This window comes from Salvelinus alpinus, chromosome 6 (assembly GCF_045679555.1).
Source record: "Salvelinus alpinus chromosome 6, SLU_Salpinus.1, whole genome shotgun sequence".
Lineage (NCBI taxonomy): Eukaryota > Metazoa > Chordata > Actinopteri > Salmoniformes > Salmonidae > Salvelinus > Salvelinus alpinus.
Window position 1 is genome coordinate 11,137,914 of NC_092091.1, and position 116,720 is coordinate 11,254,633.

General features: G+C 42.7%; 4 protein-coding genes and 1 long non-coding RNA gene across 9 annotated transcripts; 1 reads left to right on the plus strand and 4 right to left on the minus strand.

Annotated features, from left to right (window-relative positions):
• Positions 1 to 2,112: 2,112 nt before the first annotated feature.
• Positions 2,113 to 43,120, minus strand: LOC139578133 (lactadherin-like). Of its 3 annotated transcripts, none has more exons than XM_071405379.1 (10): positions 42,910 to 43,116; positions 23,991 to 24,113; positions 23,253 to 23,384; positions 15,302 to 15,415; positions 14,614 to 14,795; positions 11,629 to 11,784; positions 10,991 to 11,135; positions 9,352 to 9,554; positions 5,886 to 6,041; positions 2,113 to 5,552 (listed from the first exon to the last, which is right to left on the minus strand). In XM_071405379.1, the coding sequence occupies exons 1-10, from the start codon at positions 42,989 to 42,991 to the stop codon at positions 5,409 to 5,411; spliced, it is 1,437 nt and encodes a 478-aa protein (XP_071261480.1). In that variant the 5' UTR covers positions 42,992 to 43,116; the 3' UTR covers positions 2,113 to 5,408. The 3 variants fall into 3 exon arrangements, with proteins under 3 accessions (XP_071261480.1, XP_071261481.1, XP_071261483.1); XM_071405380.1 differs by having other exon boundaries at positions 9,352 to 9,536; positions 42,910 to 43,115; XM_071405382.1 differs by lacking the exons at positions 2,113 to 5,552; positions 5,886 to 6,041 and adding an exon at positions 6,764 to 6,985 and having other exon boundaries at positions 42,910 to 43,120.
• Positions 41,876 to 44,352, plus strand: LOC139578135 (uncharacterized). Its single transcript, XR_011675495.1, has 2 exons — positions 41,876 to 42,332; positions 43,809 to 44,352. It is a non-coding gene; the product is annotated as an uncharacterized lncRNA (long non-coding RNA).
• Positions 44,353 to 45,960: 1,608 nt separating this feature from the next.
• Positions 45,961 to 66,719, minus strand: LOC139578134 (retinaldehyde-binding protein 1-like). 2 transcript variants are annotated; one of them, XM_071405384.1, is made up of 8 exons: positions 66,604 to 66,719; positions 57,185 to 57,228; positions 56,327 to 56,455; positions 49,970 to 50,174; positions 49,233 to 49,411; positions 48,439 to 48,597; positions 47,835 to 47,945; positions 45,961 to 47,248 (listed from the first exon to the last, which is right to left on the minus strand). In XM_071405384.1, exons 2-8 carry the CDS (start codon positions 57,194 to 57,196, stop codon positions 47,120 to 47,122), a joined length of 924 nt encoding a protein of 307 aa, XP_071261485.1. In that variant the 5' UTR covers positions 57,197 to 57,228; positions 66,604 to 66,719; the 3' UTR covers positions 45,961 to 47,119. The 2 variants fall into 2 exon arrangements, with proteins under 2 accessions (XP_071261485.1, XP_071261484.1); XM_071405383.1 differs by lacking the exon at positions 66,604 to 66,719 and adding an exon at positions 59,528 to 59,835.
• Positions 66,720 to 80,092: 13,373 nt separating this feature from the next.
• LOC139578136 (protein disulfide-isomerase A3-like) lies at positions 80,093 to 88,352 on the minus strand. The gene is made up of 13 exons (XM_071405385.1): positions 88,022 to 88,352; positions 86,386 to 86,464; positions 86,089 to 86,206; positions 85,876 to 85,983; positions 85,615 to 85,744; positions 83,404 to 83,520; positions 82,999 to 83,124; positions 82,529 to 82,711; positions 81,929 to 82,037; positions 81,554 to 81,682; positions 81,389 to 81,468; positions 81,216 to 81,273; positions 80,093 to 80,577 (listed from the first exon to the last, which is right to left on the minus strand). The coding sequence occupies exons 1-13, from the start codon at positions 88,153 to 88,155 to the stop codon at positions 80,470 to 80,472; spliced, it is 1,479 nt and encodes a 492-aa protein (XP_071261486.1). The 5' UTR covers positions 88,156 to 88,352; the 3' UTR covers positions 80,093 to 80,469.
• A 14,894-nt stretch (positions 88,353 to 103,246) lies between these two features.
• Positions 103,247 to 115,181, minus strand: LOC139578137 (creatine kinase U-type, mitochondrial-like). 2 transcript variants are annotated; one of them, XM_071405386.1, is made up of 10 exons: positions 115,103 to 115,181; positions 112,517 to 112,736; positions 111,126 to 111,324; positions 109,862 to 109,957; positions 109,044 to 109,265; positions 108,825 to 108,910; positions 107,596 to 107,719; positions 107,334 to 107,468; positions 106,574 to 106,699; positions 103,247 to 104,605 (listed from the first exon to the last, which is right to left on the minus strand). In XM_071405386.1, the coding sequence occupies exons 2-10, from the start codon at positions 112,663 to 112,665 to the stop codon at positions 104,498 to 104,500; spliced, it is 1,245 nt and encodes a 414-aa protein (XP_071261487.1). In that variant the 5' UTR covers positions 112,666 to 112,736; positions 115,103 to 115,181; the 3' UTR covers positions 103,247 to 104,497. The 2 variants fall into 2 exon arrangements, with proteins under 2 accessions (XP_071261487.1, XP_071261488.1); XM_071405387.1 differs by having other exon boundaries at positions 115,086 to 115,103.
• Between the last annotated feature and the right edge of the window lie 1,539 nt (positions 115,182 to 116,720).

The following is a 116,720-nucleotide window of genomic DNA, read 5'->3' on the forward strand; positions in this document are numbered from 1 at the left end:
GTTACAGTAAAACCTCTTGGTGTATGGCTGGGGCACCAGTTACAGTAAAACCTCTTGGTGTATGGCTGGGGCACCAGTTACAGTAAAACCTCTTGGTGTATGGCTGGGGCACCAGTTACAGTAAAACCTCTTGGTGTATGGCTGGGGCACCAGTTACAGTAAAACCTCTTGGTGTAGGGCTGGGGCACCAGTTACAGTAAAACCTCTTGGTGTATGGCTGGGGCACCAGTTACAGTAAAACCTCTTGGTGTATGGCTGGGGCACCAGTTACAGTAAAACCTCTTGGTGTAGGGCTGGGGCACCAGTTACAGTAAAACCTCTTGGTGTATGGCTGGGGCACCAGTTACAGTAAAACCTCTTGGTGTATGGCTGGGGCACCAGTTACAGTAAAACCTCTTGGTGTATGGCTGGGGCACCAGTTACAGTAAAACCTCTTGGTGTAGGGCTGGGGCACCAGTTACAGTAAAACCTCTTGGTGTATGGCTGGGGCACCAGTTACAGTAAAACCTCTTGGTGTATGGCTGGGGCACCAGGTAGCACAGTAAAACCTCTTGGTGTATGGCTGGGGCACCAGGTAGTACAGTAAAACCTCTTGGTGTATGGCTGGTGCACCAGGTAGTAAAGTAAAACCTCTTGATGGAGGGGCTGTATTTACCAAATTAGGACCTGGCAAACTTCTGGGGCCGGGGGGATGGGAAGGTAAGAACCTCTCGACCCAGGGGTGTAGTCATTGATGTGAGACATTCTGAATGTTGCAAATAGAATGAATAGAGCGGACGTGGATTTCCCATCTGACAGACATTCAGATCTGTTCTAAACAATAGATTTCTATCTTAATATTCTAACAACATCCTCCTGAAGAGACCCCTGGGGGTGCTCTATTAGGGATCAGTCTCCATCGTTTTTAAAACTCCGTCCTCTCCTCCCCTTCATCTGTTTTGATTGGAGACTTGACAGGTGAAAACCGTACGGCGGAAGCTTAATCATTAGGCTGGCTATCACCTGGTCAGTTCTATCGGATTAGAGCAGCGGAGGTGGTAAGGAGAATATTAATTTTTAAAGGCAAATGGAAACTGAGCCCGAGTACACAAAGACACCAACCTGACAACCTTTACCCCAAATAGTGCAGGCAATGTTGACGGGCACACTTTTAGACAAGATCAAAACACCACACCCACAGTCTTCTTTTATCTGGTGGCTCCATCCATGTCATATCACTTTGTAGTCCGGGCTGTAAACACAGAGACGGCCATAGGCACAATTAAGGCGAGAAGGACGTGGAATCACAAGTTTAGAAGAGGTGTGGTGGAGGGCTGGAGGCCAAGAGATAAGTCATTAGACCTTCTCTCAACACAGCTGAAAACTGACTCCACAACCACAGTGTTTTATTTACCCTGTATTTACTCCAGTTAGTTGGGTGAATGGTAATTACATGTTAATTACCTAATAATTACTCATTTCTTTGGGGTTCGTTTAAACAAGCACCATTACATACTATTTGGTACCGTGTAGTTACCAATTGTTGTACCTTTTTTAAAGCAACCAAACAAAAATATCCCTTATAAAATAAGCCATTTATTTTTTCATTAAAGGTTAAACAGTACAATAAATGCTACAATTTGAGCATCTTGGAATAAGAGGTGTTTATGGAATTACTGCTGTGATATTGCCATGAAACTATCCTGGATGGGGATAGCGGTGTGAATCTCACTGTATTATAGTCAATGTGTGTCCATCCAGACAAAAGGATTCTACAGAGGACAACATTGGAGGGTTTTTGAAAGGTGCTGTGGGTAATGATTTAGATAACGCCTTCATATAGGAGGGAAAGCTTAGCCTTCAGGGCGTAAAAAATGTTAAACAGGCAGATTGACCCAAAGATTTCAGCCCTTTTAATCTTCTCCTTTTGAAATGAAAATGTCTGTAATGGATTCAGGTCTAATGGATTCAGGTTACTGTAGGGTTAAATCTACAATATGGGATTTGTGTTTCTGCCCGTGAGGATTGACCAAAAATGTCAGCAAATATCCCGATTGCACCTTTAACCCAATACAGGTGAAATGGAGAAAGTCTGACATTTTAACCAGTTTATTTACTGTACGATATACAAGCTTTCTGCATTTAAGTCCTTTATTATTTATGTCTTGAGAGTTACAAAAAGGCCAAACATAAGGGAATTCTCTTAACAGAAACATGACCAAAATGAAATCAGATCCAGTCAGAATACTGTAAAATGTAAAGTATGTGTAACTAATAATATCGCATAAAAACACATCAATTGTATATTTTTTCATGACAAATAAAACCAGGACATTGTGGAATGAAAGAACCGGAAATAACTAGTCCGATGAACAATCTCTCTCTCTTTTTTTTTTTTTAAGTGTACAGAATAAACAATATAAATCAAAACTTCTCTGTTGGAACTGAGAAATCATAGTCAATACAACGCATGCAGACATCAGATAACCGTTTTGAAACAGTCTGCAAAAGATCATACATATTTGGACAGTGTTCGACACTACCCTCCATCCATAGCCTTGAAAATGCGTCGTTGTCCGCGTGTATATCTATCAACATGTTCCCAGCTGTTCCTGTTCGATTCAGATTCATTCATATCAAAACTAATAACTTATTGCACAAGCCCAAAGAGGGATGTTTACAACGTTAGCTATGACCTAGGAGCAATATGGAGATCGCCGGTCATGTCATACGTTCAGTGCAACCGTATAAATCTTTTTTTTTTTTATGACATTTTTTTCCATTTTCTATCTTATCAGTGTGGCCACAGCCTTCGATTTCTACGCATAATTTTGGCCCTCGTGAGAAATGGATGGCATTTGATTAGTCTGCTGCTAAACATTCCATCTTCTAGGAACAATTTATAACAAGTATTTACACTAGGTAGGATAACCAGCTGAGAAATAAAAACTGATGGAAATGTGGTTTTTGGCTGCTATTGCCGGTCAGAAATCTACAGAGAAATCTAAATTGCTTCCTGATAACTTATGGAAGCCATATATACACCGTTCTCCTATGCAGTGAAACGACAGACGCCTAGTATCTTTATCTTTGCCTAACAAATCTTTGTTTCCCAACACTCAATCTACATGTAGGGTCAATATGTATACGGTATTTCTTCAATGTAGAAAACTTTGGGTTTCACAATTTTCCACACCTCAGCAAAGAATAATCAAACTGACTCTGAAAGTGCCTTAAAAAATATATAAAAAACAATATCATTAAAAAAATATATGAAAACATGGCTGAGTGATATTGAGTGGAGCTGTGTATCATGGAGTGTTATAACAACACCAGTAGCACATACAAAAGGAATAGATCTACCTTGTCCCAGATCAGTTCTGCTGTCTTGACAACTCTTATGGTTGTGTTTAGCAAGACAGCACAAACAGATCTGGGATCAGGCTAGAATGGATCTGCCTTGACCTGAGAAAGACATTCGGCAGCATCGTGAACTTGCTAACTCGATATTTTCTATATTTTTTTTAACTTTATAATATTTGTCAATTAGTAATAAATGCATCACATTGATTATGCACTGCGAGTTGTGATAGTAAAACTATTCTTATAGGACAGACATCTCAATCAAAGTACATCGAGTTATAATACACCACGTACTTTAGTTATAACACATGTTATAACACCACATACTGTAAGGTAGTATTTCTGCACTTTTAGATTCTCTTTGGCAAAAAATAACCAACTAAAATAGAATTCAACTACTTTGGGGTTTTGGAATGTCACAAGATTACAGAATAAGAGTCTCTATGCTTTCTAAATGTTAAAGTCTGCTACTATGCTGAACAAAAATATAAAAAGGCAACATGTAAAGTGTTGGTCCCATGTTTCATTAACTGAAATAACAGTTCCCAGACATTTTCCATATGCTTAAAAAGCTTATTTCTTTAAAATTGAGAACAAATGTCTTTACATCCCCGTTAGTGATAATCCATTCACCTGACAGGTGTGGCATAACAAGAAGCTGATTAAACAGCATGGTCATTACACAGGTGCACCTTGTGCTGGGGACAATAAAAGGCCACTCTAAAATATGCAGTTTTGTCACACAACACAATGCCACAGATGTCTAAAGTTCTGAGGGAGCGTGCAATTGGCAAGCTGAATGCAGGAATGTCCAACAGAATGTGTTGCCAGATAATTTAAATGTTAATTTATCTACCATAAACCGCCTCCAACATCGTTTTATAGAGTTAGCCAGTACATCCAACCGGCCTCACAACTGCAGACCATGTGTATGGCGTTGTGTGGGCGAGTGGTTTTCTGATGTCAATGTTGTGAACAGAGTGCTCCATGGTGGAGGTGGGGTTATGGTATGGGCAAGGCGTAAGCTACCGACAACGAACACAATTGCATTTTATCGATGGCCATTTGAATGCATAAAAAATACCGTGACGAGATCCTGAGGCCCATTGTGAGGCCCATTTTTTGTTTAAGGTATCTGTGACCAACAGATACCATATCTGTACTGCCAGTCATATGAAATCCATAGATTAGGGCAATTGATTGATTTCCTCATTAAAATCTTTGAAATTGTTGCATGTTGCATTTATATTTTTGTTCAGTATACTTACATGAAAATGTTAATTTAGTAAAGAATGCAAATAATAATGAATCATAATGCATTTAGGACTAGTTAACTAAGACTATACACATGGCAACAAAGCAAAATACATTTGGTATACATTGCTTTAAAAAAATAACAAAAGAACAAAATTCGTATCAAGTCTATGGTCACACGAGGAGTCTTCATTAAGCAAACACAAACAAAGTTCTTCAAAACATCTTCCAAAGCACTGCAGAGTCACAGCTTGGAAGCTAACACTACACACGAGTGTGTTCGATAATACTACTACTCACTTCAGGACGGTCAGGTGAAAACCCTCTATTGGGAAAAACCTCTCAGCTAAATGAGCTACTATTGTACATCATCAATGGGGTTTCAGGTTCAGCCTTCGGCCCGTATACAGTAGCAGTGCTGATCTAGGATCAGTTTTGCCTTTCGAGAAAAAAAAAAAAAAATCATAATAATGAATAAGATCAGCAGTCCTACTCTGAAACTGAACACAACACAGGCCCGATCTAGGAAGGACCGTTTCAGAGTCCATGCAGTTCCGGCTGACACAGCAGTAGTCGGTGTGCTCGAGGTACAAGTTGACCTTAAGCACAGATCTAGGATCAGATTACCCCTACCCAATTCTAGCAGTAACCATTAGGTGGTTTTGTACCTCCTCAGTCGGGGCAGGGTTGTAGTGGTGACGTGGTGTTTTACTGCCCTCTACAGATCTGAGCAAGGCAGTGCAGGTGTGGCTCAGGAGGTTTTTGGAAAGAAAGGAAGAGGAGGAGCTGGGAAAGAGGAGACTTGGGCGGGGCTACTCGTCACAGCCCAGCAGCTCCATTCGCAAGGTGATGCGCCCGTGCCACGCCCACGGCAGGATGCGGACGAATCGGGCGTAGAACGGAGGCTCGAACAGGTTCTTCTTGTGGACATTGTTGTCGCTGTTGCCAGGGAAGATCTGGAGGTTGGAGAGTCGAATCACACGCACAGAGACAGATGGGAGTTAGTTAGCTAGCTACTGAACATCCATCACAGAATCTATAGAACATCATGAAATCTATGACATATGTTGAAGTGTCTGTATCTCATGGCAACTGTTGTTTGAGGTTCTGTTTATTGTGTGAAAATAAAAAAGGAGTAAATTATAACTTGGGGGAAAAACACAAAAAATACCCTCTTAATTTAATAGCCAAGAAGTACTTTAATTGGTCCATTTTCCTACACAGCCACACATTGGGTAAATTCATGTTGGGCTTCACTTCTTTGGATGTCAAGATGCAAAAAAACAGACCTTGTCTGTGCTGGTGACATCGTCCTTGACTATGCTCCAGAATTGCCCATCGTCACTGTAGGACACCTTGAAGGCAGAGACAAACTGGACCGCCCCAAAGTCCTTGGCCCCCTGGGTGATGATACCTGAGATTTTCTTAGGGGACTCCAGGTCCACCTGTTACAGAAGGAGAACGTGTCAGAACAAGCAGGACTCCAGGTCCACCTGTTACAGAAGGAGAACAAGCAGGACTCCAGGTCCACCTGTTACAGAAGGAGAACAAGCAGGACTCCAGGTCCACCTGTTACAGAAGGAGAACAAACAGGACTCCAGGTCTACCTGTTACAGAAGGAGAACGTGTCAGAACAAGCAGGACCCCAGGTCCACCTGTTACAGAAGGAGAACAAACAGGACTCCAGGTCTACCTGTTACAGAAGGAGAACAAGCAGGACTCCAGGTCCACCTGTTACAGAAGGAGAACAAGCAGGACTCCAGGTCCACCTGTTACAGAAGGAGAACGTGTCAGAACAAGCAGGACCCCAGGTCCACCTGTTACAGAAGGAGAACAAGCAGGACTCCAGGTCTACCTGTTACAGAAGGAGAACAAACAGGACTCCAGGTCTACCTGTTACAGAAGGAGAACGTGTCAGAACAAGCAGGACCCCAGGTCCACCTGTTACAGAAGGAGAACAAACAGGACTCCAGGTCTACCTGTTACAGAAGGAGAACGTGTCAGAACAAGCAGGACCCCAGGTCCACCTGTTACAGAAGGAGAACAAACAGGACTCCAGGTCTACCTGTTACAGAAGGAGAACAAGCAGGACACCAGGTCCACCTGTTACAGAAGGAGAACAAGCAGGACTCCAGGTCTACCTGTTACAGAAGGAGAACAAGCAGGACTCCAGGTCCACCTGTTACAGAAGGAGAACAAGCAGGACTCCAGGTCCACCTGTTACAGAAGGAGAACGTGTCAGAACAAGCAGGACCCCAGGTCCACCTGTTACAGAAGGAGAACAAGCAGGACTCCAGGTCCACCTGTTACAGAGGGAGAACGTGTCAGAACAAGCAGGACCCCAGGTCCACCTGTTACAGAAGGAGAACAAGCAGGACTCCAGGTCCACCTGTTACAGAAACAGGGTTTCTCTAGTGGCAACGCTGCCGATGTTGAACTACACATCCCCGTAGCAAATGTCAATCATTTGTTGGTAAAGTAAACGGGGAAAGTTCTGGAAGATTCTCTCTCACCAACACAAATCACCCTCAACTATAGCCCCCCCCCCCCCCCCCCCAAAATAGAAACAGATGTTTTGTCTCACACACCAGATAGGTGAAGTGAAATGTGTTGTTTTACAGCATATATGTCAGAGTCAAGGCCCGCGGGCCACATCCGGCCCGCGAGAAGGTTTTTTACGGCCCCTGGGATGATCTTGATTTATTATTAGAACCGGCCCGCAGACCGCAGCAAGCCGGCAGCCCGCAGATCTTTTACACGCACCAATACTACATTTCCCACAATGCAACGGTGACGCACCGAGCAGTAGGCTGCTGTGTAAATGAGATGGAGCTGCCTTGGGAAAAACTCGTGGGTTTGACAACCGACGGAGCACCTGCGATGTGTGGACACAGGAGCGGACTGGTGGCGAAGATACGGGAAAAGATGCAAGAGGAAAACGCGACAGGTGAGCTGACAGCTTATCATTGTATCATACACCAGGAAGCGTTGTGCGGTAAAGCCTTGAAAATGGAGCATGTAATGAGCATCATCACGCGCACAGTTAACTTTATCAGAGCCAAAGGTTTGAATCACCGCCAGTTCAAGGCATTTCTGACGGAGTTAGAAACGGAGCATGGTGATTTGCCTTATCACACAGAGGTGCGATGGCTAAGCCAGGGAAAGGTGCTTCAAAGATGTTTCGAGCTTCGTGAGGAGATTTGTCTGTTCTTGGACAGCAAAGGGAAAGACACAACACAACTCCGAGACGAAATGTTTCTGTGTGAAATGGCTTTTCTGTGTGACATTACGAGTCATCTGAATGCAATGAACTTGCAGCTGCAGGGTCGGGATCATGTCATCTCTGATATGTACAGTACAGTGAAGGCATTTAAAACCAAACTGACTCTGTGGGAGACGCAGATGCGTAAAGAAAATTTGAGCCACTTTCCCAGCTGCCAGACCATGAAAGAGAAGCTCTCTACCAGTGCGTTCCCGAGCGCACAGTTGGCTGATAAAATAGGTATGCTTGCCGCTGACTTTCGACGCCGATTTGCTGACTTTGAAGCACAAAAAAGCAGGTTGGAACTGCTCGGTAACCCATTTGCTGTTGACGTGGAAAGCTCACCACCAAACCTCCAAATGGAGTTGATTGACCTCCAATGCAATGATGCACTGAGGGCAAAATATGCGGCAGTGGGTGCTGCGGAGTTCGCCCGTTTCCTCCCCGACACAATGCCCCAGCTGCGCATCCAGGCTGCTCAAACGTTGTCTATGTTTGGCAGCACATACCTGTGTGAACAACTGTTTTCTTTGATGAACCTGAACAAAACATCACACAGAAGTCGACTTACTGCTGAACACCTCCACTCAATTCTGAGGATTTCCTCAGCTCAGAGCCTTACCCCGAACATTGATGAACTTGTGGAAAAGATGGGACACCACCAAGTATCACCCTCAACCTCAAACAAGTGAACATTACTGTGCAATCACATATTTAGAGTTTTTACTCAGTTCAAGTTTAAAAGTTAAAGTTTAATATTTGTTTTCACTGCATGTTACTTCTCCTTAAACAAAGTGTTGTTTTTGATTAATAGATTTTTGCACTTTATTTTATTGTATTTCAATCCAATTATATTTTAAAAATATTTCAGTTGAGTGGATGATAGAAAATTGCTATTATTGTTTTTTTCTTTGAAGTAAATTTAGCCCACTTTTGCTAAAATAGAAAATATAGGCTACTGATGGTGCCTTGAATACCGGTTTCTTTCATTTAATGTTCATGTTATGGGGATTTTTATATAAAGGAAATTTGTCTTTTGTGTCTGTTGAAAATTAAAGATTACTGACAGAGCCATAAGAAAATATTGCTTTATTTATCTGATCATATTGGAATATATTTGTTAGGTTTTCAGTAGGTTCAATTAGGTTCACTAGACTATATGCGTCATTTAAAAAATTTTCAATGAACATTCGAACAGTCCGGCCCTCGGCTTGTAGCTAAATTTTTTATTTGGCCCTCCGTCCATTTGACTTTGACACCCCTGTTTTACAGGGTCACACACAGTAGTACGACACCTCTGGAGTAAATAAGGGTTAAGTGCCTTGCTCATGGGGCTCAACGACAGATGTTTCACATTGTTGGCTCGGGTATTCGAACCAGCAAACTTTTGATTACTGGCCCAATGCTATAACCTCTAGGATATCTGCTGCGCACTAAGTGACCCCACCACCCACACCACTTCCCAAAATCCCCTCTGAACCCCCTGCAGTTACCTGCAGCCACTCAGAGCGTTTGGTGGCGTCCGCCGTCCAGGCGTTGGTCTTGCCCTGCTTGTCCAGCCGAGCGTAGTGTGGTTGCCAGGTGAACGGCTCAATGCCCCAGGTGCGGTAGACGCTGGAGGCCGAGATCTGGCGGTCGGCGAGCAGGCGCGACTTCATGCCCAGGGGCTCGGAGCAACCTGCCGTGTTTGAATACACTGTGAAGTGAGACCACAAGCCGCGGGAGGGAAAGAGAGAGAGAGAGAGAAGTATGATAGACAAGAGATGGACAGGAAAGGCCCAAGCCAGCCAGCCGGTGAACAGCACACTGAAAGCACATGGATGACGACAGCCAGTAACGACCAGAGTTGTGGTGAGGTGGACGGAGTAGTGAAAACACATAGAGACACATATAGACATAAGGAATACAGAGTTCGCCCAACTTATTTTCACGTTGGCTCTCTGATGATAGAATGCAATTGTCTTGGGAGCTTTTTGGCGGTCATTTAAAATGCTACATTTTCAAACCAAGTTGGCCGAACTTTGTACAGCCCATGTTATGACTTTGATGAAGGGTTTCCTGAACTCGGTCCTGGGTTTTGTCCTAGAAATACACAGCTGATTCAAATAATCAAAGCTGAGGACGAGTTGGTTATTTGATTTAGCTGTGTAGTACTAGGGGGGGAAAAGGAAATGTGCAACCCTTGGAATCCCCAGGACAGAGTTTGGAGAGACAGAGAGAGACAGAGAGAGAGATGGACAACATATGGCAGCCAACTAGTGGAGCATGTAGGTTAGATGGACTGAGACGCAGTGAGTCGTACATCCACAACAGTATCAGTACCATGTAGATTAGATGGACTGAGACGCAGTGAGTCGTACACTTCACTTAGTCAGTGTGTGTTGCAGGATGTTGTTTGTAGCGTGCATGTGTGTGTGGTGGTGAGTGTAGTACGAGGTACACGTGGAAACATCATAACCAATAACAATCTGCACTTTGACGGAGTCAAAGATGGACATTTCTGACCACTTTTAAAACAGACACATTTTCCCCCAGTAAATTAAACCAAGCCAGATAACCCACGGCATCAGGATACAACCAAGCCAGATAACCCATGGCATCAGGATACAACCAAGCCAGATAACCCATGGCATCATGATAAATGCAGCAGAGGACATAAAGGCAGTCCAAAATATCTCGCTAGTTCTACTAGCGTGGATACAAGGTTGTGATGATCAATATGACTTGGTTACAATCCCCCCCCCAAAAACAGATTTATTTACACGATAGACGTCGTAGCCAATGTTTCCACCGCAAAAATGTCCATATGTTGTTGATTAATCCCTTTTTCAGATGATTTTAGTTTTTCCAACCAGACAGGACTGATGCAAAGTGGGCAGTATGAGTATCTTTACAGGTACTGAGTCAGACTGGATCAGACTTATTTCCCACAGTATAATTTCAGTCAGACGTCAACCAAAAACCGGCTGGTAAAACGCAAAACTCTCTGTACCATAGAACCATCCGACACACTGAAACCAAAACCCCATTCAGTTTGAGTTTGTTAACATTGTTATCGGTATGTCCGCATGCGTCAGAGTGTATTTGTGCGCGCGCGTCTGTGTGTAAGTAAGCATGCACGTCTGTGTTTACCATTGAGCTCACAGCCCACCAGTTCCAAGCGCAGGGTGCAGGCCTTGCGACAGACCACGGGGATGATGCGGAAGTACTGGCCGATGATTGGAGGGTCAAACAGGTTGGTCTTGGTGCTGTCGTTGTCCACGTTCCCCACGAACACCTGGAGGGATAGAAGAAATGAAGAATATTACATTTGGTCTCAAGTGACTTAGTCATGCATGCATACATTTTTCATACGGGTGGCCCCGGCGTGACTGTAAAAGGCAGAGCTCTCCAACCCAAACAAATCTATGCCTTTCATTCATATCCAGGGAAATGGCACCAAATTCCCTGAATAGAATGTATAACCTATTCCCCTCAAACTCAACCCTGGATGTCGAAGCCAGTTAGTCCCTGATTAGAGGGGAACAGTGAAAATAATGATTTAGACCTGGGACACCAGGTGGGTGAAATTAATCAGGTAGAACAGAAACCCAGCAGACTCCGGAACTCGTAGGGTCAGAGTTCAAGACCCCTGCCCTAGACCCTAAATAGAACTCTCAAAACATGCACTATATGTAGAAGATGGTGCAAATGCAGAAATCTGTCATAGTGTGTGTGTGTGTCTGTGTGTACACATCAGAGGATGTGAGTGTGTGTGTGTTTTCACTCACAGTGTCCTTTGTCTGTCTGTCCAGGCGGTACATAGTGTAGGTCCTCCCGTCCAGACTGGACGCCACTTTAAAGGCCTTGATGAACTCTGCTGACCCCATGCGGCTGGCGCCCTGCGTCACGATGCCCGTGAAACGCATCTTCCTCTGCATGTTAATCTGCACAAAGGACAAACACACACATGGTTTACTGTCAGATCTATCACTATATACTAGTCAACATGGTTTACTGTCAGATCACTATATACTAGTCAACATGGTTAACTGTCAGATACAGTTGAAGTCAGAAGTTTACATACACTTAGGTTGGAGTCATTAAAACTCGTTTTTCAACCACTCCATAAATTTCTTGTTAACAAACTATAGTTTTGGCAAGTCGGTTAGGACATCTACTTTGTGCATGACAAGTCATTTTTCCAACAATTGTTCACAGACAGATTATTTCACTGTATCACAATTCCAGTGGGTCAGAAGTTTACATACACTAAGTTGACTCTGCCTTTAAACGGCTTGGAAAATCCCTGAAAATTATGTCATGGCTTTAGAAGTTTCTGACAGGCTAATTGACATAATTTGAGTCAATTGGAGGTGTACCTGTGGATGTATTTCATGGCCTACCTTCAAACTCAGTGCCTCTTTGCTTGACATCATGAGAAAATCAAAAGAAATCAGCCAAGACCTCAGAAAAAAATGGTAGACCTTCACAAGTCTGGTTCATCCTTGGGAGCAAATTTCCAAATGCCTGAAGGTACCACGTTCATCTGTACAAACAATAGTACACAAGTATAAACACCATGGGACCACGCAGCCGTCATACCTCTCAGGAAGGAGACGCATTCTGTCTCCTAGAGATGAACGTACTTTGGTGCAAAAAGTACAAGTCAATCCCAGAACAGCAGCAAAGGACCTTGTGAAGATGCTGGAGGAAACAGGTACAAAAGTATCTATAACCACAGTAAAACGAGTGCTATATCGATATAACCTGAAAGGCCACTCAGCAAGGAAGAAGCCACTGCTCCAAAACCGCCATAAAAAGCCAGACTATGGTTTGCAACTGCACATGGGAACAAAGATGGTACTTTTTGGAGAAATGTCCTCTGGTCTGATGAAACAAAAATAGAACTGTTTGGCCATAATGACCATCGTTATGTTTGGAGGAAAAAGGGGGAGGCTTGCAAGCCGAAGAACAGCATCCCAACCGTGAAGCACGGGGGTGGCAGCATCATGTTGTGGGGGTGCTTTGCTGCAGGAAGGACTGGTACACTTCACAAAATAGATGGCAACATAAGGAAAATGTGGATATATTGAAGCAACATCTTAAGACATCAGTCAGGAAGTTAAAGCTTGGGTCTTCCAAATGGACAATGACCCCAGGCATACCTCCAAAGTTGTGGCAAAATTGCTTAAGGACAACAAAGTCAAGGTATTGGAGCGGCCATCACAAAGCCCTGGCCTCAATCCTATAGAAAATCTGTGGGCAGAACTGAAAAAGTGTGTTCGAGCAAGGAGGCCTACAAACCTGACTCAGTTACACCAGCTCTGTCAGGATAAATTGGCCAAAATTCACCTAACTTATTGTGGGAAGCTTGTGGTAGGCTACCCGAAACGTTTGACCCAAGTTAAACAATTTCAAGGCAATGCTACCAAATACTAATTGAGTGTATGTAAACTTCTGACCCACCGGGAATGTGAAATAAATAAAAGCTGAAATAAATCACTCTACTATTATTCTAAGATTTCACATTCTTAAAATAAAGTGGTGATCCTAACTGACCTAAGACAGGGAATATTTACTAGGATTAAATGTCAGGAATTATGAAAAACTGAGTTTAAATGTATTTGGCTAAGGTGTATGTAAACTTCTGACTTCAACTGTACTAGTCATTTACATTTTACATTTAAGTCATTTAGCAGACGCTCTTATCCAGAGCGACTTACAAATTAGTCAACATGGTTTACTGTCAGATGTGCTACGATATACTAGTCAACATTAACAAAGATAATGTTTCGAATGACTGATCCTAGAGAGTCATGAAACTTTCACTGCACACAGAGGGGAATGACAGCATTCAATCTGTATGTAAAAAAGGCAAAAAAATGTGACACGGTCCACGCCAACAACATTCATCAATGAGTCTCAGAGAATAAAACACTTTTTACATCGTCAGAATTAAAGTATGTCCCAGTCTTATCTGCACTGATATGGGGGAAAAAAATGAAAAAAAGACCGGTGAAAGTTATTCCCTTGTAGGCAGCCACAATATATTGCTTTGACCAATCCCCCATAATGATGTTGGACCTATCCCCCATAATGATGTTGGACCTATCCCCCATAATGATGTTGGACCTATCCCCCATAATGATGTTGGACCTATCCCCCATAATGATGTTGGACCTATCCCCCATAATGATGTTGGACCTATCCTCCATAATGATGTTGGACCTATCCTCCATAATGATGTTGGACCTATCCCCCATAATGATGTTGGACCTATCCCCCATAATGATGTTGGACCTATCCTCCATAAAGGGTCTCTTCCTTGCCCTGCTAGACTATATCAGTAGATAAGAGATACTTTACTATGGAGATACTCTGCTAGACTAGATCAGTAGATAAGGGAGAGATACTCTGCTAGACTAGATCAGTAGATAAGGGAGAGATACCCTGCTAGACTAGATCAGTAGATAAGGGAGAGATACCCTGCTAGACTAGATCAGGAGATAACCTGCTAGACTAGATCAGTAGATAAGCGAGATAACCTGCTAGACTAGATCAGTAGATAAGCGAGATAACCTGCTAGACTAGATCAGTAGATAAGCGAGATATCAGGGTCATGTTCATTAGGAACTGCACCAGATCATTGAGAAAAAGCTTTTCTCATTAGACAACACCAGGTAGTCTCTTGGCTTCAGTCAGTTTTCTTCTGTTTTTATGCTTAAACAACACGAGCCAGTGGTATTGGAGCCTGACTGTTGTACCGTACTGACCTCTATCCAGGGGTTCCTGTCATAGGAGGCTGAGGTCCAGGCGTTAACCAGGCCCTTGTTGTGGAGGCGTGCCAGCTCAGACCCCCAGCGCTGCAGGCCCAGGAATCCGTAGTGCACCGACGAGGCCGAGATCTGAGACTCAGCAATGCCTCCGCCCTCCATTCCCAACAGAGAGATACAACCTGAGGGATGGACAGACAGAGACAGACGTCAGAAAAACACAGACAAGACAGATGCACTCAGATGCAATAGGAAGAGAAACTAAAAAGGTAACATGTGGTTAAGATAGTCTGGTTTATTATTTCATACAGTATGGACACATACACGCCCCACAACATCTGGCAGACTGCTTCCAACCCATGCGTAGTCCACTGACTGAACTACAGTAGCTCCTAACGCTGTCCTACACGGCCATGATTCAGGCTCACAGACACAAATATTGACCATCTACCTAAAGCATCACAACTCATTTTCCTTAAGAACATCAATTTAACTTAATTTAAAAACAAACCTGGGCCAGCTTTGGACGATCCCCCAAATTACATTAATGTAACGTAGTCAATCACATTCAGGCTAATGCATTTTATTGCACTTAGAAATAACATGGCAGAATATGGCTAATAGAGAGCCAGTGTGTGTGTGTGTGTGTGTGTGTGTGTGTGTGTGTGAGATAGAGAATGGTACTCACGCAGTTGGCAGTGCTTGCCCACGTAGGGGGACGGACAGCGGCAGTTGAAGTCTCCATTCAGGTCCCTACAGGAGCCACCGTTTTGGCACGGCTGGTTGGCACAGTCATTCACATCTGGAGAGAGACATCATGATCACTGTCAGTCACTGACATTCCATATGTACAATCAACAGAACAGAATAAAGTATGAGTAAGATTATATGAACAGAATAAGTACTCCTATTCCAACATAGGCTTTTCCTGAATCTAAAATATATTTATTCTTTATTCAACTAGGCAAGTCAGTTGAGAACAAATTCTTATTTACAATGACGGCCTAACAAACCCTAACGATGCTGGGCCAATTGTGCGCCGCCCTATGGGACTCCCAATCATGGCCGGTTTTGATAAAGCCTGGAGTCGAACCAGGGTCTGTAGTGACGCCTCTTGCACTGAGATGCAGTCGTTAGATTTTTTTTGTTCTAAACCTGATACATTTATTATTAACAGCAAAGACCTATCTGAACAATGGCCGAATTGGCTCAGATGAGCAGTGTGGTCCAATTCTCTGCAACTCCCTGAAAAACCCCTAGATGGCGCGCTTTCAAACAGTATACAACCAGAAGTGAAGTGTATGTTTTAGAGAGGGCGCTTGGCAACCGGCTGCACCCTAGGACAGCGTGTATTCAGAAGAATAGAATGAGAATACACACTTTTTAATCTCTCGCCCAGCAAGATATGATTAAATTTCCTTTGAACACAGCTCTAGATTGACAGTGTGTGTGTGTCCCCGAAATGGTAGCATATTCCCCATAGGGCTCTGGTCAAAAGTAGTGCACTACATAGCACCCTATTCCCCATAGGGCTCTGGTCAAAAGTAGTGCACTACATAGCACCCTATTCTCCATCGGGCTCTGGTCAAAAGTAGTGCACTACATAGCACCCTATTCCCCATAGGGCTCTGGTCAAAAGTAGTGCACTACATAGCACCCTATTCCCCATAGGGCTCTGGTCAAAAGTAGTGCACTACATTAGGAGCCGTTTCAGACACAACACGTTTACCATATATGTGTAGAATATGACCCAAATCTCACTAGTAGCCATCAGGCAGGCAGGCAGTCACCCACGAGTGAGGCACACACACACACACACACACACAGTGGGTCACACACTGCCTCAATTTTGCCAGACCCCAGTAAGTGTAGCTGCTGCCTTGGCAGCAGCTAATGGGGATCCATAATAAATACACACACTGTTACTCATAACCAGTGGTGAAAAAAGTTGCCATACCTGAGTAAAAGTATTGATATTCTAATAGAAAATGACAAGTAAAAGTGAGTCACCCAGTAAAATACTACTTGAGTAAACGTCGAAAAGTATCTGGTTTAATATGTATTTAAGTACAGTGGTGGAAAAAGTACGCAATTGTCATGCTTGGTTTGCTTATAAACTAAAAAAAAAAAAAGAAACTTAACAAGTTCCACAGACATGTGACTAACAGAAATTGAATAATGTGTCCCTGAACAAATGGGGGGGTCAAAATCAAAGGTAACAGTCAGTATCTGGTGTGGCGATCAGCTGCATTAAGTACTACAGTGCATCTCCTCCTCATGGACTGCACCAGATCTGTTGGTTCTTGCTGTGAGATGTTACCCCACTCTTCTACCAAGGCACCTGCACGTATGCAATCTTATATTGACCCAGTTTATTCTCATTTTGTTGTTATGTAGTGTGATTGTTTTTACCAAAGTCAAATGTATTGTTTGATTTGAAAATGATAGAGGAGCACAGGCCTATTCCTTTAGTGTTATGGAGGTCTATTCCTTTAGTGTTATGGAGGTCTATTCCTTTAGGGTTATGGAGGTCTATTCCTTTAGGGTTATGGAGGTCTATTCCTTTAGGGTTATGGATGCCTATTCCTTTAGTGTTATGGATGCCTATTCCTTTAGTGTTATGGAGGTCTATTCCTTTAGTGTTATGCAGGTCTATTCCTTTAGGGTTATGGAGGTCTATTCCTTTAGGGTTATGGAGGTCTATTCCTTTAGGGTTATGGAGGAGCACAGGTCTATTCCTTTAGTGTTATGGAGGTCCCTGAGTCATGGCTTGCTTATGTGATCCTATGCCCGCTGATAACGAGTTAAACTGGCCGTGCCATCCATCTGTATTTAAACGGGGAAATCTGGGATTTGTACATCCAAATTCCTCGTGAGCTTAGATCAACTGAGTGTGCTCAATTCTCCAACACTATCCCACAGCTGTTTACCAAAACAAATGACAGGGGACAGTGCTTTATCCAATCCCAATAAATCCAGGTCCGAAAAGTTCCTGGCATGGGGGCACAGCTAGGGGCTGCCCCACTAGTAGTATGCACAGCCAAGTCTAGCCACACAACCGCTAAATTAAAGTATATGAATTTGTAATTTGCTTTGTGAAAGCCTTTTGGGAACTGACAAAAGACCTCAGAGGACCTAAAAGAAAGTCCTAGAATAGCCCTGGCTCCAGACTTTGCCAGACCGTGGTGTGAGGCCATGTGTTGTGTTTCATGACTGAGGGTTTTAAAAATGTCCTAAAATTAAACATTGAGATTTGACAGTATATTGTAGGTCACAGAGATCCTATAATTCAGGGTTACAGAAGTAATTATATGACCATAATATTGTAGGTGGTCTGACCATAGACAACACTGTGACAGAGCACTACAATAACATTATAGCAACTGAAAAGTAACTGTGTTGATGCTTAGTGCAACTGACCTGAACTGACCTCGTGTGAGCAAATTCCTTTCCATTACCAATTTAGGAAAATGGCCTCCCTTGCTGAAAGGCTACCAGAAATGACTGTAAACAGAACAGTGTGACTTGCAGAAACTACTAAACAAAGCATTTGAATCACAAAAATGCAAACACTCACACACCTCCCCAGGGGGTGCAGAGCATAATCTGTCCACTTTAGACTAGCCACATACTATGTGTGGTTGAGGCACCTCCTAAAACAACCAGAAATATGCCTGCCACAAACTCATATTCTCACACACAAATCCAAACCCCTAATTACCGACACACACAATAATCTGTTGACAAACATCTCAAAATAACCAACACAGAATAAATCAGAGGCGATCACCAGTTTAACGTCTAAGCTCCGAGACCACTTCAGTCTCAGCTGCAGTCGTCTGATCCGATTTAGGTGCTGATACTAAAGTGAGTTAACAGCATCAGACACGGCTTTCAGTATTGGTCACTGCCTCCCCATTGAAGCTTTCAGGCCAATTTCACACGGCCGGTAGAAGTGCTGGCGTCAGACCTGAGCGGAGGCTGTGACATTGTCAAGGCAGACTTCATTCACTTTTCTGCCTCCACTTCCCTCTTTACCCCGGCAACAGGGCAGCTGACGTCTCAGGAGTGCTGCGTTCGTGACCACTTTCCATTGGCTGGATGAGATTGAGTGAGTACGATTTGCGTGTACGGTGGGTTTGCCATGTTTGTGTATGCCAGTGTGTTTTAGAATGTGTGTGTGTGTATGAGGATGTCAACCTGTTTAACAGCAGGGAAGATTTTGCTACTACTGTACGCATCCGAGTTGGCTGCTTTCGAAGAGTCTTACCTTCACAGAGCCTCGGTCGCCTTGTTCCCACCACACACTCTGACCCCAGCCTGTAGGAGCTGCCGAGGATGCTCCTCACTCACTGCCCACACACACACACTCTCTTTCTAGCACACACACACAAAACACCCTCCCCAATACACACACTAATTACTGAGTAATACAAAATGTAAAATAATTAAATAAAAACAGGCATCAGGAGTTCTAAATGAGTTGTTTGGGGGCAGAGAAAGACAAGCCCAAGGAACCTCACATACATCTGCAGCCAAATAAATGATCTTTACAGTCCTCACAAAAACATTATTTAATTAGCGTAAAAAGCTAGCTAGCGCTTTAGCTTGTCTTTTCTGGGAGGTGGGTAATGTACTAAGGAGTCAGAGCTTGGTTAAGTACTCTTTTGTGGTGCACATGGATAAGCATTGCCGTGAACTTTTAAAATCATATTAAATTATTTATGGCATAAATAGGGGCATGAACATTGAGGAGCATGAAGAGAATGGTGTCCCTGACTGAAAAACGAAGAAGAAATCCAAACTGACAGATTGAACTGCATAATGCCCAGTAGGCAGTACCACAGAAGATTCACTTTGGTGTGAGGGAGGGGGAAAACTGATGTGTTGTTGACATGATCAGACTGTTTCTAGTTTCTGTGACACGCTGCTGTGGACGACTCAGCAGATAAAAGGGATAAATAGTGCTGACAACGGCAGTCCTCTCTGTGCGTGTCCCTCTGCCCCACGGGCAGCATCAGCTAGCAGAAGGACTGAACACATAGGAGCAAAGCGCCTGGGTCCAAACCGAGAACAAGAGGGAAAAGTACATTCCCTGCCTGAAGGGGACTATTTCATGGGTTGCACGTTTTGTCACAATGCCCATGGAGCATTCTACTCAATGCTTTGTCAAATGTGCGCTGATGAAGATTCCATAAAAAGTGCATTACAGTGGCTTGGAAATAAAAGGACATTTCTAAAATTGAGATAAATAATAAGCAGGAAAACCTTTGGGCATTATTTTGATGTCACCAGGTTGACTATATATATGCAGTATAACGTTAGCTAGCTAAATAAGATTTGAGGGGAGACCATACTAACGTTAGCCAACTATGCTGGCTAATGACAACATTGCAGTCTGTCTAAAGCAAATTTGACGACATGATTTTGATGGCAAACATTTGGGCACAAATATAGATGGCTGCGGCGCCTGTAGAACATTCATAAGGTTCCGTGTAGCTCAGTTGATAGAGCATGGCACTTGCAGCGCCAGGGTTGTGGGTTCGATTCCCAGAGGGGACCAGTACAAAAAAAGTATTACAATTCAAATGTATTTCCTCACTACTGTAAGTCGCTCTGGATAAGAGCGTCTGCTAAATGAAGTAAATGTAAATAACAATGGCAATGACGCGTGGATAGCAGAAACTACTGTAAACAGAGCAAGTGTGGATAGCAGAAACTACTGTAAACAGAGCAAGTGTGGCTATCAGAAACTACTGTAAACAGAGCAAGTGTGGCTACCAGAATCTACTGTAAACAGAATGCTAGCAGAAATTACTGTAAACAGAGCATTTGAGTCACAGAAATGGGAGCACAGAGCTTAACCTGTCCACTTCAGACTAGCCATATCCTGTGTGGTTGAGGCACCTCCTAAAAACAACCAGAAATCTGCCTGTCACACATATTCTCTCTCACACAAACCCCTAATTACCGACAAACCACGGATAGCTCAACACATTGCATCATTGTGTTTGTCATAATCAACCACTTTTTAATCTGTAGACCTAATAAATGTTCACCATGCCTAATTTAAAACTAAACTTAGCTTGATTTGTTTTTTAAGCCATACATTTGGGATAGTGCATGTATACGATTCCTTCCAAACTAAAAGGAGCTTTTGGCATATTTTTGGTTGCTCCATTTTCCTGTTACATAGCAGCACACAGTCACCACCTGTCTCTTACGTGCAGTGCTTTAGGCTGCTCGGGGGCCCAGCGTATGCTGCCAGTTGGGAGTTGAACCATATCCGGAGAGACGCTCCCGTAAGGACAACAGCTGCTTGGGTTGAAAAACCCACTTACTGCCGCCTCAGCCTCCTGTGCCTCTGTATCAACGCCATGTCAGAATAACAGTTTTTTCTGTTTCAAATCCATGTCAGAACTGGTTTTCATCAAATCAAACTGTGTCACATGCGCCGAATACAACAAGTGTAGACTTTACCGTGAAATGCTTACTTACAAGCCCAACAGTGCAGTTCAAGAAGAGTTAAGAAAATATTTACCAAGTAGACTAAAATAAAAAGTTATAATAAAAAGTAACACAATAAGAATAACGAGGCGATATACAGGGGGCACCGGTACCGTGTCAGTGTGCGGGTGTACAGGTTAGTTGAGGTCATTTGTACTTGTAGGTGGGGGTGAAGTGACTATGCAGATAGATAAGCAGCGAGTAGCAGCAGTGTACAAAGGGGGGGGGGCGTAAATTGTCCGGTGGCGATTTTATTAAATCGTTCAGCAGTCTTATGGCTTGGGGGTAGAAGCTGTCGAGGAGCATTTTGGTCCAAGACTTGGCACTCCGGTACCGCTTGCCGTGCGGTAGCTGGGAAAAAACAGTCTATAACTTGGGTGACTGGAGTCTCTGACACCACCTATTATATAGGTCCTGGATGGCAGGAAGCTTGGCCCCAGTGATGTACTGGGCCGTTGGCACTACCCTCTGTAGCGCCTTAAGGTCTGTTGCTGAGCAGTTGCCACACCAGGCGGTGATGCAACCGGTCAGGATGCTCGACGGTGCAGCTGTAAGAACCTTTTGAGGACCAGGGGACCCATGCCAAAGCTTTTCAGTCTCCTGAGGGGGAAAAGGTTTTGTCGTGCCCTCTTCACGGCTGTCTTGGTGTGTTTGGACCATGTTAGATCATTGGTGATGTGGACACCAAGGAACTTGAAACTCTCGACCCGCTCCACTACAGCCCCGTCGATGTTAATGTGGGCCTGTTCGGTCCGCCTTTTCCTGTACGTGTTGTTGCAACGTGTTGTTGCCTACTCTTACCACCTGGGGGAGGCCCGTCAGGATGTCCAGGATCCAGTTGCAGAGGGAGGTGTTCAGTCCCAGAGTCCTTAGCTTAGTGATGAGCTTTGAGGGTACTATGGTGTTGAACGCTGAGCTGTAGTCAATGAACAGCATCCTCACATAGGTGTTCCTTTTGTCCAGGTGGGAGAGGGTAGTGTGGAGTGCGATTGAGTCATCTGTGGATCTGTTGGGGCGGTATGCGAATTGGAGTGGGTCTCGGGTGTCCGGGAGGATGGTGTTGATGTGAGCCATGACCAGCCTTTCAAAGCACTTCATGGCTCCCGACATGAGTGCTACGGGGCGGTAATAATTTAGGCAGGTTACCTTCGCTTCCTTGGGCACAGGGACTATGGTGGTCTGCTTGAAACATGTAGGTATTACAGATTCAGTCAGGGAGAGGTTGAAAATGTCAGTGAAGACACTTGCCAGTTGGTCCGCGCATGCTTTGAGTACACGTCCTGGTAATCCATCTGGCCCAGTGGACATAGAAAGAATGGCAACCCATAGGGCCTCTCTATATTCAGCTATTAATAGGCTACATTTGGTAATTAAGATATGTATTAAAAGCTGTGTAATATAAGTTAGCAATGTAAGTCATGACTCTATTCTTTAGAATTACATTGTATTAATTGCATACATTTGTTTCTTGCTAAGATTTCTCAAAATAGGACGCTGCCCCTTTAAGACAAATGTTCCAAAAGACAGACCGTCATGGCTACAGTAGGCTAGGGAAGACAAATGCTAGGTGTCTTTTTGCAGCCATCTTTTAGCAGACTATCAACAGTAGCCAGGATATTCCTAGTATTTTCACTATTCAACCTAGTAGCCTACATCAACTCATGTAGGCTACTGCTGCAGAAGTTATGACTTGCAGGAGCGTGGTGGTGTTTGAACGGCCAATCATATTGCTCAAATACAAATAGCATGACTTTTCCGCGTGTATTCTTCAATGGTTTTCAATGGTAGACCGCGACAGAGCAGGTAAATGGTGAACTGAAACGCACTGAAAAGTGACTGGCCCGGTCGACCGATGAGATCCACTAGTTCTTGCGAGTGCACCAAGTTTGAGTGTGTTGACGTGTCAGTTTTAATACACTTTTTAAATCAAAGTTTAATATTTCAAATTGGATTGTATATCAATATGGATAACCCACCATTCTGCCTAGAAAAAATAACATTGCATCCTCATGCAAAGTTAATAAATTCAACCATTGGCAGCCATATGCTTCCATACTCAACAACTTGGCCAATAGATTCTATTTGAATGTAAACGTTGAGCGGCTCTTACTGCCCTGGCAGCGGACTCTTACTGTTCTGGCAGTGGACTCCATCAAAGCCATCCTGGCACTTGCAGATGTACTCGCTGAAGACGTCCCCTCTGCGTTTCTGGCCAGTCACGTCGCAGAAGGCATCGTTCTTGCAGGGGTTTGGGTTGCAGGGCCCTGGGAAGCAAATATAACTTATTATTAACTCTCATTGTACTACCGTTGTACCAGGTATGTGGGACCGCGATCACATTCTCTTTCTACAGCAACGACTTGGGTCAGAGAGAGGCAAGGGAGGAGGATAGGGAAGAACAGCATTAGGGCGATACCTTGTAGTACAGAGACAGCCTCTCAGAATCTTCCTCTAACACTGCCCATGTGCCATCTGTCGGAGTAACACCTTAATGAACCCTCAACACATCCATAGTGCTTTAGAAAGACTTGCTATAGGCATTCATTACAGCTTGGGACTCCTTATAACTGGCCTACAAATAACTTTACAATTTAATAACTATACATGATACTAATTAAAATACCTAGCTATAAATGGGGCGGCAGGCAGCCTAGTGCTTAGAGCATTGGGCCAGTAAAGTTTGCTGGATCAAATCCCCGAGCTGACAAGGTAAAAATCTATCGTTCTGCCCCTGAACCAGGCAGTTAACCCACTGTTCCCCGGTAGGCCATCATTGTAAATATGAATTTGTGGTTAACCGACTTGCCTAGTTAAATAAATAAAAATTAAAAGTATGCTTTTGTGCAGATATATTGCTCTGTTGTCCTTACCAGTCTCGGTGTCATTGCATGTGTCCCCAGTATAGCCATCGGGGCAGATACAGATGAAGGAGGATCTGGGGCCAGTCACACAGCTCCCCCCATTACTGCAGACATTTATCTCACAGTAGTCACCTGGGAGAGAGGAACAGTGACCAATATTTAACCAGGAAGCCTAAGTCAGAAGACCCTCTTTCTAAAAAGGTAGAAAGGAAATTGGTTATTCAACAATGTATTCAATCGTTTACTCCGTAGTGGCACACAGATCAGCATTGACACACTGTTTTTAATCGTGAAAATGTTTTGTAATTCCTACAAAGATGCCTGGCATTTCCTGGTGACTCAGTAATAGAGTTAACAACACACTTTGACACCTACCACACTGTCTACTCCTATTAGGCCAGTGGACTTGATTTGGACAGGCCAAGAGATGACACAGCACTGACTGTCATGAGTGGCTTGTCTGATTGCGCTAGCCTGCTGACACAGCGTTTCAAGACACACAGATACTGGAGGTTTCCAGTCACTAGTGCGTCTGGCTCCAGCCTGGTCTGTTAGTCCACAGTGTTTCAAGCTTTTGGCATGAGGCTCACAGGGGGAATTCAGACTGTGCCTCCCAATAAATCTCTACTTTCTCCTGAAGTGTGCACTTGTACACTCCTCCCCCCCCCACAGAAACCATTGGATTGGTGTAGACATGGTGGAAACTCCCTGTAGCCTATATTTCTCCAAGAGGAAAAACAATGCCACTAGGGGAAAAGGAAGCAATGCGGGGGAATTTGTACTTAAATGCTGATGTTAGATTAGACTGGAGAAAGCGCAAAGTCAAAATTTAGAACGAACTGACAAGTGGAAGAGTTATTTGTGTAGGAAGTGGGGAATAATAGCTGTGGACTGTCAACTGATCGCCGTGGACTATGTGAACCGATTGCTTTGAATTAGGGGGTCTGCGGTGATGGCACGTTGGTGAGACTCAAAGCTTTCCGTCTCAGTGTTTCCCTTCCTTCTCCGCCTCTGGCACCCAAACACACCACAACCTCTGGGCAAAGTTTATCCAGGGTGAACATGGCTCTAGCCTGTGCCAGGGGAGCGTGCGTCTTCATATCCTGTTTTGGGAACAGACTATATATTTAAAAAAAAGGTGGTTTCAGTAGTTCCCTCGAGCCAATCACAGATTAGAAGTGTTTGATTTCGATCGGATAAAGAAAACCTGCCACCTAATTGCCTTCCCCCAAACCAACCAATTTAGATCGGAATTCTTCAAGGAAGGAAGGATGCCTTTTCAAAGTACTCAAAGGCCATCCAATGATTTATATACACACACACACACTAGATGATTAACACGGGGTGATGTTTTGAAGCCACCGTGCCTCCATCTTGGCACTCCCCCACCATTGTAAAAAATAAGCTATAATAACACACATTTATTAATGTCTACATTTGTTTTGCCACGTTTATTCTGTTAGACATTGATGAATACTTTATATATTTTGTGTGCTAAACATAATTTTTTTTTTTTTTTTTATATACAGTGGGGAGAACAAGTATTTGATACACTGCCGATTTTGCAGGTTTTCCTACTTACAAAGCATGTAGAGGTCTGTAATTTTTATCATAGGTACACTTCAACTGTGAGAGACGGAATTTAAAACAAAAATCCAGAAAATCACATTGTATGATTTTTAAGTAATTAATTCGCATTTTATTGCATGACATAAGTATTTGATCACCTACCAACCAGTAAGAATTCCGGCTCTCACAGACCTGTTAGTTTTTCTTTAAGAAGCCCTCCTGTTCTCCACTCATTATCTGTATTAACTGCACCTGTTTGAACTCGTTACCTGTATAAAAGACACCTGTCCACCCACTCAATCAAACAGACTCCAACCTCTCCACAATGGCCAAGACCAGAGAGCTGTGTAAGGACATCAGGGATAAAATTGTAGACCTGCACAAGGCTGGGATGGGCTACAGGACAATAGGTAAGCAGCTTGGTGAGAAGGCAACAACTGTTGGCGCAATTATTAGAAAATGGAAGAAGTTCAAGATGACGGTCAATCACCCTCGGTCTGGGGCTCCATGCAAGATCTCACCTCGTGGGGCATCAATGATCATGAGGAAGGTGAGGGATCAGCCCAGAACTACACGGCAGGACCTGGTTAATGACCTGAAGAGAGCTGGGACCACAGTCTCAAAGAAAACCATTAGTAACACACTACGCCGTCATGGATTAAAATCCTGCAGCGCACGCAAGGTCCCCCTGTTCAAGCCAGCGCATGTCCAGGCCCGTCTGAAGTTTGCCAATGACCATCTGGATGATCCAGAGGAGGAATTGGAGAAGGTCATGTGGTCTGATGAGACAAAAATAGAGCTTTTTGGTCTAAACTCCACTCGCCGTGTTTGGAGGAAGAAGAAGGATTAGTACAACCCCAAGAACACCATCCTAACCGTGAAGCTTGGAGGTGGAAACATCATTCTTTGGGGATGCTTTTCTGCAAAGGGGACAGGATGACTGCACCGTATTGAGGGGAGGATGGATGGGGCCATGCATCGCGAGATCTTGGCCAACAACCTCCTTCCCTCAGTAAGAGCATTGAAGATAGGTCGTGGCTGGGTCTTCCAGCATGACAACGACCCGAAACACACAGCCAGGGCAACTAAGGAGTGGCTCCGTAAGAAGCATCTCAAGGTCCTGGAGTGGCCTAGCCAGTCTCCAGACCTGAACCCAATAGAAAATCTTTGGAGGGAGCTGAAAGTCCGTATTGCCCAGCGACAGCCCCGAAACCTGAAGGATCTGGAGAAGGTCTGTATGGAGGATTGGGCCAAAATCCCTGCTGCAGTGTGTGCAAACCTGGTCAAGAACTACAGGAAACGTATGATCTCTGTAATTGCAAACAAAGGTTTCTGTACCAAATATTAAGTTCTGCTTTTCTGATGTATCAAATACTTATGTCATGCAATAAAATGCAAATTAATTACTTAAAAATCATACAATGTGATTTTCTGGATTTTTGTTTTAGATTCCGTCTCTCACAGTTGAAGTGTACCTGTGATAAAAATTACAGACCTCTACATGCTTTGTAAGTAGGAAAACCTGCAAAATCGGCAGTGTATCAAATACTTGTTCTCCCCACTGTATATACACACATACAATTCGTTAAAATATATGTTTTAGAAAGTACTAATGTTACTGTCCCCACTACAAGCAAAAACTTTTAAAACACATGTAATTTGGTCCTTGAAACATTTCAAATCGAAAAACTGCAGAATTCCATTAATTCCTTCTTCTGCGGAGTGACAATATGGCTGACCATTGGCTTCAAAGGCTCTCATTGGCCAATACGTAGCATCAGCAATCCAGGATTTATATACAGTGCCTTCGGAAAGTATTCAGACCCCTTGACTTTTTCCACATTAATTCCACGGATTAAATAGTTTCCCCCCTCAATCTACACACAATACCCCATAACGATAAAGCAAAAAAGGTTTCGAATTTGCCAATTTATTAAAAATTTAAAACAGAAATATCACATTTACATAAGTATTCAGCCCCTTTACTCAATACTTTGGATGCTGTTATCACTGCCAAAGGTGCTTCAACAGTCTTCTTGGGTATGACACTACAAGCTTGGCACACCTGTATTTGGGGAGTTTCTCCCCTTCTTCTCTGCAGATCCTCTCAAGCTGTCAGGTTGGATGGGGAGTGTGGCAGCACAGCTATTTTCAGGTCTCTCCAGATATGTTTGATCGGGTTCAAGTCCGGGCTCTGGCTGAGCCACTCAAGGACATTCAGAGTGTTCCCGAAGCCACTCGTGCGTTGGCTTGATTGTGTGCTTAGGGTCGTTGTCCTATTGGAAGGTGAATTTTCACCACGGTTTGAGGTCCTGAACGCTCTGGAGCAGGTTTTCATCAAGGATCTCTGTACTTTACTCTGTTCATCTTTGCCTAGATCCTGACTAGTCTCCCAGTCCCAGTCGCCGGTTGTCCTTCTGGAAGGTTCTCCCATCTCCACAGAGGAACTCCGGGGCTCTGTCAGAGTGACCATCAGGTTCTTGGTCACCTCCCTGACCAAGGCCCTTCTCCCCCGATTGCTCAGTTTGGCCGCTCTAGGAAGAGTCTTGGTGGTTCCAAACATCTTCCATTTCCGGATGATGGAGGCCACTGTGTTTTTGGGGATCTTCAAAGCTGCAGAAATGTTTTGGTACCCTTCCCCAGATCTGTGCCTTGACACATTCCTGTCTCGGAGCTCTACGGACAATTCCTTCGACCTCATGGGTTGGTTTTTGCTCTGACATGCACTGTCAACTGTGGGACCTTATATAGACAGGTGTGTGCATTTCCAAATCATGTCCAATCAATTGAATTTACCACAGGTGGACTCCAATCAAGTTGTAGAAACATTTCAAGGATGATCAATGGAAACAGGATGCACCTGAGCTCAATTTCGAGTCTCATAGCAAAAGGTCTGAATCCTTATTAAAAAAATGCGTTATTTACATATTTAATAAATTAGCAAATATTTCTAAAAACCTGTTTCCACTTTGTCATTATGGGGTATTGTGTGTACATTGCTGAGAATTGTTTATATATTTTTTATAATCAATTTTAGAATAAGGCTGTAACGTAACAAAATTTGTAAAAAGTCGAGGGGTCTGAAAACTTTCCGAAGGCACTGTACATCGTTCAAGACCTTTTGGTCATCCTTGTCAGATCTTTTTTCAGAGGGAATTTATACAGGACATCCATCTTCTTTTTCACAACGTAGCCTTTCGCTATTTGGCAAGGACATGCTAATAGAAATAGATACAGAATAGATGTGCTCCGGTGCATGATCCATTTCACCAACATCCTGTTATGCGATGTAACCCAAAACCGAGTCATCAACATGTCTTTCCCAGGGGTGTCAAGTGTTCTTAGTGGTGTCATGGCCTTGTTGAGAACGGAGTCTCAGTCTCTGGGTGCAAAGCTTTGGCAGCACCCACACGTCCGTATCTCAATATCTATTTGTTTATCTTTAGGAAGGAATGAAACCTCCCTCTTTCTATTAGTGAAAATCTATAGTTACATATCAGGATATTAGTTTGAATAAAACATAAAAATCGGCAATATTATTTTTGCGCTGAATGGCTGTACCTGTACCAAAATGGTTTCCTTCATAGCTTGTTAGTCATCTTTTTAAATAGGGAGCCAATTCGTTTTCAGCACTTTTATTTCCATGACTGATCAAAACTTGTTTTATCGTGGCTCTCTCGTCCCTCTGCAGCAGACAGGTGGTGAGCAATATGTTTGGAAAAGCAAATCGCAATACACATAAAAATCGGCACCTAAGTATTGTGATATTACTGTATCGTGAGGTCCCTGGCAATTCCCAGCCCTATTTCCTACTACGCAGCAGACGGCTCCGTCCGAAAAATCTTTAGTGCCAAGCAAAATGTAGCCCATGTTGAAAGAATGACTGTCAGAACAATGGCCTAACTCATTAGTGTACACCGAACCAAAATGTTTTGCAAATTTTTTTTTTTTTGAGTTTCCGAGTTCTCTTCCATTTCGTGCCCTACTGAACACAGCCCTGGTCTTCGAAACTGAAATGTGGATCATGTACTACTTACTGGGTTTCTGTGAGTAAATTCAATTAGAGACTCATTTGTCAAGGTGGTTGCAGCTTAAAAACGGTGGTCTAACCACCACGACTAGAAACGGCCTAAATAAGCACACTGGGACTTTAATACGCACTGGGACATAAAATAGCTACTTAACTCATTCTCTTCTCCAATTAAAAACAGCACATTCAGTATTGCTGTTCAGCAGAAACTACCTAACAAACATCAAGTGATCATAGGGAAGTGGTTTATTACTTTCTATGTTGTCAACACATTTCAGTGATAACCTGTGGCTTTCCTTATAGCCAAAGTTTCACTTTCATTTATTGAGAAATCGTTTAGCTTCTACAAATAGTTCCTGCCATTAAAAAAAATTATAATAAAACCTGATGACATTTGTTGATAAAACAAAACGAAGTGGTGCACTCATTTATGTCTATTCAAAAAGTAATCAAGATGTGTTTGTAATTAACCTTTATTTAGGCATGGGGAGTCCAGCCACAGCAATTCATCATCTTTCTATCCTCAGTATTGAATAGGAATGGAGAAGGAGTTTAGACAGGGTGGAGTTTATAAGGGATTTTCTGACTCATTGGCAGTTGGTCATGGAATTGGAATTTCCGTATACTTCCTGAATTGACAAGAAATTAAATTGAGTCGGGGAGGCATGGGGAGTCCAGCCACAGCAATTCTTCATCTTTCGATCCTCAGTATTAAATGGGAATGGAGACCGAGCATAGCGTGGAGGTTAGAAATAGTTTGCTGACTCATTGGCAGCAGTGGGGGTATCGACATGTTTGATCAGCCGATCTGGTTGATTAGTCTCCCTCTCTCAACAGCTGAAATTTGAGTCAAGTGTTAAGTCTGAGGAGACTGTAGGCTAGAGACACTCACCGATTAATATTCCATCTCTGTGAGAGAATATAAAAAGAGGTCAATGATTAAGAGTTAATAGCAGTTGAATAAACATGCCCTGATAAGTGTCAACAGTGGCAGTTTTAAGTGTTGACCTCTGCTCACATTAACACCAACAGGGTCCCACCACACCCCACAACTGCCACTAAATGTAAGTATTGTATACTTGATATACTCTGAGTTCCATGACAGACTGACCAGGTGAATCCAGGTGAAAGTTATGATCCCTTATTGATGTCACCTGTTTAATCCACTTCAATGAGTGTAGATGAAGGGGAGGAGACAGGTTAAAGAAGGATTTTTAAGCATTGAGATAACTGAGACATGGATTGTGTATGTGTGCCATTCAGAGGGTGAATGGGCAAGACAAAACATTGAAGTGCCTTTGAATGGGGTATGGTAGTAAGTTCCAAGCTTTGTTTCAAGAACTGCAATGCTGCTGGGTTTTTCACACAAGAGTTTCCCCGTGTGTATCAAGAAATGGTCCACCAACCAAAGGACATCCAGCCAACTTGACAACTGTGGGAGTCAACATGGGCCAGCATCCCTGTGGAACACTTGACACCTTGTAGAGTCCATGCTCCGATGATTTGAAGCTGTTCTGAGAGCAAAAGGCAGGGCGCAACACAATATTGCGAAGGTGTTCCTAATGTTTAGTATACTGGTGTATGAGAAGGCATGTCCCCTCATTATAAGCCAACCAGAGTCATTCAACTCAGTGTGGCAGGCAGGGTTGGCAGGACTTACATGGCAGTTTGTTACTGTTATTATAAAACTCTAGTGAGTAACAGCCCAGACCTTTCAGGTATTTTTATGCCATTGTAATCCTTGGGCGGGCCGCCGAAGCGTATTCAAACAGTGTAAACAAATTTTTACAACATATTATTTATTTTTGTTACATTTGGGATGGAGTGTAAACTTAAAAATATTTAGAACCAGAAAAGATAATGGACCGATATATACTCAAGCAATAAGGCCCGTGGGGGTGTGGTATATGGCCAACATAACACAGCTAAGGTCTGTTCTTAAGCACGACGCAACACGGAGTGCCTGGATACAACCCTTAGCCGTGGTATATTGGCCATATACAAAAAAACAGAGGTGCCTTATTGCTATTATAAACTGTTTACCAACGTAATTAGAGCAGCAAAAATTTATATTTTGTCATACCCATGATATACGGCCTAATATACCACGGCTCTCAGCCAATCAGCTTTCAGGGCTCGAACCACCCAGTTTATAATTATAAATAATATAATCTTTGAAAACTAACAATCACCAAAATAAAATATAGACAGTCAGGGAGAATTGAAATATCCAAAAACAATGAATATAGCAGTATTCATTTTGTTCTTATGTTTGAGCAAAATGACATGTCAAAATGCATAAATTAGCAGGAAACGACCTTTAAAATCTGCAAAGTTCTCTCAGCTGCATGGCAGAATATGTAGGATCGCATTAAAATTGGCTTAAAAATGCAAAACAGTTCTCTACCACCAAGATTGGGGCCTCAAACTCTCTAAAATGTTGCCGTGCCAACGAGCTGACCGCGGTCATTACCACCCTGCCACCATCTAAGCCCCTTTTTGATCCAAAAAGAAAACCTGCCTTTCCCCATGTCCCAGAACCCTGCTGGTCCAAATACCACAGAAAGGCTTCAGCCACATGACTCACCATCTAAATCAGGAGATCCACAGACAGAGAGATTGGATTTGAGTTAGGACATGAGTTGACCGCGTAAGTATTCGCCTCCTCCGGTATAGTCGGAGGAAATAAATTTCCCTGTATAGAGACCATCTGAGGTTTTTGGTTTAAGAGTTCAAGGAAATGAGGAGTCACTCCAGATTGATCTGCTGCTGAGAATCTCAGGCTGCTTGGACCAACAGGCACACACCGACAAGGGTGACCAACAGGCACACACCGACAAGGGTGACCAACAGGCACACACCGACAAGGGTGACCAACAAGGGTGACCAACAGGCACCGACAAGGGTGAATGTTGAGTAAGGGTGCACACCCAATTACGCATCTAGAAGTAGGCCTAGGTTACCTGGCCTATGCACAAATGTAGGTCTATAAAATGTGCCCATTTAGGGATGTCTGATAGTATTTCTGATTGTGGAGCTTCTCAAAATCATTTTTCTTCACCTCAAACAGCAAGTAACAAAGTCTGTTGTTAGAATGACAATATTTCCTCAATGTATTGGACAAATATTTGTAATGCGTCATAAATACCTGATTACTTTTTCACATTTACATTTGAGTAATTTAACAGAAGCTCTTATCCAGAGTGACTTACAGGAGCAATTAGGGTTAAGTGCTTTGCTCAAGGACACAGAGATTTTTTTCACCTTGTCAGCTCGGGGATTCGAACCAGTGACCTTTTAGTAGCTGGCCTAAAGCTCTTAACCGCTAAGCTACCTGCCGCCCCTACTTCTTATCGCTTGCACAAATAGCCTACAGCTGTGTCTGTCCCGAGTTCACTGAAGCAAGAAACTGTGTGCCCAGAATATTTTATAGAATGTTGCAAGTTTGCTAGCGGGAGCTTCTACTGGACACAGTTGATAGTTTACAGACAGGCCATGCATAGCCAATGTGATTTGTAGGATATTTATTTGTCAGGGTCTGAGACCTGTAGAGCGCCAGCCAAAGTCCAATGACTAACTGCCATAGGCGCCAAATGGGAACCGGGGGGGGGGAATTAAATCACCCTTCAGGGTCGATATTCATTAAGCACCAAAGAAGAAGAAAGCACACTGAAACGAAGGGAATATACCTGAACTTAATCTCAGAGGTATGCTAACTCACATAGGCTACAGTAGTGTCTATGAATTTCATGCTATACACTAGTATATTATTATTTTAACTAGGAAAGTCAGTTAAGTACAAATTCTTATTTACAATGATGGCTTACCGGGGAACAGTGAGTTAACTGCCTTGTTCAGTGACAGAACAACAGATTTTTACCCTGTCAGCTCGGGGAATCAATCAACAACCTTTCGGTCTCTGAATGACTACCATTTTTCTGTGTTACACTTCAGGTGGTGTATAACGAGCAGAAACTAAAACATCTCAACTGTGGAAGGTTTTAATCAAGTGAGTCTTTGGTGGCCACAAAATAACGCTGCGAAGTTTGAATTGGAGTTTGGCTACATGTATCAGATCATGGGATGGCGTTTAAAATATTTAACACAGCAGATTGGAATGTGGGACGAGCGACAATGATTGAAGCCCGAATTAGAATGTTCCATACTGCGATGAAAGATTCATTAGCCGGTCGTTATTCAAAATTAATACGAGACCAAATCGGTTGACATTAAAAGTAAAGTCGTCAGAACAAAATGAGACAGGTCCCCAAAGGCTGGACCCTACTGGCACTGCAGATGGCAAGGGCTATAGCAGGCAGCAGCCTTTTGAATGGTTCATAGGACAAACACACACTAGAAATCGAGCAATTGGCCCTGCAGTCCAGCTATATTTAGCCTCGTCTCTCTCAGCTGACTGGAGTGGTCTTGTTGTGAGAAGAACTACGTCTCAGCATGACACACAACATGGCTTTGCACTTCCCTCCCCACAAGTCTGAACACAGGGGACCAGTGACCCTGATTCCTACCATAGAACCAACCCAAACTACACTGGCTCTGATATTTTCCTTTGCAGCAACTATTGTAGATGCATAACCAGGCCAGCCCAGCTCAGCTCCTGTCAAATCAGGCACTGAATCTTACACTGAGCCTTCCCAGTCAAAGCTACCTATAACAAACTCCCTACCTTCATTCCCAGACCCTTCAGTTCTTCCCTGGTCTTATAGACATTTTATATACAGTGGGGAGAACAAGTATTTGATACACTGCCGATTTTGCAGGTTTTCCTACTTACAAAGCATGTAGAGGTCTGTAATTTTTATCATAGGTACACTTCAACTGTGAGAGACGGAATCTAAAACAAAAATACAGAAAATCACATTGTATGATTTTTAAGTAATTAATTTGCATTTTATTGCATGACATAAGTATTTGATACATCAGAAAAGCAGAACTTAATATTTGGTACAGAAACCTTAGTTTGCAATTACAGAGATCATACGTTTCCTGTAGTTCTTGACCAGGTTTGCACACACTGCAGCAGGGATTTTGGCCCACTCCTCCATACAGACCTTCTCCAGATCCTTCAGGTTTCGGGGCTGTCGCTGGGCAATACGGACTTTCAGCTCCCTCCAAAGATTTTCTATTGGGTTCAGGTCTGGAGACTGGCTAGGCCACTCCAGGACCTTGAGATGCTTCTTACGGAGCCACTCCTTAGTTGCCCTGGCTGTGTGTTTCGGGTCGTTGTCATGCTGGAAGACCCAGCCACGACCCATCTTCAATGCTCTTACTGAGGGAAGGAGGTTGTTGGCCAAGATCTCGCGATCCATGGCCCCATCCATCCTCCCCTCAATACGGTGCAGTCGTCCTGTCCTTTGCAGAAAAGCATCCCCAAAGAATGATGTTTCCACCTCCATGCTTCACGGTTGGGATGGTGTTCTTGGGGTTGTACTCATCCTTCTTCTTCCTCCAAACACGGCGAGTGGAGTTTAGACCAAAAAGCTCTATTTTTGTCTCATCAGACCACATGACCTTCTCCCATTCCTCCTCTGGATCATCCAGATGGTCATTGGCAAACTTCAGACGGGCCTGGACATGCGCTGGCTTGAGCAAGGGGACCTTGCGTGCGCTGCAGGATTTTAATCCATGACGGCGTAGTGTGGTACTAATGGTTTTCTTTGAGACTGTGGTCCCAGCTCTCTTCAGGTCATTGACCAGGTCCTGCCGTGTAGTTCTGGGCTGATCCCTCACCTTCCCCATGATCATTGATGCCCCACGAGGTGAGATCTTGCATGGAGCCCCAGACCGAGGGTGATTGACCGTCATCTTCAACTTCTTCCATTTTCTAATAATTGCGCCAACAGTTGTTGCCTTCTCACCAAGCTGCTTGCCTATTGTCCTGTAGCCCATCCCAGCCTTGTGCAGGTCTACAATTTTATCCCTGATGTCCTTACACAGCTCTCTGGTCTTGGCCATTGTGGAGAGGTTGGAGTCTGTTTGATTGAGTGTGTGGACAGGTGTCTTTTATACAGGTAACGATTTCAAACAGGTGCAGTTAATACAGGTAATGAGTGGAGAACAGGAGGGCTTCTTAAAGAAAAACGAACAGGTCTGTGAGAGCCGGAATTCTTACTGGTTGGTAGGTGATCAAATACTTATGTCATGCAATAAAATGCAAATTAATTACTTAAAAATCATACAATGTGATTTTCTGGATTTTTGTTTTAGATTCCGTCTCTCACAGTTGAAGTGTACCTATGATAAAAAGTACAGACCTCTACATGCTTTGTAAGTAGGAAAACCTGCAAAATCGGCAGTGTATCAAATACTTGTTCTCCCCACTGTATGACACTGCCAAGGCAGGGTGAAGACCAAAAGTGGCCTTTCCTTGCCTCCCTGGTGCAGCAGGGCTGCTGGTGGTTCAGTAACATGGAACGGGTTCAGCAAGGAAAGTGTGGGGACATGTACAGTGCCTTCAGAAAGAATTCACACCCCTTGACTTTTTCCACATATTGTTATAGGCCGACTTTTTTTTTTTTTACTGGCCTACACACAATACCCCATAATGTCGAGGTGGAATTATGTTTTTAGAAATGTTTACAGTTTAATTAAAAAATGTAAAGCTGAAATAAGTCAATAAGTATTCAACCCCTTTGTTATGGCAAGCATAAATAAGTTCAGGAGTAAAAATTCTCTTAACAAGTCACATAATAAGTTGCATGGACTCACTCTGTGTGCAATAATAGTGTCTACCTCATCTCTGTACCCCACACATACAAGTGTCTGTAAGGTCTCTCAGTCAAGCAGTGAATTTCAAAACACAGATTCAACTACAAAGACCAGGGAGGTTTTCCAATGCCTCGCAAAGAAGGGCACCTATCGGTGGATGGGTAAAGATAAACGACACTGAAGAAGCCTTTGATCATGGTGAAGTTATTAATTACGCTTTGGATTGTGTATGAATACCCTCAGTCACTACAACAATGCAGGCGTCCTTCCTAATTCAGTTGCCGGAGAGGAAGGAAACCGCTCAGGGATTTCACCATGAAGCCAATGGTGACTTTAAAACAGTTTGTTTAATGGCTGTGATAGGAGAACTGAGGATGGATCAACAACATTGTAGTTACTCCATAATACTAACCTAAATGACAGAGTGAAAAGAAGGAAGCCTGTACAGAACGCAAATATTCCAAAACATGTGTCCTGTTTGCCATAAGCCACTAAAGTAATACTGGGAAAAATGTGACAAAGCAATTCACATTTTGTCCTGAATACAAAGTATTGAATTTGCCCCAATCATATAACTGAGTACCACTATCCATGTTTTCAAGCATAATGGTGGTTTTATGGGTATGCTTGTAGTCGTTAAGGACTGGGGAGTTTTTCAGGATAAAAAAAGGGGGAAAAAGCTAAGCACTGGCAAAATCCAGGAGCAAAAGCTGGTTCAGTAAGCTTTCCACCAGACAAGATGAATTCACCTTTCAGCAGGACAATAACCTGAAACACAAGGCCAAATCTACAAGTTGATTACTAAGAATACATTGAATGTTCCAGATTGGCTGAGTTAGTTTTGACTTAAATCTACTTGAAAATCTATGGCAAGACCTGAAAATGGTTGTCTAGCAATGATCAACAACCAGAGCTTGAAGAACTTAGAAAACAATAAAATGGGAAAATGTTGCACAATCCAGGTGTGGAAAGCTCTTGAGGACTTACCCAGAAACACTCACTGCTGCACTTATGTAAATTACATTTCTGTATTTCATTTTCAATAAACGTGCAAAAATTGAATTGATTTTGAATTCAAGCTGTAACACAATAAAATATGTGGAATTGGCCAAGGGGTATGATGAATACTTTCTGCATGGCTTGAAGTGGTCATTAGTGGCAGGAAGTTCCCAGATTCTTGGCTGAACTCTGAATTCTGCCGGCAACATCCAGAGAAGTGACTCAATGTTTGGGTTGCTGCAGCCGCCACACCTATTTACCGTGGCTAGTCTAATGCCATTGAGAAGAAAATTGAGTTTGACTGTATTTTAGGGCAGGGACTTTCTCCTTTAAAGATGCAATCCGTAGCGGTGAAACTGCCACGTCCGTTTGCGATATTACAAATACATTACTTCACACAACTAACAGTTTTTCCCCCATCATTGCATGCACAATAATACAGCAGAGTACTATGATTTTTTTTAGATTTTTTTATTTTTTACAACGATGCTGGATGCTCATTTCCTCAAAACATAAACAATAAATGCGCCTGGGGGGTGGGCCAGTTTTGCAGTCTATACAAACGTGTGTAGCATTAAACCAGAGTTTAAATTAAAATCTGAGAAAATCTAACCCAATGTGTGACCCGTTTCAAGAAGCTTGGTGAACGTCGCACATCACTACTTCACAGGAGACATTTGAATGTTTTTTAATCAAAATGCGTTTTTGGCAGAAATGCGTTCTGGAACATGTGAACTTTAATGTGGCTTAATTACAAACATGTATGCCATCTGTAAATACAAATAAAATCATTAAAATTACAAGCCTAACTGGTTTAGCCACAGAAAACGACTGGAACCTTCCCGCTAGCCATGATTAGCTGAGATAATGGATGGGCTGGACATGCTGAGAGATGAGTTTGGATTGGTCTGCCATGTAGCAGGCTTCTGTCTATAACATGAGATGCTCAGTATGTGTAGATAATCCTTGCTACCGCTGCTTTTTTGAAAGATAACGTTAGCCATGGAGATATGCAAAAGTATTGCTACTGCTCTCAACATTGCTGCACATAATTTAGCAGGTGCTATCGACAAAGATCAGTGGGAAAATAGTTGTGATGGGACTACTTTTCTGCACAAGGTCATTGTGAACCGGTGTGACTTGACACAACAACGGGCCAAACAAGCTGCAGTAACCTACAAAACAAATGGAAAAGACACGCTACCATGAAGCGTTCATCCATGTATGGGTAAGAGTCTAATTACATTTTCAGATATTGTACATTTCTAATTTGGTCAGAAAGTTGTTTTCATGCAAGTTAAAGCATACTGTTAGCTTGCTGGCTCACTAGCTAACGTTTTGTGTATGATCCGTGTAGTAATATTATTTGTATCCATTTGCATTGCTAGTTATAGCCTAATGTAAGCTAGCTAACATTGAACCTAGTTGGTTAGCTTTAGCTACCTGCAGATTCATACTACAGCATTTCATGCACAGTGACTAGCTATGTCAATCCATTTGTACTGTAGCTATGGGTTGGGATTATGATTCATTGTTTAGCTAGATGTCTAAACAAAAGGCTCCACTTCACAAGAGAATGATTACATAATTCATCAAGTTAGCCAGGTTTGTCTGGGGGTGATTATGGCCATCAATTGTATTTCATGAACATGTGTACATGTCTAGACAATAGTGACCCATCCACTTAGCTAGATGTGGCTGGGGGGGGGGTTACAGCATTTATTTCACATGACACATCAATTTAGACAAGTGTCTGGGTAAGCATCATCTAATAATAAAATATATATACAATATTCTTATCTGTACACTTTCAAAGTCAGATTAGGATATAGGCCAAGGACTAAATAAAGTGTATTTTTTACCTGTAATTTTTCCTTATTGTAGGCTATTAGTTTCAGCACTTTGTCTTGAAATCTTTGGTTGTTTACTACACTACCTTACTCACTCTGTTAAGCACATGGCCTCACATGTGAATCCTTAGAGATGGGTGGGGCTAAGGCTTAAGAGGGTGTGAACAATGCTGAATAGGTGTAAACAGATAGCTCTCCAGTAGGTGTACTAAAACATTCAAGGGCCCTTTTCTCAAAAGTGGGTTTACAAGTTTATCAACTTTCAAAGCAGGATTACTTTCCCATTGTTCTTCAACTGCTACCATTTTATACCTCTGAGTCTATACTTTTATGCATTGTAAAAAAATCTAATTTAAAAAAACACTTAAAATGTTGCTACCTAAGAACGATTTGAGGTGGTGGGTCACATATGGTCATTTCCATGTAAAAGGACCCATGAGCACCAACCATGTAAAGTACATAGAAGCATGTCAAATTAGTGTCAAATGAAAGCTAGGCCTCTATATTTTTCAGAAATTAAAGCATGTATATACACATTTTAACCATTTCCCCATCTTAAATATTAGGAATAAGGAAATGTTTTGATTTCTGGTCAAACAGATTGGAAATGGCTCTTTAGCAGAAAGAAGGTCTTAAGGTATTCAAAATACAGCAAAACACAAAGTAAAGACCCCTGTCAACTAATATCAACACATATTCTGCCTTCTGTAAGTTAAGAAACATTGCCTTGTGCCTTGAAATTCTGCTACCAAAAAACACACATATCTACGATATTTTCTAATTTCTCTCCCTCGTCAGGAGGAATCTGATAATAAAAGTTCACCGAAGTAACATGTAAACGGTAGACCTATCAATTGGTTAGTGCTTTTACTGATATCAATTTTGTTTATGAATTATTATGTGATTAAAACTGTAAATTCTGTTAGGAAATTGGTAATGTAATTTCTGCAATTAGATTGGCTACAAGGGGAAATCATAGTAGTCAACAAGCCACAGTTGAGTTCACAAGTTTGGACAGCACAGTAGAGTTGAATACGCTATAATGTACTCTACTGTACTTTGTTGTCCAAACTTGTGAAAGACGTACATCTATGATTGGTTCAGATTTGATCTGGACCAACCAAATTTGGTCTTGCTTGGGGGCAGAGGTCATTAAAAGAATAGTCAGTGTTAGGCTTGGGCGGTATCCAGATTTTAATAGTGTCATACCGTCCTTCTCTCATCCTGGGATTTACGGTATTACCAACATAGCACACAAGGGGGCGCTAAAACGCAAGACAAGTCCATTTGGCCTCTTACCAGAATGCTAACAAAATTAGCACAAAGTAACAATGAAAATCACAGACGCTGTTAGCTAAATGCTAACGAGCGAAAACTAACAAACTAATTGCAAAGACAGGCAAATCCAGCTCATAAAGTTATACAAGCGTTGCTAGTAGCTACCGAATGTCATTTTCGATGAGTGTGGACATTTACGAGCGAAAGTGAACAAGGGAAATTGTGCAAAGTTCAGTAGCTGTGTTTTTCCTAAAGAAAGAGCAGCACATGGAGCAGATGGGAGAACAACGGACGAGGGGGAAAAAACGCTAGTAGGACACACAGGGAAAAAACGCTAGTAGGACGCACAGGGAAAAAACGCTAGTAGGACGCACAGGGGAAAAACGCTAGTAAGACGCACAGGGAAAAAACGCTAGTAGGACGCACAGGGAAAAAACGCTAGTAGGACGCACAGGGAAAAAACGCTAGTAGGACGCACAGGGGGAAAAAACGCTAGTAGTACGCACAGGGGAAAAAACGCTAGTAGGACACACAGGGAAAAAACGCTAGTAGGACGCACAGGGGAAAAAACGCTAGTAGGACACACAGGGGAAAAAAACGCTAGTAGGACGCACAGGGGGAAAAAACGCTAGTAGGACGCACAGGGGGAAAAAACGCTAGTAGGACGCACAGGGGGAAAAAACGCTAGTAGGACGCACAGGGGGAAAAAACGCTAGTAGGACGCACAGGGGAAAATGGCAACTGTACAGAACTCAACCAGAGCTCTTTGACTTCTGGCATTAAAGCCATTATAAGATATCTGATGGCAAACATTTAGTAGTAAATTGTATACGTGTGTAACTTCATCACCTCCCATGGACCACACAAGAGAGACCAGCTGATATATATATATAGAACGCTATGGACTCATCAGCTCCCGCTTTCTTCCCTTGTGCTATTTACAAACAAACACGTGACTGGCTCAACTGTTCTGGAGGACTACGGTAAGCATTATAATGTAAAATAATGTGTCAGGTGACATGAAGAACTCAATCTGCTTTATCTCCTAACGTATTGCACAAGTTAACTGCAGGTATTAACTTTAAAAAGCAGCTACAAATATTCACATTTATTGAAAAACTTAAAGTAAATAGTTGACGACATTGGAAAAAAAACATCCCTTGGCTTTTACCAAATAGCCCAGGATACGGTATACCACCCAAGCCTAGCCAGTGTGTAGAATAATACCCAAATATGCAAAAGAGGATATTGTTATATTTATACCTGTTAGACCTATTTAGAATACATCACCATGAAGAGAATGACATTCATATCCATAATTATGCATTCCTGTGTAGTACAGATCAGGGACCCATGATGAAATTCAGTTATCGGGTGTAAATCCACTTCACTTACTGTAGTTCAAAAACCAAAAGAGATTTTTTTCAGGGTGTTATTGTCATAGCTGACACCCCATTCTTTCTGCAGACATCTTGAATCTTAATTAAGAGCAGATAATTAACAGAGTTTTTGGGAAACGTGGACAAATTCAAGAAAACTGGGAGATTTTACTTCAATTCCATCTGCAGTTCTTCCAGTAAATGTGTTTTTGTAAAATGTTAAAATGTGTCCTTGTGCCTACAGTTGTATGGTGAGATAAACGTTGAAATCGGAGAGTCCGCGCTTAGGCATATCAAACTGAAAAGTAGGCTACTGCTGGTCACAAAATGTCCACTTTTCTGACGACAGTTGAGGATGAAGGCAACAGTCTTGTATGTCCTTTCTATTCGTCCACATTTCCTGGGCGCAAACAAAGCAGTGCCAACGACATGCGGATGAGAGTTGGACAAACATAATGGACACTACTGTGAGCAGCACTTTGAACAGAATGCCCTTAGGTGTGAGTTCTTTCATAAGGAGGTTTGTATACTTAACTACTTATGCCTTAAGATGTTTTGAATAGCTATTCAGAATAGGTTTCCTGGTTTGTGAGGCACTGTAACCAAGAAAGTCTTACGTTATCTTTAAATCTACATAGAATAGTAGTTGGTTGATAGTAGTTTAAGCACAATTGCTACCGCGTGAGTGATACAAATTAGATTAGCCACGTCAGACTTAACCAACCACTACTGTAGATAAAAAAGTGTGTTCAAAACTGTCCATTGCATATTGTTAGAGCAAATAAAGCATTTTTTTACAAATTCAAAGCAAAACATGCTCGATTCCATGCGGCAATGTGTTCCAATGACTCACTCAAATAACTCTCCAATTCCCAACACAGGAATGCGCGGTTGTTACATTGGGAAAGGAACTGAATTGGTATGGCCACTTATGCCAGGCTTGGAATGTCTACCTCTTACCCACACACTGTCGAAATATATAAATTGCACCACTTTCCGAAGAAAAACACTCATGACACCACCGACTGATGTCAACCGACACACGGCGTGCTAAACGCATTATAAAGGTTTACTATAAACAAAACAAAAATACTTACCATTCACTGTGTAAATGGCACCAACCAGAAAACAAAGAGCAAATAGTTGTATGCAGAAGGCGAAACAAGTTTGGGTCTTCATTGTGGCCTCTTTCACTCTTTCTTTTAACTCTTGCGGACGTTTGGACGACTCCTCAGCTCTGACAAAAACACAGCTGCTCGGTGTAGTGTTGCCAGTGTTGAGATTGGGCGAGTTCGTTTTGCATGGCCCAGTGCTCCGGGTAGGTGGTAATTTATTTAAGGGCCCTGGACCGCTCACCCGGGGCACCGGGCCATGGAAAACGAACTCGCCCAATAAGCGCTAGCAGGCGTCAGAGGTAGCACGTGCATCTCTGCTTCCATCCAATTACATTATGTTGTATGATTGTAAGCTCTCCTCTGGGGTGTGATTTAAAAAAACGGTTGAATGTAAATATAGCGCTGTGAAAAGGCGTGGGCAGCAACTGTCAGAGTGAGAATGTTAAATTGATTGTAATGTATTGTTGATGCATAATTACGTATACTATCGAACAGTTTCGTGGCACAGCGGTCTAAGGCACTGCATGTCAGTGCTAGAGGTTTCACTACAGACCCTGGTTCGATCCCGGGCTGTATTACAACCGGCCGTGATCTCCCATATGGCGGTGCACAATTGGCCCAGCGTTGTCCGGGATAGAGGAGGGTTTGGCCGGGTAGACTGTCATTGTAAAATAATACTTTGTTCTTAACTGACTAAATAAATAAAGGTTAAATAAAAACAAAAAATTATATTGTTTATGCAAAGCTTTTTGAATGTGTTTTGTACCTGATAAGCCATGTAGCTTAACATTGCCACCGGATAAACTGGATAACTAACTACTGTACTCTCTCTCGTTGTCTCTCTCTCGTTGTCTCTCTCTCGTTGTCTCTCTCTCTTCTAGTAGGGAGCTCTCCAGAAGGGATCTTCTAGTAAGGAGCTCTCCAGAAGGGATATTCTAGTAGGGAGCTCTTCAGAAGGGATATTCTAGTAGGGAGCTCTTCAGAAGGGATCTTCCAGAAGGGATCTTCCAGTAGGGAGCTCTTCAGAAGGGATCTTCCAGTAGGGAGCTCTCCAGAAGGGATCTTCCAGTAGGGAGCTCTTCAGAAGGGATCTTCCAGTAGGGAGCTCTTCAGAAGGGATCTTCTAGTAGGGAGCTCTCCAGAAGGGATCTTCTAGTAGGGAGCTCTCCAGAAGGGATCTTCTAGTAGGGAGCTCTTCAGTAAAGCTATTTGATGACCCCTTCTAAGAACTTCAAACACATATTTCCTGATCTCTCCAATAGTAGGCCTATGATATCAAAGCTCCATATGCTCCTCATTAGCTTACAATACGCAGCAGGTGAGGGAGAGGGTCAGTATGTTAACTGCATGAGTCATCTGTAATGACTACTATTTCTAACTGAGAAGTGAAGAGGTTTTGAAATGATAAACCCTTATCATATCTGTCACCATAGCCTACTGTGTTTATCATTATACTGAAGTTCTCTACTGTCATTGTATTCAACTCTATTCTATTTATTTTTACTTTATTTTTAATATATTATCTTTTATAATTTTACCCCTAACCCTCTCTTAATTGGAGTAAACTAATGGACAACAATATTTGGACTTCTACTTCCAGTTTATACATACTATATACATTTTACAGACACAGTATATTTTACAGTAGTTATCTTTTACATTTATTGTATTTTAATCCTGGGGCGGTGTGTAAGAATTGCCCTGGCAGATTTTGGGTCCCAGTTTATCCCTGGGGTTAATTGGTTCACTAAACGAATATCTATGATAATACCTGATTCCTTGGTCCAGTCTTATCTTGGTGGGTTTAAATGAATGAGAAGTGAAGCTTTATTGTAATGTTTGAGTTAATCATCTTGTGTCTGGATGTAAATGGCAATAGTTCATGTAAATAGTATTATATCATAGTATTTCCTATCTATTTAAAGTATTTTTCCAGGCCCCTGATGTGCAGAGAACAAATTATAATTTGTTTAGCAATATTTTCACAAACTTGTATTTATTATACAAATATTTATCAATTAAGATACATATTTTCTCAATAATAATAATAATAATAATAATGACTATATGCCATGGCAGAGCCAGGGTGAAATTTCCCTTTAAGGTTCAAATATTTATCATGGTTACAGTATTTCTGACTCTTTATTTGCTGCAGCAGATGTTGGTTGCCCATGTTCTCATAAGCAATGAATGAATTCTCACATTGAGTGAATATCCTACTTTAGTAAATGTTGCCTCCCAGTGGTCAAATTGTATCGATTGGAAAGTAATCTCATTCCTAGACGCTTCAGCCCAAATGCGCTATTCAATGAAAGGCACATTGTAAACAAAAGCACTGCACTTTACTTTTAAAGATATTTTGCACTTGAGCAGACATCCGCAGCGTTTAACGTGAATGTGATCTCCGCACGTGTCAGGGAATTGCATTTAAAAAGGCGCACTGTCAACCAGTGCGGTGAGTTTTGTCGACAATGCGCCTTTGATTGAATTCCTGGTCTCTGTCTTCTTTTTATATTGTCACTACAGACCCTGGTTCGATTCCAGGCTGTATCGCAACCGGCAGTGATTGGGAGTCCCATTGGGCGGCGCACAATTGGCCCAGCGTCGTCCGGGTTAGGGTTTGGCCGGGGTAGGCCGTCATTGTAAATAAGAATTTGTTCTTAACTGACACGCCTAGTTAAATAAAGGTTAAATAAAAAATATTTTGCTTGTCTGTATTCTATTCTATGGTAGAAAATGGACCACAAGTACCTGTGTGTTTATTGGGTTGGTGAGGGAAGAGTTGCGGGCCTGAGAGCTTTGATGAGAGAACTAAGGTCATAACATAACTAGCCCCGCCCCCTCATCTTTCCCTATGGAATTATTCCTTTGTTTGTCTTTTTCCTTTGTTTTGTTTACAACCCTTATAGATGTACAATGATGTCGTTAGAGTGTAGAATCCCAACTTGGCATGATGTATTAAGTCATCACGTGTGTTTTTTGGTTAGGGTTAAATTAGGTTGAGCACAACACAATACAGTTATGGGGGGGGGGGGGGGGGGGGATTTTATTGTGTATTCCTTGCTAACCTGTGTTTGTGTGCAAATATCCTGCAAACCAAGGTGAACAGAAATGGTCATCCTTCATCGTTCGTTCCATACAGTTTATTGTCCACATTGTGGTGACATGCTCATGCCTCTGCATTGATCCACAGAGGATAAAAGTGCTGATATTCATCTCTAAGCTCGGTCAAAAACAAACAGAGACAGGCACTTGTTTGATTCATGGCCTTGTATCACCCTGAGGAGAAAAGGGAGGTGGATAGAGAACTGTCAGGTTGAACGAGTGCTAGCTGTATGTGTCAAAGATCAGCCTGGTCTCATAGATTAGATGTAACATAGTAAATGTAAATCCGAGACGCTCAAATTTGTATGATATATGTTAATATATATATATGTTAAGTTTGGTATGGTTACATAAGACAGAAGGTTACTATAAGGCGATTGGTCAGAGTGGATGGGTGGCGTATGACGTGAACGTCTAGTAACCCACGGGTTGTATGTTCCAATCTCATCACGGACAACTTTAGCATTTTAGCTAATTAGCATGTTTGCAGCTACACTTTTTAGCTACTTTGCAACTACTCAGCATATTAGCTAACCCTTCCCCTAACCTTAACCCTTTAACCTAACTCCTAACCTTAACCCCTAGCCTAGCTAACGTTAGCCACCTGGCTAACTTTAGTGTTCGCCACCTAGCTAACGATAGCCACAACAAATTGGAATTCGTAACATATTATACAAATTGTAATTCGTAACATATCACACGAAATGTATGATGGACATCCACAAATTAATACATACCATACGAATTGGAGTGTCCCATTTTTACATTTACTATATGTTACCTCTACCCCTGAGTCCAGGTTGCAGACATGGGTTACACAGAGAAAAGCTCCATGGTTAGGGCTGTTAAGTGTCTCAGGTAAGGCCTGAGCCAAGGCTATATAGTCCTCTCTGTGCTGTTGGGAGGGCTTTGTTGGGTGTTTAATACTTAATAACTCTTGGAAAACAACAACAGTACAATACCACAACCATCTTTTACATTATTTTCTAATAAAGCCACACTCCTATGTTTTTCATAGTTTCTGTCTGTGTTTTGTGTGGAGGTCCCAGTCTGGTTGGAGGAGTGGCGGATGATGAGGAGGGGGTGTTCAGTCGAACAGCTTGGCTGCTATGGCTTTGCCGTCGTACTTGGAGTTCTTGCCGTTGAACTCGGAAGGCAGGATGTCGGCGTCAAACTCCTTGTAGTAGTTGTCCAGCTCGTCTCCGTGGACAAACACCTGATTGGCAGACAGAATGTTGGACCTATGAACTAAAATGTTCTCACCAAATGTTATTTGTATTCATATATTTACCGTTACCTGTATATTACCGTTTGATTAAGAACCCATTCACCTTGTTATTTAGTTACATAAGGCAGGTAACCTAGTGGTTAGAGTGTAGAGGCGGCAGGTAACCTAGTGGTTAGAGTGTAGAGGTGGCAGGTAGACTAGTGGTTAGAGTGTAGAGGCGGCAGGTAACCTAGTGGTTAGAGGTTAGGTTACCTGCCGCCTCTACACTCTAACCACTAGGTTACCTGCCAACCTCTACACTCTAACCACTAGGCTACCTGCCAACCTCTACACTCTAACCACTAGGCTACCTGCCACCTCTACACTCTAACCACTAGGCTACCTGCCAACTTCTACACTCTAACCACTAGGCTACCTGCCAACTTCTACACTCTAACCACTAGGCTACCTGCCACCTCTACACTCTAACCACTAGGCTACCTGCCAACCTCTACACTCTAACCACTAGGTTACCTGCCGCCTCTACACTCTAATTCATTCTTTCATGTTCTCTCTCAGGGCCTGTTTCACTCACTCTCTCCAGCAGCTTGCCCTTCATGAGTGGCTTGACCACGTTGTAGGTGGTGGTGAAGTACCAGGGCTGGTGGATGAAATGGACCGCTTTGAACCGGGCCGGGAAGGAGTCCTGAAACACACAAGTGGAACAGAGGGTCAGAAGAGTTACAGATCTCACCACCACTATGGCCATAAGCATCCTCATCGCGAGTAACGGATCTCACCACCACTATGGCCATAAGCATCCTCATCGCGCGAGTAACGGAAAGGGAAAGTTGAACTGTTGAACTTTGCCAAAAAGAGTTCAGCGCATTTAGGTCGAACAGATTGTCTGATATTTCTAAAAACAGCAACGACCACTTTTACCAGAGAGTAAATGAATGTCTGAAGGGAAAATGGTAAACATGTAAATTAATGTGCTGCGTGAGTAGAATCAGATCCCACCTCTACCACCAATGGCGCAGGTAAAGTTTTCAGGCCCATAAAAATAGAATTCAGGCCATCATTGGAAAGAAAATCCATTGGTTTAAAAATGATTAAATGGATTAAAAATCCATTATTTTGTATCCTAATAAGGTAATGTTCCGTTCAGTATTCCCTCGGCTTGTGTTTGTGAAAGCGACCTGCAACATGTCCACCATCTTCTTGAGCTCAGTGGGTTTGATGCCGGAGGCCTGCTGCATGGTGAAGCCCTTGAAGTTCTCAATGATGCAGAAACCGTTGATCTGAGTCTCCTCGTTCTCTAGCAACTTCTCCAGGATTACACAGTAGGCACGGAGGATCTGGTGAACACACACACATAGTCACACACACACACACACATAGTCACACACATATAGTCACACACGTATAGTCACACACACATAGTTACACAGTTGTCAACATTTCAGAATCATTTTAAAAAACGACACCACTCTCTTGATTATGATTTTCAATAATCGAAGCTTTGTTTTAATTGTCTTTCACAGCAACATGACTTAATAGACCACACACTGGGTCATAGGTTTCAGGCCAGAAAGACAATTAAAACAAAGCTTCTATTATTGAAAATCATAATCAAGAGAGTGGTGTCGTTTTTTTTATTTTACATTTTTATGTGATCTCTTTTTGGTTCCAAGCACCCTTTTTACTTGTCTACACAAATGCATTTAGAGTTTAAAAAAAAAATGTATATTTTGAGCATGTTCCCCCTCCTTTACTGAACGTGAGCGAGGCCTTTTGATAACCACAGATATTTCAATTTAAATTCAAGTTATTATTTATCAAGGGCTTGTCCACCTGATTACAATTATCAATAACTCCCATTGCTGCTGTATGTCTATGAAAACATTGCTCCTGCCATGTTTTAGTGCCTTGTGGGGACCACCAATGTATTTCAAATGGGTGCATTGTGGGGACCCAGGCCCCCGCTAGACACCTCGTCGAAGGTGATCTCTTCGTAGTCCCAGTTCTCGATGTTGAAGAGCAGCACGATGCGGCCGTACTTGTCTCTGCTGGACAGGATGCCTGGGTAGCCGGCCTCGATGGTGCTGCGGACAGCCTCGGGGGTCAGGTTCTCAAACAGCTCAGGGTAGTCTCTCCTGAAGCGCACGTAACCTGAACACGGACACAGGGTCATCAACATCAGATAGACTCCGTGCCATGTCAGGAGGAGTTAAGCAGACAGGAAGATCAACACATATATGTTGCTTGGTTGGGTTTAATCAAACTGTATATTTCCTTCCAATGGCAATGTTTAAAATGATCATGTGCATAGCTGACTTAGCCTGGTCCCAAATATTTGTGTGCTCTCTTGGCAACTCCAACAGTACTTGGCTATACAGCAACATATTGGGGTGGCAGGTAGCCTAGTGGTTAGAGCATTGGGCCAGTAACCTAAAGGTTGCTAGATCGAATCCCCGAGCTGACAAGGTAAAAATCTGTCGTTCTACCCCTGAACAAGGCAGTTAACCCACTGTTCCTAGGCTGTCATTGTAAATAAGAATTTGTTCTTAATTGACTTGCCTAGTTAAATAAAGGTAAACAAATATATATATTTCGGACCAGGCTATAGCGGCCTGTCATTGAAAGATAAAGCAATTTTAACACAGCTTTAATGAAATAGACAGAAAACTTCACCACTGACATACAGTACAGTAGTTTGTAGGGACCCACCCTTCATGAGGTCAAAGGCTCGGGGCACGTCGTATTTCCTGGCGCGGATGAAGCGGACCAGCATGCCGTCAGGCTTCTCTCTGAAGGTTTCCAGCACCCCCTTGGCCAGGTCGTCCCCAGCATCCGCCGTCTCCTTGATTATTCCCCTCAGCTCCTTGACCGCCAACGCCCGCTTCTCGTCTGTCTCATTCAACTCATCCTTGGCCTGTAGGGAACCAACAACCAAGTCAACCTCAGAACCGGATGAGGTCTACAACCTCGGAACCGGATAAGGTCTACAACCTCGGAACCGGATAAGGTCTACAACCTCGGAACCGGATGAGGTCTACAACCTCAGAACACACACACCTTCACAGTCGTGAAGAGGGCACGGCAGTGCCTCTTCCCCCTCAGAAGACTGAAAAGATTTGGCATGGGCCCTCGGATCCTCAAAAAGTTCTACAGCTGCACCATTGAGAGCAGCGTGACTGGCTGCATCACCACTTGGTATGGCAAATACATCTCCATTGACCGCAATGCGCTACAGAGGGTGGTGCGGACAGCCCAGTACATCATTGGGGCCGAGGTCCCTGCCATCCAATACCTCTATATCAGGTGTTGTCAGAGGAACGCCCGAAAAATTGCCCGACTCCAGCCAACCAAACAATAAGACTACTAAATAGCCAGACTGCTAACTAGTCAATCAATGGTACTATTTGCACTGAGCCTACGCACACTCACTAGACTATAGACAGTGCATTCAAAGTATTCAGACCCCTTGACATTTTGTTACGTTACAGCCTTATTCTAAAATGGGTTAAATAAAACTATTTCCTCAGCAATCTACACACAATACCACATAATGACAAAGCGAAAACAGGTTTAGACATTTTTGCAAATGTATTAAATATAAAAAAACAGAAATACCTTATTTACATAAGTATTCAGACCCTTTGCTATGAGACTCGAAATTGAGCTCAGGTGTATCCTGTTTCCATTAGTCATCCTTGAGATGTTTCTACAACTTGATTGGAGTCCACCTGTAAAAAATGTAATTGATTGGACATGATTTGGAAAGGCGCATACCTGTCTATATAAGGTCCCACAGTTGACAGTGCATGTCAGAGCAAAAACCAAGCCATGAGGTCGAAGGAATTATACGTAGAGCTCCGAGACAGGATTGTGTCGAGGAACAGATCTGGGGAAGGGTACAGAAAACTTTCTGCAGCATTGAAGGTCCCCAACAACACAGTGGCCTCATCATTCTTAAGTGGAAGAAGTTTGAAACCAAGAATCTTCCTAGAGCTGGCCACCTGGCCAAACTGAGCAATCGGGGGAGAAGGGCCTTGGTCAGGGAGATGATCAAGAACCCGATGGTCACTCTGACAGAGCCCCAGAGGTCCTCTGTGAAGATAGGAGAACCTTCCAGAAGGACAACCATCTCTGCAGCACTCCACTAATCAGGCCTTTATGGTAGAGTGGCCAGACAGAAGCCACTCCTCAGTAAAAAACACATGACAGCCCGCTTGGAGTTTGCCAAAAGGTACCTAAAGGACTCTCAGACCATGTGAAACAAGATTCTCTGGTCTGATGAAACCAAGATTGAACTGTTTGTGTCACGTCTGGAGGAAACCTGGCAACATCCCTACAGTGAAGCATGGTGGTGGCAGCATCATGCTCTGGGGATGTTTTTCAGCGACAGGGACTGGCAGACTAGTAAGGATCGAGGGAAAGATGAACGGAGCAAAATGCAGAGAGATACTTGATGAAAACCTGCTCCAGAGCGCTCAGGACCTCAGACTGGGGCGAAGGTTCACCTTCCAACAGGACAACGAACCGAAGCACACAGCCAAGACAACGCAGGAGTGTGTGTAGATTGATGAGGGGGGAAAAAACAATTTAATCAATTTTAGAATAAGGCTGTAACGTTAAAAAAAATTGGAAAACGTCAAGGGGTCTGAATACTTTCCAAATGCACTGTATACAAACCATGTACACACTCACACACACTGCATTGACACTCCCACACAAAACCCACACACATTCACATACACACGCACACACATAACACACACCGACACAACACAAACACACATACACATTACACACACTCACACACACACTTTTACGCTCATCATTTGCTGCTGCTACTCTGTTCTTTATTTTACTCTTATTATTATCTATCCTGATGCCTAGTCACTTTACCCTGCCTTCATGTACATATCTACCTTATTATTATCTATCCTGATGTCTGGTCACTTTACCCTGCCTCCATGTACATATCTACCTCAAATACCTTATTATTATCTATCCTGATGCCTAGTCACTTTACCCTGCCTTCATGTACATATCTACCTCAAATACCTTATTATTATCTATCCTGATGCCTAGTCACTTTACCCTGCCTTCATGTACATATCTACCTCAAATACCTTATTATTATCTATCCTGATGCCTAGTCACTTTACCCTGACTTCATGTACATATCTACCTCAAATAACTTATTATTATCTATCCTGATGCCTAGTCACTTTACCCTGCTTTCATGTACATATCTACCTCAAATAACTTATTATTATCTATCCTGATGCCTAGTCACTTTACCCTGCTTTCATGTACATATCTACCTCATTATTATCTATCCTGATGCCTAGTCACTTTACCCTGCCTTCATGTACATATCTACCTTATTATTATCTATCCTGATGCCTAGTCACTTTACCCTGCCTTCATGTACATATCTACCTTATTATTATCTATCCTGATGCCTAGTCACTTTACCCTGCCTTCATGTACATATATACCTCAAATACCTTATTATTATCTATCCTGATGCCTAGTCACTTTACCCTGCCTTCATGTACATATCTACCTTATTATTATCTATCCTGATGCCTAGTCACTTTACCCTGCCTTCATGTACATATCTACCTTATTATTATCTATCCTGATGCCTAGTCACTTTACCCTGCCTTCATGTACATATATACCTCAAATACCTTATTATTATCTATCCTGATGCCTAGTCACTTTACCCTGCCTTCATGTACATATCTACCTTATTATTATCTATCCTGATGCCTAGTCACTTTACCCTGCCTTCATGTACATATCTACCTTATTATTATATATCCTGATGCCTAGTCACTTTACCCTGCCTTCATGTACATATATACCTCAAATACCTTATTATTATCTATCCTGATGCCTAGTCACTTTACCCTGCCTTCATGTACATATCTACCTTATTATTATCTATCCTGATGCCTAGTCACTTTACCCTGCCTTCATGTACATATCTACCTTATTATTATCTATCCTGATGCCTAGTCACTTTACCCTGCCTTCATGTACATATCTACCTCAAATACCTTATTATTATCTATCCTGATGCCTAGTCACGTTACCCTGCCTTCAGGTACATATCTACCTCAAATACCTTATTATTATCTATCCTGATGCCTAGTCACTTTACCCTGCCTTCATGTACATATCTACCTCAAGTACCTTATTATTATCTATCCTGATGTCTAATCACTTTACCCTGCCTTCATGTACATATCTACCTCAAATACCTTATTATTATCTATCCTGATGCCTAGTCACTTTACCCTGCCTTCATGTACATATCTACCTTATTATTATCTATCCTGATGCCTAGTCACTTTACCCTGCCTTCATGTACATATCTACCTCAAATACCTTATTATTATCTATCCTGATGCCTAGTCACTTTACCCTGCTTTCATGTACATATCTACCTCAAATAACTTATTATTATCTATCCTGATGCCTAGTCACTTTACCCTGCTTTCATGTACATATCTACCTCATTATTATCTATCCTGATGCCTAGTCACTTTACCCTGCCTTCATGTACATATCTACCTTATTATTATCTATCCTGATGCCTAGTCACTTTACCCTGCCTTCATGTACATATCTACCTTATTATTATCTATCCTGATGCCTAGTCACTTTACCCTGCCTTCATGTACATATATACCTCAAATACCTTATTATTATCTATCCTGATGCCTAGTCACTTTACCCTGCCTTCATGTACATATCTACCTTATTATTATCTATCCTGATGCCTAGTCACTTTACCCTGCCTTCATGTACATATCTACCTTATTATTATCTATCCTGATGCCTAGTCACTTTACCCTGCCTTCATGTACATATCTACCTTATTATTATCTATCCTGATGCCTAGTCACTTTACCCTGCCTTCATGTACATATATACCTCAAATACCTTATTATTATCTATCCTGATGCCTAGTCACTTTACCCTGCCTTCATGTACATATCTACCTTATTATTATCTATCCTGATGCCTAGTCACTTTACCCTGCCTTCATGTACATATCTACCTTATTATTATATATCCTGATGCCTAGTCACTTTACCCTGCCTTCATGTACATATATACCTCAAATACCTTATTATTATCTATCCTGATGCCTAGTCACTTTACCCTGCCTTCATGTACATATCTACCTTATTATTATCTATCCTGATGCCTAGTCACTTTACCCTGCCTTCATGTACATATCTACCTTATTATTATCTATCCTGATGCCTAGTCACTTTACCCTGCCTTCATGTACATATCTACCTCAAATACCTTATTATTATCTATCCTGATGCCTAGTCACGTTACCCTGCCTTCAGGTACATATCTACCTCAAATACCTTATTATTATCTATCCTGATGCCTAGTCACTTTACCCTGCCTTCATGTACATATCTACCTCAAGTACCTTATTATTATCTATCCTGATGTCTAATCACTTTACCCTGCCTTCATGTACATATCTACCTCAAATACCTTATTATTATCTATCCTGATGCCTAGTCACGTTACCCTGCCTTCAGGTACATATCTACCTCAAATACCTTATTATTATCTATCCTGATGCCTAGTCACTTTACCCTGCCTTCATGTACATATCTACCTCAAGTACCTTATTATTATCTATCCTGATGTCTAATCACTTTACCCTGCCTTCATGTACATATCTACCTCAAATACCTTATTATTATCTATCCTGATGCCTAGTCACTTTACCCTGCCTTCATGTACATATCTACCTTATTATTATCTATCCTGATGCCTAGTCACTTTACCCTGCCTTCATGTACATATCTACCTCAAATACCTTATTATTATCTATCCTGATGCCTAGTCACTTTACCCTGCTTTCATGTACATATCTACCTCAAATAACTTATTATTATCTATCCTGATGCCTAGTCACTTTACCCTGCTTTCATGTACATATCTACCTCATTATTATCTATCCTGATGCCTAGTCACTTTACCCTGCCTTCATGTACATATCTACCTTATTATTATCTATCCTGATGCCTAGTCACTTTACCCTGCCTTCATGTACATATCTACCTTATTATTATCTATCCTGATGCCTAGTCACTTTACCCTGCCTTCATGTACATATATACCTCAAATACCTTATTATTATCTATCCTGATGCCTAGTCACTTTACCCTGCCTTCATGTACATATCTACCTTATTATTATCTATCCTGATGCCTAGTCACTTTACCCTGCCTTCATGTACATATCTACCTTATTATTATCTATCCTGATGCCTAGTCACTTTACCCTGCCTTCATGTACATATCTACCTCAAATACCTTATTATTATCTATCCTGATGCCTAGTCACTTTACCCTGCCTTCATGTACATATCTACCTTATTATTATCTATCCTGATGCCTAGTCACTTTACCCTGCCTTCATGTACATATCTACCTCAAATACCTTATTATTATCTATCCTGATGCCTAGTCACGTTACCCTGCCTTCAGGTACATATCTACCTCAAATACCTTATTATTATCTATCCTGATGCCTAGTCACTTTACCCTGCCTTCATGTACATATCTACCTCAAGTACCTTATTATTATCTATCCTGATGTCTAATCACTTTACCCTGCCTTCATGTACATATCTACCTCAAATACCTTATTATTATCTATCCTGATGCCTAGTCACTTTACCCTGCCTTCATGTACATATCTACCTTATTATTATCTATCCTGATGCCTAGTCACTTTACCCTGCCTTCATGTACATATCTACCTTATTATTATCTATCCTGATGCCTAGTCACTTTACCCTGCCTTCATGTACATATCTACCTCAAGTACCTGGTACTGCTACTCCCTGTATATATATATTTACATTCTTTTGTATTTAATTGTATTCTTCTTGTGTCATTATTTCACGGTAATGTCTACACCAGTTGTATGTGATTTGATTTGTGGTTGCACTTGAGTTTGTAGTTGGGCTTAAGATGTGAAGTGAATCTACAGTGTGAGGCTTGTGAGAGAGTGACCACAGACCTTCTGCACTGTGTGGTCAGGCAGCTTGGCGCAGGGTCCGAACACGGGACCGTGGTCCTTGACCGTGAGGCGCTCCAGCTTGGCCCTGAGAGCCTGCTCCTCCTCCGACACCATACGGAACGTTCCACTCTGAGTAGAGAGGGGGGGGAGGCAACCATGACTTGCCAACAAAAACACCATTAGCTCACAAGACTACCTTACAAAAAGTAGGTTTAAACCTAGTTTAATCCAGGGCGTAAGGCCAAAAACTCAATCCAAAAGGAGGCCTGTATCTATGGGCTTCAGTGTTAGCGTTGGCTAATCTCCCTCACATGAGCGCAGCAAGGCCTGGTAAACCTGTGACTGAGATCTGCGATTAGGGGTTAATGCTAGCGATTGACGGCATCCAGTGCTAATGTGCCTGAGAAATGTGGAACTGCCATTGTCCATGGCGTATGTCGTTATGTGGTGTTGGAGTCCTAGAAACACAATCTATAGAACAGATATCCCCATTCAAGTCAACGTTCCCTGACGGCCGGGCTGTCTGGCGGCCATATTGAGTGTCATTCTGTTTCTGCTGTTTGACTAACCATGATGTGAAACGCAAAGGAAGAATATAATGACAGAGTAAGAGTATCTATTGTGGATTACATCCTCGTAAGGACCTTGATGGTAGATTGTTTCTGCTCTGCAATGGATGAAAAATAACCACCTGAACAGAACTTGTCAGAACTGACTCTTAAGTTCAACATGTCTCTACATTCATCAGACTTGATACTTTTGACATTGATCTGCAATTACAAACACCACTGAATGTGTTTGAATTATTGCAGTGGGGCATGTAAGCCTGTTGCACACCAAGAGAGGAGATGTACTTACCACGACAGCCATTTCTTCAGTTGTTTAGAGCCGCTACGTACTCACTGGAAAAAAAGATGGATTTGATTATTCACGGTTGGAGAACATTGGATTCCAGGAAAACTTGAAAAAATAAAACAATGAATTTATTGTGCTCCAGGCTTACGCTCCATCTCAACCCCCTCAGCATTTGTTACACTTCAGCTCCTACACATTGTTTTTTCATCTCATTCTCCTTCTATTTTTAGGTTACCTACATTTCAGGATAATTTCCCGGAAGTACATGTTTTGATCCAGCTGCCAACAAAACATATCTACGTTTTCTAATTCTATATGTCCCAAATGGCACCCTATTCCCTATATAGTGCACTACTTTTGACCAGAGACTTATGGGACTTGGTCAAAAATAGCTCACTACGTAGTGAATTGGGTGCAATTTGAGACGCAGACCTGTTTGAAACAGTGATGACATTCATACAGTCCATTATCTTTTTTACTACATTGTTTACAATTCTGTGTATTCTTTATATAGCTAGCAGGCTGTATCTAATACAACACCAGACTCTTTATATAGCAGGCTGTATCTAATACAACACCAGACTCTTATATAGCAGGCTGTATCTAATATAACACTAGACTCTTTATATAGCAGGCTGTATCTAATACAACACCAGACTCTTATATAGCAGGCTGTATCTAATACAACACCAGACTCTTATATAGCAGGCTGTATCTAATACAACACCAGACTCTTATATAGCAGGCTGTATCTAATATAACACTAGACTCTTTATATAGCAGGCTGTATCTAATACAACACCAGACTCTTATATAGCAGGCTGTATCTAATACAACACCACTCTTTATATAGCTAGCAGGCTGTATCTAATACATCACCATACTCTTATATAGCAGGCTGTATCTAATACAACACCAGACTCTGTATATAGCAGGCTGTATCTAATACAACACCAGACTCTTTATATAGCAGGCTGTATCAAATACAACACCAGACTCTTATATAGCAGGCTGTATCTAATACAACACCAGACTCTTATATAGCAGGCTGTATCTAATACAACACCAGACTCGTATATAGCTAGCAGGCTGTATCTAATACAACACCAGACTCTTATATAGCAGGCTGTATCTCATACAACACCAGACTCGATCATGATATCACTGACTCTGTAGCACAGTTGTTGTATGAACAGTGTCAGTCAAAGTGTGCAATTGATCTAGTGCATTCAGATAGACAAAGCTAGCATTAAAATCATCCAGAGCTTCACATGCAGCCAAAGCTTCCCTGGATTTGTGACCGATCTTCACATGCAGCCAAAGCTTCCCTGGATTTGTGACTGAGCTTCACATGCAGCCAAAGCTTCCCTGGATTTGTGACTGAGCTTCACATGCAGCCAAAGCTTCCCTGGATTTGTGACTGAGCTTCACATGCAGCCAAAGCTTCCCTGGATTTGTGACTGAGCTTCAACATGCTGCCAAAGCTTCCCTGGATTTGTGACCGAGCTTCACATGCTGCCAAAGCTTCCCTGGATTTGTGACTGAGCTTCACATGCAGCCAAAGCTTCCCTGGATTTGTGACTGAGCTTCACATGCAGCCAAAGCTTCCCTGGATTTGTGACTGAGCTTCACATGCAGCCAAAGCTTCCCTGGATTTGTGACTGAGCTTCACATGCAGCTAAAGCTTCCCTGGATTTGTGACTGAGCTTCAACATGCTGCCAAAGCTTCCCTGGATTTGTGACCGAGCTTCACATGCTGCCAAAGCTTCCCTGGATTTGTGACTGAGCTTCACATGCAGCCAAAGCTTCCCTGGATTTGTGACTGAGCTTCACATGCAGCCAAAGCTTCCCTGGATTTGTGACTGAGCCAACTAGAGGGCTCCGCTACCAAAGCTCTGAAAGCACTGGAGTCAAATGCATCATTAGTCAGAGCTACAGCCAGTGGATTCCCAAGTCCTCAATCAGGCACAACAAGGAAGCTAAAACATTCCCACCTGTCCACGTTGAGATATGCACTATCAACCACAAAGTATTCAAAGCTCTACTGTTTATCAGATTTAACCGTCAGCTTTCAACAATCGATCCTGCAGACAAAGCACTGTTCTGCCTTTGTAAAATATGAGAGCAAGATTTAATGCAATACCAATCAATTTTCACTTCTTCCTCTGAGCAAAGAAACTTCCCCCATCTGGGCTCCACTGGGTGGCAACACTCCACTGGGTCCATCAGAACTGCCAAACCCCCAGCAGGGTTTGGAATGCACCACCCCCTAGGTGTCAGGGAGACGGGTCACAGTGGGTACCCCACATCGGAGGCTCCCCGATCGGGGAAGAGGTTGAGCCTTACCTGGGGATGGAAGAGGCTGGGCGCTGCCGAAAGTCACAGGAGTCCGTGTGTGGAGCAGGACGGCGGGGCCCTGGGATTGTTAACTTGGGGATTAGTGTCGTCACACTGGATTACGCCCATCAGATTTCTCTGATAATCAGCATAAAGTGGAAGGAGGGACAAGAAATGAGGGCAATGACGATGGGCCAATAGAAGAGGTGAAGGAGGGGTTAGAGCAATGACGATGGGCCAATAGAAAGGTAGGGGTTAGGGTGGACTATAGTTACATAAGAGTGAAGGTAGGGGTTAGGGTGGACTATAGTGACATGTGGGTGAAGGTAGGGGTTAGGGTGGACTATAGTGACATGTGGGTGAAGGTAGGGGTTAGGGTGGACTATAGTGGCATGTGGGTGAAGGTAGGGGTTAAGGTGGACTATAGTAACATGTGGGTGAAGGTAGGCGTTAGGGTGGACTATAGTGACATGTGGGTGAAGGTAGGGGTTAGGGTGGACTATAGTAACATGTGGGTGAAGGTAGGGGTTAGGGTGGACTATAGTAACATATGGGTGAAGGTAGGGGTTAGGGTGGACTATAGTGACATGTGGGTGAAGATAGGGGTTAGGGTGGACTATAGTGACATGTGGGTGAAGGTAGGGGTTAGGGTGGACTATAGTAACATGTGGGTGAAGGTAGGGGGTGAGGTGAGATGAGACGTTGTAATTGAAAGGATACACTTTTACGTAAGCGGTGGTTTGAGGAGAGTTGAAAAAGGCGGGAGGCATTTAGAAGGTGAGGGGTAGTTGATTGCACTCCAATGCTTCATGGAACAAGTGAAAATGAGCTATTGTAAATAGTCTCTCTGTGGTCTGCAACATGAACAGAGCTCTGGAGAGAGGGAGGTTCAGACCCACGCTTCACATGTAGCACCATGTGTGTGACTGTGGGATCTGTCTATATAGGATCAGATCCCATCGCTGCCACCAATTGCACAGCCAGGTAAAGTGTTCAGGATATCAATAGAACTGGATTATCATATAAAGGAGGGATCTTCACCAAGATTCAGCCGCGGGCTTGTTTTTTTTTTGTGCGGATAGCCGGGGGGCTCCAAACTCCACTATGGCCAAGACCAAAGAGCTGTCAAAGGACACCAGAAACAAAATTGTAGACCTGCACCAGGCTGGGAAGACTGAATCTGCAATAGGTAAGCAGCTTGGTTTGAAGAAATCAACTGTGGGAGCAATTATTAGGAAATGGAAGACATACAAGACCACTGATAATCTCTCTCGATCTGGGGCTCCACGCAAGATCTCACCCCGTGGGGTCAAAATGATCACAAGAACAGTGAGCAAAAATCCCAGAACCACACGGGGGGACCTAGTGAATGACCTGCAGAGAGCTGGGACCAAAGTAACAAAGCCTACCATCAGTAACACACTACGCCGCCAGGGACTCAAATCCTGCAGTGCCAGACGTGTCCCCCTGTTTAAGCCAGTACATACTTATTTTCCACCATAATTTGCAAATAAATTCATTAAAAATCCTACAATGTGATTTTCTGGATTTTCTTTTTCTAATTTTGTCTGTCATAGTTGAAGTGTACCTATGAGGCCTCTCTCATCTTTTTAAGTGGGAGAACCTGCACAATTGGTGGCTGACTAAATACTTTTTTGCTCCACTGTATCAGTTATTCTGACTATTCTCTCATCATTGATTTAATTGAATTATTTCAGAAATGTGAGTGTTTTCTGTATAGTTGTCTGATGTTGGTGTGTTAAATTATTCTGTTTTAATGTTACTCCTGAATCACCATGATAAATATAATTGTTTTCTAAAGCTAATATTCGCTTTGAAGTCCATATAGTGTATAGTGTAATATAATGTAGCTATTGACACAGACATGGTGGTGTAGCAGGCAGATTGGAATGCAGTGACCCAAGAGGTTGTGAGTTCAAATCCCAGATAAGGACATGTTGTAATAATAATTACTCTATAAAATATACACACAGTGTAGTCATAAATGTCAAAGTGGGTAAAATATGTAAATTAGGAAACGGTATGTTAGAAGAACTGTGTGTATGACAGAGGGGGCATCACCTGTGAAATCTCATGTGGAAATGTGAATCCACATGTGTACGGTTATGCGATCACATGTGGAAATCGACATGTGAAAAATCAACATGTGAAGTGTTCCAAAAAACACATGATTTCACATGTGAAATCATGTGGTTTTTCCATAGGGAATATACAATTCTTATGTTCTATAGGATCAAAATGTTCCACACATGCTCTATGGTGACACAATGCAAAGCCGGTAGAATAGGGCTGCGTTTATATAATGTAGAGTTTGTTACATAGTCCCCTATTTTAACCATGATAAGAACGAGGGTTAGAAAAAGTGAACGGGTGATTGAACTAAGAAGTGAAATGAATTGAGTGATTCAGCAATCCAGAGAGTTAAATACAAATCTAGGTATTAGTTGTGGTCTTTGGTTCTTAGCATGGGAAACATTGAAGAACAATGCAATTAGTGAGTGAGTCAGTGGGTGGGGAAATTAATGACTTAGGAAGTAAAAGAGAGAGCTACAGGTCGAAGCATGTGTGTTACAGTATAAAGCAGATGAAGGATATTTGGTAGTGAGCCCCTTCACCCCCAAAATGTCACTGATGCAATGGTGGAGCAGGAGTAATCTCTTAAACCAGGTCTGATCCGCTCAATGGGGGAGTCTGTGTGACGAAATCAACCCGAATGGCATCACAATGCCAGGCTCCGTATTCCCATACTCAGGACTTGTGTGTGTGTGTGTGTGTGTGTGTGTGTGTGTGTGTGTGTGTGTGTGTGTGTGTGTGTGTGTGTGTGTGTGTGTGTGTGTGTGTGTGTGTGTGTGTGTTTGCGTGCGCAAACCGGCAGCACCACAGATAGTGGCACCATATATAATCAAAGGTCTCAAAGTATTTTATACAGTAAAATGAGTAAATGATCGAAGAAAGACATCCAGCATCACGACTGGACATATTCTGAGAATATAATACACCTACATAATACACCTACTGTATATAATACACCTATTTAATACACCTACTGTATATAATGCACCCATTTAATACACCTACTGTATATAATACACCTATTTAATACACCTACTGTATATAATGCACCTATATAATACACCTACTGTATATAATGCACCTATATAATACACCTACTGTATATAATGCACCTATATAATACACCTACTGTATATAATACACCTATATAATACACCTACTGTATATAATACACCTACTGTATATAATGCACCTATATAATACACCTACTGTATATAATACACCTATTTAATACACCTACTGTATATAATGCACCTATATAATACACCTACTGTATATAATGCACCTATATAATACACCTACTGTATATAATGCACCTATATAATACACCTACTGTATATAATAAACCTATATAATACACCTACTGCATATAATGCACCTATATAATACACCTACTGTATATAATACACCTATATAATACACCTACTGTATATAATGCACCTATATAATACACCTACTGTATATAATGCACCTATATAATACACCTACTGTATATAATACACCTATATATAATACACCTACTGTATATAATGCACCTATATAATACACCTACTGTATATAATGCACCTATATAATACACCTACTGTATATAATACACCTATATAATGCAACGCCTGCGTGAATCAGGCCTTCATGGTCGAATTGCTGTGAGAAAAAAAAACACAACTAAAGGACACCAATAAGAAGAATAGACTCGTTTGGGCCAAGAAACACGAGCAATGGACATTAGACTTTTGGAAATCTGTCCTTTGGTCCGATGAGCCCAAATTTGAGATTCTGGGTTCCAACAGCCATGTCTTTGTGAGACGCAGAGTAGGTGAACGGATGATCTCTGCATGTGTGGTTCCCACTATGAAGCATGGAGGTGTGATGGTGCTTTGCTGGTGACACTATCAGTGATTTATTTAAAATTCAAGGCACTTAACCAGCATGGCTACCACAGCATTCGGCAGCGATACACCATCCCATCTGGTTTGTGATTAGTTTTTCCAACAGGACAATGAACCAAAACACACCTCCAGGCTGTGTAAGGGCAATTTGACCAAGGAGAGTGATGGAGTGTTGCATCAGATGACCTCGCCTCCACAATCACCCGACCTCAACCCAATTGAGATGGTTTGGGATGAGTTGGACCGCAGAGTGAAGGAAAAGCAGCCAACAAGTGCTCAGCATATATGGGAATTTCAAGACTGTTAGAAAAGCATTCCCCATTAAGCTGGTTGAGAGAATGCCAAGTGTGCCAAGCTGTCAAGGCAAAGGGTGGCTACTTGAAGACTCTCAAATATATTTTGATTTTATTAACACTTTCCATGTGTGTTATTTCATAGTTTTGATGTCTTCACTATCATTCTACAGTGTAGACAATTCAGATAAACCCTTGAGTAGGTGTCCAAACTTTTGACAGGTACCGTCGATCTGACAAATCATGCTACAGCCAGAATGGGCACTGCAGCACCTGCCCAAGACCAGTCTGCTCATCCGTTTAACATCAGTGGACATTTGATTTCCCATAGTGACTGCATTTGCAGTCGTGCCTTTCACCTGAACAACTTATAGGGTCTCTAGAGGAAAGCTGATTATATGGAAGAGGACATACATTTGACATGTCACCAAGGGTTTTGAAACCATTTATTTTTTTAAGGCTTGCCACAGTTGCTTATATTTGAGGGTAAAAAAAAACAAGTAGGAGTCAGGAAGTCAGTATTAAAGACTGGAAAAAAAACTATTTCCATGATAGGAAACAAAAGGCTTTCGAGACTGGGGACAAAGTATGTGTTCTGATGTGGAACATTTAGAATTCTAAATTCAGAAGACGTGCTAGTCGGTCAAGACTCCAAAAAAGAAAATGAAAGAGAAATAAAAAACACATTTGCAGGGTAAGTCCAGTTCAGACAGTGCGCAATACATTTAGTAGATTTGAATATATTGATATTCAATTAGGGCACAGCAGGACCTTCCTGGAGTCGCAGCAGAAAACATGAAGTTGGCAGTATTGTTCACTATTTGGTGATTGAAGTCAAACAACTTTAATAAGTTTAATATACAGCATTAACTCTAAAAGTACAAGACGTAACATTCTGTTTAACAACCTCTTCAAGAAAGTCATTTAGGACCACAGGAGGTTGGTGGCACCTTAATTGGGGAGGACGGGCTCGTGGTAACGGCTGGAGCGGCATGGTATCATAAATACGTCAAACACATGGTTTCCATGTTTTTGATGCCATTCCGTTGGCACCAGTCCAGCCATTACTGAGCCGTCCTCCCCTCAACAGCCTCCATTGTTTTGGACTGAGTGCACGTCCAGACAGAACCATGATTTCACCTTGCATAAAACCCAAGTCCAGAACATTGCATGTGCATTTAAAGTTAAAAGCATTGTTTAACAGCAGCAATTTTACTAAAATTCAACTCCAACATTTCTTTCCACAAAATGAACACAACCGTGTACGCAACATGATTATTCAAATCACAACTTCAAACTCCATGCAAATATTTTCACAACACAATATGCTGTTTGATACTTCCAAACCACGTTAAAAGTAAAGTTACAACATTTCATATCTGATTAGCACTAGTATCTGCAAGTTAAGTTAACCTCGACACACACAGGCTGAATTCCCAATTAACATCAAGCCTACTTCTTAATTCCTCCCACTTTCCCAGTTCAAATCATTGATAGAGATGAACAATTCCTCAAAGCCAATTTCCTAATATGTATTTACCATAGACAACCTCGTAAAAGGATAAGATGCATAGCTTACATTTTACCAACATATTTCAGTTTCAAGTGCAAAAACCATCAATAACATCCATTGTAGCAAAAGGTGTGCAACCACCTGCATGTCCGTCGCCCACATTCAAACTGAGAGGAGTTGTTGTGCCTTTGTGGGCATAAAAGTCGACGTGTGCGCGTCCATTTTAATTCTCACGGCAAAATTCATTCAGCTGCAAGTGTGACTGGGGCTATGTAGGTAGAGCATTGTTAGGCCACTCATTTTGAAAATCAATGAAACCGTACCCATTCTTAACATTGAACCACTTGACTCTACCCCAGACCTTTGTTGCAATGACCCACTGATTCTGTATGGTTTGGTACAGCATGGTGCTTGTAATGCCAGGATTGTGGGTTTGATTCCCAGGGCCACTCATACACAGAAATGTACGCACTTGACTAAGTCGCTTTGGATAAAAGCGTCTGCTAAAGGGTACGTACACACACCTCGTCCCCAGCGGCTGCGGGGCTGAATGCTGCAGGCTACACCAAATGGATGAAGAGACCACCCCTCCCAGCTTGGATGATTGAGTTAATAACTATAGTCAGAAAAACACTTACTGACTAAACCATACTGCCAGGCTTGGCAACTTTAATCATTTGACTTATTACCCCTGGCCTAGTACTATCCCCACCGACTGTCCTACAGCCTCCTCACCGACTGTCCTACAGCCTCCTCACCGACTGTCCTACAGCCTCCTCACCGACTGTCCTACAGCCTCCTCACCGACTGTCCTACAGCCTCCTCACCGACTGTCCTACAGCCTCCTCACCGACTGTCCTACAGCCTCCTCACCGACTGTCCTACAGCCTCCTCACCGACTGTCCTACAGCCTCCTCACCGACTGTCCTCAGTCAAGTCCTCTGGCCAGTATTGGTCCTGCATGTAGTGGTTTGAGGTAGCGGGGTCTGGGAGAGTGCCTATGTCCCAGTCCCTCATTCTCTCTCGCATGTCCTGTTCCCACTCCCTCTCCACTAGTTTATACAGGTCCAAAGAAGCCAGAGCATCCTCCACTGAACTGTGGCCCTTTCTTCCAACCTGTTAGGGAAGAGAAAGATCATTGGTCATCATAGAGTCAAATGACAAAGTTTGACACCCGCTGACCAACCCAAACACTGTCACGGCTGTTATGATCTATCCATCTATTCAGATCTCTAACCTCAAGATGCTTTTAAAAAGTGGTCACCAAAAAACACCTAGACGGCAGGGAACACTCACCTGTATTTTCCTGTTTAGGAGGCCGTTTGTCAGGATCTTGAGTGAGACAAAGCGCTTTGTGGGGAAGCCAGCTAGTTGTCTGAGCAGACGCGTGCCACTGGTGTCCCTGATCATGTGACCTGGGTGTGTCAAGTCTAAGGCCTGGAAGTCGTTATACAGAGCGTGGCCGATCATTACTTTCCCCTCCAGTATTCTTAGTATCTGGACAAGGAAAGCAGACTGTTTAGTATTGGTGTCCATTACCATTGGGGCGGCACATAGCCTGGTGGTTAGAGTGTAGAGGTGGCAGGTAGCCTGGTGGTTAGAGTGTAGGAGGCAGGTAGCCTAGTGGTTAGAGCGTTGGACTAGTAACCGAAAGGTTGCTAGATCGAATCACCGAGCTGACAAGGTAGAAATCTGTAATTCTGCCCCTGAACAAGGCAGTTAACCCACTGTTCCTAGGCCGTCATTGTAAATAATAATTTGTTCTTAACTGACTTGCCTTGTTAAATAAAGGTTCAATTAAAAAAATTATTACCAACGAGAGTATGCACACAAAATAACCAAATCATAAAATGGCTGCCTTTGCACACATCCTTTCCTTTGAGACCAACAGTTGAAACCTCTGTCCAGTTGGGCTTTCTAGCATACAGACTGCTCTTTTTCCCACAAAGTAAAGGACTCAAAAGAAGAGTTAATGCCAAAGCCAGGTGGTTATGGTCTCATTGCTCACCTCGGTCCTAGCCTCTGGGAAGGGCAGAGCGTTCTGTAAATGGTGCCTCTGGATGCCACTCCAACGGGTCCTGTAGTCGGTCACAGGCTGGCACGGACGGATGTACTTATCGTAACAGGACGTTGCCATGGTAATCCACCAAACTACAGCGTGCCAGTTCACTAGTGCGCCCACCTAGCCCAGTGCCAACCATCTCACAGTCTATAGCCACCAACATTGGTCGGGCACGTGTTGTGGCAGGAAGAACGGTGTCCACTAGCTGGTGGGCTGGCATCAGACAAGAACCCACTGTCCACCTCCCATCGTTCACTCAAAGCAGCCGCAACCAGCGTTTTGCCTACTGAAGTCTGCCGCTTGGCTACCCCGTTGTCCCCAGAAGCAGCTATCAGCGAACCCTGTACAATAGGGGTTACTCCACATTTAACCAAATTAGTCCATGAGTCTGTGGGTTTTAGGGCGCTACCAACTTCTAGACAGGTGTGCCTCTCAGGTAATTTGTCCAGCATTTCAATGTTTTCCTCTGTCCCTTTCCCCGGATTGCTGATTTTATTATTCTTTTGATGCTTCTTCCATGTTCTTGTGTTCTCTACAGTATGGAGGAGCATGGCTTTCCGGGATAAATATCTATACTTGTAGATCAGTCCCCAATAATTGCGATGGGTTTTACTTCCAATTGAAGTCCCTGCTTCAAACATTGTTCTTGCCATGTAGTATCATATCTGCAACAAAGAAAATGTTGCCAACTCATGAATAAAATAAAATTTAAAAACGCTAAAGAATAGATACGCAAGTAGAGAATCTGCAACTTTTACCTCACATCGTTACTTAAAAGGAAAACACAACAAAAAAAACAGGAGTATTTGTTTCATTAGTCCACTGATGATACAGTCCCAAAATGTTTGCACCTCACTGTGACGCTTACTGTATTTTGAAAGTTCTACATCTTGAAAACTTGGCCGCCGATATGCAAAACATTTTGGGACTATCAGTGAACTAATGAAACAAATATTAAAATATAGTTTGAGTGGTATTTTCCTTTAAGAGTAGACATGCCAAAGATACGTTTGTGTCTTACCATGACCCGAACACTAGCAACATTGTATCTGTCATCATTGGCTAAACTGACGCGCGTACTCTGACAACGTGTTACCAACGTGGCAAAACCACATGAACAATCAAAATGCCGTCAAATCACAACCATACGATACATGCTTAGCTAGCTTGATAAAGACATTGACTAACCAACACGCTTTGCAAACAAATAATATCCTAAAACATTGGTAGCATACCATACCTCTACTGACATGTGCCCCCGTCCTGAACACTCTACAAATGTTAATAACTTGGCACTGATTGGCTTGTACGCTGGTAAATCCCGCCTTTGTGGTTCGCACTCAACTCTGATTGGGTTATATAATATACATTTCATGTATTTCTACCAATCAAAGAAGAATATTAACTCCTGACCCGCTGTCAGTCATTTTACGGAAGAACATCCACGTCAACAAAATGTATTGAAAAACCGCAACAATGTTGCCCTCTACTGGAGAGGAAGAACAGTTACTTTCTTTTTCAAAAATCCTCCACCATTCAAATCTGATTCAAACCGATTGAAACACTGAGTACGGTTATATGCACACAATAACGCGAATATTGTGTATAGTCATTTTAATATAATAGTTTGGTTAAAACGTTTACATGCGTTACAATTACCTTAAATACATGTTAAATACAAATAAATAAAAACTATTTCCTTAATAATCCTGTTTAAATGGACACATCTGAAATCAGGCTACCTGATGGCACTCTGATAAATGCAGAACATCGCAAATCAACTTTCTACCACAGCTACAGTACCATCCCAGGCAGTATCATCCCAGGCTGTACCATCTCAGGCTGTACTAAGGCAGTACCACCCAGGCTGTCCCATGTCAGGCTGTACCATTCCAGGCAGTATCATCTCACGCTGTACCATCCCAGGTAGTACCACAAAAAGTGACGTTGGCTGATGAAGAGTATCTCATAGAACAAAATATATAATATATCCTAAGCCTGTGTTTACCACCGACCTTATTTTCTGCGTTTATCCAAAAACGCCATTCGTTTCCATGTAGGCTTTGTCCTACGAACCACGGGGGGATAGTGCCTATAAAAGACGCCATTTCTATTTATCTCTATAGTAGTAGGCTCTATGTCCAGGGCATCAAATTAACACCAGCCAAATGCGGGTAAATGTAAGTATTGGCGGGTAATAATGTCTAATTTACCAGCCACGTTGGCAGGTGGTCAACTTGCAGGGCTCTACAGTGCGAGCATCACATTTGCGAATAAAAATGGTCAACAGCCAGAAATGAGCCCATGTGCGAGTTGTGATTTATTGTAGAAAAATGCTGCAGTAGCTGTTTTCAAAGTATTTCTGCTGTGTTGCTTCATTGCTGCTAAGTGCACAAATAAATACGAATCCTATATCCCACCTCAGGCAGCAAACACCTCTCATTGTTCTATCTGTGGCAAAACTGCCTGGCAGGAGATCTATGTGCTCTTAGTGAAGTGCTGATAAATTCATTTTTTGGGGGCGCAGTGCACAGACATAAAAGTTGGTCTTATTTACTCTAAAGTGTACAATGTGAGACTTTGTCCGCGTGTTTCTTGGCTCTTTACATTGTTTTGTCGACAAGCTCGATTGTTTTTCAACGTTAGTTTGAGTCTGAGGCTTCAACTGACAGCGAAGAGATGCCCTAGCAGTCAGATCCCAAATCTCTCAGACACACCTGACACGACTCAAGTGGCCCCGTTACCACGGTAACCTCCCGCCCTTAAAGGGGCAGCTGAACATTTTGTCTCATCTAATATTTTGGTTAAATGCACTGGTCATTTCTTGTTTTAGAAACATTACAAAGAATGGGCATCTGTTTTTTGGGGAATGTAATCTGAGTGGCCTGCAACAGTGGCTGGTGAAACAAAAAGTACATTTTTGCCCCTGTCCTGTGTTTGTATGAACCAGTGATGATTGGCTCACCCCCTACTGACCAGGTCAGTTAAGAACAAATTCTTATTTACAATGACGGCCTACCCTGGCCAAACCAAAACCACTCTGGGCCAATTGTGCGTCGCCCTATGGGACTCCCAATCACAGCCGGTTGTGATACAGCCTGGAATCAAACCAGGGTCTGTAGTGACATCTCTAGTACTGAGATGCAGTGCCTTACACTGCTGTGCCACTGTCTGGAGGGTAAGATATAGTATATAGGTCTCTCCATGGGTGGGAGAGGGATATTTAAGCTTGTCAACATTCATTAATTTACTGACTTGTTGAATGATTGATCAATTCATCCCTCCTCAGCCTTCCTCTACTCTGACGACCCAGTGAGGGTGGAGCTCATTCTGAGAACTGTTAAGGGACTGGTTAGGAAGAACACTTCTACAGCCAGTGAGGTGAGAGGTCACACATGGTTTAAAATGGTAAATAATTTGTCACCATAGCAAGTTGTCCACCGATATTCATGTAATTTCTCACCTCTTTGGGTTGTATAAAAGTTTATTTCCCATCAGACACACACACACATGTTTTCTTTGTTATTATGAAGGTAATTTGTGTAGAATGTGCTTTTCCCCACACCTCTGTACATTGCTTGTGCATATTCAGTGGCCTGATTGCATCCAGACTAAATTCCGAACGCAATGCCCGTCCTGGCAGATAATAACCTATTGTGAACACAATGTGACTTTCGTGTATCCAGACCTAATGCAGCTTGGAGTGATCGGATGACAGAAGTTGCATTTAAGTGCCCGGGTATAACCGAGGCCATAGATGCCACATATCCATTACTTTGAGTGTTTTATATACTATAACTAAATGTTTCTTTCTGGGTTGCAGGGGCAGTCAAGAAATGCAATGGCAAAGCCACAGAACATGACATATTGTACGCAGAGCTGTGGGAGACCACCTCAAGCGTGCCCCTGGTAAAGCCGGGAGTGATGGTTACCACGCAACCACGCCTTCAGCAGGCTTGAACAGTGGGATCTGTTTTTCTGTTTTCAGAATTTATTTTATTGAACCTTTATTTAACTAGGCAAGTCGGTTAAGAAAAAGTATTATTTACAATGACGGCCTACCAGAGGGCAAAAAGCCTCCTGCAGGGACGGGGACTGGGTTAAAAAAAAAGATATATATATATGACAAAACACACATCACGAAGAGAGAGACAACACTACATAAAAGACAACATAGCAAGGCAGCAACACATGACAACACAGCATGGTAGCAACACAACATGGTAGCAGCACAAAACATGGTACAAACATTATTGGGCACAGACAACAGCACAAAAGGCAAGAAGGTAGAGACAACAATACATCACGCAAAGCAGCCACAACTGTCAGTAAAAGTGTCCATGATTGAGTCTTTGAATGAAGAGATTGAGATAAAACTGTCCAGTTTGAGTGTTTGTTGCAGCTCGTTCCAGTCGCTAGATGCAGCGAACTGAAAGGACGAGCGACCCAGGAATGTGTGTGCTTTCAGGACCTTTAACAGATTGTGACTGGCAGAACGGGTGTTGTTTGTGGAGGATGAGGGCTGCAGTAGATACCTCAGATAGGGGGGAGTGAGGCCTAAGAGGGTTTTATAAATAAGCATCAACTAGTGAGTCTTGCGACGGGTTTATAGAGATGACCAGTTTACGGAGGAGTATAGAGTGCAGTGATGTGTCCTATAAGGAGCATTGGTGGCAAATCTCATGGCTGAATGTTTTTTTATGTATTTTACCAGGTAGGCTAGTTGAGAATAAGTTCTCATTTACAACTGCGACCTGGCCAAGATAAAGCGACACAGTTACACATGGAATAAACAAACATTCAGTCAATAACACAATAGAAGAAAGTGTATTTACAGCGTGTGCAAATGAGGTAGGATAAGGGAGGTAAGGCAATAAATAGGCCATGGTGGCGAAATAATTACAATTTAGCAATTAAACACTGGAGTGATAGATGTGCAAGTAGAGATACTGAGATGCAAAGGAGCAAAAAAATAAATACAGTATGCGGATGAGGTAGTTGGATGGGCTATTTACATATGGACTATGTACAGGTGCAGTGATCTGTGAGCTGCTCTGACAGCTGGTGCTTAAAGTTAGTGAGGGATATATGGGTCTCCAGCTTCAGTGAATTTTGCAATTCGTTCCAGTCATTGGCAGCAGAGAACTGGAAGGAAAGGGGGCCAAAAGAGGAATTGGCTTTGGGGGTGACCAGTTATACATACCTGCTGGAGCGCTTGCTACGGGTGGGTGCTGCTATGGTGACCAGTGAGCTGAGATAAGGCGGGGCTATACCTAGCATAGACTTATAGATGACCTGGAGCCAGTGGGTTTAGCGACGAATATGAAGCGAGGGCCAGTCAACGAGAGCATACAGGTCGCAGTGGTGGGTAGTATATGGGGACTTTGGTGTTAAAAAGGATGGCACTGTGATAGACTACATCCAATTTGCTGAGTAGAGTGTTGGAGGCTATTTTGTAAATTACGTCGCCAAAGTCGAGGATCAGCAGGATAGTCAGTTTTACGAGGGAATGTTTGGCAGCATGAGTGAAGGATGCTTTGTTGCGAAATAGGAAGCCGATTCTACATTTAATGTTGGATTGGAGATGCTTAATGTGAGTCTGGAAGGAGAGTGTACAGTCTAACCAGACACCTACGTATTTGTAGAAGTCCACATATTCTAAGTCAGACCCATCCAGAGTAGTGATGCTGGACAGGCGGGCAGGTGCTGGTAGCGATCAGTTGAAGAGCATGAATTTAGTTTTACTTGCATTTAAGAGCAATTGGAGGCCACAGAAGGAGAGTTGTATGGCATGGAAGCTCGTCTGGAGGTTAGTTAACACAGTGTCCAAAGAGGGGCCAGAAGTATACAGAATGGTGTCGTCTGCGTAGGAGGTGGATCAAAGAATCACCAGCAGCAAGAGCGACATCATTGATGTCACGGTGGCGGTGGGGTTATGGTATGGGCAAGGATAAGTTGTGGACAACGAACACAATTGCATTTTATTGATGGCAATTTTGTCCCGTGTGGCTCAGTTGGTAGAGCATGGCGCTTGCAACGCCAGGGTTGTGGGTTCATTCCCCACGGGGGGACCAGGATGAATATGGATGAATATGTATGAACCTTCCAATTTGTAAGTCGCTCTGGATAAGAGCGTCTGCTAAATGACTTAAATGTAAATGTAAATGTATACAGAGAAAAGAGTCGGCCCAAGAATTGAACCCTGTGGCACCCTCAGAGACTGCCAGAGGTCCGGACAACAGACCCTCCGATTTGACACACTGAACTCTGAGTTGTAGTTAGTGAACCAGGCGAGGCAGTCATTTGAGAAACCAAGGCTGTCAAGTCTGCCGATAAGAATGTGGTGATAGACCTGGCTAAGGCTTTCGACTGTCAATGAATACAGCTGCACAGTATTGTCTCTTTATCGATGGAGGTTATGTAGGACCTTGAGCGTGGCTTCGGTGCCCCCGTGACCAGCTCGGAAACCAGATTGCATAGCGAAGAATGTACGGTGGGATTCGAAGTGGTCAGTAATCTGTTTGTTGACTTGGCTTTCGAAGACCTTAGAAGGCAGGGTAGGATAGATATAGGTCTGTAGCAGTTTGGGTCTAGAGTGTCTCCCCTTTGAAGATGGGGATGACCGTGGCCGCTTTCCAATCTTTGGGGATCTCAGACGATACAAAAGAGAAGTTGAACAGGCTAGTAATAGGGGTTGCATCAATTTCGGCAGATAATTTTAGAAAGAGCAAGTCCAGATTGTCTAGTCCTGCTGATTTGTAGGGGTCCAGATTTTTCCGCTCTTTCAGCACATCAGCTGTATGGATTTGGGTGAAGGAGAAGCTGGGGAGGCTTGGGAAAGTTGCTGTGGTGGGTGCAGGGCTGTTGACCAGGGTAGGGGTGGCCAGGTGGAAAGCATGGCAAGCCATAGAAAAATGCTTATTGAAAATCTCAATTATCGTGGATTTATCAGTGGTGACAGTGTTTCCTGTCCTCAGTGCAGTGGGCAGCTGGGAGGAGGTGCTCTTATTCTCCATGGACTTTACAGTGTCACAGAACTTTTTGGAATTCGTTCTGCAGGATGCAAATTTGCTAGCCTTTGCTTTCCTAACTGCCTGTGTATATTGGTCCCCAACTTCCCTGAAAAGTTGCATATCTCGGGGGCTATTCAATTCTAATGCCGTACGCCACAGGATGTTTTTGTGCTGGGCAGTCAGGTCTGGAGTGAACCAAGGGCTATATCTGTTCCTGGTTCTACATTTTTTGAACGGGGCATGCTATTTAAGATTGTGAAGAAAGCACTTTTAAAGAATAACCAGGCATCTTCTACTGACGGAATGAGGTCAATATCCTTCCAGGATACCTGGGCCAGGTCGATTAGAAAGGCCTGCTCGCTGAAGTGTTTTAGGGAGCGTTTGACAGTGATGAGGGATGGTCGTTTGACCGCAGACCCATTACGCACACAAGCAATGAGGTAGTGAACGCTGAGATCCTGGTTGAAGACAGCAGAGGTGTATTTGGAGGGCAGGTTGGTTAGGATGATATCTGTAACGATGCCTGTGTTTACGGATTTGGGGTTGTACCTGGTAGGTTCATTGATAATTTGTGTGAGATTGAGGGTATCAAGCTTAGATTGTAGGATGGCTGGGGTGTTAAACGTGTCCCAGTTTAGGTCACCTAACAGCACGAGCTCTGAAGATAGATGGGGGCAATCAATTCACATAGTGTCCAGGGCACAGCTGGGGGCAGAAGGTGGTCTACAGCAAGCGGCAATGGTGAGAGACTTGTTTCTGGAAAGGTGGATTTTTAAAGTAGAAGCTCAAATTGTTTGGGCACAGACCTGGATAATAAGACAGAACTCTGCAGGCTATGGTAAAGAACATTAGCCACTCGAGAGCACATTTGCCTGCCGGTCTATAAATGGCATCTCTGTAATCTAGCATGGGTAGGATGTTCATCTGAATCAGGGTTAGTTTGGCAGCTGGGGTGAAAGAGGAGCGATTATGATGGAGGAAACCAAGTCTAGATTTAACTTTAGCCTGCAGCTTTGATATGTGCTGAGAGAAAGACAGTGTACCGTCTAGCCATACACCCAAGTACTTGTATGAGGTGACTACCTCAAGCTTTAAACCCTCAGAGGTAGTAATCACACCTGTGGGGAGAGGGGCATTCTTCTTACCAAACCGCATGACCTTTGTTTTGGAGGTGTTCAGAACAAGGTTAAGGGCAGAGAAAGCTTGTTGGACACTAAGAAAGCTTTGTTGTAGAGCATTTAACACAAAATCCAGAGGGGCCAGCTGAGTATAAGACTGTATCATCCGCATATGAATGGATGAGAGAGCTTTCTACTGCCTGAGCCATGTTGTTGATGTAAATTGTGAAGAGCGTAGGGCCTAGGATTGAGCCTTGGGGTACTCCCTTAGTGACAGGCAGTGGCTGAGACAGACGATTTTCTGACTTTATACACTGTACTCTTTGAGAGAGGTAGGTAGCAAAACAGGCCAAAGACCCCTCAGAGACACCAATACTCCTTAGCCGGCCCACAAGAATGGAATGGTCTACCGTATCAAAAGCTTTGGCCAAGTCAATAAAAATAGCAGCACAACATTGCTTAGAATCAAGGGCAATGGTGACATCATTGAGTACCTTTAAGGTTGCAGTGACACATCCATAACCTGAGCGGAAACCAGATTGCATACCAGAGAGAATACTATAGACATCAAGACATTTTCCAACACTTTTGATAAACAGGGCAAAATAGAAATAGGCCTATAACAGCTAGGATCAGCTTGATTGCCCCCTTTAAATAAAGGACAAACCGTGGCTGCCTTCCAAGCAATGGGAACCTCCCCTGAAAGGAGACAGGTTAAAAAGGTCAGAGATAGGCTTGGCAATGATAGGGGCAGCAACCTTAAAGAAGAATGGGTCTAAACCATCTGACCCAGATATTTTTGGGGGGGTCAAATTCCAGGAGCTCCTTTAGCACCTCGGACTCAGTTACTGCCTGCAGGGAGAAACTTTGTTGCGGGGCAGTGGAAAAAGAGGTAGAAGCATCGGGGATAGTCGCATTAGAAAGGGTGGGAGATGAGGAAATGTTGGATGGCAAGGAGGCATGGCTGAGTCAAATAGGAATCCTGACTTAATGAAGTGGTGATTAAAGAGCTCAGCCATGTGCTTCTTGTCAGTAACAACCACATCATCAACTTTAAGGGACATGGGCAGCTGTGAGGAGGAGGGTTTATTCTCCAGGTCTTTAACTGTTTTCCAGAACTTCTTGGTGTTAGATCCACAGAGAGAGAACTGCTCCTTAAAGTAACTAACTTTGGCCTTCTGGATAGCTTGAATGAACTTATTTCTAAATTGCCTGAACGAGAGCCAGTCAGCCTGAGTATGCGTGTGCCAAGCCTTTCGCCAAATGCAATTCTTGAGGTGGAGTAACTCTGCAAGATCACGGTCGAACCAGGAGCTGAACCTGTTTTTAAGAAAGTCCAAGCGTCTTCGACAGAGGGGATCAAGCTGATTCTATACCATGTTACAGAGGCCTGTTTTTTAGCAAGCGTCTATGACAAATCAGGACAGGTCGTTTCACTGAGCAGCCATTACGAACACAGACTGTAAAACAGTGATCGCTAAGGTCATTACAGAAAACACCAGACTGATACCTATCAGGATTATTTGTGAGGATAACGTTGAGGAGAGTAGCCTTTTCTGGGTGTTTGGAGTCATACCTTGTGGAATTGGCAATAATCTGAGAAAGATTTAGGGAGTCCCGTTGCTTTAGGACTTGGTCAGGTGGTTTAAGCATGTCCCAGTTTAGGTCACCTAGCAGGACACATTCAGACTTAGTGTAAGGGGCCAGGAGAGAGCTTAGGGCAGATAGGGTATAGGCTAGTGCTGATGGAGGACGATAGCTCTTTGTTGACTGCTGCTGGGTGCTATTTGAGAGTTTAATACTTAACCAGTAAATCACATTGTTTGGGGACAGACTTGGTGGAGACAACGGAGCACTGAAGGTGATCCTTGGTAAAGATTGCCACTCGCCCACCTTTGGAAGATCCGTTTCGCCAAAAAAAGGTTATAACCAGAAAGGTTAACATCAGTATTCAAAACACTCTTCCTTAACCACGTCTCAGTAATCACCAACACATCTGGATTGGAGCTGTGAACCCACACTTTCAGTTGATCCATTTTAGGTAATAAGATTCTAGTGTTAACGTGCAAAAAACCCAGGCTTTTACGAGAGCAGAAATCAGTGAAGCAGATATCAGAGCACAAGTCAGAATTGGTGCTAGCAACTGTAGATGGGCCAGGGTGTACATGCACATTTCCAGATATCATCAACATTAAGGCACGGCATATCTGCAGTGCTGATCTATGACATCTGAATGTGCATCAGATGGCAACAAGATCATATTGTTCCGTAATTTCATCAGGTAACATGAATACAAAGCCGGCGAGAGGTGGTTAGAATAGGATGGGAGGCCAAAAGTCTGTGTAACCAATAGAGAGTCAGAGTCCCTAGTGTGGGAAGAAACATAGTCTGTCCCACGATTGGGTAAAGAAAGTTCGTAGTCAACAAAGCATGCAGGAGTCATGATGCAAATAGCGAAATGCACAAGAAAAATATTTAATATATAACAAGGGTGTAGCCATTGTAAATTCAGACTCACTCGCCCCAACAGTGGGAGGGGTGTGGGGGGGGGGCTGTAACAGACAGGGGGAGACAACCAGGGCAGACGGTGAACAGATCTCCAGGTGGAATCCAAGCAGCAGTGCAGCAGGCAACGGAAGTAGGTGTCACACCCACTTGAGAGAAGCTTTTATTTTTGGAGGCATATTTCTTGTAGAAAATGCCGGCCTCTGGGTTTGGAAGCTTGGTATTTGTTGAGCGCAAAGGCTTCGACACCTCTCGCTTCACAAGTCAGTGCTAATTGAAGTTGTATCTCTTTGTCCTAGCAGGCTTGGTAGCTTTCAGTCCTTATAAAAGTAAAATATATCATTGTAATGTATTTTTCTTCTTGGCTTTTGAAAGTAAAAAATAGCTTCAGACTAAGCATTACTCACTCGGTTCCAGGTTGGATGGTGTTTTCAGGTTTCTGTTTGTTTCCCAGAACATTTGCTGTATAGTTTGGGAATAATAATCCTTGGGTGTAAGACCGTCCAGGTAATACCGTCCAAAATCAGGTTGTAGGTTTGGAGTTTTGATTTGGAGTGAAGGTTATGTTGTTTAGTTAAATCCTTTGACGTATTGTTGATTTCTCCATTTTAAATTTAACAAAAATGCACTGGATTGGTTGAAAATTGATACAAAATTTACTGAGTTTACAAAATATTAAGAACACCTTCCTAATATTGATTGCACCTGGCACCTACTACCCCATTCATAGACACTGAAATATTTTGTCTTGGCCATTCACCCTCTGAATGGCACACATACACAATCCATATTTCAATTGTCTCAAGGCTTAAAAATCCTTCTTCAACCTGTCTCCACCCCTTCATCTACACTGATTGAAGTGGATTTAACAAGTGACATCAATAAGGGATCATAGCTTTCACCTGGTCAGTCTGTCATGGAAACAGGTGTTCTTAATGTTTTGTCTACTCAGTGTATATCATGCACAATTTTGACAAGGTGGAAGATATATTGAATGTATACTGTTTTTCACATATTTGTTCATTGGTTTTCCAATATGTTGATGCCATTAAGAATAAAAATATAAACTTGTTTTACTCCATTGTTTGTAAACAATATAACTGTACAAATAAATTGTTGGTCGCATAAATAATGATTAAATGTCATAAGACATGTAAATATGAAATAGAAAAACCGAATGGACACCCCTTTGTTAATAAGTATTGGCATTAATTCACTTAACGAGGCATGGAATAATAAATGTCTTTTGAATGTTTGAAATATCAGGTGATTTGAGTCATGCTGCTTCAGTAGAGAAATAAATACAAATAGCTCTTGAATGTTGTAAAAAGAAATGGTGTGTAACCGATGTGAAATGGCTAGCTAGTTAGTGGTGGTGCGCGCTAATAGCGTTTCAATCGGTGACGTCACTCGCTCTGAGACCTTGAAGTAGTTGTTCCCCTTGCTCTACAAGGGCTGTGGCTTTTGTGGAGCGATGGGTAACGATGGGTGTGTGTGTCAGTTGATGTGTGCAGAGGGTCCCTGGTTCGAGCCCAGGTAGGGGCGAGGAGAGGGACGGAAGCTATACTGTAACATGTGTAAATACTTGAGTGATGGTGGCCTCTTACAATCAAGGCCAGTTTCCTGGAAACAAGCCTATACCAGGACCAAAACATCCTTTCAGTAGCTCTGTTGAGCATGCATTTCAGTCCAGGAGTAAGCTTACGCTGCGTCCAGGAAACAGGCCCGTTAAACATTTATAGAATGGGTCCAGTGTTATTTAATTTATCCTTTAACTAGGCAAGTCAGTTAAATTCTTATTTACAATGACAGCCTACCCCGGCCAAACCCTAACCTGGACAACGCTGGGACAATTGTGTGCCCCCCTATGCGACTCCCAATCACGGCCGGTTGATACAGCCTGGAATCGAACCAGGGTCTTTAGTGACGCCTCTAGCATAGATGCAGTGCCTTAGACCGCTGCACCAATCAGGAAGAATATGGTTTAGAAATACCAGATATTTTTCTTTAGATCACAAGCCCCCCCCAAAGAAAATCCTCAAGGAATTCAGAAACGAGCCACATTTCATAAATTCAAACAAAACATATTGGTTTTGTGGGCCTTTTTATTTCACAATCCTTTCAAATGTACAAAAACAAAGACATCGTACAAAATAAAAGGAATTCACCATAACTCCCCTCTTCCAGAAATAATAAACTAATAGATGACCGGAAATTGGTATTGTACCAAAGTGCATCAGAGGTACAGACAGACCAGGGGAAATAATCTCAATTTCATTGAGACAAAAAAAAAAAAAAATATTCAGGCAGGCCCTGGACACCACCGCCACTTTCCACAGTGTTCGCAGAGCGGCAGGACCCTCATCTCAACTGGGCTCTGAGCATTCTGTAGTTCACTAAAGATTGGAATATAATTTAGTTGTCAGTGTTTTCCCTCCTCGGAATGTTGGCGCCAGTTGAGCTTCTATAGCTCAAGCTTCTTCTTCTTGGTCGTCTCCTCTTCCTGAACCACCAGGGGGTTGGTGGCCTCCTTCTTCAGGTAGGAGATTAAGTCACTGACCTCACGACCTCCCTGAAAGAAAAAAAACATCGACAAGCCAGGTTAGCTGTAGCATCAATGTGACACAGTAAGTCCTACATGTGAGTGAGAGTATCCTTGGAATCTTCTATGAGCCAGAAATTATAACGCATGAATTTATATCAAAGATTTTTTTTTTACAACTAAACCAAGCTAGACCAAAGCAGTTGTTTCAAATGGGAACAAATGAGTCGTAGTGGGCAGAACAAGCACGAGCTAGCGAGATCCTATTTGCATATTCTAGTCTATTAGCCTCAATTAGCCTTTTCACTCCTAAACAATTCATATTTTTCGGTTTGTTTTTTATTTTGGCAAAGAGTGAAGTCTACAAAAAAATAATTATATATATATATATATTCAAAAAATTGTCCACTCTGTTCATAGCAGATACTAGTTTTGGGAACAGAAAAACAGTATTGAGATCAAACGTTGTTTCACCGATGAGAAAATTAGCAGAGTGTCAACCAAAATCCATCTCGTTCCATCTTCTCCCATTGGCAACCAACGGGCTTCCTCTCATCACCATATTTGGTAGTGAGTGGAAACGCCAAGCGGATGCTTCACATTTATACATCCGGTGAAATATCTGGCTCATTGTTCTATCTGGGGTTGTGTGTATACTCGGGACAAACCTCGTATTTCTTCGGGCTCATTTTCTGTCCAGCTGGAGCGAAGAAGATGGTGGGGAATCTGAAACGGGGAAATTAAAAGCATGATTATTAGGGTGCAACAGACATGACATGTAAACCGCCTGCATGTCAAACACTCGCTAAATAGTTAGGACTGTTGGAGATGAATCACTCACCCTCTGACTTCGTATTGGGATGGCACGTCATTGGCTGTGGCATCCATCTTTGCGATGACAATGTTGGGATCACTGGACAGCTGCGAGGTAGAAGTGGGGGGGGTTAGTCTCACATGCCAATGTAGAATGGCCATAATCACATCATTTCAAATCAGTAGCCCTTACCTTCTCTCCCAGCTCTTTCCACTTGGGCTCCAGGCTCTTGCAGTGGCCACACCAGGGGGCATAGAACTCAATCAGCACGTCCTTGTCCTCCTCGTTCACAACGGCGTCAAAGTTCTCAGCCACCACAGTCTGGAGGACAACAAAGGATGGAAAGGGTTGGCCTTGGTGAGAATGGTTTACACAGACAAACCTTGACAAGCCATGCCTCTTCATGGAGTAAAACAGGGACATCTGTCAGACAGCGCAACAGACATAGATCCTCCCTCAAACACACCGCTCCAATTGGAAACCATCGAGTCGCTGCTTCGATTACACATTTTGTCCGATTTGAGAGCGCCCAACCGCTTGCAATGTCAGTCTCAAGCGCCGACTCACCTTGACTGGGCCGTCGTTGTTCTCAGGGATGGGCTCAGACTTGAGGTAACGCTTCAGCTTGCCGTCAAAGTAGTCCTGCAGGAAACGCTCCAGGGCCTTGCCGTCACGTCTGTGTAAAAACCCAAGACATTGTACTGAATCAGTAGAGAAATAAAACCCAGACACAGGAAGTTTCTACCTGTAGGAGGGCACCATAACCTGTTAGAGCTGCTATATTCAGTGGAAAGTGTACATTTAACTTGCTGGTAGTAAGACATTACATGTGTATCAATCTTTGTCTGCTTCTAAACTGTGGTCCTGGCTGATATCCTTTGTTGCAGAGAGTTTAAAATGTCAAACTTGGCGACAAAGCCCCAAGAGCTTTTTAACATTTTTCAAGGGATGCTTGAAAAATGTTACTTGAGTTCTATGGCAGATTAGACCGAGTGAGTGAGAGGACACTCAAACAGTAAGTGAATTCCCTAGTTAAATAACAGGTAGCACTTGTATGATCAATAAACTCTTAACCAGTAAATTCTCAACCAATGTCCATCACCCTATCCTAAGGGATACCATGTCCGAAGTGCCATTTGGAGTTGCGTGGTGATAAGTGACACTTACGAGAACTCCTCGGTCATGACGTATTTGTCTCCCTTGGCGGTGCGGATACCGACCACAGGAAGCTCCCCGGAGCTGGCGTCCAGGCCCATCTCAGCGATGTCTTGGCTAAAGCTGTTCTTGCTGGCCACGGCAAAGTTCAGCTTGTTCCCCTGGTCCAGGAAACCCTTGGCCACCTTCATTACCCTATAGACAGTGAGAGAGAGGGAGTTGGGTTCATGCATATAACAACACGTTGGAACATTTATCATGCATCCTAAATAGGCCACTGAAATGCAAATCTGTTGCAAATCTCCATTGAACATGCTTTACCATCTGTGTCTAGGAAACCAGCCTTCAGAGTACACAAAATGAGGTACAAGTTGAGTCTTGGGGACTGACAGCTGGAGAGATTACACTTTAACAAAACATAGCACACGAGACAAAAAAAGGGTTCCCTCCTGGGAATAAGTGTTATTTATTAGGGACCCTACCGGTTCCTCCAGTAGTTGGAGCCCTTGGGGTTCTTCTCATAGTCCACATCATAGTAGGCCACCAGCAGATCCTTGCCCTTCATTTGGTCCTTGTTGTCGTCAGTCATGTGGGGGCACATTCCAAAGCTGACGGGGAAAGAGAAAAATGCAGTGTAAGAGGTACAACTTGTTTCATAAATGTCAGCATGCAAAACGCAGTAGACTAGAGGTACAACTTGTCAAGAAAAAAAAAAACATTCCCTCATTCTAGACAGTGGGATTGAACAAAAAATTTTTTTAAAGGCTGCTCTTGACAGAGAAACTGGTCCATGCGTCTCCCAAGAATTCATTCAATAATAATCCCTTCAAAACTGCCTAAATGGTTCATCACTGCCAAAAGGGAGAACATATTGAGGTAAAACTCACATGTTGTCCTGGATGAACTGCTTGATCTTGGCGTTGGTGAACGTCTCCTCGCTGAACTTGACACTGCTCTCTTCAAATTTGTTGTTGAGGCGTGATGGACGGAACAGAATGATTCCCCTGCAATAAAAAAAGAACACAAGATGATACTGGCGTCAGATAACACATCAAACAAGAAAACGCAAACATAATGAGCATTATTAATAAGGGACAAACTGGTGAGGGTCCAAAAAGGTGACACTAAATTTTTGCACTGAAACATGCAAATAAATCCCTGCTGGGGGGGGGAAATGCAGGTTAACTAATTAAACAACAAAGACTATAATCTACATGATCAGTCTGTGTGTAAAATAAAAAAAGTGGTTCATGTGAACCTAACTCACAGCAACAAAAAAAAAAAAAAAAAATGTTATTTGTTGCCTAGACTTTACTGCAAATGACACGCAAGTCTTGAGAAAAAAAAACAATAGACTAATATTGCAATTAGCCACGACAGCCTTTATAATAGAATGCTTGTGACCACACACACATCTAAATATTGCACTTGTAAAATGTTTTTAAATCTTAAAGTAGAAATAGAATTGCTCTATTATAGTGGCCACTATAGTAGACATCTATCAAGTGCACAAGGCTACATGTGTGCAAAAATATAAAGTTCAGAGTAAAAAATGAACCACCCCCTCACTCACACAAAAGTTCAACACAACAAAAGCAATATCTGTGTGCTACACTGCACGTTATTACATTGTACACGGTCTGCCTGTGGACATCTGTTCTACAATGTGCCAGCAGAGCATGATACCCTTTGTTGTCATACTTGATCTCTTTCAGGCAGAGAGTACACCTGGCCTACCTCTTTTTATCCCCTGTATTGAGAAAGAGAGAGAGAGGGAAAGTGTGTGGTGTTCCTTTCACCTCTATAGTGGCTTCCAGTTTAAGCCAGGCCCAGCTTCAGCTACACTTGATCCCTGAATCGACTTGTTTAACAAGCAACACCTCATTTACACTTAATTCTCTCATTCTGAAAATTAACCACATACTGTAGAGGGAAAACATTAGATCACAGATAGTAGTTAGCTAGTTAACATTTCACACAGATTGCCAGGGTCCAGTAAGTGTAACGGATGTGAAATGGCTAGCTAATTAGCGGTGGTGCGCGCTAATAGCGTTTCAATCGGTTACGTCACTCGCTTTGAGACCTTGAAGTAGTGGTTCCCATTGCTCTGCAAGGGCCGCGGCTTTTGTGGAGCGATGGGTAACGATGCTTCGTGGGTGACTGTTGTTGATGTGTGCAGAGGGTCCCTGGTTCACGCCCGGGTTGGGGCGAGGGGACGGACGTAAAGGTAAACTGTTACATAAGCAACTAACGCGCTATAACTTGAGGAATGGCAAGGAGTCGTATCCCAGTTAATACTATAGCGAATTGGTTAGGTTACTAACGTTAGCTCATCTGATGTTGTAAAGTTAGCTAGCTAGCTGTCTGACTTTATTAGCCAGCTAATTTTCAAACAATAGACTCAATTATTTGATCAGCTAAGTTAGCTAATGTTGCTCAACATTTCTCTGGCTAGCTTACAGAGAATTCGATCCAGCTAACAAGATACAAGATAACAATGCTAATACTTGTTCCACCACACTTTCTCCCTCATCTCAAACTTTCCAAATGCCAGGTGTTTTTCAGTTACAGCTCATGAAGTAAGCTCCATCACCCCCGTCTCCGTGGTCAGGCTTCTCACCTACCTCTTAGGTATCGTTCAGGGGACGCACTGCTGTAAATTAACTGGCAAACTGCCTTTGCACCCTACTGCCGTCTTTCCAGAGCGCGCGCTGATTCTGTAACGAGCAAATAGGTTGTCTCTTCAGTTGCATGCTGCATTCTGTTATGTGAACGATTGGCTGAGCCTTGGATACAGCCAGTATTGCTTCAAATGCGCATCACTCGTTCGCTTACAGCCAGTAGTGATCCAAAGCCCCCCCCTAAACTTCTCATCGGATTTACACGATTCACGTACGTCACCTATTTTGGATTTAAAACAGCGGATTTCACCAAAAGGTGACTAGTTTGTGTCCCTGATTAAAGTGACAGTTCACTTAAAATACAAGTTAACATGATTTTCCACTTACCTTACGCCTACAGTGGAGAAAACATGTTTGTATTTTGAGTGAACCATCCCTTTACAGGGATGAACAAGCCAATAATCAGAGAACACTCACTCTCCCTCTACGCCATGTTTCTGGAGAAGCTCCTCTGAGTTGGTGTGTGCAAAGCGGAAGGACTCTCGGAGGGCACTGGCCGACTTCAGGAACTCTGCTTTGGCTGGGCTTCCACCGTCGGCAAAGAAACCTGGACAAAACAGACACAGGAAACACAGCATACAGTCAAATATCAGACGACAAAGGCAAAAAGTAGACATTTTACTCAAGTCATTTGGTTTTGTTTATTCATGCAGAACTCAACTTTAAGGCAAAACCTACCCACAACACTTGCGTCACGGTCTCCGACATACTTTGTGAAATCTGCCTCGGTCTTGAGCTCCACGGAAGCTGGGCCGGCCTGCTTTTTAAGATGGCTGACAATTCCATCTGACAGAGAAACCATTGAAATACAAGGTCAAAAACATGCAATATGTGGATGCCAGGCAGTGACTCCATCAGGACAAGACGACATTGAATGTTAAGGCTAAATACCTGCATTTCTGGGTCCATCGTAGGCACCAGCGTCCTCTCCGTCTCTGAAGATCTTCAGTGTTGGGTAACCGCTGACTCCGTATTTCTGGCATACATTGTTGTGGACCGTGCAGTCGACCTAAAGCAAGATGTCAGGTGGCCATTACTTAGTGTGACCTAGAGTACAAACTGTGCAACTAGCTCAGTTTATAGAAACCTTATGGACATGGCTATCTTTACAGGAGTGTGGGGTATTACACACACAACCTTTTAAGACCAAAAGGTCAAAATGTAAGGTGCATTAAGTGACTGAAGTACCTTGGCCAATCCGAAGATGCCTTTCAGACGTGTGGCTGCCACCTCATACTCCGGAGCTAGTTTTTTACAATGGCCACACCTACAGGACAAACAAGTGAAGTAAACTGATAATCTGTAAAACAATAAAATCTTGGCCCTTATGTTGCCTTCCCAGGCAGTGATCCGTTCAGGCCTTAGCTTGAAATCTAGAGGAGTGGGAGTTAAAAGCAGGTGGAATTTGATACCACCGTGACAGATCAAATTGACGTGTAAATGGACGTTGAAATAAATGCAGCCGCAATGGTTTGAGAATAAAGGAAATCCACATAGTGCTTGGAAAATACAAACCTGAATGAAGTCATCAAATCTGATCAACCATCTTGAAAAGGATAGATTGCTCTGATTATCTGAGGAGGCCCTGCTCAACTTTGACAGCATTGTTGAACTATGTAAAGGTTTTGGGGACCAATCGGGAGTAGCCACCCAAGCTTCACTGGCCAATCATAAGGTTACAACTAAACTAATATTGTCACTGAGGTATAGAACCTAGCAGGGTCATAGCCAGAAGAGATCCATCATTTGTCAAATTAACGACAGATTTGACAGGTTAGAAAAATGTATGCAGCAGGTTAGGATAATTAGGTTAAGGTTAGGACTAGCTTTAAATAAAATGCAAAAAAATATATTTTGATAAACGCTGGATCCTTCTAGCATTGACCACGTAACAGGCGTAAAAAAAAGAAACGCCTGAACAGAAGCCACATTCAGTTAAGTTGTATCCTTGAAATCCGGATGCATCAGAATTTTGCCAACTCTGCTAAGGGTGGATCGTCACTCGTTATTACAGCCACAGTCATAAATAATTATGGCTAAACCCCGCCCATTTCTATAATTTATCTTTTTAAAATCTGAGTATAAACCTAACCCTACATGTTTTGTTTTCATCCATTTTAAGATGGCCAATTTTTACTTTGTGTCTGCGTTAACTCGTGACAACCCAAAAGAGAGGGTTACAACAGTGGCAGGCCAAGCCCCCGACGTCCTTATTGTTAACTTCATTGTAAGGTCATTTCCAATAGTAATAGCTAGTAATTTAGCCTTAAAGCTAAGTCTGAGAGGTAGACAAGATAACTTAGTAAACTAATGATCAAACAAACTACGAATTAGGCCATTTATTATTAAACATGAAACATTCTGGATAGCCAGGCTCAACTAGTTAGCCAACAAACCAGCAATGTCCATCAGACACCTAACTTAACTAGTTAGCGAACACATTTAATAACGCGTAGCAAAGTGCATTTAACAAATGGGAGCAGAAACGAGTCACGAAGCTAGGCTGTGGCAAATTAGATAAGTTAGCCATGCACTTCCTATGAGCTAACCATTATCAGCTAGGTAACAGTACCTAGCTAGCTAGATGCACAGTTGGGGAAACAATTTTCTAACGTTAATACACGTTTATATACACATTCTAAAAGGAGCATTAACCTTTTGGACAAGCCAATGTTATTCATCTTGCGTGAGTAACAGTATAAACAAAGTAACGATAGTCAACGAGCTAACGGCGTCTGTTCACTGGAGATAAAATTGTAACCATTTAGCTTCAGAATGTAGCTAAGCTAGCCAATAGCTAGCTATGCGTTTCTGTAGAACTTACCATGGCGCAAAGAATTCCACGAGAATCATCCCGTGGTCTCCAATTTTACTGTCAAAATCGTCATCCGTGAATTCAATCACATCACTCGCCAGGGCAGCCCCGGCGAGAACAACAAAGAAAAACAATTTCAACATTGTAAAACGCGCCAACGTCTTCAAGCCTGCAAAAAGAGGAGCAATTTGAAATGTAAAGCTTGTTTTTAATGGGAAAACCTCCTAATGTACAAGGCTTTCTCGCTAGGCCCAATGTTGGAGGCACTGTTCGAAAGAGAACGGGCTTTAGTGGTGAGGATATGTATTACCGGGGCTTCTCAAAGGAACCCAAGTGTGGCATCTTACCATTGGAGTTTGAACAGCGTCATACTGTCTTAATCAGCCAATAAGAGTCCGGCACACATTATTTCCTTGTTCACGACCAATCTCCATTCATCTCCTTGGCTTTGTCGTGAATAATTGCATTGAAGATATCATACTGATATTGATCACTTAGCTCAATTCATCAAAATACAGTAAAACAAACGTTATTTGTTTGAAAAATAACATACAATCACAGATATTAAAATAGTCTTTATTATTATATTAATTGCCTATTCATATCTGTTCATGACAGTCTATGACTTGGGTGACTTGAGTGTGACAATTTTATGGGCTTTCCTCTGACACCACCTATTATATAGGTCCTGGATTGCAGGAAGCTTGGCACCAGTGATGTACTGGGCCAAACGCACTACCCTCTGTAGCGCCTAGCGGTCAGATGCCGAGCAGTTGCCATACCAGGCGGTGATGCAACCGGTTAGGATGCTCTCGAGGATCTGGGGACCCATGCCAAATCTTTTCAGTCTCCTGAGGGGGAAAAGGTTTTGTCGTGCCCTCTTCACAGCTGTCTTGGTGTGTTTGGACCATGATAGATCGTTGGTGATGTGGACACCAAGAAATGTGAAACTCTCGACCCGCTCCACTACAGCGCCGTTGATGTTACTGGGGGCCTGTTCGGCCTGCCTTTTCCTGTAGTCCACGATCAGCTTCTTTGTCTAGCTCACGTTGAGGGAGAGGTTGTTGTCCTATCACCACACGGCCAGTTCTCTGACCTCCTCCCTATAGGCTGTCTCATTGTTGTCGGTGATCAGGCCTACCACTGTTGTGTCGTCAGCAAACTTAATGATGGTGTTGGAGTCGTGTTTGGCCATGCAGTCATGGGTGAACAGGGAGTAGAGGAGGGGACTAAAAACACACCCCTGAGGGGCCCCAGTGTGTTTAGGATCAGCGTGACAGACGAGTTATTGCCTACCCTTACCAACTGGGGACGGCCCGTCAGGAAGTCCAGGATCCAGTTGCAGGTGTTTAGTCCCAGAGTCCTTAGCTTAGTGATGAGCTTTGTGGGCACTGTGGTGTTGAACGCTGAGCTGTAGTCAATGAACAGCATTTTCACATAGGTATTATTTTTGTCCAGGTGCGAAAGGGCAGTGTGGAGTGCGATTGAGATTGTCATCTGTGGATCTGTTCGGGCGGTATGCGAATTGGAGTGGGTCTAGGGTGTCCGGGAGGATGCTGTTGATGTGAGCCATGACCAGCCTTTCAAAGCACTTCATGGCTATCGACGTGAGTGCTACGGGGCGGTAATAATTTAGGCAGGTTACCTTCGCTTCCTTGGGCACATGGACTATGGTGGTCTGCTTGAAACGTAGGTATTACAGACTCAGTCAGGGAGAAGTTGAAAATGTCAGTGAAGACAGTTGCCAGTTGGTCCGCGCATGCTTTGAGTACACGTCCTGGTAATCCATCTGGCCCCGCGGCTTTGTGAATGTTGACCTGTTTAAAGGTCTTGCTCACATCGGCTACCGAGAGCGTTATCACACAGTCATCCAGAACAGCTGGTGCTCTCGTGCATGCTTTAGTGTTGCTTCCCTCGAAGCGAGCATCAAAAGAATTTAGCTCGTCTGGTAGGCTTCCGTCACTCGGCAGCTTGCGTCTGGGTTTTCCTTTGTATTTCGTAATAGTTTTCAAGCCCTGCCACATCCGACGAGCGTCAGAGCTGGTGTAGTAGGATTCAATCTTAATCCTGTATTGACGCTTTGCTTGTTTGATGGTTCGTCTGAGGGCATAGCGGAATTTCTTATAGGCGTCCGGATTAGTGTCCTTCTCCTTGAAAGTGTCAGCTCTAGCTTTTAGCTCAATGTGGATGTTGCCTGTAATCCATGGCTTCTGGTTGGGATATGTACGTATGGTCATATCCCAACCACGGAACATATTTCAGTCTGTAGTAGCAAAACAGTCCTGTAGCGTAGCATCCGCGTCATCTGACCACTTCCGTATTGAGCGAGTCTCTGGTACTTCCTGCTTTAGTTTTTGCTTGTAAGCAGGAATCAGGAGGATATAATTATGTTCAGATTTGCCAAATGGAGGGGCGAGGGAGAGCTTTGTATGCATCTCTGTGTGTGGAGTAAAGGTGGTCTAGAGTTTTTTTCCCCTCTGGTTGCACATGTGACATGCTGGGAAATTTTTGGTTAAACTGATTTAAGTTTGCCTGCATTAAAGTCCCGGGCCACTAGGAGCGCCACTTCTGGGTGAGCATTTTCTTGTTTGCTTATGGCCTTATAGAGTTGGTTGAGTGCGGTCTTAGTGCCAGCATCCGTCTGTGGTGGTAAATAGACGGCTAGGAATAATATAGATGAGAACTCTCTTGGTAGAGAGTGTGGTCTACAGCTTATCATAAGGTACTCTACCTCAGGCGAGCAATACCTCGAGACTTCTTTAATATTAGATATCGCGCACCAGCTGTTATTTTCCAAAGACACACACCCCCACCCCTCGTCTTACCAGAGGTAGCGTCTCTGTTCTGCCGATTCATGGAAAATCCCACCAGCTCTATATTATCCGTATCGTCGTTCAGCCACGACTCAGTGAAACATAAGATATTACAGTTCTTAATGTCCCGTTGGTAGGATAATTGTAATCGTAGGTCATCAATTTTATTTTCCAATGATTGCATGTTAGCAAGTAGAATTGATGGCAGTGGGAGTTTACTCGCTCGCCTACGGATTCTCAAAAGGCAGCCCAATCTGCGTCCTCTTTTCCTCCGTCTTTTCTTCACGCAAATGACATGGATCTGGGCCAGTTTCCGGGAGAGCAGTATATCTTTCTCATTGGACTTGTTAAAGGAAAAAGCTTCTTTCAGTTCGTGGTGAGTAATCCCAGTTCTGATGTCCAGAAGTTATTTTCGGTCATAAGAGACGGTAGCAGCAACATTATGTACAAAATAAGTAAAAAAATAAGTTACAAACAACGCAAAAAAAAGAACAAAATAGCACAATTGGTTACGGGATTGTAAAACGTCAGTCATCCTCTCCGGGCGCCATTTTAACTTGATGTGATTAAAGAGAGTCGCACACTCTATGTATAAAATCCCAGTAATTTATTGGGTAAAACACCAATGTTTCAGTGTCACTGTGCCTTCTTCAGGGTGTGATGCCGAAACGTTGGTGTTTTACTAGAGTGCACAACTCTCTTTATTTATTTTCATAGCTTACAGTTTATTCACTGTTAGTCGGCACCTCTACACTAAATAACTTTCTCTAGGTGTGTGTGTGTGTGTGTGTGTGTGTGTGTGTGTGTGTGTGTGTGTGTGTCAGCTCAATGCTTTTTATTATACTTGAGGTGATTAAACACTACACCTGATAGGCTCAACAGCTCATACCTTTTGTTATAAACTGCATGCTAAATAACAAGGGTGTGTGTGATGTGTGGTTTGTGTGTGTGTGTGTGTGTGAGAGAGAGAGACAGACAGACGAGGAGAAGTACACTAGTCTAATGGGGAAGGACACACACCAGATGGTGTGCTTTGAGATGTCCCCATCTCCCCCAGTGGGGCAGCACCATCACCATGGACCGCCATCGCCAGGGACGACTGGATTCTAGAGACTAACTCTCCACAGAGTCTTGAATGGAAAACTAAAGCCTTGGGTTTTACCTGGAAATGTCATGGGGGGATTTTACTATGGCGATGTACTTGAGACTCATGTTGAATATTTTTTGTTGATTTTTTGTTGATTTAAAGCAATATTTCAGATGTAGTTCAGCTTTGCACATATTCCTTTCCATTGTACTGTTTACTGTATATTGTATAATATTGGGGGGCTAATCTTCTGTCTGATGCGTGGGTTCACCATGACTAATGCCACAACAAAGAATACTTGTTGATGTGGTTTATTACATAAGTAACAGATAACTTGCAGCACAGTGTGAACAAGTACCTAGCAACTAGCAGCTAGTTAGTATGAGTTAGTTAGGACGCTTCAGCTTTGGCACAAAACGAGCAGTGCTCCAGTCCTGTGTCGTTAAGCCATCAAGAGATCAATTTACTAACTGACAATCACCGGGTGCATGCCCACTATATTAAATACCCATATACTATGGTAGCCAATAGATTTACAGGAAACGTGCACACACACACACACACACACACACACACACACACACACACACACACACACACACACACACACACACACACACACACACACACACACACACACACACACACACACACACACACACACACACACACACACACACACACACACACACACACACACACACACACATTGACATAATTCTTCAGGTAAAATATTTACAAATATCATTGCCATCATTCTGAATACCATTGTATTGGAGATACAAGCAGGTAACACATATCAAAGTTTCTCTCACCTATTATGTAATGCATATTACCACAGTCGAGTCCATCTGCAGCTCTTGTAAAAAACAAACAGATGAACATTGACTAGAATTTTCAATGACATAAGATTTTTGCACTACATTTAGTAGACACACTTGTCCAGAGCGACTTACAGTAGTGAGTGCATGGTGCTGGTACCCTGTAGGAATCGAACCCACAGCCCTGGTGATGCAAATGTCATACTCTACCAACTGAGCTACACGGGACCTAGCTTGAATGCCGACTGCATTTCAAAATTCTTACTGTATTTATCTCACTCTCTAAATCAGTTTCATTTTTACAACATATTTTGTCACAACTTTCAGTAGCCTGTTTGCCAGGTCTGCAGATGATCTGTCATCGCTTTAGCTTGGTTGTTGCTCTCTGGACTAGAAGTAGATCTGGCAACCTGACTATTCTTTCTGCCCCAAAGGTGTTTGACAACATGGATCCTAAGCTGGAGATCCAGAAGCTGGTTCTGGACATGTTGGACTGGATCATCCTGGCACTCTTCTTAGTAGAGATCTTCCTGCAGTGGGGTAGACAACATCTGATACGTCTGGAAAAGCACCTGGAATATCTTAGATTTTTACTGAGAGTCAAACCAAGAAATAATTAAATAACGAGTTCTCTGTCAATGTACTGTAAACTGCATGTGAGGTAAATAGATACAGTAGATACACACAGTGGTGGAAAAAGTACCCAATTGTCATACTTGAGTTAAAGTAAAGTTACTTAAGTCTAAAAGTATTTGGTTTTAAATATACTTAAGTATCAAAAGTAAATGTAAATGCAAAAATATACTTATGTAGCAAAGTAAAAGTATAAATCATTTCAAATTCCTTATATTAAGCCAAATAGAAGCCATCATTTTCTTGTTTTTTAAATGTATGGATAGCCAGGGGCACACTCCACCACCATTTACAAACGAAGCATGTGTGTTTAATGAGTCCACCAGATCAGAGGCAGTAGTAATGACCAGGGATTTTCTCTTGATAAGTGTGTGAAGTGGACAATTTTGTCCTAAGCATTCAAAATGTAATGAGTACTTTTGGGTGTCAGGTAAAATTGATGGAGTAAAAACAACATTATTTTCTTTAGGACTATAGTGAAGTAAAGCCTGTCAAATATATAAATAGTAAAGTAAAGATACCCAAAAAACTACTTAAGTAGTACTTTCAAGTACTTAAGTACTTTACACCACTGAATACACATAAATAAATACATACAAACCACAAACTCAGCAAAAAAAGAAACATCCCTTTTTCAGGACCCTGTCATTCAAAGATCATTTGTAAAAATCTGAATAACTTCACAGATCTTCATTGTAAAGGGTTTAAACACGGTTTCCCATGCTTGTTCAATGAACCATAAACAATTAATGAACATGCACCTGTGGAATGGTCGTTAAAACACTAACAGCTTACAGACGGTAGGCAATTGAGGTAACAGTTATGAAAACTTAGGACACTGAAGAGGCCTTTCTACTGACTCTGAAAAACACTAAAAGAAAGATGCCCAGGGTCCCTGCTCATCTGCGTGAACATGCCTTAGGCATGCTGCAAGGTGGCATGAGGACTGCAGATGTGGCCAAGGCAATAAATTGCAATGTCCGTACTGTGAGACGCCTAAGACAGCACTACAGGGAGACAGGACAGACAGATGATCGTCCTCGCAGCGGCAGACCACGTGTAACAACACCTGCATAGGATCGGTACATCCGAACATCACACCTGCGGGACAGGTACAGGATGGCAACAACAACTGCCCGAGTTACACCAGGAACGCACAATCCCTCCGTCAGTGCTGACTGTCCGCAAAAGCCTGAGAGAGGCTGGACTGAGGGCTTGTAGGCCTGTTGTAAGGCAGGTCCTCACCAGACATCACCGGCAGTAACGTCGCTTATGGGCACAAACCCACCGTCGCTGGACCAGACACTGACGAGTCGCGGTTTTGTCTCACCAGGGGTGATGGTCGGATTCGCGTTTGTCGTCGGAGGAATAAGCGTTACACCGAGGCCTGTACTCTGGAGCGGGATCGATTTGGAGGTGGAGGGTCCGTCATGGTCTGGGGAGATGTGTCACAGCATCATCTGACTGCCTGCAATGACAACAAGCTCAATCTCAACGCTGTGGACTATTGAGCTTATTGAGCTCTGGACTATTGAGCTTATCGTGCAAAATTAAATTTTTCATAAATGTTCTACATTTCGAAAGGCCTTAAAGAGTAGCATGCAATCTCTTCCCACTGGGCACAGACGTCAATTCAACGTTTAATAAACGTTGGTCCAAAATAATTTAATTGATGTAGAAATAATGTTGATTCAACCAGTGTGATATTACATTACAGATAAAGTTGGAGTCCCACCAGTCAGAATCAATTTCTGTTAGGGAACAAAACTTACAGTTTTGACAAATTCATGTTACATCTTCAAAAGTTTTTTTGACACAATTTCACAAACTTTCAACTTGTCTCCCAGAGATATCTACAACTCCTTCATCACTCTCTTCATCCTCATCATCACGGATCACTAATATGCTCTGATCGCCAACACCCGCAAAGTTCCAGAACTGGACCAAGACACCTGTGGCCTGTACATCATCTTCTGGCTGCAAACATAAAACAGTCTGGACTTCCGTTGCAAACCATTTTAAACCATTTTCTATTTCATGCCCTAACGAACGGGCCCCTGGTTTCCTCTGTTAGACTGGGAGGTGTACGTGGAGGACAACCTGATGGTGATGCAGGAGCAAGAGGAGGATGAGAAAGTCACCTGGCCCCGGGACTCTCTCTTCAGGTACTTTGAGCTGCAGAACCACCTGGACGAGGAGAGGAAGAGGCTGCAGAACAACCTGGACGAGGAGAGGAAGAGGCTGCAGAACATCCTGGACGAGAAGAGGAAGAGGCTGCAGAACAACCTGGACGAGGAGAGGAAGAGGCTGCAGAACATCCTGGACGAGAAGAGGAAGAGGCTGCAGAACATCCTGGACGAGAAGAGGAAGAGGCTGCAGAACAACCTGGACGAGGAGAGGAAGAGGCTGCAGAACATCCTGGACGAGGAGAGGAAGAGGCTGCAGAACAACCTGGACGAGGAGAGGAAGAGGCTGCAGAACAACCTGGACGAGGAGAGGAAGAGGCTGCAGAACAACCTGGACGAGGAGAGGAAGAGGCTGCAGAACATCCTGGACGAGGAGAGGAAGAGGCTGCAGAACATCCTGGACGAGGAGAGGAAGAGGCTGTAGAACCACCTGGACGAGGAGAGGAAGCGGCTGCAGAACGTGACAGGTAAGGAATCACACGTATAGTAGTAGTCCCCTACCAGAATGGATTTAGACGGGGAAGAGACTGGGGTCAGGTTAGGGCTACATCTCAATAGTCATAAGTCGCTTCGTTTGTTTCCTTGTCTCCTTTCCTTCATCTGCACTGATCAGTGATAATGAAAGAGATGAGATGGGCCAATGAGGTCAAATATATTTCTTCCTATTGATAGTAAACTTGAATGGCCTCACGGTTCCACAGGATTTTCAATAGGGGGCACTCTAACACAGTTTTCAGTGAGCCCCCTGGTAGGCCATGTACGATATCCACCAGTTCTCCTTGGGATTATTCCCTGGAATCAAATTCTCATATTACAGGGTTTAGATATGCCTTTTGTTGTCAGGGTGAATCATGTTTTTACTTTCTCATTGAACGGTTTCCAATGATTACCCAGTTTCTCCCCCTGAAATGTAGCAATGGGGATATTTAATGTCCAGGTCATTCTTGCAATGGGTTGGCATTTGCATCCTTTTGCAACCATGAAAAACACTTGACAAATAGTTACACGTCATACATATTTAAATATTTATCAATGATAAAACATAATGCAAGTCCTTCCTATTGCAAAACATTTATGCGTTGTTTAAAGTGCTAGCAAATTGGCTTTTCCCTGTAGAGATGAGTAGAGTTGTAATGACATGTTTTGGGGATTTAAAGATATACATTTTTTTGAAAGCTAGAAAGTAAACAAAAATATTTCATATATTGTAAATATCAATAAATACAAAAGGATATTAAAATAATTTTTTAAACAAATATAATATATGTCCTTAAGTTTTATGTCATTGTTGTTACCGCCTTAACAATCGGTCATTACAATGATATACTACGACCTTGAGCATTCCCTCCAGTGGCAAACTTATCAGAGGGGTCTATATTAAAGAAAATGATTAGCTAATCAGATCACATATCACTTTACACAGGGTTGATTACTTTAGATTTGAGCATCTGTGTCCTCCATTAAAAAAATCTTCAATGACCTAAATTGTCTCATTGGTGTTACCATCATTGGTGTTACCATCATTGGTGTTACTACTCCTACTGGTGACACAATGTTATCATAACGGTTACAAACATTTAAAAAGTTCTTAAGATTCCATTTTAGTTCATTTAGAATGGAAAGATGTTCCCAAATACATTTAACAGGCTGGTAGAGCATGTTTTGACAATGGATTTAGACGTGGAGCAAAATAATCTTCTCTTGAACTTGATTGGTCAACTCCCTCAGTCCTCCTGCATCAATTTACAACATTTGTATCCTTTTGGGTTGCTGCAGTTCAGTGTTGTGGCACTTTAACTTTGCCCCACTCAGAGGGATGTAAGAAATCTCAAAATCAGTCACCAAAGATATAGATCAGTCACCAAAGATATAGATCAGTCACCAAAGATATAGATCAGTCACCAAAGATATAGGATAAAAGGCAGGAATTCCATTGGTGGGGGATTAGTATCGCACCCTTCCTGTTCGTAGAGAACTTGAAGAGTAGGAATATGAAAATAAATAGTTAACATGCAAAAAAGGCTAAAAAGCAATCATTTTGTAAAAATGTGCTCAACTAGGGTTTGATATGTCATTACAAAGTATGGTGGACTAAGTGTAGGGTACATCTTTTTTTTTTTTAAATGTACAATGATTTTGGTGAAAATGATTTAACTGTTGACAACACACTATATTAGGCAACATACACTGGTTAAACCACATTTTATGATCCATGGGGTCAATTAATAATCAATAGTTGGTCCTATAAAATAATGCTTATAATAGTAATAAAATAAAAGTAATTGAATATTCATGTTTGGACATACAAAATTACCATAATTTGACATCAGTCCTTATTTAGCAATGCTTCACCTACCTATTAAAGCCACTGAAGCAGACCTAAAGTTATTTTTGTAATTTTGTTGAAATTATAATATAGCATTGCTGGTGTTGACCTTCTTTTGGCTTTTCAACCGCCTGGTAGAACTCTGTTATTTCCTGAATACAGCCTGGTAGAACTCTGTTATTTCCTGAATACAGCCTGGTAGAACTCTGTTATTTCCTGAATACAGCCTGGTAGGGCTCTATTATTTCCTGAATACAGCCTGGTAGAACTCTGTTATTTCCTGAATACAGCCGGGTAGAACTCTGTTATTTCCTGAATACAGCCTGGTAGAACTCTGTTATTTCCTGAATACAGCCTGGTAGAACTCTGTTATTTCCTGAATACAGCCTGGTAGAACTCTGTTATTTCCTGAATACAGCCTGGTAGGGCTCTATTATTTCCTGAATACAGCCTGGTAGAACTCTGTTATTTCCTGAATACAGCCTGGTAGAACTCTGTTATTTCCTGAATACAGCCTGGTAGAACTCTGTTATTTCCTTTGAAATTGATGAAATAAAAAAATGTACTCATCAATCTACACACAATACCCCATAATGACATCACAATACCCCATAATGACAAAGCAAAAACAGGTTTTTATACATTTTTGCAAATTTATTACAATTAAAAAACAGGAATACCTTATTTTTTATGTAAGTATTCAGACCCTTTGCTATGAGACTTGAAATTGAGCTCAGGTGCCTCCTGCTTCCATTGATCATTTATTTATTTATTTAACCTTTATTTAACTAGGCAAGTCAGTTAAGAACAAATTCTTATTGACAATCAGGGGCAGAATGACAGATTTTTACCTTGTCAGCTCGGGGATTCGATGACCAACAGATGCATATCTGTATTCCCAGTCATGTGAAATCCATAGATTAGGGCCTTGTATGAACAGTAACTCAGTAGAATCTTAGAAATTGTTGCATGTTGCATTTATAGTTTTGTTCAGTGTAATGAAAAACCAAGAGGTCACCAAGAATACAAACTGCCCTGCAAAGATTAACATCAGTCTTGTACACACAGAAGTTTGATGCAAAACGGCCAAGGGCCATCCGGAGAGCCTTCGGGCAAGCAGGACCCACAAAAATGACATCATCAGTCGCACGCCAGCAGGTCAGACTTAGTTGATAACATTGTCTGGTTGCAGGACAACCCACCAATCAGTACCTGACCAGAAGTACAATCAGCTTTGAATGTAAGTTTGAATGTACTGGGGCTTTGAAAAAAATAAAGTTTGAACTCCACTCCAGCTGGACAACGCTTTACGGAGTACTGTAGCAATACCATTGATGGCAGCCGCCATATTTTATGCTTACATTTTTTTTCTTCCCCAGTGTAGTCACACAGATGTCAAAAGACTGATGAATTTTGTAAGATTGCCGTAGTCTTTAAGATGTACACAATGTCAAACCAACCTGAATATCACTCTGTTTCACGTCACTGTTCACTGTTCCGTTTATTTAATCAAATCACGTCCTCACACAAGGTCACATTACAGGAATAACTTCTTGACCTACTTATACAGTGCTCTCTCTGACTCTGTGGCTACCTTGTAGTGTTCAGGCGTCTCTTTTCAGCTCTGGGTCGTGTTCATTAGGAACAAAATGGAAGAAAATGGACTGAAACAGGGGGGCACTATCTGGACTTGTCCAATAAGAAACACTTGTTTTCATTTTGCATTGCAAGACATTTTAAAACTGGTAGATGACCCTTTGTTAATCTATTTAATGCAGCTAGATAAACAGACCCTCTGTAATTGTAATCAGATTACTGCAGAATAATAAAGACCACTGCAGACCTGTCTGTAGGAGTTACATCCTCATGTGTGACTGTCTCCAGTGCTGTAATACTGTGTACTGGCAGCCGTTTACATCCGTAGTAGTGCACTGCGGTGGTTTTGTGCCACCGGATAATATGGTACTGGTTGTCTTGGTATTTCAAAAGCCTCATGGGTAAAAAAAAATGGAAAAACAACCTGTGCTTATAATGTGCTATAATAAAATGGTTGTTTCTAAAGAAAGAGTACATCTACCACCATTCATACACATTAAACACTGGGCTACAGTTACATTAAACACTGGGCTACAGTTACATTAAACACTGGGCTACAGTTACATTAAACACTGGGCTACAGTTTCAATCAATTTTAGAATAAGGCAGTAACGTAACAAAATGTGGGATTTTTTTTCCGAAGGCACTGTTATAGGGCAACAGACTACCACACCGGGTCCCACTCCTATCAGTGAAAAACAAGAAGAAGTGGCTCCAGTGGACACGCGATCACCAACACTGGACAATTGAGGAATGGAAAAACATTGCCTGGCCTGACGAATCCCGGTTCCTGTTGCGTCATGCTGAGTCAGGTTTTGGAGTGAACAGCATGAGTCCATGGCCCCTTCCTGCCTGGTGTCAACAGTACAGGCTTGTGTCGGTGGTGTAATGGTGTGGGGAATGTTTTCCTGGCACACGTTAGATCTCTTGATACCAATTGAGCAATGTTTCCATGCTCAGAAGAATTCAGGCTGTTCTGGAGACAAAGGGGGGTCCGACCCAGTACTAGATGGGTGTACCTAATAAAATGGCCACAGTGTACATGGCATGCTTTATTGTAAACTCAGCAAAAAAAGAAACGTCCCTTTTCCCTTGTCTTTCAAAGATCATTCGTAAAAATCCAAATAACTTCACAGATCTGCATTGTAAAGGGTTTAAACACTGTATCCCATGCTTGTACAATGAACCATAAACAATTAATGAACATGCACCTGTGGATCGGTCGTTAAGACACTAACAGCTTACAGACGGTAGGCAATTAAGGTAACAGTTATGAAAACTTAGGACACTAAAGAAGCCTTTCTACTGACTCTGAAAAACACCAAAAGAAAGATGCCAAGGATCCCTGCTCATCTGCGTGAACATGCCTTAGGCATGCTGCAAGTAGGCATGAGGACTGAGGGCTTGTGGGCCTGTTGTAAGGCAGGTCCTCACCAGAAATAACGTTGCCTATGGGCACCAACCCACCGTTGCTGGACCAGACAAGACTGGCAAAAAGGGCTCTTCACTGACGAGTCGCGGTTTTATCTCACCAGGGGTGTTGGTCGGATTCGCGTTTGTCGTCGAAGGAATGAGCGTTACACCGAGGCCTGTACTCTGGAGCCGGATCGATTTGGAGGTGGAGGGTCCGTCATGGTCTGGGGCGATGTGTCACAGCATCATCGGACTGAGCTTGTTGACATTGCAGGCAATCTCAACGATGTGCGTTACAGGGAAGACATCCTCCTCCCTCATGTGGTACCCTTCCTGCAGGCTCATCCTGACATGACCCTCCAGCATGACAATGCCATCAGCCATACTGCTTGTTCTGTGCGTGATTTCCTGCAAGACAGGAATGTCAGTGTTCTGCCATCTCCAGCCGAAGAGTCCGGATCTCAATCCCATTGAGCACGTCTGGGACCTGTTGGATCGGAAGGTGAGGGCTAGGGCCATTCCTCACAGAAATGTCCGGGAACTTGCAGGTGCCTTGGGGGAAGAGTGGGGTAACATCTCACAGCAAGAACTGGCAAATCTGGTGCAGTCCATGAGGAGATGCACTGCAGTACTTCATGCAGCTGGTGGCCACACCAGATACTGATTGTTACTTTTGATTTTGACCCCCCCTTTGTTCAGGGACACATTATTAAATTTCTGTTAGTCACATGTCTGTGGAACTTGTTCAGTTTATGTCTCAGTTGTTGAATCTTGTTATGTTCATACAAATATTAAAATAACTGATCGTGATCAGACCTTCTTGACTGTCTCCGGAGGTTGTCCGGGACAGATTGATTGGTTGGATGAATACTAAGGGAGAGAGTAGGTTGGAGGGTCAGGGAGGATGGAGGGTCATGGAGGTGGATGGAATCGGTTGGAGGGTCACGGAGGTAGTTTGGAGATGGTTGGAGGGTCAGGGAGCTGGATCGAGGGTCCGGGAGCTGGATCGAGGGTCCGGGAGCTGGATCGAGGGTCCGGGAGCTGGTTGGAGGGTCAGGGAGCTGGTTGGAGGGTCAGGGAGCTGGTTGGAGGGTCAGGGAGCTGGATAGAGGGTCAGGGAGGTGGATAGAGGGTCAGGGAGGTGGAGGTGGATAGAGGGTCAGGAAGGTGGATAGAGGGTCAGGGAGCTGGTTGGAGCTGGATCGAGGGTCCGGGAGCTGGATCGAGGGTACGGGAGCTGGATCGAGGGTCAGGGAGGTGGATCGAGGGTCAGGGAGGTGAATCGAGGGTCAGGGAGGTGGATAGAGGGTCAGGGAGGTGGATAGAGGGTCCGGGAGCTGGTTGGAGGGTTAGGGAGGTGTTTGAAGTGGATGAAGGTTCAGGAGGTGGTTGGAGGGTAAAGGAGGTAGGTTGGAGGGCGTTAAACACAGGTTACGACACCGAAGGTTGACCGTTCGAAACCCATTGTGGCTTTTGATTTTCAATCTTACCCAGCACAAATTCTTTTTTGTAAAGGTCTATTTATAGCCCTGGTTACATTTTAATTAATGTGATTTTGGTGCTCTGGTCAGGATGACCCAGGTACAACACGTCCTCGACTACATCCGGAGTAAGATCATCACAATCACTTATTTAATCGTCTACACCAGTCTAAAAATATGGGCACAATCAGAATGTGGACAAGATCAGGACACACGTTGGCACCAGGTTAAAACGGGAAGGAAATACTTGGTCCAATAAGAACTGCTTATTTTCGTTTTGCTACGCTGTCCTCTAAAAAAAACACAACCCAGATTTCAGTAACAACATGCTTCTCCAAGGCTTTTCAAACAATTCCACCACCCGATTATGTTACAATGTCCAATGTTAGCCTGGCTGCCAGATCTGAGGGGCGGTGCTCTGGTTACAACTTCTAATATCAGAACATTTTTATTAACAATGATTTAGGATTATAATTGTAGTAATTGTTCATATTGTGAAAGCTAGGCAGATATGCAGTTCTGACATATCGTACATTGTCATAGCTAACATTACTTTGTCACTTACCATACAAACAGAAAATAAATCAATGCAAACTCACTTTTTGACCTTAAATCTGGGTACAGTAAAAGTAGTTAGCACAGTGCAGTGTTGTTTAGAGTATCAGTGTCATCACGACACCAAACCCTACCAAGCTGATCACAATCAAGCACCTGAGCGCTTGGTTACCATGGCGCCCACCTACTGTAAGTCAGTCAAAGCTTTGCTTTCATGCACGCACAAACACACATATACACCAGCCTTGAACAGTTAAAAGGTTACTGAGGTCTGCAACAGGCATGCAACAGGTTTAAAATATTAATGACGAATGAGAAAGATATTAAATAGATGGTTTCTTTAATAAAATATGTTTGAGAATGACATTCAATGGTGGGTTGAAATGATATTGCTGCTTGATACATACAGTACGTCATCAAGCACTGAGCAGAGTAGTTTAGCATGAGTTATTAGTAAGACTAAATTCAACCCGTGTCTTCCTAATAACCCCAAGCATACAGACAAACCCCTTACAAGTTATTATCTGTCCAACATGGCTGTTGTGCTACATTCAAGTTGTCAACAATCACTACATGGTTACACTGAATATAGACTACCACAAATGGATGGATTATGTAAGGGATAATCAACACGGTGCTCTATGCGGTCTATGGAAAACAATTAACGACGTGGAAGGTGTGTTTCACGACGCGCTACAAGAGCGGGATTGACCTTCCACGGAGTTACATTATTTTCCAGAGAACGCTTAGAGCATCGTGTTGATTATCCCTTTTATACCATGGTTAAAATGTAAAATGTTCCGCTAGATGTGTATTCATTTTCCAGTAGAAATGTGTTTAACATCCACTGAAGTTTCTAGCAAGTTTACTAGATAGCTACAGTAGTTGCCGTAGTAACCAAACAAACAGACTTGCTAGTTTAGCTAACCAAACCATCAGTAAATTACTAGCTTGCCATTATGAAAATCTAATTCAGCAATGATCATAAAGTTTTCCATACGACTTTTGCTTTCAAAAGCAGCTCAAAACATGTAAGAATTAACTATAGCCTTTGAATTCTACCGTGCTGATATACTGTGCGTTATAGAGAAATAATGCACGCTCTAGAATGTCCTTCAAGCCAATCAGAAACAAGCATTCAACAATACCATGGTATATAGAATATAGGCATCCACCCAATAATACACAGGAGAGGATAAATGGTAGCAGACACATTGAGAATAGGACATGCTGTAGCTTAGGGTTAGGAGGTTTATTTTATTTATTCAACCTATATTTAGCCAGGTTAGTCTATTTTTCAAAAGAGACCTGGTTTAGGTGTTAAGCAGGAGTCCATTACGTATAATTTTATAGGGATTAGAGCTATAGGTATGCAGAGTTCAGCCAACATGTCAGGCATTTTGGCTCCAAACATCCCAATGACTACCACAATAATGTTCCTGGAACGTTTGGTGCCATTTAAATCTGACATCTCAAAGAGAGTTGGATGTGTACACATTACCTATGGTTCTGATGGGGATGAGACAGAGGTTGGTAGGAAGAGGTATATCTGGGTTGGGAGTTGGTGGGTTAGTCTACTTCCTGATCGGCGGAGGGATCTTGATGTCCTGACCCTTCTCCAGCTTCTTCTCACATTCGATCAGGTAGTTGACGCCGTCTACCACCGTCTGCACTAGCTGGACCTGATCACAGAGAGAGACAGTGGGAGTGTTAGCGAGCGACTGCATTGCAGACGCATGACAGATCTCACAACATCTAGGTAAGGGGTTTAGCACATCAGCTAAAGCACATCATATGATATAGGCCTAGCAATCTGATGCCCGTTGGCACAGTCGTGGACGTGGCACGCAACCAAAGTGTGCGCGTGTTTGAGATCGACTGCATTGCGGCCAGACATTGGCCAAATCACTGATCTACGAATGATCTTACATCCCAAATAACTAGTCATTATGTGATCAAGTTTAGTGATCAGAATTCTAAGCCCTGCTCAAACTGATCCCCTCAATCATGTGGACTGAGAGATTGTGGATGGTCGAAAGTTGTCTCTCTCTCTCTCTCTTGCTCTCTCCATTTTTTTTCACCCACTAAATTATTCGTTCTCTCAGTCTCTCTCATTTTTTCACTCTCTCAAACTTGCCCTTCCATTCCTCACTGATTGGTCCTGGAGAGCTGCAGTGTATGCAGGGCTTTCATTCCCAGTGCTGTAATACCTCATTCCTGATTCAACTGATCAACCACATCTTGACTAGCTGAATCATGTGTGTATGTGTCAATGCACAGTGTTATTAGAGGAACTACACCACCTTCTTACCATGCATTCACCCATCATACAACCCATGTTAATAATCCCATCACACAACCCATGTTAATAATCCCATCACACAACCCATGTTAATAATCCCATCACACAACCCATGTTAATAATCCAAGCACACAACCCATGTTAATAATCCCATCACACAACCCATGTTAATAATCCAAGCACACAACCCATGTTAATAATCCAAGCACACAACCCATGTTAATAATCCCATCATACAACCCATGTTAATAATCCCATCACACAACCCATGTTAATAATCCCATCACACAACCCATGTTAATAATCCCATCACACAACCCATGTTAATAATCCCATCACACAACCCATGTTAATAATCCCATCTCACAACCCATGTTAATAATCCCATCACACAACCCATGTTAATAATCCCATCATACAACCCAGGCATGACAATACTGATGAGGAGTCCCACCGTACAGAATAGTGATGTGTACAGGAGTCCCACCGTACAGAATAGTGATGTGTACAGGAGTCCCACCGTACAGAATAGTGATGTGTACAGGAGTCCCACCGTACAGAATAGTGATGTGTACAGGAGTCCCACCGTACAGAATAGTGATGTGTACAGGAGTCCCACCGTACAGAATAGTGATGTGTACAGGAGTCCCACCGTACAGAATAGTGATGTGTACAGGAGTCCCACCGTACAGAATAGTGATGTGTACAGGAGTCCCACCGTACAGAATAGTGATGTGTACAGGAGTCACACCGTACAGAATAGTGATGTGTACTTAACTTATGTCTCCCATGCAGACACAGGAGAGGGTTAGGTTTAAACACAGGCATGACAGTCTCTCTCCTCAAGACATTCCTCAAGCCTTCCAGTGCAACCCATGGCCGCATCTCAATAGTCTAAAATGGATTCCTCTCTCACATCCTTTCATTCACTTGACTGATGGGTAAAGCGAATGGATTTGCTACACTCCTCCTACCATCTGTAATGGGTAATAACTTTGACTTGACTTAAGCCTTTGGCTCCTCCTACAAGGAGCGTAGGCTACTGAAGAATGTTCTCCATCTCGATCCCTTCTGGGAAAAATTTGTCCGTTCGTACCAGTTGTAATGACCAAGTGAATTTATTTTGTATGGCCTTGTAATGTAGCCGCCGGTAATGGAGAGTACGCCCTTTTAAACTATTGAGATGCACCCAGTAGCTGTGTGGGATGACATTTCTCCTAGGTACAGATCTAGGAACAGCTTCCCCTCCTTCTAAACCCAACTGAACCCATTTGTAGTGGGGGGGAAAATAACTGTTAAACCAACCCAAGATCAGTGTCTAAACCTAACACAATGTATTCCCCATTACCTCTGACTGGCCCAGTCTGTCCAGGTTGGAGATGTCGAAGGTGCTGCCCACGGCTGCAGTGTCCACTCCCCCGGTTCCTCTCTTCTGCAGACGCAGGTTGTCCAGGATCTTAGTGAAGCGGGGGTCCTGCAGGTTTACCAGACAGGAGTCACTTTTAGTAGACGCTCAAACAGAAAAACGGTTGGAAAATGGAGAGATACCATCTCAACGCTCGTTTACCCGTTAAAAAAATAAAATAATCTGTTACGGTGTGCCCTAACAAAGAGAAACATTCAGAAGACGATGGGTGGTGGATGACTGGCTAGTGGGGATCGTATTGGTCCCTGGTGTAAGGGTATAGGTCTCATTCAAGTCCTACCATGGAGGTCTGGAGTACTGCTGGTTTTCGGTTCTACCTGATCATTAATTGCACCCACCCGGGGTGTCCCAAATCTAAATCAATCCCTGATTACAGGGGAAGAAGGGGGGAAAAAAGCAGTGGAACTGGCTTCGAGGTCCAGATTTGAATTTAAGGGGTTTGTGTATTTATGAGTCTGTATTTGGAAAATCCAAAAGATAGCCTGTGGTTTGGGAATGACGTGGGTGGCAGGTAGCCTAGCGGTTAAGAGCATTGGGCTGGTAACCGAAAGGTCACTGGTTCGAATCTCCGAGCCGACGAGGTGAAAAATCTGTTCATGCGCCCTTGAGCAATGCACTTGACCCTAATTAGTTAACCCATGTCAATGTAAAATGCTTGTTGGTGCTCTTGATTAGATGTTACCTTGCTGAGCTTGGGCAGGTTGACGTGTACTCCAGCACGGAGCCCAGTGCCCAGGTTGGAGGGGCACGTGAGGATGTAGCCCAGTCTCTCATTCCACATGAACTCCCAGCCTTTCTCCTGGATCAGCCTCTCCACCTGAACAAACCTTTCACTTTAGACTAGATGAAAAACATTCGATTACAACTTTATTTGCCCTGAGATGTATTTCTGTCTTGCATACACCGGCAGCCACATAATGGTGTGTGTGTGTGTGTGTGTGTACCTCTTTCAGGCCTGTGCAGAAGCGGTCAAACACTCTCTTCATGTTGCCTCCCTTCTCCATAGAGATGACTCTGGTGTGATCCTCTTCATTGATCCAGATCAGGAAGGTCTTCGTGTTGTTGTGCCTGGGTTTGGTACAAAAGGAGTGGCGAGGCTTGAAAACACAAAATGTATCAATACTAATTTAAAACTACACAAAACAATAAATCAATACTTGTGTAGTGCTTCCTAATGCCATGGGATCCCAGCCCCTCCCACCAGTTTATGTAGACTATTTCAGAGGAGCTGATCACGATTGTTGATAATAAATGCTTTTCCTCAGAGGCCTTTTATTTACAAAATAGAAGGTTCTGTTTCTCCTTTCTGTCGGTAATCAGGTTTGATCCGGGTGGTCTAAAAAGGAGCTCAGAGCATTCCTCAAATTGGATTGAGTTCAACTATTTATACATGACGGAGAGATCATTTCTCCATCCTCTATTGCACCAGCTAGAGGTAACTGTCCAGGTTCCATTTCCCATACGTCGTAACTTCATTCAGGCGATGGTGGCGGTATACAGTATTGCCACATACGCAATAATCAAATTGCATTGTAATGGATACAGTATTTCCATATAAGCAAAAATGTTATTGTAATGCATTGCATTATAGACAATGGCATATTTGCCCCATTGGCCTCCTGAAAACAATTAGAGAATTGAATGAAGTAATGGATAGGTCTGAAGCCAGGAGAGCAGAGAGAAGCAGGAAAGGAGGAGAGAGCTGTCAGGACATTTTTAATTTAGAGCCCTGAGGATGAATTATAGAGGAGAGGCTGGCATGCTGTAGGGGGGTAGAGAATGGCTGGAGCAGGTCCTGGCAGGGTAGCGGTTGGCATCCGGCTATTTCTGGGCACCAACTGAAACTCAATGCGGAGAGGGCATTGTCTGCATCACTAATGTACATCTACGGCTCAGTCTACAGGAGAGGCTCAGCCTACAAGGAGAGTCTATGGCTCAGTCTACAGGAGAGGCTCAGTCTACAAGGAGAGTCTATGGCTCAGTCTACAGGAGATACAAGCTAGTGGACATTGTCACTTTGCTAGAAGGAAAACCTCCATAAAGAAGGGTCATGGTGATGTGTAGCACCAACTGTACCAACTGTATGCAAATAATAACGAGGAGACAATAATCAAAGTCACCTATCACCGTTATGACCACTAAGGTTCTGTATCTATAACCAACAGGTGCTTACCAGATACCGCGTGCATCTGGCCAATCGCGGGCCATCCCTGAACAAGTCAGCAGAGGGGACACGGGTTTATCGAACAGGAAGTGGTCCTGTGTCAACACAGTAGAGACAGGAAATGCTGTCTTAATGAAAGGGGAACAACATCAATGCCTAACAAAACGTATCTGCTATTGTTTCTCTCCTGTCTTTTAGGTCTTCAAATGGATTGGCATTATGACTCACGTCAATGAGCTGCTGCTGCTCCTGGTCTGTCATGTGGGTGAGGCTGTAATATGTCCCCGCCAGGTCCCCCTTCAGGCCAGCCAGGGCGTCCACCACCACCTTCTCCACCTCCCGGCGCTCTGCCCGGGTACACGCCGGGGGCAGGCTCAGTCCCCTGATGCTACGGCCCGTCCTGACCCGCGACGACAGCACGTAGCGCTCGTCGAATTTGCCCGACTTGAGCTGACAAACGGAGGGAAACAGAAAAATAACGAATGGCGTAGCTATAGTAGTAAATAGTATGACAGTTAGGCCTAGTATCATGAAACCGACATGAAGGAAATTTGTGAATGACCTATGCTCCCCAAAAAGCAAAATGGTTTAAGTCAAGGAAGTCATGACATGATTATTGATCATACATTAGGTTCCTTTAATATGTGATTTGTATGCCATATACAGTAATTGACATTCACTGTAGCATAACATATCATTGCTGTCTGACAAAAACCTTGTGACATTTAAAAAAATTAAAATACCACATTTATTTAAAGCGGTAACTTCCCTCAATGTACTCTGAACATTTAATTTAAGCTTCTAGTTTCAGAATTATATGTTCGTTAAAGAGAAAATACGGTCATTTGTTTTCGATTTCCTGAAAGGTTTCTGTTTTGGAGACAAGAGGTTTTCATCAGACAGAAACGACATTCATGTAATATAACGTAATGTATGATTAACATTCCAGTATGCACAATCGATTTACTGCCTAACGATATATAGTGCACTACTTTTGACCAGACACAGCCCATACTGTTGTTTTCAGTGAAGTTGTATCTCTGTACCTTGTTGGAGTCCAAGTCGGTGGGATGGGTCATCGTCTGTGGGTCGTAGCCATTGTGCCGCTCCTTGATGACCGGGTCAAGGAGGTCTGCAAACACCTGAAACCCCCCCACATCAAAAATGTCATCATTATACAGTCTCTCATTTGGTTAGGAGTTATGGAAAAGGAAAGGGGGATACCTAGTCAGTTGTACAACTGAATGCATTCAACTGAAATGTGTCTTCCACATTTAACCCAACCCCTCAATCAGAGAGGTGGTGGGGGGGGGGGGGGGGGGGGCTGCCTTAAATCAACATCCACGGCATCGGCACCCGGGGAACAAGGCAACTGCCTTGCTCAGGGGCAGAACGACAGATTTTTACCTTGTCAGCTCGGGGATTCAATCCAGCAACCTTTCGGTTTCTGGCCCAACGCTCCTACCCACCAGGCTACCTGCTGCCCCCTTGTAGACTACATTAAGAGAATCACTGTCACTTTACAAACTATTAGACAGGCTTACAGTATAGTATTGTACTCTAGTATGATTTATACTATACTATTATAGCAATGTCTCTGAGTAGGTGTAGTCTCATAGCAAGCAATGAAACTGATGACCAAAAGATGTGATCCCAAATGAAGGTCTCCTCTATCCTAAAACCAACACCCCTCTGGTACAGTGGTAGTTGTTCTCAGTCTGAAATGGGACAGGGGGATTGGGTGGGCCTGTTCTCCATTGTCAGGTTAAGTGGCTGGGATTGTAATATCAAATGTGGTCAATAGACCACTGCTCTTGCTCCTCCTCATGTCAGAAAGTATCAAAAGATCGAGAGTACTCATTAATTCTTAATGTAGCTGACATAAATGTAGCCTATAGACTAAATGGGCTTTTTATGGCTTTAAGAAACATCACAGAAAGAAGGGCACCTATTAAAAAAGCAGACATTGAATATATACACTGCATTCGGAAAGTATTCAGACCCCTCGACTTTTTCCATATTTTGTTACATTACTACCTTCTTCTAAAATGAATTAAATTGTTATTTCCCCCTCATCAATCTACACACAATACCCCATAATGACAAAGCAAAAACAGTTTTAATTATATATATTTTAAATGTAAAGCTCATTTGAGGTTGAGGTCCAGAGGGGACATTGGATCCTCTCCTCCAATGTGCTTTGTAAGAGCGGTGAGGAACTGAGAAAATAGACAGCCTATGGCTTCACCCTGATGAAGACTATACATCTGTCATCTGCATTCAAGACTTCTAACTGCTGCCTGCTCTGACCTCATAGGACTCCTCGTCCCCTGCCACCATGCCCACGGTCTTGATGAAGGGGTGCCCGGGGTTGTCCACACCAGTCTGGATGGCCTGGTCAAGAGTGTAGCCGTTGGGCGTGGCCTTGTCCACCAGCTTGGCATAAATAGCAGGTGTCAGGTGGCTGGCCATGCAGTTGTTGTGCTTGCGCAAGTCTGGGTAGTCCGCACTGTCGGGATACATTGTCATACGGACACAAATGGCTAAATCATTGTCTTTGAGAACCACAAGGATAATAAAAAAATAAAATAAAAATAAAATATATAATAAAAAAATATATATATAATAACATATATATAATTAAATATATAATAAAATATATATAATAAAATATATATAATAAAATATATATAATAAAATATATATAATAAAATATATATAATATAAAAAAAAAATATATATATGTATATATATATATAAGCTATATAGGAAACACGTGATTGATGACACCATTATGATAATTACAGCCTAAGACTCGCTGCAATGTAGCTTAGGCTACTCAATAGCCAACAGCTACAGTGATTTCCATCTATCACTCTGTTCTAGCCTACCTGTGCTTTTCTTTTGACATACCAGTGCATGCGCGCTATGTTAAGCCTATACCTGTCGCAGTGCGCGGTCATCACTGACACAACAGTGCAACCATACATGCTACAATCTGATCAAGCATTCTTCGACAAGCATTCTTTGACTATGCTTTGGAAACGGAATATCCTATATTTCTTAATAGGCCTTTCCGTTATGCAATCGGTTTGTTCAGTTTTGCATTTAACCTCCAACATCTTCTCTAATCGATTTTGCGGTAGATTCTGCCTATCATTATAAAACCATAAAGCTGAGTTTTAGCCCAGCCCCCATGCAAGTCATTTAAGGAGATTCTAGATTCATTCTAGACCATTCCAATATGGTTCTGAAAAAAAAAAACACCTGTCTATCTCACCAAATAATTAATTAGAGCGTATCAATGTAGTCTACATATTGTTGGCAAAACATTCCATCAGTAGACGATGCATTCAGAGACTTGTTATACATTTTAATTGTTTTATATTTATCTTTCATCATTAGACATAAAAAACATGAGGTTTAACATTTCATGAATAAAACAGGCCTAGGTCATTTATCATTTCCACAAAAAGTAAGAAAGAACCGACTCGAAATAGCACATTCATACAACGCTGCTGCTAAAATAATGTCATCTAGTCTCCAGTTTTGACAGTCAGAGAATTCAATGTAGGTCAGCGTAGACTATTACTCATGTATTATTGTATCTAAAACAGCAGGTCTATAGAATGACAATATGTCGCCCTTGAAATGGCTGGACTGAATGTCCATATAGCGCAATAAAGGGCGTCGTGGGTTACCTGGCAGGGTACACTCTCCGTACTTGCGCTCCGGCGGTGACATGTTCACGGTTGAGCAGAAAGGCCGCTGTCAAAGACCCGGCTCCAACTAATGACATAATGCCCACATTTCGTTTGCCGGACAATATTCTGGCGAAGTTGTTTGCCATTGCTTTATTTCCACAGTTTTTGAGAGGTAGGGATGGATGAATGGAATGTGAGCCTTGGTGATGCTACGAGTCTAAAAGGAAAGGAGGAAAATCAGAGAGGATATGATGAGTGAGGTTGGAAGAGGAGCCCGACGCGTGGTGTGAATGCTGAGGGATCCAAGTGAATGCAGCAACAGACGAAGCGGCTAGACTAGGCTATAGCAGCATTTGCTGAAGTCCGTGTGTATTTCACCCCTCCTTTCAAAACGCTCTCAATTCCCATACACGCCAGCCTACTTAATTCAATGCTGGACAGTAGTTAGTCCTACTGGAAATATTTATAATATATATATATTTTTTTCCATTAAATTATTACAGATCGACATAATTTAATTGTGTTCATGAAACACTATTGAATTGAGAAATATTAAATTAGAAATGTCAAATTAAACATAACACATTTTGTCAAACTCAATTAGAACAAGTAGGCTACCACACTATGTTCCCTCTAAACTGCGCAGTAGCCCCGAGACTGCCGCGCACTAGCCCGGAGCAGCTACCCCAGGACTGTTATACAGAGCGCAGAAGAAATATCAGCCCACTGAGAGAAGCACAATGTTTCCCTCTACTGTGGCAATTGTGATCAAATCAATTCAATATTGGCCACTTTCAATGCAACATACTGAAACAAAACTAACTATGCAAGACGTTGTGTTGTACTGTAGGCAGAAGCATAGGACTAGGTTTCTATTGCTGCCCGTACTCTACAAAGACCGTGCGGCATAGCCAATCATAGCTGAAGTAGGCCTATTTAAGCAATAAGGTAGAAAGAGGTGTGGTATATGGCCAATATACCACGGCTAAGGGCTGTTCTTATGCAAGACACAACGCAGAGTGCCTGGATACAGCCCTCAGCCTTAGTATATTGGCCATATTATATCCATCTAATGAGTTATTAGCCCAGTTATAGATAATTTGTAGTCAGCAATAGGGGAGTGATTGCTTCCTACAAGAGCACAAAACGTATACATTTCTAGACATCTTCGAAAAGTGAGTCAGGTAAAGAGATAAAAAGAAAATAGTCTTGAAGGGGCAGTGTTGTATTTTAAGACAAGGGTTGAATAAGCTAAGCAACCAATAGGCAGAGGGTAGCATAATTTGTCTGATTCTCTGTAATAATGGTATGGGAATAATAATGCATTTTATTTTGTAAAGTGGTTTCTTGCATCAAACACAACAACATTTTTTTGTCACCTGGTCTGAAGGACCAGTGGATAAACAGGTTAATGTCCAGTCCTGCACGTTTTTCCCCCCCAAAAGTCTCATGGAATGTAGTCTCATTGAACACCACACATTGACTTCTAGTGTTGGCTGAATGATAGAACAGCTATTTCCATAAAAAAATGTTATGGGATGCATTTTCTCCATTGTTTTTGATGGTAGGCCACTCTGTTAGGCCTACATTATGATCAAATAGGCACAGTATCCTACTTGGCCACTGGTAGAACTAATTTAAAGCGAGTACAGCCACAGTGTTCACTTCGTAAACGCGCGCTGGAAATTTGCGCATTAACGTTTTAGAGGTAACATTGCTCACGGACAAACATCCAATAACTAGACACCCAAGTAACAATGCAACGCGTTATGGGTGGGTGTAGTAACGCTAACGATTTAATCCTTAAAAGTCAAAGTAGAACAACTCGATGATACTCTTGGCATTTTCATAATTGGTTTATCAAATTATTTTATCAATAAATTGGAATATGACAAACATTATGCTTTATTAACCCAAACCAACAAAACCTACAGTATGCTATTGGCGTTTGCGCAATTACACAATAGTCTAATTTGGACCCGTCAGCATACATCGCAGGAACGAAGAGTTTAGAAAGGCGCTCTGACTTTTTGCAGGCACCAAGGACAACTATAGTGGCTAAATATATTTCTTTTGAGATACAAAACGTTTAAAGATGCACACGTCCCTATTCAGCCATATGCCTAATTCAACTGAAAGGTCAAGGCAAGATTATTGCAATACTGTATTCTGAGGGCGACTTTTAGGTAGGACTATTTAGCAGGGGATAATTCAGTGATCAAGACATGAAATGAGGAAATATCTGATCAAAGTTCACAGGAGGAAATTATGCAAGAGAAGTTTCTTTATACAGGCATTTCCATCGCAGGAGGAATGATTCCATAACATATGCATTTGCATTACAATTTAGCAATCTCTTATCATGTGGAATAATTCTGTAAAACAGCAGTCTCCTACTGAATGACAAAACTGCAATAAATAATACATTGTTAAAAATATCCTAATATGGTATGGTAATTGAGTTAACATTCATGGCAAACCAATTCTTAAAATGTGTAAAGCATTTATACATTGTAAGTTTTATGTGACACACTACAGATGTGAAATATTTGTAGGATAGTCTCACCTTGTTGGAGTACTCACCTTGTTTCAGTTACTGGATGGTACTGCCCATTGATGCCTTTGGCAGCCCCGTGAGGCGTGGTGGCTCCTTATCTCCCTTAGAGTTGATTTTGCCTACACACATGACTAACGCCTACCAGTTCACCTGAGACACACACATATACACATGACTAATGGGGTCTATACAGTCTACGAAAACAGAGCCGACCAAGGTCCGTTTGCGTCACTCACTAGAGTTGGAAGATAAAGGGAGATGTACTTTACAGCTCTGACCTTTGAACAGGAAAGGGTGATTTCAGAGTTAGACTATCAGGTGCCTTTTATCAAATATACCTGCTGATAAGGTAAGAACAAAAAAAAATACACAAAAGAAAACACCCTGACAGGTTTACTGCCCATCCACTGGGTCCAGTGATGGAGACTCTGAACTAAAATTGTTATAAATAATAGGCCTAACTTGTATCTTGTTTGAAAAATTGTTACAGGTACAGAAATTAAAACTGGGAATGACAAAAAGTGGTTCAGAACATACAGTTGAAGTCGGAAGTTTACATACAATTAGGTTGGAGTCATTAAAACTTGTTTCTCAACCACTCCACAAATTTCTTGTTAACAAACTATAGTTTTGGTTAGGACATTTACTCTGTGCATGACACAAGTCATTTTTCCAACAATTGTTTACAGACAGATTATTTCACTGTATCACAATTCCAGTGGGTCAGAAGTTTACATAAAGGGAGATGTTGACTCAGTTGACTGTGCCATTAACCAGCTTGGAAAATTCCAGAAAATGATGTCATGGCTTTAGTACCTTCTGATAGGCTAATTAATATAATTTGAGTCAATTGTAGGTGTACCTGTGGATGTATTTCAAGGCCTACCTTCAAACTCAGTGCCTCTTTTCTTGACATCATGGGAAAATCAAAAGAAATCAGCCAAGACCTCAGAAAATAAAATTGTAGACCCTCACATGTCGGGTTCATCATTGGAAGCAATTTCCAAACACTTGACAGTACCACGTTAATCTGTACAAACAATAGTACACAAGTATAAACACCATGGGACCACGCAGCCGTCATACCTCTCAGGACGGAGACGCATTCTGTCTCCTAGAGATGAACGTACTTTGGTGTGAAAAGTGCAAATCAATCCCAGAACAACAGCAAAGGACCTTGTGAAGATGCTGGAGGAAACAGGTACAAAAGTATCTATATACACAGTAAAACGAGTCCTATATCGACATAACCTGAAAGGCCGCTCAGCAAGGAAGAAGCCACTGCTCCAAAACAACCATAAAAAAGCCAGAATATGGTTTGCAACTGCACATGGGGACAAAGATCAAACTTTTTTGAGAAATGTCCTCTGGTCTGATGAAACAAAAATAGAACTGTTTGGCCAAAAGGATGAGGATTGCAAGCCGAAGAACACCATCCCAACCGTGAAGCACGGGGGTGGCAGCATCATGTTGTGAGGGTGCCTTGCTGCAGGAGGGACTGGTGCACTTCACAAAATAGATGGCATCATGAGGAAGAAAAATTATGTGGATATATTGAAGCAACATCTCAAGACATCAGTCAGGAAGTTAAAGCTTGGTCACAAATGGGTCTTCCAATTGGACAACGACCCCAAGCGTACTTCC

Excerpts from the sequence above, each read along its gene's own strand:
- LOC139578136 (XM_071405385.1), bottom strand. The coding sequence starts at position 88,155 with ATGTTGAAATTGTTTTTCTTTGTTGTTCTCGCCGGGGCTGCCCTGGCG. Across the intron at positions 85,984-86,088 it reads CGATGGACCCAGAAATGCAG|ATGGAATTGTCAGCCATCTT; the intron begins GTATTTAGCCTT and ends TTTCTCTGTCAG. Across the intron at positions 82,712-82,998 it reads TCCAACTACTGGAGGAACCG|GGTAATGAAGGTGGCCAAGG; the intron begins GTAGGGTCCCTA and ends CACTGTCTATAG.
- LOC139578133 (XM_071405379.1), bottom strand. The coding sequence starts at position 42,991 with ATGAAGACCCAAACTTGTTTCGCCTTCTGCATACAACTATTTGCTCTT. Across the intron at positions 15,416-23,252 it reads TGGAGTCCACTGCCAGAACA|ATGTGAATGACTGTGCCAAC; the intron begins GTAAGAGTCCGC and ends GTCTCTCTCCAG. Across the intron at positions 6,042-9,351 it reads AACGCTCTGAGTGGCTGCAG|GTGGACCTGGAGTCCCCTAA; the intron begins GTAACTGCAGGG and ends CTTCTGTAACAG.
- LOC139578134 (XM_071405384.1), bottom strand. Across the intron at positions 47,946-48,438 it reads AGATGGTGGACATGTTGCAG|GACTCCTTCCCGGCCCGGTT; the intron begins GTCGCTTTCACA and ends TGTGTGTTTCAG. Across the intron at positions 47,249-47,834 it reads AGGGCAAGCTGCTGGAGAGA|GTGTTTGTCCACGGAGACGA; the intron begins GTGAGTGAAACA and ends TCTGCCAATCAG.
- LOC139578137 (XM_071405386.1), bottom strand. The coding sequence starts at position 112,665 with ATGGCAAACAACTTCGCCAGAATATTGTCCGGCAAACGAAATGTGGGC. Across the intron at positions 109,958-111,125 it reads GGGACGAGGAGTCCTATGAG|GTGTTTGCAGACCTCCTTGA; the intron begins GTCAGAGCAGGC and ends GGGGGGTTTCAG. Across the intron at positions 107,469-107,595 it reads TCTGCACAGGCCTGAAAGAG|GTGGAGAGGCTGATCCAGGA; the intron begins GTACACACACAC and ends AGGTTTGTTCAG.